The 134,677-nt window shown below is 38.0% G+C and overlaps 1 protein-coding gene and 1 non-coding gene across 2 annotated transcripts; both read right to left on the bottom strand.

The window, feature by feature from the left end:
- Positions 1 to 23,799: 23,799 nt before the first annotated feature.
- Positions 23,800 to 132,217, bottom strand: HIBADH (3-hydroxyisobutyrate dehydrogenase). Its single transcript, XM_072783662.1, has 8 exons — positions 131,937 to 132,217; positions 119,591 to 119,751; positions 110,946 to 111,055; positions 108,300 to 108,421; positions 39,047 to 39,180; positions 36,920 to 36,996; positions 29,329 to 29,485; positions 23,800 to 24,747 (listed from the first exon to the last, which is right to left on the bottom strand). The coding sequence occupies exons 1-8, from the start codon at positions 132,025 to 132,027 to the stop codon at positions 24,589 to 24,591; spliced, it is 1,011 nt and encodes a 336-aa protein (XP_072639763.1). The 5' UTR covers positions 132,028 to 132,217; the 3' UTR covers positions 23,800 to 24,588.
- LOC140609644 (U6 spliceosomal RNA) lies at positions 77,683 to 77,786 on the bottom strand. Its single transcript, XR_012011397.1, has one exon. It is a non-coding gene; the product is annotated as a U6 spliceosomal RNA (small nuclear RNA).
- Positions 132,218 to 134,677: the final 2,460 nt, after the last annotated feature.

Below are 134,677 nucleotides of genomic sequence, written 5' to 3'. Positions count from 1 at the left end.
TAGGATTTTAAGTTGGCAGTAACTTTTTTTTGTCAATTCCTTGAAAATAATTTTGAATAATTTTACTCTAATGCGCTTAGTTCTGAGTTTTGTTTTCTCCTGTTTTTATTAGTCTTGCTTGGAGTAGTGATTCTTGAATCTGTGGCTTCATATCTTTCATCACTTTTTTCAAGTTCCCAGCTACTATCCCTTAATACTGCTTCTGCCCAGTTTCTCTCCCCGACTTTTGGGATTCCAATTATGCATTTTGTTAAACCTTCTCACAGAATGTCCATGTCTCTTATTCTTTCTTCCAGTTTGTTTGTTTTTTATTTCATCATTCAAAATATCATTCCAAATATTTTTTGTGACCTATCAGTTCACTAATTTAAAAAAATTATTTAAATTCGAGTTAGTTAACATTATTATTAGTTTTAGTGTATTATTTGTTTCAGGGGTAGAATTTAATGATTCATCAGTTGCATGTAACACCCAGTGCTCATTACATCAAGTGTCCTCCTTAATGCTCATCACTCAGTTACCCCATCCCCCCACCCACGTCCTCTATAGGAACCTTCAGTTTGTTCCCTGTAGTTAAGAGTCTTTGGGGCACCTGGGTGGCTTACTCCATTACACACCTGCCTTCAGCTCAGGTCAGGACCCCAGGGTCCTGAGATCAAGCCCTGTATCAGGCTCCCTGCTCAGTGGAGAGTCTGCTTCTCCCCCTTGTTCATACTCTCTCTCACACTCATGCTCTCTCTCTCTAATAATAAATAAAATCTTTTTTAAGAAAGAGTATCTTATGGTTTGCCTCCCTCTGTTTTTATCTTATTATATTTCCCCTCCCTTCCCATATGTTCATTTGTTTTGTTTCTTAAATTCCACATATGAGTGAAATCATATGGTATTGGTCTTTCTCTGATTGACTTATTTTGCTTAGAATAATATCCTCTAGTTCCACCCATGTCATTGCAAATGGCAAGGTTTCATTCTTTTTGATGGCTGAAGAATATTGTGTGTATATACATATAGTATATTCTAATATATATATAAATGGGCATATGGGCTCTTTCCATATTTTGGCTATTGTGGACACTGCTGCTATAAACATTGGGGTGCATGTGCCACTTCAAATCACTACTTTTGTATCCTTTGGATAAGTACCTAGTAGTGCAATTGAGTTCACTATTTTTTTTTAAAGATTGTATCTATTTATTTGAGAGAGAGGGAGAGAATGAACAGGGATGAGAAGTAGAGGGAGTGGAAGAAGCAGACTCCCCACTGATTGGGGACCCCCCGACTTGGGGTTTGATCCCAGGACCCTGAGATCATGACCTTAGCTGAAGGCACACACTTAACTGAGCCACCCAGACACCCTGAGTTCATTAATTTCTATCCAGCAGTGTCTAATCTTCTATTAAGCCCACCCAATGAGTTCTTCATTTCTGTTACTGAAATTTTCATTTCTAGTTTTCTTTTGATTTTTATCTGCCTCAGATCTCACTTTTATGTCTTTGAACATGTCAAATATTATTATTTTAAAGTCTTTGTTAATATCTCCATGATCTGGATTCCATGTAGGTGTGCTGTTTCTTTTTATTTGTATTTGTGTATTTTCTTCCCTCAAGTGCCTGGTTATTTTTGATTGAATACCTGAAACTGGATAAGAAAAATTGTAGAAAAACTTACAGTGTAAGATGATATTATTCCTTCAGAAATGATTTATCTTTGCTTCTGAATGATACCTGGGGAAATTAGCCACCTGGGATCCTCTTAATTCAAATCCAGGGATGAGTGGATTTGAAGCTGGGTTTCAGACCCTTTGAGACTTAGTTTACTTCTGGTCATCTTTACTTCCAGGATACAGATATTTAGGGGTACGACCCAAATTATGGAAGGCTTCCTGGGCTCCCTCACCTGGGGAAGCCTTTGATTCCATTTTTTGCCACCCCATGTCCTGCAGGGCTATCAGAGCCCTGCTTTGCTTCTCAACCTCTCTACCACCTCTTCTGAAGTTAGCAAAAGTGACCCTAATGCCACTGGTTTCAATTGTTCTGAGGACTATCTTCTCCCAAATCTTAACCTGATAATTCTTTCTTGCCTTTTAGCTCTCTAATGCCTTCAGGCCGATGTTTAAAAATGATATTGTCCTCAACAATATCATTTTTCTGATTTTCTGAAAATCCTCAACAAGTGTGTTGATCCTCATTTCTTAATCTGATTGTCCTCAACAAGTGTGTTGATCCTCATTTCTTAATCTGCCACATTTCTGAAAACGGAATTCCATTGCCTATTATGAAACTCAGCTTTTAAAGGGATCCTCTATTTTTTTACCCCTGTTATTGGTCACTGTTTCTTATCGATATTATTGAATTGGTTGTTCTTTGTTTCTTTGACTCTCAAAACAACTACTGACAAAAACTGCAGAAAATTACTTCTGCCTGGGATGGATTTAGTGGTAGATAAGTGTTCAAGGATTCTTCCTTTTGTGATACATCTGCTTTCCCCCTCTTTACCCATCAGAAAGGCATCTGTGAAATTGGCTGGCAAACCAAGGCCCCAGATGAGACTGAGTCAGTCCTGGTGTCTCCTTGAGCACAGACCACACTGTCTCTTCCTCCCTGAGGTCTAATTCGGCTGAAGGGGTGAAAGCCTGCAGTGAGCCAGCTCCACTGTTCCAAGTCTAATGCACTGGGACTGTGGAGAAGAAGGAAAACACAGTAAATCTCTGGGAAATAAAGCTGAAGCATCCACGAGATAGTACTTGAATTTGCTGCTGCCTGCCTCTCATTTGTATTGGTGGGAGTTGTAGCTACCAGCCCCTTTTCCATCAGTGACTTACATGGTCCTGTTGCTGGTGCTGAATTTCCCAGCTACCAGAAAGAGGACCTAACGTTTCTTTTTCAAAGGTCAAGTCTATCACAGTTATTATTTTCCAGTTTGAGCTGATTTGAAGAACAACCTTTGGAAGCAGTGAGGACGGGATGGCGTTCTAGAGCAGTGCTGCTTCCCTCTCCGGGGCTCCTGATGAACAGAAGTGGATGCTGGGAGGAGGTGACTGCAGCAGCGTCAAGGACCACAGGGTCTTGCTCCTCAGGGCACAGAGCTTCTTGGGCTCTGGCTTCTTGGAGAAATATCAGATGCGATAAAGCCCGCATGAGCTAGTGACATTTGGACACCTGGTTGGCTACAGAACTTTTAGAGAAGTAGGGGTTTGTAAGTCTGGCAGAGAGAGCTCCATTCTATCCCATCACCCTCCTCTCTGATCTGTCTATGAGAGGAACACCTGCCAGACTCCAAGTGTTCATGATTGCACCATCGCCCCATTCTGGCTCAGGCAGGATTTAAACAACACTACTACCCTTGCCCCTTCAGACAGGTTCTTAGCTCTTTTGCCACCCTAATGCACCTTCCAAATCCAGGGGATCTAAAGTAAAGGATCTGGGAGAATGAATTTTTGAAATTGAATTCAATTTAAAACACTTTTAATGAATTTTTGGGGCTGAGGTTATAGGATATATCTAGGGCATTTTGTGAAATACCAGCAGTCTTTTTTTTTTAATATTTTATTTATTCATTTGACAGAAAGAGAGCACTGCAGGGGGAGCAGCAGAAGGAGAGGGAGAACCAGGCCCCCTGCTGAGCAAAGAGCCTAATGTGGAGCTTGATCCCAGGACCCTGGGATCATGACCTGAGCTGAAGGCAGATGCTTAATTAACTGAGCCACCCAGGTGCCCCAACAAGATAGAGAGTTTTTATAAATCACTCCTACCTAAGAAGTTTATAACCTAGTAGATTCCACTGTCATGGCTCTAAAATGTTTGTACTGTCATGGATATAGTAATGCACCTTCCAGATGCCCCTTCAACAAAAGGTCTATTGTCCCTGCTGTCAGGAGTGTCAGGAAGACAGCTTTCAGTTGGCAGCCCCTTCAGGGATGGCCTCAACTCCTTAGAGCCACCTCATCCAAGGTCTGGCTCCTTCCCACGTGGCCAACATCCAATAACCAATTGATGCAGGTCTGGAAAGATCTGGAAATCTTAACCCAACTTGGGAACATTCTGAGGGCATATTCTAGGTCCAGAGCTCCCACTAGAATTGACTGAGTCTTGCTGGGCCTGGATCACAGATTGGTTTTTCCCTCTGTCCACTAGAATCCTCTCTCCATCTTCCACAGGTATCAATACCAAAGGCATCCCTTAATGAATATTCTACATGTTAAACTCATCTCAGAGTCTGCTTCCTTGGGAATCCAACCTGCAACACACTAGCTGAAGAAAGCCTAATGCTTACAAAAATGTTAGAATAAAGTAGGTTCATCTACTTCTCGGCATTAGTCTAGCCAGGGTTGTAGAAGCAGTAGTGATAGGAGAGGGGTTGGCCTAGGTAAAGGCACAGTGAAGGGTCAGATAGTAGGGCTTTGCAGGCCACGTGAAATTTCTGTTGCTTCTTCTGTGTGTGTGTACTCACAGCCCTTTAAAATGTAAACATCAGGGGATCCCTGATGGCTCAGCGGTTTAGCGCCTGCCTTTGGCCCAGGGCGTGATCCTGGAGTCTCGAGTTCGAGTCCCACATTGGGCTTCCTGCGTGGAGCCTGCTTCTCCCTCTGCCTGTGTCTCTAACTCTGTGTGTGTGTGTGTGTGTCTCATGAATAAATAAATAAAATCTTAATAAGTAAGTAAGTAAATAAATAAATAAATAAATAAATAAATAAAATGTAAACAGCATTCTTAGCTCACTAGCAGTAAGCCAGTGGGCTGTAGTTTACTGACCCTGGTGTAGAATATTGTAAGCACAAACCTGTTAGGAGACAATTCTCCATGGGTCCTTTGTGTTTCTGCACATCTAACAAAGGGAGGAGCTGAATGACACTGTTCCGTACTATCTCTTAAAGGATTTTGTATAGCAGATAGCCTCAGAAGATAGAGTATCTTCTTCCATAAAAGAGTTCGGGCATGCTCTCTGCCCAGTAGAAGATTCAGATCCCCTAATCTTAGGGTTCCTTTCCTGTAACTCAACCCACTACATGTAAAAGCATCAACTGGCCCTTTTCATGTTGCCCTGCTCGGGAACTAAGGTTCAGGAGACTGGTACAAGAAAATGTTGATGCTCTGGCTACTGCTCTTCTATAAAGCAACAAACCATCCTTTGTCTCTGACCCAGGAGTATTGTGTCTGTGGCCAGCATCCATGAAATTGTAGTAGGCTCATTTGTTAGACTGCAAGTAGACAAAACCCCAGCTCCTTCACAGTTCTTGATATCTTGGTTCAGATTCTGGCTTCAGCCCTTACAGATTGTATAACACTGGGCAAGTTATATGACTTCTCTGAGCCTCAGTTTTCTCATCTGTAGAACAGATGTGGTGATGTCACTAACAGCATCTGTCTCATAGGGCTCCTGTGAGGATCACATTAGGTAAAGGAGCCCATCCATGATGCATTATAAGAGCTTGATAGAAATGAGCTCTCTTATTATTATTATCAAGGATTAGGTGACCTAATTCCCGGGAAGCTCAGGTATAGGGGACTACCCACAAACTCCAACAGCTGACTGCATGTTGGGACTGCCTCTTGCCCTGGGGCACAGACTCTGCAACTGCTCATAGGCGTGCCTGCCTGGTTCCTGCATTTCCTCTCTAATTCACGGGACCATAGTGGGCCCCAGAGTGTGGTCACCAGACCTGAAGCTTGAGTATCACCAGAGAATGAGCTAGAAAAGCAAATTCTTGGCCTCAACCCAGATCTTTTCCATTGGAAATTTAGGGGTGGAACCTAGCGATGTGTTTTAACAAACCTCCTAGGTGAGAGCGATGCAGCTAACACTTGAGCACCACTGCCTTAGAGCATCTGACTTGATCAGAAATCAGTTCTGCCTTACAGCCAGAGCCCACTTTCACCAACCAGAACCCCAAAGTTCCTGGGGTTTCCAATGAGCTACTATGCCTTTCAGTTGAATTTCACACCTTCTGGGTAACTCTGACACCCATCCAGTGACATATTCTAAGCACAAAACTAAAGAACTGTACATACCTTGAGGTCAAGGGCTCCTGTGAGGAGACAACAAATTCAAACCTGAACATGTGTGAAACCTCCAGGTTTTCCCATTTGAAGGCTCACTGCCAAGTTTTTCTATGTATTATTCTGAGAGATACCCGGAGCCCCTTTGATAAATACAAAAATCTCAAATTTTGTCTTAAAATGTTTGTATTATAAATATCTTGATGTCAAATCAAAAAAAATTTTTAAAAAGTTATTTGTAAAATGTGGGGCCACAAACACACAGAAAAGGGATACCTTACTGAGTGCCAAGTGCTACATACACGTTACCTCAATTAACACACAACTTTGGGAGGCCGACGGCAGCATCACCTTTCCTTCCAAGAAATGGAGGATCTGGAAAGTTGGCCCACTGCCTGAGAGACCAGCAGCTACTCAGTGCGTGGAGGGGGAGGGTTCCCACCCCGTCTCCTGGGCCCTGAGGCCTGGGTATGGCTTTCCACGTGCAGTGCCCTAGCCGTTCATTTGTTAGTGGGTCTCATGTCAGGCCGCACTGGCCTTGGCCAGGGAAGCTGTCACCGGCTACGGCCGCCCAGGCCCCAGCCCACACCAGCTGGAGAAGAACCCTTGGTCGTGGCACCCGGGCATATGCATTTCTTTACAAACTCCCTGTGTGGTTCTCACGTGCAGCAGAGTGGAGAACTGCTGAACACTCGCCCCTGGGATGAGGGCTGTTGGCAGACGCCGTGCACACTGGGCCGCCAGCCTGGTCCCTCTAGGCCCCTGTCTCGGCCCGCGGCCCTCGGCCAATGGAGGTGAGGAGGGGGTGCTCGCAGGAGACGGCGCCTGCTTCCGCTCTTCCCCACGCTCACAGCCAGCTCACTGGCTTCCTAGGTGTCTGGGAGACTGCCAGTCCTGGGTGTGCTCGCCCTGGCCACCTGCCCTGGAAGGCGAGGCTCGAGTTCTCCGCTGCTGATGGCACTGTCAGGCTGGCACTTGCCAGGAACATTGTGTGGCTCCACACCTCTGCCAAGAAGGTGATCGGTAAAAAAAATAGAACCTGCCCGAGAAGAAGAAGAGCAGCTATTAAAACACAGGGAGGCCCATGGTCAGGGCTGGGGGTTGGAAGCTTATGGCCAGAGGGAGGCCTCTTTGGGCTTCTTCCCAGAGCCCCTCCGGAACCAGCGCGGTGGCTCGCTGGGCCCTGCACAGGTATCCTTCTCCTGGCGCCAAGTGGGGCTGAGCTCTGGGCTCCGGGCTGAGTACTGGGCCTCACTTAGTTAAGAGCTGATTCTCCAGCACAGCTCCCGGGCTGCTTCCTCCTCCATCTCCCTTACAGCCCACCTTTTGGTCATTTTGCTGCTCATTAGCACCTCCTCCAGAAGGTGACCTGGTGAGGGGCAGGAGCTGAAACTCCAACCCAGCAATTCACCGGCCTGTTAGCAGCTCTTAGAGAAGCAGGTCCATGTGGTTGGCTAACACTGGAGCCTCGGCTGCCCTGAGGCTTGGCATTTACTGAGCACCTACTACAACCACCAGAGCAGCAGCTGAAGGCTTGAGAAGCCTGTCTTGCCACTTGTCTTATTTCACAAATGTAGAAGTGTGGCTGGGACAGACGGGTGACTGGTGCAAGACCACAAAAACCACGGGCAGTAAGTCCCCAGGAATGCGAATTCTGATAAAAGTCTGGGTGCAAAGTCTAAGTGGCCTCAATTTTCTACCCTGCCAGCTCCCAGGGTGCGGTTTTCAAGTCCCCACTGTCAAGGGACTTCTGACCCAATGTGAAAGGAATGGCATCCTTGGGTTGAACAGAAAAGAAAACCACAAGAACAACAGAGGAAGTTGTCATGTGAGTGTCGCAGTTGCTGAGAGGATGAGCCCCTAGCAGATGAGAGAATGAGGGAGTTCCTCCAGGGGCAGAGCAGGGGTGACCATCAGAGGAGATCTGGAGCAGGGGCGGTAGAGGCAGGGCCTAGGGCAGGCAGCCCCTGAGACTGACTGGGGTTCGGTCAGTTAGGGACCTGGCTGGTCAGTGCCCTGGAAGTGGGGTGCATTGTAAATGCCCGCCTCCCTTGAAAGTGTGAACAGGTGGGCCCTGGCTTGGAGCTGTGCTCCCGGAAGGCCAAAGGGGCAGCCTGTGTGGGGTAGGCCTCAGGGGAGAGTGTGGAGGAAGTGGGGATCGGCCCCCCTGCTGAGCCAGGATGGAGAAGGTGGCAGGAAAAGAGGGGCCTGACCAGCAGAGAGAAGTCACACAATCCGAATCATCTCCGGCTCTGGAGCTGTAACAGACTCTGGGCAGTGCTGTAAAATGAGGCCATGGGGCTTCCATAATGTCAGGTTACCTTGTTGCAGCATCAAAGGGTTAGTTTTTTGGTCCCCAGAGGGCTATCTGTTCTGGGATTTATAATTTTTCTAGAAATAATCAGATTCTTAGAATTCTTAGAGATTTTAAATCCTTCCATAGTAATGTTTAAACACTAAGCTTTTCTCTAACAATTTCTTTCAGGCTTCATAAACTCAGCTATGCTCTTAGGCTCTTTGAAGAGAAGTAAGGGGGTGCCCTGTCTTCTGAATGACCACCCAGCAAACGTCAGCCAGTGAGACCTTTTCTCCCCAGGCTCCCAAGTACATAGTTCTGTGTCTTAACATGGTTAAGTCTCTAAAATAATGGGCCCATAGAATGTCTTAAAATGAATATTCAGTTCTCCACATTCGTCTTTCCCTCTTTCCTACCCTGGAATAGGTCTGGTAATAAATGAATTTAGAAACATTTTCTATTTCCTTGGCTCAAACTGACACTGGCTTGGGGAAGTGTCTTTCCCCAAGTGCACTCGGAATTTCATGTTGTGGTTCTTATAAACTGTGATGAGATTTATGGGTGGCCAGGAGCCCATCTCAGGGCTCTCTCCCTGGCTGCCAGTTGAGGGGCAGCCTTTATGCAAACTACTTGCCTGTCCCTGCCCCCAGCTGATCCAGAGTCCAGATCATAGGCTGGCCAGTGACTTATGGGTGCCTGGGAGAAAAACACCATGCTGGGCTAAGATCTAAGAGCTAAGATTCTAGCTCTTAGATATGATGATGGGGCAAAGGACTGGGGGAGCTAGGGGATTGAGGCAAGAAAAAGCCAAGGTTCTGAGGCAGCAGAAGCAGGGGGTAGCTTGCCCCTAGCACTGCCTCAGATCTTACTTTCAGATTCCAGCTCAGGCCCATGTAGACCCTTCAGTAAGCCCTCTGCTTCTTGAAGTGCTCTGAGTCTCCCTCTTTTGTTCCCAAAGAACACCCCTTCAAACTAAAAACCTGCCAATGAGATCTTAACACAACATGAGCCATACTGAGGTATCAGCTCTTGTCGGATTTGAACGTGAAAAGGAATCCTCCGGGGAACCTGTAATACTGTGAGATCTGCTTCCGCAGGTCTGGGCTGGGGCTGAGATTCTGCATCTCTGTCCTGCTCCCAGGTGATGCCACTGCTGTTGGTCCCCAGCCCACAAGAGCAAGAGGTTAGGTGACTCCTATTACTTATGTGGAAAGAAAGGAAAACTTAAACCAAAAAAAGCCAGCAAAAACTAGGTTTCCAACCTGTCCAAAAGACAGACAGTAAAGGGGCAAAATTGTTGATACTTTCTAGGTCTTTTCCTTTCTATGGCATTTAGAGAGTAGATGTAGGTGGTTAAAACTGAAAAACTATAAATAAATAAATAAATAAATAAATAAATAAATAAAAATACAAATAAAAACAAAACAAAAATATAAGGCAAAAAAAAAAAAAAAAAAAAAGAAAACCCCAAACAACCCCAATAGAAAAACAAATCCTGACATGACCAAGGGTCTCTAAAGTTTCAGGATACTCTAATGTCTTGAGGCAATCTTCTTTCATTTTATTTATTTATTTTTTTAGAGCAGAACTCTTGAGTTTTTAAATAAATGTGTTCTCTGGCATCGATAAATCCATTCATCTTGTTAAGTGGATTGGTTTTGAATAACTTCTATGACCCTAACACAAAACTTAGATTTCACTGGAAGGCAATATGCTGGACTTTGGTTACTGTTCTAAACTCAGCAGGTTATGTTTCCTTCTGCACTATTTCCGACATTGCTGCTTTGTGTTGCTGCTGACCTGTGTTGAAAGTAGAAGCCTAACTCTTGATTGAATTTGAGTGCTAACATCATTTTCCTTTCTGTTCTAACTGCAAGATCAGTCAAACCACACACCCTCTTCAAACACCAGAAAAGCCCCACTGGAATAGAGGGGGTAGTGAGATGGGAAGTAAAGGGAAGGCAAGAGGCACCTTTCTGCCAATGTTGGATCTGGTTTAATGAGATGAGAAAGCATAAAGTAGAAAGATGAGCTCTAAAACTATCCAGTGGGCTCACACTCACTCATCTTTAAAAAAAAAAAAAAAAAGACTTTGCCTCAGTGGTGTTATCATCTGGGTTAAAATCTTGGGCAATGGCTCGTTTAGCCCATTACAACTTGTGAGCATTTACTGCCTGTGATAAACTGGAAGCATGACCATGAGCTTTTAGTGCTTCAGGTAGGGTGATCACAGCTTTCCAAACTGTAAATTACTTTAGCAACTCCTCTGAACAGAAGGAAGTGAATGAAAGAACAGACCCAAGGCTAAGAGGACCGTGTACTTTATTCTTTGTCTCCCCTGGTGCTTATCTGCATGGGACACTTAGGTAAAAGCGGGCTTTATACCATCCCCCATCCCTTCCCTGACCAGCCTCTTTAGGTGTATTTTGAGCAAACTTCAAAGCTCTCTGTCAGTCATGCAATAGATGTGAACACAACTCACTGCGATGATAAACACAAGTGCTATTGGAGGGCTAACCACCTCATTTCATGTAATCACATTTTTAAAATGTTTCTCCCGGCCCTACTGATCTACTTTTTCATTATTCAACCAACTTGCTGGATCAATCAACAACAGCATCTTTAATCGACAAGGTCAATACAAGGGCAAATGCTTTAAAACCCCACTAAGGTCATGAAAATGATGCCAACTATATAAATCAGACCATTCAAATCTGGGACATAAAATAATTTTAAAGATTCACATTGATCATTTCCTCTGAATCCAAAATCAACACACATTGTATAGCATGCAGATTTCTTAAGGAGACAACAGGACAAAACACTTGAAACTGGAACTCACTAATTTTTTTTTAAGATTTTATTTTTAAGTAATCTCTAAACCCAATGTGGGGCTCAAACTTCCAACCCCAAGATCAAAGTCACATGTCGTACTGACAGAGCCAGCCAGGCACCCCAGAACTCCCTTTTTTTCATGTGCCGTGGGTTCGACGCTTCAAATACACTCTTTCATCTAATTCTTGCAATGCCTTTCCATTTTAAAGATAAGAAAACTAAACTTCCTAAATAATTTGCTAACTCTTGGCAAGACTGGTATGCAAATACAAGTCTCTTGTATTCCAAGGCCCATCCCCTTTCCCTTGTCTCCCCAGATACTAGCCAGGCAATGGCAGTCCTCCATCACCTCTCCTCCCACACTCCCGACCCCTGTCTTCTCCTGGCGTGCACGGCTGCTCTATTTACCTCCTATGGCTCTGTTATGCTAGCATCAGGTTTGGCTGCCTGTAAACAACCATTTGTATTCCCTCCCTAACAACCAGGAGGGCTACTGGTGGCTAGAAGCAAGGATGGACAGATAATTTTCACTGGCCCCGCGATGCTTCCATTGACAACAGATACAGGGGACAGTCAGGGGTCCCAAGAGTTTGGGTAGCTCTTCCTACCTTTCTTCCACCTGGAAAGTCAAACCTTCTCACCAGCTGATTCTGGGCCTGGCCAAGAGCTGGCAAGAGCCTGATAAGGAGACCAAGGCCCAGAAAAGGAAACAAACTACTTGCTAATACTCTAAAACAAAGATGAATGTGTGCACTTGTAAATATAGCTCTATGTGTTTAATTATAAATAGATACTTCATGATTACAATACATTCCTAGGAAGGAAATGCTGAGTCAGAGAGTCTACTATGTGGCCAACACTATCATGCACAGCACACAGACTGTCTTTTGAAGCCTCTCAAATCCCCTGTGAGGGGGATCCCTGGGTGGCACAGTGGTTTGGCGCCTGCTTTTGGCCCAGGGCGCAATCCTGGAGACCCGGGATCGAATCCCATATCGGGCTCCCAGTGCATGGAGCCTGCTTCTCCCTCTGCCTGTGTCTTTGTCTCTCTCTCTCTCTCTCTGTGACTATCATAAATAAATAAATTTTAAAAAAAATAAAAAAAAAATCCCCTGTGAGGTAAGTACTCTTATCATCCCCATCTTAAGATGAGAAAACAGGCTGAGAGAGGCTGTCAGTTGCCCAAGGCCACATGCTAGGCAATGGCAAGTCTGGGATTCCCACTCAGGTCTGATGGATTCCTTCATAGCCTAACTCTACTGCTTCAATGTTGCCGTGTTAAAAGATGCAGCAGGTGAGTAGGGGTAGGGCGGGGAGAAGGATGGCTTTCATCATTATTTCCAAAAGTTTGATTGCAAGTCTTTAAAATAAAGGAGGGTTTACAACCTATCTCACTCATATATGAAAACTCAGGAAACCAAGATCAAGCAAAGTTTCTGGCTTACTATTGCAAGGGGTTTCTATGTTCTCTAAGCTTGGTTAGTATTTTTTTATTTTATCTTATTTATTTATTCATGAGAGACACACACACACAGAGGGAGGCACAGACATAGGCAGAGGGAGAAGCAGGCTCCATGCAGGGAGCCCGACGTGGGACTCGATCCCAGGTCTCCAGGATCACGCCCTGGGCCGAAGACAGGGGCTAAACCGCTGGGCCACCCAGGGATCCCTAAGCTTGGTTAATATAAGCAGCATTTCAGCGCAGCAGTTTGTGACTGCAGTCAGATCTTACCTGCCAGTTTTAGGCCGCAGCCACACCGAGACAGGGACATTTACTGAGTATCTACTATGGGTCAGGCTAGTCACTTCCTAGGTGTAGATGGCCATTTAGAGGGACTCTTCCCAATGCCCTGGAATTAGTCTTAGGGTCCATAACTGGAAATAAGTGTTCTTTGTTTCTAACTAAAGAAAGCTTCCAAATACTGGGGCTGGACCCCACCCATAAAGCACCACCTCAGGCTGCTTAAGAACTGCAAGCCTGCCTCGCCATAACCAGACCCATTCCCTGCAATCTCTTCTGCCTGGAGCCCTTAGAAGCAGAGCCCCTGGGAACTTTGGCTTTAACTCTGCTCCTAGTGAGCCAAAGGAGGGGGAGTGTCAAGCATTACTAGTAAAAATTGGAGATGCTTAGAAGAGAAAACTGGTATCTCATTCATTCGTTCATTTATTCATTCATTTTCCCAACGAATGAAGGTATTTAGTGAGTCCATACTATGTGCCAGGCACTGTACCGGGTGCTTGGAATATATCAATGGTAAAACTACGGTCCTAGCCTGCACAGAGCTCACATTTGGACATCTGTGCAGGCCCTAGTCTCTCTGATCTGCTGCATTCACTGGAAGAAGTGAACTGAAGAGAGATGTCCGTAGAACAGCCTGGATTCCCACTGTTGTGCATCAAAGAGGCTGGTGCTGCCATGTGGCAAGAGGACCCTGAAAGGCAGATTGGAGGCATATGAAAGGCATATTCCCATTTGGAAGCTACAAGACATGTAGGAAAGGACAAGCCCGAGGGAGATCACCCCATTAGGAAAGAGTGGAACGGCATGCTAAGAGAGGACCAGCAAGACCCTCCAAGGCTTCACCCACATTCCCTTGGGAGATAACAGGATTCACACGACTCAGCTTTCCTAAGGAGTCTGGGTGCCTTACTTGGTCACAAATATATTTTACTGAATCCTCTCCCAAGAGGTCTTCACAAGCAGACAACCCAACATGGCCTCCTCTTCTTCCTCAGCCTAATGAAATCCATCTGGAGAAACAAAGGGCATGGCCTCCCTTTATGCCCCTCTATCCATCTGAATTACCTGGACGGGACCTGGAGGTCTGCCCAAGACTGCATGCAATCGTCCCCGGCCTCTCTTCTAACACTCACCAGACAGAGCTGGACTTTTTTTTTTTTTTCCTGAGTGGAATGTATCCAAGGTGACATTTATAGGGGTGTGCTGATTGGTTCTCACTTCTGGGAAGCAGTGCAAGGCTGAGGTCCTTGGCCTTGACGAGGCAGGACCCAAAAGCTGAAGGTTGTTATTTAAACCCAAGTTCCCAACTGAGCAACTTGGTGTCACCAATGTTTACAATGCTCAAAAACAGCTCTTACAAGCAGAACAACATGGCCGCAAGCCAAAGAAATGGACCATTGCCCACTGTCAACTCACTGCACTTCTGGGGGAATCTGAGTTGGAAAATTCCTGTATCATCTCATTTTATTTGGAAAGTGCTTTTTTTTTTTTTTTAAGATTTTATTTATTTATTCATGAGAGACACAGAAAGAGAGGCGGAGGCATAGGCAGAGGGAGAAGCAGGCTCCCTCAGGGGAGCCCAATGAGGGACTCGATCCTAGGACTCCAGGATCACACCCTGAGCTGAAGGTAGACGCTCAACTGCTGAGCTACCCAGGCATCCCAGTAAGTCCCAGTAAGTGCTTCTTTTCAAAGTTATCCTTCATCTCTACTGAGCGGCTTGTAATCTATCAAGTCAGCAGAGTAAGCAAAGGCCTTGATCTTTCCTTCGCTCCAAAATTTAAAGAGGAGATATTTCTGATCACTGACATCAAAGCCATTACTGATTCTTCTGAAAACCACAAATAAAACTGGGATTCTATCGATCAGAGGAGATTTTTCCTCGCTCTGGGAATACTGATCTTGCCATCTCTCAAGCAAATGGCTGCTAATTAGTAAAAATTTCAGACCATGTGCTCATACCGCACCCATTTCCTTTCCTCTCCTGCTTCCATTTCTCCACGGTGGCTCTGGAAGGTGGGCTGTGTGAGGGCAGGGCCTTCCTCTGCCTTGAGCACTGAGGGAGGCACAGCCCAAAGAGCACAGTCTGGCTCCAAGGAGTTCTGCATAAACATCTGTAGATAAATAAATATTTGTGGTCGAGCCTGCAGTCACATGTTGCCTCTTCTGTTATAATTTGGATTAATCCTCCTTTATCTCTCAAATAACAGAGGAAGGGAAGAAAACCTTTTGGTAACCTAATTTTAAACTCATAACCTATTTCCTTCATTATATTCTTCACCATTTAGAGCAAGCAAAACAAGTCTTAGGTCATCATTTTCCCATTAGCTGAGGACAGCAAGGATTCACTTTATATGAATATTCTTTCCCTTTCCCACAAAGTAATTACCTAAGATTTCTAGCTAGAAAAAAAAAAAAATGGTGTCATTTCCAACCTGGAAATGACATTGCTCATTAAGGTTGAAAAAGTGACTGGGGCTTGCTGAATCCTATGCAAATCAGTCCTGATGAGCCCTTAACTAATCTGTTTACAAACCAGACCTGCTAGACAGGCCTCAGTGATTTTCTATCAAAGCAAAGCACTGCTCTTTATGGGCATCTGGCTGTCCCTGAATGGGTAGTTTAAACATAGACTCTTTCCTTCAAAGTAAGATCAAAGGCTTTATTACTCCTAAATGAGTGCATTATTTCCACTTACTACCTTCTTGTTTGCAATTTGTGTTTATTAACAGCACTGTCTCAGGTTTACTTTGTGAATTACTAGTTTCTGAAAACAGCGTGGCAGTTTTATGGAGCACAGTATCCATTTGTGGAGATTATGTAGCATATAATACATAGAATGGCCCATCAGATAGGACATCAGGCAAAGAAAATTCTCTACAAAGATGACAATACCTGACCAAGCAGAATTCATTTATGATTTTTTTTTTTTAAGAAGAGGAAACCATCTGGCATAACAGGCTAACACAAGAAAAGATTCCCCAACTCGTAAGAGCCAGAGATTAGATAACTCTTTGACTGCCTTGAGGAGAGTTTTCTTTGAAGTTTGTTTCTTCTGAAGAGAGTAAGTACGTAAAGCTGTACCATGGACAAAGGATGCCATTGGTACTAACCCAGAAGCACAATGAGATATTTTCACAAAAGAACAAGCAGATTGTTTAAAAACAAAACAAAACAAACAAACAAAACACACACACACACACACACACACACAGGTTCCAGCATGTGCTAGGACCACTGAATGAAGCAACCCTCCTCTCAGAGCTGTCAGGCAGTGGTCTCCCTGAAGGCCTGTGTGAGGGAGGACAGGGGTGTCCACCCTTCCTGGTCCTAACACGGAGATTAGAGCCCTGGCCTTCACTCCCACCCTCTGATTCATCTGAGAAGGATGAAACTGCCGAGAAAATTGCATCTTTTAAGATTTGTGGTGACACAGCTCGAGGTGATATAAGCTCGAGGGTGTCACCGACCTATGGAAGGAGCCGGGCTGAGCTGCTCTGAGTACAGTGCAATGCACAGAACACCCAGCCTCGGAAGGGGCAGCTCTTAATGTCCCTAGTTGGGCCAGCCAGAAATTAAATGGGATGGCCAGGAAGGGCCATAATCAGGGATCGAGCCACTGCTCAAAGTCGTATCACTTTTTAATAGTTTTTTTTTTCCTTTTTGACACTGAAGCAAGCATAAATTCACAATGATAAACACACATTTATCAGAACCCCATGGTCAGATCCCTACCAATCCAAAATGAGTTGGGCTGAAAGTGGTAAGCTTGACAACAGGGAAACTAAGCCCATCATAAATCTCTTTTAAAAAGTCTCTCCCTGTTTATCACCTTGTAGGCGTCCTCGGTGGCCCAGGTCTGCAACATTGGGGGAAAAACTCAGAGAATATGTATTAAACACTAAGTCAAAAACTCATTCCTGCACACGCCAACATATCAGAAATTGTGTTATAGAGGCTGGAGAAGTAGGACATTCAGACTGCAAAGACACAAGCACAGGAATATGTGACTTGCAGTCTTGATGAGTCCTAGAACTCCGAAGGGGAGGGGTTCTGAGTGGTAGCTCAGTAGGCAGTAAGTGCATAATAAAATATGCTCCCAGGGAACGTGTACACTGTATCCGTAACATGGCAGTCGAGGCACAGAATGTAAAGTCTCTTATTCTCCAACAGTTTGCTCTTTCTTCCCAGTGTAGTGTCTGCCTCCCGACTCGCTTGTTCATTGTTCGAATCTCCTTTGTCTAAAACATGGACCTTGCATCTCTGAGACAAAGGGTCAATTCTAGGCAAAAGTCAAAGCCAAATAAATGAGTTAGGAGTTAACTAGTAGAGCATACTTACATTAGCACAAATAAGCTATCAGCTCTCTCTGGTCATCTTGGCTCATTAAAGGGACAAAACTAAATCAAGCAAGGAGAATGAATCATGTTTGGCACTTATAGAGAGCAGACCTGGGGTCAGGGTTAAGGTCATTAAGAGGAGGAGAGAGACAGGGGTGAGAGGGTGAGAGCTACATTTGCTCTTAGAGTCTCTGCGATTGGAACTCTAAGGTGAAATTTCTGGGAAAGGCCTCAAATAGTCTAAAATTACCATAAGATACTTCAAATTCTATTCATAAATGGAATGAAAATTAAGTTCAACAGGCCCAAAACAAATGCAAAAGAATAGTGAACTTGATATCATCTGAACTCTGCTCAGAGGGGCTGAAAAGCTCCATCTGGAGGTGGATTAACTCTTTCCGGGGCACAAGGCTATCTCTTAATTCATTTCCAAAAGTAATTCAACTCCAGACCATTCATTTTTATAAGGAATACTGGCAACATTTATGCCCATTTTCATATGATAGAAAGGGAAAATAATGAAGGGTTTTTTGTTTTGTTTTGTTTTGTTTTTAATTTTCTGGTTTGACAACATCAATGAGAAGTTTTCAACTCTAAGATCCTGTTCAGTACTGAAGCAATATTTGTTCTAACCTACAATAATCCCAACTCTAAAGCATTTTAGGCATTTATCATTTTTAATGACTACAGCAAATGCCAAATTTTGTCCTTTTGAAGATAAAATGCTGCACTCAAAAAGTCATGAGATTTGCATATACAGCCAGGGCTGGGAAACACACCCCAAACCTGCCCTTTGGTTTTATGAGTCTGGCTGTGAGGAAGGTTTCCATCGTCTGTCCCTCTGCCAATGTCATTATTCTACAGAGAGGCCTGCCAAAATGCAGCTCGTAGCTACGCTTGTGTGTCAGGTTTATTCAAGTGGCTCATTCTAGATGAGCTCTCTTGCCATCTCTTTACCAGGCATGACGGACCATCATTAATAAAAATGTATTGATCTCTGAATCTATTCCTGGCTATAAAAAAAAACCTAATAAATGAGATGGCTCTATGAGCAATAAATAATACCTAACCAGAGAGAGTCCAAAAACTGTCAGAAGCACATGCCTCACATTCTCTGAAAACCTTAACTAAGAGGAATCAGAATCTTAGAGCTAAAACAAACTTTGGAAATCAGTGCACTGCTCTTGTTTTAAAAAGAAGGAAACTATCCACACTATTGCACAGGATAGTGTTGACCTGGGGCACAGGTCTCCTGTCTCCTAACCAAGGACAGTTCTGGTAACCAAGATGCCCGAAAGCACTCCCTGCTGGCTGGTTGCAAAGTGCTTCTGCTTTACTGTACTTTCCTATTAACGTCCCGAAAGAGTCAATTCTAGTCTGAATGAAGAAGTCTTCATCCCTTTTAGGTATTCTTGAATTATTAAATGATGAATACAATTAAATAGTAAAAGGTCATCTTCAATCTCTCTGCCATCAACGAGAGGCGATTCTATGTGTGCACTGGTGCGATGGACATGCTAGTTTATGGGTCTGACACCTTGCATGGAACATTACAAATCCCTATGATGTCTTTAAGCTTCCTCTTCAATTGAACTGAAAGACGGCTAAAAACCCCACCCGGGCAGATGACTCCCCATTGGCTGGCCATTTGTGAATGCTCGAGGGTGCAGTTACTGCAGCTGAGGCTGGTAGTAACTTGTGCTGTTTTCCTGAGCAGCAGCAGGCTGCTGACAGTAGCCTGGGTGGAATTTATGCACACGGATAACGCTGTCCCATTCTCCGCTCCGATCTGCTTGTCTCCCTTGCTTTCTTTCCACTTCCCACAGGAAGTGGACAGATCACACATATTTCTGATTGCCGGGAAGATAAGTCAAGATCAAAATTCATGCCATGAGAAAAATAGCCAAGGAGTAGGCCCAGTCCATCTGGAGTTCACTTAACATTGCACTTAGCTGTGGCCGAGCATATTCTTACTTATCGTGATGTCAGATCAACAGGATAGCAAAAGATTCTCCCAAACATCTAACTATTCACAGAATCCTTTGAATAAGTCAAACTCGTGTTGTTATGAAATTCACCTTATGCCTCAAGGTCCATGTAGTATATTACAGAAGGTTACATTTGGAACTGCTGTGCTCCATAAAGGGGAATGTGTGCATGCTTTATGTGCATGCAAGTTGATGTTTAAAGTATATAAACAGGGGCGCCTGGGTGGCTCAGTCAGTTGAGCATCTGACTCTTGATTTCAGCTCAGGTCACGATCTCAGGGTCATGGGATGGGCTTCATGTTGAGCTCCATGCGCAGTGTGGAGTCTGCTTGGGATTCTCTCTCTCTACCTCTCCTTCTGCCCTATTCCCCACCCCGAGCTCACTAATTCTCTCTCTCAACTAAATAAATCTTAAAAAAAAATAAATAAATAAAGTGCATAAACAAAATCTTTCTACCAAAAATGCATATTTTCCCCAGAAGCTTCTTCAAATAGTGTAAGCTACTCTTTCTATGAAGAAAAATTTATCAAAGTTTCACATTCTGTAAGGCTTCTTGGGCAATCGTAACAAACTGCAACATTTATAACACAAAGTAAAAATAAACCTGATCTGCTAGGGAAGAATCTTTAAGAACAAAGTTCATGTGGTTAGTTCACCTGACACAAATGCAATGTCAGCTTCCACTGACCCAGTCATTCACACATTCACACGTTTGCTGAGCTCTTACTCAAGGGCAAGGTGCTAACTCAATACAAGCCTCAAAGCTAAACATGACACTTTCATGTGCCCTCAAAGAGCTCACAGCCTGGTGTGGAAGACACACAGGCAAGCCAGCAGTAATGTACTAGGATATGTCCTATGATACAGGAGGTATCATCAGAGTTACCTGTCTATGGAAATGGAGGGGAAGTGACTCTACCTGTGCTGGCTGAGGAATGCCTGCTGCTTCATCTCCCTCTGCAGCTCTCTCTGCTTGTGCATGTGCTCTCTTTCTCTCTCTAATAGATTTTCTAAAAATTTTAAAAATAATAAAATTGGATTGTAGTAATGATTGTACAACTGAAAATTTACTAAAAGTCACTGAATTATATACATTTAAAACGAGCAAGTTTTATTGTATATATATTGTATCTCAGTAAAGCTGTTAGAAAAAAAAAAAAAAAGAGCAATTGCAAAGATGTTCAAGCATCCCAGACAAGAAGCGGTAAGGGCCTGAAGCAGGCACTAGAGGTTTAGACATCACAATGGAGTGGGTGGAGGGAGACAGGAGTCAGGGATGGTTCCTGGGAACCTGGATGAGACAAGGGACCAGTAAGAGAAGCAGGTCTGCTGCATGGGAGGATGGGGAGCTCAGATTTGTCGTTGTTTTTAAAGTAAGTTTGTTACTCCCCTCTGGGGAGCCTGATGTGGGACTTGATCCCAGGACACCAGGATCATGGCCTGAGCCGAAGGCAGGCTCAACCACTGAAGGCACCCTGGTCCTGGGAGCTCAAGTTTTGATATGCCAAGTTTGAGGTACCTGTGGAACCTAGACGTGACCAGGGTTTCTCAATCTCTGCATTATGGACATTTGGGGCAGGATCATTATTACGGGGGCTGTCCTGTGCACTGTAGGATTTTAGCAGCATCCCTGACATATACCCACTGAATGCCAGGAGCACCCCCATCCCCTCCTGTATGACAACCACAAATACGCCCAGACATTGCCATATGTCCCCTTAGCGCAGAACTGCCCCAGTTGACAACCACTCATGAAGAGGGAAAGATTGTAACTCATGATTTTTTTCCCCTTAGTTTTTCTTTTTCGTGGGGATATAATTCACACACCATAAAACTCACCATTTAAAAGTATATGATTCAGTGGTTTTTAATACATTCACAAAGTCATGCAACCATCACTATCTAATTCCAGAACATTTTCATCACCCTAAACAGTAACTCCATACTGAAGAGCAGTCACTCCCTATTTCTCCTCACCATTAGTCCCTGGAAACCATTCCCTACTTGGTGCCTGTGAATTTGCCTATTCCTGACATTCCATACAGAATCGTTTAATATGTGGCCTTGTGCGTCTGCCTTCTTTCACTTGTCATAATGTTTTCAAGGTCCATCCATGTTGTACCAGGTGCTAGTACTTCACTCCATTATTCCATTGTATGGATTTGCCAGTTTGTTGATGCAGTCATCAGCTGGGGGGACGTTTGGATTACTTCCACTTTTTGCTATGAATGTTCATGTAGAAGTTTCTGTACCGATGTGTATTTTCATTTTTCTTGAGTACATATCTAGGAGTGGTATGTACTCAAGGATCCAGCAATAGATACCAATTGCTGGATCTTGTGGTAACTCTATGTTTAATCCTTCAAGGTACTGCCACTCTTTTCCAACGTGGCTGCACCTTTTTTTATATTCCCGGCAGTCAAGAGGGTTTTACTTCCCCACATGCTTGCCAACACTTGTGATTGTCCTGTATTCATACATATTTTTTTTTGCTTCAAGTTTCCATGCAAGCATTTAATTTTTTAAAAAAGATTTTATTTATTTATTCATGAGAGACACAGAGAAAAGAGAGGCAGAGACACAGGCAGAGGGAGAAGCAGGCTCCATGCAGGGAGCCCAATGTGGGATTCGATCCCAGGACTCCAGGACCATGTCCTGGGCCGAAGGCAGGCGCTCAACCACTGAGCCACCCAGGCGTCCCTAAGCAAGCATTTAATATTCGGTACATTGCTTATGACAGCTCTATAGATGAGAAAACTAAGTCAGTGGAAGAGGAACTTCAACATCCTGAGAGGCTGGTAAAGTCCTTCCTAGCACTAATATTCTTTTATGTTGAAAGCTGCATAATTAATTTCCACATGACTCTGTCTTTCATGAAAGAGGCTTACAAGTCTGACACATGATCTGTTTGTGCTGGCTTTTTGTTCTCAGAGATCCATCCCTGCCTGTCCCCTTACCCCCTTCACTAAAATATATCGCTTGGTGGGGCACATGGGTGGCTCAGTGGTTGAGCGTCTCCCTCTGGCTCAGGGTGTGATCCCGGGGTCCTGGAATCCAGTCCCACATCGGGCTTCTCGCAGGGAGGTTGCTTCTCCTTTTGCCTAAGTCTCTGCATCTCTCTGTCTCTCTCATGAATAAAATCTTAAAAAAATAAAATAAAAGATATCACTTAACATGTGTCCTCTCTTTTGTGCACTACTTCTTCCCCTTCCCTGGATCATTTCACTTCCATCAGCATAGCCCATAATATCTCCAGTCTTAAAAATATCAATAAAATTTCCCTTGACCCCATATCCCTGCCAGAATCTGTCCCATTTGTGTTTCCTCTTAAGAGCAAAACTGTGAGAATTGTCTCTACTCTCTGTTTCCAGTTTCTCTTCCCATTCCCTCATGCTCAATGTCATTTCCAACACACCCTAGAACACTTGTCAGAGCCACCAATGACTATGCCAAATCCACACCATTAGTTCTCAGTTCTTGACATTCATTACTCAACTTATCAGTAGCTTTTGATACAAATAATCACTGCTCCTTAAAACACCATCCTCATCCTCATTTGGTTGCCAGGTCACAACTCCCATTGTTTTCCCACCTTATTGTCACTCTTTCTCAGTCTGATTTGCTGGCTCTGGCTCATTTTCCCAACCACCGGAAATGAGAGTAACACAAGGTATGGTCTTGGACCTTTCTTTGCTTTTCCTCACTTAGGTGACTACTAGGCACCTAAGTTACAGAGGTTTTTCTCCTAAACTTCCCACATCCTCCCCAGAGTAAATGGTAACTCCTTTTTTCCATTTTCCCCACCAACCTTGGATTCTATCTTGACTCCTCCTTTCTCTCTCACCCTATCAGTTAGTGGATCTATCTCTTATGTTCAAATCTGAAATTTCTTGCTTTGTCCATCATTAACATTCTGGTCCCAGCCCCCACTGGGGGCTCATTTTGTTCTGTTCATCACCATAGCGCCAGCACTTATAATAGTGCCTGGGATTTTTTTTTAATCTTTTTTTTTTTTTTCAAGACTTTATCTATTTATTCATGAGAGACACAGAGGGAGAGAGAGAGGCAGAGACACAGGCAGAGGGAGAAGCAGGCTCCGTGCAGGGAGTCCATGTGGGACTCAATCCCAGGTCTCCAGTATCAGGCCCCAGGCTGAAGGCGGTGTTAAACTGCTGAGCCACCAGGGCTGCCCTGGGATTTTTTTTTTTTTTTTTTTTTTTTTATCACCAGGAATATGATGGAAATAGTAGTACTTCTGCCAAATTTGGTGTCTAGGTCTATCATCAGGAATATTCCTAAATGCTGTGGTAGGGAAAGTGGCAAATGCACTCAACACTGGGGGATAATCCATTTAATGCAGGCTGAATTCCCATGCACCCACAATTTAGAAAATATTCAAATGAATACCCATTAAGGATTCAAACAGAGCCCAGCAGGATGCTGGCTTGCCACTGCCCAAAGGAGACTCCAGACTCTGTTCTTTTGACCTCCCCTCCCTTCCTTCCTTTTCTTCCACCTTTCCCCATCAGTCTGTAACACTAGCTTGTCAGACCACTTAGTTGTTCACCAAATGACTGGGAAGACACAAAAACTCCAAGAAAGTATTATCAGCATAGAAATTTATTTGAATTCAAAATAATACGGTTATATTTAGAATAACATAATAATTATCTAAAGCAAATATCATCATTGGCTCTGAAACAGTTCTAAAGATGTCATTCTTTTGAAGTCAAAAAATATGTAGTAAGAATGTATAAGGAAGCAAAAATATAAAAAACAAGTTTGCTGAGTATTGGGAGTTGTAACAAGGACACACTAAGATAATGTAACAGAGTCCAAATTATAATACATGCAGCAAAGAGTTCTCTGGCTTTATCAACTTCCTGGAAAATCAGTAACCTCAGTACTGCAAGAATACCACCACTTGGTTAACCAGACTAACTTCCTGAGGGACACAGGTAGTAATTCATTATACTTCCCCTTTTTCTACCTCTTTCCCTGACACCAATTTCTTTTCTTTCAGATAGGTTTCATCCTGCTGAAAAAATACTTGGCTTTATCTGTAAAGTGGAGTAAATAATATCCTGATTGAAGTATGCTACGATTTAGTTGAAGGTGCTCAGGGATCAAACTTCTGAAAAAGGTTAATCAGCTAGTTAGCAGAGACCATCAGTGGCTTACAGGAAAAAAAAAAATTCAGATAACACGTTTGCTAAATAGATGAAAAGAATAAGCAGTTAAAAATGGGTGAAAAATCCTAGGGTTTACTGGGACCTAGACAATCAAAAGCAGACAGGTGACCTTTGATTAAACCCATTTACTTGTGGAGTGAGCTATACAGAGGCTCCAGAAAGTTTAGTTTCCAACAGTGTCCACGGCCAAAGGGCAAACTCAGAAGGTCTCTTCCTCTCGTAGAAACTGGAAGACTGACGAGAAGTCTTTCTTTGAGTAACCCTTTGCACACATCATCCTGTAGATCTGATGGGCTTGACTACCCAGAAGGATTGGGCTCTTCGTGCTGGTGGCAGAGTCTTGTGCTAACCCCAGATCCTAAATTGGTCAAGGGCAGGAGGGAACATAATGAGATCAATAGTTAAGGCTCACTTTGGAACTGTGGCTCCTAATACTTTGGTTTCAAAGAAGGAGAAATGGAGTCTGAAAAAACAAGATACTTAGGAACACTGTGGTAAGTTATATATATTTTTATATATAAAATATATATTTTTTATATATAAGTTATATATATTTTCATATAGCTGCAAAACTGCTCCAGACAGAAACCTTAATTTCCGAGTGCCCTCTCCACTCTTCAACCCAGACCTGTTTTGTTTTGTTTTGACTTTGGACAGGGGTTACTATACAGATGAGATCATACAGGGAAATGCTTTTTCCAATCTGCAAAAGTCTGTAAGCCTAAGACAAACCCCATCATGGAATTACTGATTATCCATTCAATCTTTTATTCAACAAATATTTAACAACTGCTGTATGCTGGGCACTGTTCCAAGTGCTGGTGATACCGGCATGATGAGACTAAGTCACTGTTCTCACGAAGCTTGGGGAAGATGGACAACAGAACAAATACTCAAACTTCAGACAATGACTAGCACTATGAAGAAAGATAAAGCAGGGGTTGGTAAGTGGTGGACAAGGGTCGGGTAGAAGGAAGCGAGTTCTGCTAGACGAAATGTTTAGGGAAGACCACTCTGAGGTGAAGACACTTGACCTAACAATCTGAATGTTAGGGAGTAGTGAGTTCTTTGGAGAGTAGAGGAAGGAGAGTTTCAGGTAGATGGGACAGCAAGATAAAGGCCGTGTGGGGGGACATGGCTTGAATATTCAAGAAATAGCAAGCAGGCCAATGCAGCTGAATGAGAGTGAACCAAGGGGGCTGGAGAGGGAAATGAGTCTAAGATGGATATAGGTAAAACACAGCAGATACATTAGGTAAGGAGTTTGGGATTTTAAATGCAACGAGACATCTACCTTCATGACAACCCTTTAATATCTTACCAAGCTAATGCTTCATTCTGAGAGTTTCAGAAAACTTATGGCTATTTAAAAATAGATAAAAGTTAACATTATAAATCTTTTATAGTTAAGCTGTAGCTAATGAATATCCACTACCATAAAAATGGAATCTTGTCCAAACCTGAAATATCTGGGGTTGATGGAAGACAATGAAAGCTTGGATAATTGAAATATTCCCCACATTTCCTTTTATTTGTGATTTTATAAGAGCTGCAAACTAGTGGCAAAACCAACTAGATCTTCCTCTTACCCTTAAATCATCACTCCCCCAACCAATGGAAAAGTCAGCCAACAACAAAAAGGGAAAGCAACATGCCAGACGAGAAATATTTCTACTCTCTGAGGAATATTGTTGATAATGGAGCAGTTATTGATACCATCCACTAAAGGAAAAAATTACTCAAAGAAAAAATAAGTCTCTTGAATATGTATGATGGTATAGGTGCAAACATTATTTTGTGCTTATTTGTATAATTTTCACATGTAGACAACAGAGTTGAAAAAACTGCTTAACCTTAAATTCTTTTACAGATTCCTAGAAATAAAAAAAGGGAGTTTAGTTGTTACCCACACGGTTAACAAATATGCAGCTGCACTACTGCTTATACCCAGACAGACCTTTCTTGTTGACATCATTCTGCAGCGTATCTGCAAGATGCGCTTATTTTCAAATGATAGGGAAGAAACACGTACATAGACTGCATTCAACTTTTAACTTAGTTAACTAGAACAGAAGAACTCACAGTTAAACATAACATACTGAAGAGAACACAATCCTATCGGGAAGAAAAGTCTAGAGGTTTTTCAAATGCTCAAGTATATATCCCAGATAAAATCTAACAAAACCAAATACAGGAACAGTAAAATAGCTTTGGTGCCTGCTACCTTAAAGGATGGCCATTCGAAAAAGAGAAAAGTGATTAGTCAGTCTCTAAAAGTCTGGGAGAACATATAATGTTTGTCCTTCTCCGACTGATTTACTTCACTCAGCATAATACCCTCCAGTTCCATCCACGTTGAAGCAAATGGTGGGTATTTGAGGCATGTCTATCTTGAAATGTTAGAAAAAGAAGGCATCCTTTGAAGCTTATAATATATAATTTAAAATAAACAGATTTTCCACTTCACTAATCAAATATTTATGAATTCATGAGCTAAGTGGGTAGTTCAGGAAAAAATATAACAATTGCAGTAAGTTTTCAACAAGTTAATGGAAGACCAAGTTGTTATGTTTTACAAGGAAATGGGTATATTGGGGGAATACCAAGAGTCATTGTGATTTTTCCATATGTTGTCCTGTAGTGGTCTGTCACAGACAGACATCTAGCTTGGAGAGTTCAGCAGAATGATCTAGTTTTCATACTGACTGTTCTGATTATACATACATAACATGCTAGAATTTTACGATGTTAAGACCTAGAAATAAATGTACAAGCCTCTACTTCAATGACACACTAACATCATATCCCCTAGCACAATAAAACTCAATGGCAGTTGAGCAAAATGTCTCTTAAAAAGCAAAGCCTTGATCTTCCCGACCAGATATGGCTGCTTTAATCAATGTAGCATCGATGGGGATTTCTTTAACCTCCGTCAATTTCTCTATGCCAATCTAATTAGCTATGGTTTCTGTTAACAGCAATCTAAAGTAACAAAAGATTTTTTTTTAAGTTCCTAAGTACTCTCATTCCAAACGAAATTAATAAGTCTTCCTCTTTATAAGGGAAATCACAACTGCATTTCATAGAGGAAATGGGGGTAAAGGAGAATAGAAATATCCATATGTTTTACTCCTGCCTTGCCTCGTGCTGTTAGTAGAAAACGCTACCATTTATTATCAAGAAAGTTATTTTAAAGGAAGCACTTTAACGGTGGTGGATTCTTGGTGGGCAGGGACACTTAAGCAAATGGCAAAAGTGCAGGTGTGCCACAGAGTGGAGGACAGCTAGGGCAGAGTCCCCAGACAAAGACAGTACTGCAGAAGACCAGGAGGCCAGACAAATTCATCTGACCCTTTTGATTAGAAGCCTCCTATTTTTATTTCACTCTACTTGTTGGCTGTTTGCTCTGTTGGAACCATTAGCAGTATTACAGAAACGGAATAACCCAATGGCTCACAACCCACTTCATATGGATACAGAATAGAAACTGAGCATACACTTCATATGGATACAGAATAGAAACTGAGCATAAATGTGATTTTTTCCATTCTTCCATGTGCCCTAATAAATCACCTGCAGTTTCGATGAAAACAATACACTTAAGGAACTACTTCCTGTTTCTAACAACAGGCTACACAACACAATTACAAAAGTCTGTATGGAGGATATGCAAACAGAAATACAGGATACAGATTGGCATAAAAGTATTTTCTTAAATGAAACATGAGGAGAAATCAAACTGCAAAATAACAAACATAGTTTCAAACACTGCCCTAGCCAATAAATAAAGTGTGCTGATGACACGCCAGGAAATGCAACAGAAGCTGGGACAGAGGAGGCAAGGAAACACGGTGCAAGCAGAGGAACAGTCAGCCTGGAGGTTTGCAAGTGAGAGACAACAGGCAAAAATGAGTTCAGTATGGCTGAAGCCAAGACAGGAGCTGGGAGGGCAGAAACAAGATCGTAGGACAAGCAAAGGCTAAATGGAGGGCTTTGTAGGACAACTTGCAGAGATGGACTTTAATCAACAAGGGATTGGAAACCATGAAAGAGACTTAGAAGGAGAAAAGGCCCACTCGGGTTTTTACATCTCAGGGAGCCTGCTCTTTCCCAAGATGTAGAAAATGAACCGGAGAGGAATATGAAAGGCAAGGAGACCAGTAAGGGGCTGATGTGGCATACCTAAAGGAGGCTTAGCCAAGGTACTCGCAGTGGCAGAGGAGGCGACTGCATGAATTCAAGGCACATTTAGAAATAGAATGGACAGAATGTGATGGAGAATGAAGAAAAGTAAACTAAATATGGTGTCCAGGCATGTGCTTTATTACTTTTGTAAAGGGGCGGGGGTGGGGGGTGGTGTCAATTATGGGAGCAGGGTGGGGTGGGAAATAGCTTTATGCAGAAATCTGAAAGTCTATTCCTTTAAAATGTATTTTCTAAAGTGGAGATCACAAATAGGAGGAGGCCAACAATTTGCTTTTCAGATGACTTTACACATTCCTAATACACACATTTCTAAAGCAGGAAGATGTATTTAGAAATCTAGTATCCTGAAAAAGATCCTCTCTTCTATTGTGATGGGTGTATCTAACGTCAATGTATTGTCAGAAAATTCTTACTGTGTCCATTCTAAGGATTTGGTGAATCAATGAAAATTTCTGATGAATCACAAAATTTTGCCATCTCCTATTACAAACAAACCCGAGCACAAAATAAAACTCCCAGCTATTCTTCTCATCTAAAAGGGCAGGAATCTAAATGAACAAGATAAGGATTTTTATCCAAGCTAAGTTTTAACTCATTTCGAGTGAGTAAGTGAATCATTATTTTAGTAATCTTGCCTTCTAGGATAGACCTATGCTTTGTTAGAACGGGGGGGGGTGGTTGGACCATTAAACATTTTTTTCCCTCTCTCGGGTAGTGTCAGCATTTACTATACCTTAGCCATGAGCGTTGCTCCAAATCCACCCTGATAGTTATTAGCTGATGGAACTCCATCCATCACCCCAGGTACGGGATTGTAAGTGTCACTGGACCAACACCGTCCTGAGCTCATATTTAGGATTTTCGCCAACAGTTTTGGGTCAAGCCCTAACCTGTCAAAGGTCAAAGAAGGAAGTGTCAAATGTCAAAATGTACAAGTCATGCGTGACTTACTTACATATGAGGATGCTCCATCTTCTTTCTCCATTTATTATGTGTCTTCAAAAATCAAAGCAGATTGATGAGAGCAAAGAACCCAATCTTAAATTACATCGCATTAAAAGCTAATGATTAAACATTTTGGAACCAGCAAGTTCCATGCTGAGAGAAAACCTTCTGTACTATCCTACTTTTAACAAATACCACACAATTGCCAAAGTGTTGATTTATCTCACACATGGGTTTTCTAGTCTTTCGGATATTATTGCATTTATGTGTCACATAAGAACCTTAAACCAATATGATAATCTAAATTCTACATTCTTTGTTCACAAATGATATATTTCAGAAAGAAACACTGACACATGAACTATGCATCATGGGCGTCCATGTGCCTGCATTTATATGTATGTTTATTCGTTTAGCTTTTATGAGAATGAATGCAAGAGATGAGCCATGAGCAGTAAAATGAGCTTAAGAGAAGTTATCATTATAAAAGAAGACATTTCTTGCTGCAAACTTTTCCTTATTTATTAAATCTTCATTAGATGATCTTGCTTATGAAGCAAGTCTGCACAGAGCTGTGACATATGCTATCTATTCAGAGACATGCATTATAGTTCTGGGTCAACTGCTGATAAGGTTACTGATCCTGATAAAACAAAGCTTGCCCAAGCGGAAACATCATTTGTTCTATCACTGAGCTGATGGCATCAACGGCTGTTCAATATGGACTCCGAAAAAAAGGAGAATCAAAATGCTGTGATACTTTGATTCTGAGTATCTTAATGCAGTTTGGGAAGCACCGTTTTGCTAAGTATCACTGTATCAAGTTTCAAATAAAACTTTCTACCCAGCAATTTATTGGTTTCTTTCATACAAAGAGCCATTATCAAACAATTGTCATAAAAGCTTTCTGCTTTCTCTTAGAACCAATCTCTTTCAGAATTAAAAAAAAAAAAAAGATGGAAAAGAGACACATGTAAATGTGTAACAAATTGTGCATTTTGGCATGCCTAAGTTCTTGTTTACCTCCTGTGTTTGAAACCTAGGTCTGTTTATTTCCCAATGTGAGTATCATGACCAGTACAACATTTTTCCAATGCTAGAACAAGGGGCAGGTAGGGCCGACAGCCAGGATATGTTTGGACTTAGCACATAATACAACTGTTTTATAATCAGGCTTCGAGAAGTAGCTGTGGTTCAAAGGATATATATGGCGTGCCATATATGTGAATTCGTATGGTAGAGACCATGTTATAACGGGGTTTTCTTAAGGATTATAACAGAAGATTCACTCTAAATCAGCTGTCACACATTCCATTCAATGGTGGACTGCCAGAAAGAACCCAACAGTTCATTCATTCCTTTATAAAAATCCAAGTTTATTACAGGTATAGTTTGCTATTGATGCTTTCCCTTTTTAAATAAAATGAAGCTATCAGTATGCTGTTATAGTAGATGACTTGGGAAAAGATAAAGCCAATGTGCATAGGGAATAATATGAAAAGTAAAATCACAAATAAATTAACAAGTAGTCTGCTGTAACTGCATATATATTCTCTAAGCACAACTGTTCAAGAATGTCTATGTCTAATGTGTTCCATGAGTAGGGAATATTTTTAAGACCCCAAAACATGGCTCTTCCCTTTTTTTTTTTTTAAAGATTATGTTTATTTATTCATGATAGACGTAGAGAGAGAGAGGCAGAGACACCGGCAGAGGGAGAAGCAGGCTCCATGCCGGGAGCCTGACGTGGGACTCGATCCTGGGACTCCAGGATAGCACCCTAGGCCAAAGGCAGGTGCTAAACTGCAAGCTACCAGGGATCCCAAGCCACCCAGGGATCCCGGCTCTTCCCTTTCATTTGAAATATAATTAAGGTGTTTCTGAATTTAGGTTTTCTTTTAAAATGGCCCATCACATTTAAAACAGCAGAGATACTCCTCTCTTCATAATCTACCTGGTTATACTCAACAGTACTCACAATAGTCTTTACTGCTAAAGCAATTCATACTCTGTCTCTAGTACTCACCAAAATGGTGAGCAAAGCTCATTATCCTTTGTAAAACCCTACATTTCATTTCTCTTGAGTGTTCGAGGAAAAATACTGGCACTGATTTATGGAACCCTGTTTGGTGAACATATTACTATTTAGAAGCATCCCGAGGGGCACGCAAAAAAGCCAGGTGGCAGTTGTTACATGCTCACTTTCAAATCTGATGCTTCCCCACTGTGCTGACTCCCCTTTAGGAGATGGCTACTCCCTCTCCGCTTTTTCTCCCCTGACTCCCCACCCTACAGCAAAGTGTATCATTAAAAAGAGCAAGTTAGAAGTGTTTTGCATTTCATCTTTCTGAGGATTCTTTCACTGGCACATATATAACTGACAGTTAAAATTAGACATAATATTAAAATCAGTTACTGAAGTCTTCTGTCTTCCACTGTGCCTAAGGCTTGTAATGGTCTGAAACCAGCTAGAATACACAGTAATTGTCATTCAGAGAGTCTATCCTAGAACGTCATGCTTCACTGGAGAAGACTGAGTTTCCATTTGAAATCAACAAATTAATCCAAGACAGGTATCTGAAAGGGCAAGTTTAATAGGAAGCAGCTACTGGGCTCTCAACCATGATAAAATGTTATTGCTGTTTCCCTGTAAATTGGCTGGGAACATATGATACTTTCTGCATAAGAGCCCCATTGCTGTTCAGGAGATATACAGCTCAAGCCATCAAAAGGATGACAGTCTGTCAGTCCCCATAATAACTTGCCACTGGATGTGGTTCGAGAGTGTGCGCGTGCATGCATGTGGCTTTACAATTGCTGGAATGTTCTCTGATATAAACAGAGAATGAATTCATTGCTCTGACCGCATATATAATGCAACTCAAATAAACATCACTGTGTCAAATCTACTCACCTTTAAATCACAATAATTTTAAATGAACTTTTGAGAGAAGTAAAAATGATGCATATACTGTAAAAAAAAATTAAAAGAGAATCCAAATGTTTGCCTTCACTGTAACCAAGGCTTTTAAGGACCAAAAAGGTCTGTTCACCTTATATTCTCTAGAAGATTCTATATTGTCTAGTTTTATGTAAGAACAAAGCAAATTATGTCACTAAACTGAAATGTTTATATCACAGAAACAGATCTGGAAATGAAACACTTAAGACTATGTCAGTTTTAATCAATCATTCACTTATTCATCAATGTTTACACAGATCTGCCATGTGCAGGTGCTGTGCTTGGAGCCAAGGAGACATATGTAAGGAAGCTAAGAAGAGGCTGTGTCTGGCCTCCAGGAATGGGCCAGTTAAGACACATACACACAGGTAAGTTTTACCTGAGTCAGGAGAAGTGCCTCCCTCCCCCTTTCCCCTTACAAATCTTCACTGAGTACCTACTCCATGCTAGGTATGTTCTTAAGATACATCAATGAGGAGATAAAGCCAACCGCTTTCATGGAGCTTGCATTCTAGGCGGGGGAGACAGGCAATAAACAAACACATAAATAGACATGCCAGCTGGTGAGAAGTGTTATGAAGAAACTATTTAAAAGTACAGCTCAGGAGCACCTTGGTGGCTCAGTCAGTTAAGCGTCTGCCTTTGGCTCAGGTAATGATCCCAGGATCCTGGGATAGGGTCCTAGGATGGAGCCCCACATCAGGCTCCCTGCTCAGTGGGGAGCCTGCTTCTCCCTCTCCCTCGGCCTGATGCTCCGCCTGTTTGTGCTCTGTTAAATAAATAAATACAATCTTAAAAAAAAAAAAAAAAAAAAAGGAGAACTCAATTCAAATACTAACCACAGGCACCGTCAATCACATCAATAACTACCATGTTGAGCACCTACAATGTGCCAGAACTGGTTTAAAAGATTCACATGTTTTAGCTCATTTAATTTTAGCAACAGTCCTGTAAATAGATATTATTCTTTTTGTCATTTTATAGATGAGAAAAGCTTAAGTCTGTGGCAGAGCTAGGATATAGGCATTGACAGACACCCAAAATCCCACCTCCTGAATCTCATTGGGTCATGTGGGTAGTGAACTTAACAGTCAATAATCCAATATGATGGTGTCTTATCAGTTTACTAAAAAAATTTGATCAAACTTTTATTATAAACCGTTTGCCACTTGTTAATTATTGTATATGTATTAAGGTATACAGCTAAGAGGCTTCAGGTCATCACAAAATGAAAATATAACACTGTCCTAAGGGCAGTAGCCAAGAAACTAAAATTATGCTTATGGGAAAGTTCTCATCTTGAACAGCCTTCCAGAACTTCAACAGTTTTAAGTTTCTTTTAAGGTGGAAGACATGGTTGTTGCTACAAGGGCGTGGGACCAGGCTGGTAATGCAAGTGACAGGTTATACCACCAATATTGAAAGAAAAAAAAAAAAAAGGGAAAAAAGTCAATTCCTGGCAGAGCAAAAATAAAAACAACACAACAAAACTTCCATGATCAACATTGTTCCTTTGTGATGTACAGGAATAAAACTTCTCTAACCTAAGCAGGGTACCTTCGGTGCCATAAAACTATGTTCTAAGTCCTAATTAGAACCCAATTAGAAGGTAAAAGATATAATAAAAAAGAATCTCAAAATATGTTGTATACCCATATTTTTTATGCTTTACTTTTCTTACAGCATTTTAAAATTTCACTAACACCCATAAAAATTTACTGTAAAAGATCGTAGGGTCACTAAGGGTTTTAAACTGTAAGGTTTTATTCTATTTTTTTTTAATATGGGAAACAGTTTTCTAGAAAAAATACTGACTTATGAGGATGAAATTAATCAGAAATGATCACTTCATAGGACTAGGTGACTCAATTTGTAAATGTTGACACTAATGCTCTAAAAAAATTTCACTTCAGAGTGAACAGAATATAAATGTGGCTGAGCCACTTTGATGCCGTACTACTTTGTGGGAATTTACTACTTGGGAATTTATGCTTGCTGATGCCAATTTTCTCTTTCACCTTGCAAAGCTCAATAAATCGTGGCCACTCTCTATACTCTATTAGAGAACAATCCTGTCATTTTAAACCATGTCTGTAAACCATGGAGAAAAGACAATAGCAAAAGCAATCATTTTTAGGACTTTCAAACCACTGAGAATCTTTGTAAGATAAACTGATAAAATCCTAATGTTATGAAAATAAGCAATTCATTAGTATAATCCAAGGCACCAGAAACTTATAAGTTAATATAACAGTTAAGTAAAACTAGGGAGTTCCTAATTTGTGTCCATTCTTTATATATAATACATGTGAATATTAGATAGATATAGTAATATACATATATATGTATTGGTAACCAATGTATGTACAGTTTCAGAAAAATTAAACATTTAAAGTTTCATCTTTCTAAGCCCTGTTTTTATCATATTGGATCAAAACCAATAATAAAGGAAACCTATCTGTTGCTTTTGCTTTTAACATCTCTATTTGAAATTTTATCTTAGTCTCGGGGTCCAAGTCCCTGCTCCGCAGTGTCGGGTATACTTGGACCCAAGCTCGAGCTTGTAAATAAACCCTCGTGTGTTTGCAAAAAAAAAAAAAAGAAATTTGATCACTTTTCATCTTCTCTTTGATAATAAACTCACTGTAGTTGCCAATGTATATATTTCATTTTATATACAATTTATTTGATTCAAATGACTTTCATGCTATTCTTGATTAGCTGGTGTTTGGAGTTAGACTTCTATAAGCACTAACCATACAAAAAGTTCATTTTAGGATAGCAAGTGATTATCTAATAAGAGTTTTGATAAGGAAATTATCTGAGCAAGGCCAGAGAATGCATCACTATTCCTAAGGAAAACCCTGACCCAGTGATGCTCGAGTAAGAAGCAAGAATAAAAAACAAACTGACAAAGATAAAGAAGGAAATTTCAGTAGAGCATAGCCCAGGTTATCTACACTTTGGCTTTTTTATTAGATAATTCATTTATATCCAGAAGAATGAAACTAAAATTCTAAGGATGCATATGCATAGTAATACTCCAATCCTATTGTCAACACCAATTAATTTTGGTTCCAGAAATTTACATCTTCCTCTTCCATGAAATTAGTCTGGAGGATGGACATGAAAACGAGTTACTAGTAACAAGTTTTTCATTTGAGTAAGTGACCCATAGCCTAAAACTGGCTACAATACAGACATACCACTCTGAACAACTTCCTGTATCCTACCAGTTTTATTAAGGCTTTGTACAGATATGCCTTACCATCTTACAGACATTCAATTTTAAAATGTAAATGGTACAGGATATTGATAAACCAATTAGCACTGATGCAAAGCAAATTCCTCTTTTATCTCAATTACAACATGACAACTTAATAGGTCAAGATAGTTTAACATCTGAGACAAGGGCAATTCAATAAACAACAGCATCTTGATATGGTAATTAAGAGGAAATGTGAATCCATTACTGTGTTTTAAAAAATATCTCAAGCACTTTGGCTCTTTTTTATTGCTTTTATCAAAAGCTGTGATATGAAACACTACTCTGACTTGTGAAATATCTGGTAAGCAGTTTGGGGAAGTGTGAAGAAAACACCTGAGTAAAGCATCTTGCTAATTAAGCATTTTCTAAAGTAAGAAATGTATATTTATTATTATGATATACAAAACATTCAAAAAATTAATTAGGTGATTAATCATATGTAACATTCCTAACCCAAAAGATTAAAGGCTAAAATTAAGACATTAACCTTAAGCATTCTAAAGGATGATGATCATCATAGGAGAAACAAAATTCCTGCATCATTTTAAGCAAAGTATGAATGCCATTTTATTTTAATGGAAAGATATATCCTTAATGTAAAGTAACAAAAACGTAAGCAAGTTAAAATAAAAGAATTACGCGCGTGAGTTGCAGCTTTATGAATGCCATTCAGTTTATCCCAAGACTAAACAACCAAGAGCCCTTTTAGTGTAGATTTTGGAGACTATATTTAAAGTAGATACATAAAACCGGTCATGTGGTAGCATAATACCTGAATTCACCATACATTAAAACAGTGTTTTATACAAATTTGTCCTACACTGCTGAAGTACGTTTAAATTTTTATAGTAAAAGTGTTTCTTGCATTTCAATACAAGAAAAGCAATGGTGCTCCCATAAAAAAGGGATAATGTAACTTCGAATATATAGCACAAATACATTTTATGGCTATGGCAAAGACTACCATGCTCTCTGGAGTCCTATTGGTCATCAAATAAGCAAAATCTATTACAGTTCAATAATGAAGTACTTTCAAAATGTTCCTGGATAACTCATTTATCTCTCATGAACATTTTTTTCGACATCAGAAAATCAAATAGGAAAGCTCATAAAAATTGTTAGTACATGAAAAATATATATTCAACAAACCTGATTCCAAGATTCATAGCTTCAGCAGTTCCAATCATACTAATGGCTAACAGCATGTTGTTGCAGATCTTTGCAGCCTGAAAATAAATGGAGTACATATTAAATATCTTTATTTTCAAGTTGTAGCTCACAGGAAGTTGTTTTTTACTCAACCCCACAAGTTTTTTTTTTTCCTAAAAGCAAGAGCATTTAGCTGTTGATTCTCTCAAATGGGGAAAGGAACATGGTGCCACATGCCTCCTTCCGAGCCTACCAGGCTATCTGGGAGCAGACTCCTCCACTGGGTAAGAATCTCATAGTGGTGACTAAGCTCTTCCTGTGGGCTCAGTCTAGAAGAAATACTGGTCTATGTGGTATGACTGCCTTTTTTTTTTTTTTCCAGTTTCATTCAAATAGAGTTGACATACAGCACTGTATACATTTAGGTTGTACAGCATAATGATTTGACTTACACATAGCATGCAGTGGTTACCATAAGTTTAGTTAACATCCACCATCTCATACAGATATAAAAACTACATGTACATATATATTTTTTTCCTTGTGATGAAACCTCTTAGGATTTACTCTCTTGATACGTTCCATATATATCATGTGGCAGTGTTAGCTCTAGTCATCATGTTGTACTAAATCCCCTAGCACAACTGCTCTTTATGGAATGAGGCTTACATCCTAATTTGGGCAATGGAGTAATACACTGAAGATAAAGGCAACAAACAAACAAAATTTGGAAAATTGTATGGCTATAAGATCACTGAGGGCAGGAGCAGAGAGGAAATAGAATCTGAAACCCATTTCTTAGAAGGCCTGGCAGGAATTTAAATAAGCAAGAGAGAGAAAGGAAGAGAAGAAAGAAAAAGGTAAATATATAAGAGGGATTAAATATATCAGAACATGGGATGTTCCCGAGAACAGTAAGAAAACTGACTCATGTACATATGTTTTAAGGAATGGTGAGAAATTTGATAGTTAAGACTGAGAGCTATGAAAGCTAGCTAGAGTGGAGAGTTAAAATTTGACATGAAAATAGGCATCTACTCAGTTTCAGAATGGGGATGTCTATGATGATATAAACATCTTAATGGAGTTGGCTTTGGTTACAGTTTTTGGTAGAGTGGTAAAGTTGGCATCCAGGGCTTCTGAGCAGTGCACAAAATATGAGATAATGAGAGATTGGACCAGGTTATGTGAGGAATGGAGAAAACTGTCAACAATGAGAGACACTGAAGCAAAAATCAATAGAACCTGGAGACTGGACAAGAGAATGGAGACAATAGGTGTATCTGAGATAATTCCAAAGTCTTGAATAAGATAAAGAGGGTGGCAGCAACCAGGACTGAAGATTGAGAGGGGATTGAGAGGGGAGATCTAGTGAGAGTACGTGTATTGGTGGGAACGGGACAACTAGTTTGATTTCACAGTTCACTGCTGTCATTCACCTCTATCTGATTAGAGAATTGATATATTTCTAAATGAAAATTATTTGCTTTTCAAGAAAAAGATTACGGTATATAGGTCACTTCTTCCTGACTATATTACAAACAGTTATAGCTAGTAATTAGATAGAGGATAACAGCCACCCAGACACCATGAGCACTTCACATGGAAGCAATTTTAAGAATGGTTTCAATGGGGACTAGGATGATATATTAGAATCTGAATGATGGAACTTTTAATATCTTTTAAAGTAAGTTAATTGGCTGATGTCTGCTTAATTACAATAGGAATAATAGAAGACTAATTTATTCCAAATTAATTTAAGAAAATCTGAGCAAACAAAGGAGCACCTGGGTGGCTCAGTCGGTTAAGCATCTGACTCTTGATTTTAGTTCAAGTCATGGTCTCAAGGTTGTGGGACTGGGCCCTGTGATGGGCCCTGTGTTGGGCTCTACACTGGGCATGGAGCCTGCTTGGGCTTCTTTTTCTCCATCTCCCTCTGCCTCTGTCTGCTGCCCCTGGGTTCTCTCTCTCTCAAGAAAACAAAACAAAACAAACTCCAAGCAAACAAAGAATCCATAGATAGAACAGAGTAGGGAGAAATAAGAAATAAGAATGTGGTCAGGAAAGAGAAATGAACATTAGCCAATTTTATATCATCAAGTCAGGTCATTAATGTGAAAATGTTACCTGCCCGGTCCCAACAGCTCCACAATACACCACATTGGAGCCCATGCACCCCAGCAACTCCTGGGCAGCAGCAAATTCATCTTCGACTCCTCCCACCATAAATGTGAGGTTCCCAGACCGAGCAGCTCCCACACCTGAATGGTTTTGGGGTAAAGGGATAGAACAAAAGGATACATTTCTTCAAGTGTTTAAGTAGATAGTAAAATTAGAGAAAATCCCCCAAACAAATGAAAAACATCTTGCCTCCAAACTATATTTATGTTAGGAATGTATAAGATACTCTACATCTCTTCTGGAATGTGTGTGTGTGTGTGTGTGTGTGTGTGTGTGTGTGCTTGTGTGTATTTCTTTAAGTAAGTTTTATGCTCAACATGGGGATTGATCTCATGACCCCAAGATCAAGAGTCACATGCTTACAGACTGAGCCACCCAGGTGCCCCTCTCCTAGAATATTTTAAAAATCAAGTATTGTGGAACTTAATCATAAACCAAAAAACATACAGATTCAAATTCTTATTCTCAATTCTTTTCAAATATCTGACACAATCATGGCATGAGAGGTAAAGGAATCTGAAATGTGTATTTTATGATTCATGTGCATCCATTATTCTAAGAAACCTATTCAGTAATAGAAAGTATATGCAAAGATAACTTGTGGCCCTGACCAGTATGAGAACAGCCAAGGAGAGGGATCTGCTGCCTGAGTTTGGATTTGTGGGTCTGTGGCCCTTTTGCTTGCTCTCCACATACTATCTGCAGATGAGATCTACAAAGAGGAAGACCTGGCTCTCTTTCCCACAGACAAGTATATGCAAATGGTATTTCAGATGGTAAGAGTCTTTTCTAAGGTAAAGAAAATAGTTGCTTAAGTAGACTGATTATTCTGATGTACACTTTCCAATATTATTTTATTTTTATTTTCCCTCCTGCTATATACTTTTTGGGCAATTCATTCTTAGTGATGTATGAGCAGGAAGAAGAAATGAGCTTTGGTTTGGCTACTCGTTCATAGCTCTTAACAAAGGTCTGATGCATATTCATTGACTGAAATGGTTATCACACAAAATATGTCCTAGACTTGTCCTAAAAAAGGAAGGGAAGCTTCATTCATCTAAAACCAAGAGCATTATTGCTGCTCTTAATATTAGAGAAATTTTAATTCATAATTTTCAAGTTAGGTTTTGTTGATCAAAACTAGGAAAGTATGTGGAAGAGCTATATTAGGACAATTTTGCCCTTATACTTTATAGTACAGCTAGGAATAAAGAAATCGTAATTGTCTATACTATGTATCAAACCTGGCCATTAGAACAGACAACTGCAAGTAATGGCCTACTTTTTAATTTAATTTATTCAATGAAATACACGTAGTTTATACATATAAAAAGCACAGGTAAAGAGATCTCTATTTCACTGAAATAGTGAATATTTTGCTATTGCCAAATCAAGTAGCCTTTTCCATTTTACAGTTCATGCTATTTTAAACTAATTATTAAAAGCAAAAGAGATCAGCATTATGTTAGCCAAATAATTGTGGAAGAGGGAGTGCCCATGTGTTATGAAAGCCTCAGATGCTCACACATAAGGTTAAATTACATTATTTCACAATGTTTTCAGATACACTTTGGAAATGATCATATACAAAAACCCAATTATAATAAATGCTTTTAATTAGCTGGTCTGAAAACAAAAAACAAAAAGAAAATTAACTGGTCTGTGTCCTTTGAACGGTCTGATAATGTTGAACTTTAAGTGACTGTCACTTTGTTAGTTTCTAATTTACTTCACCAAGATGGTAGACCATTATTGTTTTACAATTATTTTGCTCAATTTCTATAACCATTTTTATTCAAACCACATAACCATCCTTATTCCTAATCCTGTTGATCTGACCTAGGAAAATTAAGTAGACGATTTAAGTCAAAGCTTACAAACAAATCCAGCACTATCCATCATAGGTCAATAGCTTTGTATCTAGATTACAGATTGCTAAATAGCTTTAGAGAGTCATTTATTAAAGGAAAATTAATGCTGACAATGGTTCTCAGCTGGTTAATCTTTTGACAGGTGTACTTTCTCACTTGTTCAAACACATTATTTCAAAAAGAAGAAATAAGTTACTTAAGCAAGAGAAGATCACAAAAGAAAGAATAAGTCATCTTTTAATTCAGAGGTCTGTGGTATTTCCACTCTCCTCTCAATGTGGTGGCTTTTTTTCATAACCCACACTCCAGTGTAAAGGTCTGGCTACATTGGGTAATTCTAAAGATTTGGCATTCCTTGGGACCAAATCCTGTCTTTCCATATATATTCCTCTAAGTATGTGACACTATGAAGCTTAGTCTCATTCCAAAAGCAAAATTAAGACCTGAGTAATCCTAAAATAAATGTAACCATTTTGAGCTTAGGAAATAATATCCAAGAAGGAGGAACTCTAAAGTTGTATAAGACATTCCATGGATTTTAGCAGACACTATAGAGACTTTGATGTCTATCAATAATAAACAATAAATTTATTATATTGCCACGTCTTTTTTTAAAGGTTTTTTTAAGATTTATTTATTTATTTATTTATTTATTTATTCAGAGAGAGAGAGAGAGAGAGAGAGAGAGAGAGAGGCAGAGACACAGGCAGAGGGAGAAGCAGGCTCCATGCAGGGAGCCTGACGTGGGACTCAATCCTGGGACCCCAGGATCACACCCCGGGCTGCAGGCGGTGCTAAACCGCTGCGCCACCGGGGATGCCCTGCCATGTCTTTTTAATTCAAGTCCACTTCCCAAAACAGGAAAACAGACTGCACACTCGTGCAGTTGCTAGAATATTGGGAGAAGTATTTATTTTAACCTTACATCTTAGTAATTGTACATATATAAAATCAAAATATATCCTGTACTTCATTCTATTACAGCATTTACAACACCTTATTAAAATATTTGATTTTCTTATCCTGGTTGCTCCATTATACTATAAGCTCCTACAACATTAGCACTGAGGTCTTGTTTATATCAGCATTCCCATTATCTAATGCAGTGTATGATATATTCAATAGATGGTCATTTGATAAATAAATTCATAAACATGGTAGAAAGTAAAAAATCTGGAGATGGAATATCTGGTTTGGGGGATGTGCCATTTGCTGGCTGTGTGGTTCTCTGTATAAAACAGGAAAAGCATTAAAAACTTCTTAATAGAATGGCTGTGAATATATGAACTTATATATGCTGTAAAATATGACATGCTCTTTAAATGTCAGGTCTACTACTTTACACCTTGAGTTTGTAAAGTAGGAGTCTTATTTTTACCTACATAATGCCTCATGTCCTTTCTTTTTCTAAAGATTTTATTTATTTATTCATGATAGACACAGAGAGAGAGGCAGAGACACAAGCAGAGGGAGAAGCAGGCTCCATGCAGGGAGAGCCCGATGTGGCACTCAATCCCGGGTCTCCAGGATCATGCCCTGGGCTGAAGGCAGGAGCTAAACCGCCAAGCCACCCAGGGATCCCCCTCATGTCCTTTCTTATCTGGTTATCTAAGCCATTGTCTTCTCTAGGCTTTTTACCCTCTCTGGCTGAACATTAGGTGGTTTGAGCGGAACCTATAAACAGTAGAAAGAAGCAGGCTCAAGTGAGGAAGTACTAAAGTGGTACATGGACAGTGGTGTTAAATTACAGTGAAAATCTCTTGTAAAACCTTTCAGTGGCAGCAAAGTATATGGGAAAGTGACAAGAATGCTGCATTTATTTTAGTCATTCAACAAAATTAACTGGGAACCTACTGAATCAGGCCCTGTGATAAGTCCTGGAGTTTAGGATGAATAACATATGACCCCACTCCTACGCTGTTACACACTTGTGATCCAGCCACTTCTCTCCTTACCCACCGATTCCACCACCCTAGACTGAGCCATCACTGACTCTCATCTGCACTACAGCAACACCCTCCTATTTGCTCTCCCTCTGGCTCTTCCTTCCATAGACTGTCCCTCATATGGCAGCCAGAGGGACCCTTTTAAAACAGAAATCTAGGGCACCTAGGTGGCTCAGTCAGTTAAGCATCTGCCTTTGGCTCAGGTCATGATCTCAGGATCCTAGGATCCAGTCTCGCATTAGGCTCCCTGCTCAGTGGTGAGTCTGCTTCTCCTTCTCTCTCCCTCTGCCTCTCCTGCTCCTGCTCTTTCTCTAGTAAAAAATAAAATATTTAAATAAATAAATAAAACAGATCTAGTTCATGTTTTCTCCTTACTCTGAAGCCTCCAAAAGCTTCCCATTACTCTCAGTATAAAATCCAAAGTCCTACAAAGCCCCACAAAGACCTCAACGATGGCAGTCCTTGGTTACCTCTCCCATCACATCGCATCCCATTCTCTTCTTTGTTCAGTGCTTTCCCACCATCCTGGACTCCTACTGTTCCTGAAACAGGTCAAATATGTTCCCATCTCGGGCAGCCCAGGTGGCTCAGCGGTTTGGCACCTGCCTTTGGCCCAGGGTGTGATCCTGGAGACCTGGGATCGAGTCCCACATCAGGCTCCCTGCATGGAGCCTGCTTCTCCCTCTGCTGTGTCTCTGCCTCTCTCTCTCTCTCTCTCTGTGTTTCTCATGAATGAATAAATAAATAAAATCTTAAAACAAACAAACAAACAAAAAAACAAATATGTTCCCATCTCAAGGCCTTGCACTTGCTGTCCTTTTGCCTAAAATGTTCTTCCCCTAGATATTCATGACTTATTTCCTCTACTTTATTCAGGTTTCTTCTCAAATTTACCTCTTCCCTGACCATTTAGTCTGACCATCAGAAAACACCCCACCACTCTCTAGCCCCTTTTCTGCTTTAAGTTTCTTCACAGTATTTATTACCATCTGTTTATTTTGACACCTCTATCTGGTTTTGGTCCTTTTCCCCACATGAACATTGGCTCCATGAGGGCAGTAGCTCTACTAGCTCACTCACACCATGTGCATAGTGTCTGGTACATAAGAAGCTCAGTAAAACAGAATTTTCTTCTAAAAAGAGTGATACAGAAGGAGGCAATCATGGAGGGAAGAGCAAGGACATAGGTGACTGCAGTCCTGGGTGGTAACTGTTTTCATAGAGACACACAGAGATGCTAAGGGTTACAGATAAAGCATTTGCCATTCTAGGCAGGTAAATGCTGTAAATGCTCCTTGCCCTAAGTCTTTTCATCTACAAAGTGAGATGAGATAAAATTATCACCAAACTGCTTTTAAAATTCCATAATTTGAACTTTTCAAGTTCACATACATCTACTTCCCACCACATTTATCATATTAATGCATAAAATCAAGGCATGTTTTATTTTATGTTTCATTTCATAAGACATATGAATAGCTCCAAATTAGAGAAAAGAGTTAGAAAATGAATTTTCTCAAGTAACTACATTAATTAAATCTAACAAGCCTAAATACTTGTGGTTGCCTTTAATGCTTTATCTAACACTTTCCTGTGATGATGCCTCTAGTGCTTCTCTCCCATGACCGCAGAACCAGACAAACTAAACTCATTTGTACAAATGAAAAGGCAAATGCCCACACCATTCAAAATAGGCAGTTGGACTATCCTGTTTTAAAGGGATGGCCACCTACCACTTCTCTTGGAGTCTGCTTCAATTTCAATCAAACTTAGAGGGGAGAAACACTTTAAATCTAATCCAAGTCTCAAAATCAGCCTTTTTTCTCTCTCAATGGTATCACAGGAAGCCTCCATTACTTCTTTTTTTTTTTTTCCTTCCATTCCTACTTATGGTAGACGTAAAAAATTTGACCACTGGAGATCCATTTGTCAGGGTTTCTTAACCCTGGGAAGGAAGAAGAAATAGTCCTTGTCCTCAAGGAGTTTGAAACCTAGTGTTTGTAGTGGTGGAGTATGTACATGTATATGGAGATGGGAGAAGACAGAAGGCAAACAGACAATTACAAATAGTAAAAGATGCATACTATAGGAGAGGGCTGCATATAGTCATGTGGAAGTTCCAAGAAGAAAAATATCATCAGCAATTATCTATTCAGAACTTCCACAATTTGCTCCATCCTTGTGCTTAGGAGAATATTTGAAATACAACTATTCCAGAAAGTCCAAAATGTAAGGTCACAGTAGGTATAAAACACAGTCTTTGCCCTCAAAGGTATAAAATATAATTAGGGAAAAGAGACATATACTCAGAAGTAAATGCCAAAAGGTAGGATAATATACCAAGTGTCATGGAGGAGGCCAATCACCACCAAATCCTGATTCCCTCTTTTCTTCCATTTTTTGACCTCCGTCATTGAAAGAATAATGAGTTCTCAGAAAGAGAAAGGGTGAAAAAGGAAACAAATTGTTCTCAAAGAGAAATAGTCTTGCCATCAGCTGTGAGTAGGCTTTGAAAACTTTGTTAAGAATATAGGTATTCTGAATCTATTTGCATATCATGTTCAGAACAGTTTAAAAACATCATGAACTGAGCAAATAATTTTGTATGTTTTAAATATGGACACTGAGTTCTGCCTGTTATGTAAATACACATAAAACCCCATTTCTCTTCACAACAGATTTGAATTTGCTTATTAAGAAAAACAACTAGAAAACTGAGAATCAGAATGAAGAACAAATAAAAAATGAAACCACAAGATTTCGCAATGAATTTCAAATACAAGTCTGAGTATCTTAGATGTCCTGGCAAACACTATTTAGAAGAATAAAGCAGCCTCATGGAAAATGGAGTTCTTTCTTGCATTGAGTTACATGGTGTAAAAAATTCTCATTTGGAACTTTGTGCAGAAGATGGTAAATAATAAACAATGTTCATCATATTTTTATATCAAAAGCAATAATTTTTCAAAGTAATTCAATTCTTGTTCTATATCTCTAATCTTGGCCCACCACGATAGAGTCAATATTGACAATAATCATCTCAGTCTAATACTTTATGTTTGTTTATCTGTGTACCAATCTTTGACAGTTTTGTTAAAAGAATCAGAACAGGCTTAAGTCTCAAATTAGGCGTCAACATGAACGTAACCAGCAGTTGAAGACATTATTCACTATAACTCAGCATTTCTATATAGTATTTCATTATTGTTTGCTTTTTCATATTTACTTTTTTTTTTTTTTTTTTTTTTGAGAAGGAGAGAGTGTGCATGCACATGAGGAGGAAGGGAGAGAATCCCAAACAGGCTCCACGTCCACAGGGAGCTCGACGCAGAGCTCAATCCCATGACCCTGAGATCATGACCTGAGCCAAGATCAAGAGTCAGATGCTTAACCTACTGAGCCACTTAGGTACCCCACACTATTTTCTATTAAGTAAAAAAGTTATTCTTTCTGAAGTACTTGCATGTTTATGTTCACCAAAAAGAACTACGTAACTCACTGTATCTTCCCATTTGTCTTGAGTCATAGGAAACAATGAACTTTCTCTTTTTTCTCCTAAAATGGTTTCTGATTTTTAAGCTTTACTTTTCTTGTCAATGGGCTCTACCCACTTCTCTGGTTTTCTCACCTACTCCCTGCAACAGAAACCACCATGCTAGGCATACCGAACTATTTACAGTAGCTGGAATGTGCAATGATTTTTTTTATGTATCTATGCCTTTCCCAGGCGATTCTCTTATATGAAATCCCCTTGCCTTTCTTTGCCTGCTAACTCCTGCTTATCTATCAGCTCAACTCACGTCAACTCTAAGAATCAAATCATGGGCATAATCCCCTTTCTCTGTTTTTATAACATTTGCAGTATCTGCAATAAAGCACTTATACTACTCTAATCAATGATTTTTCTGGTGTATCTTGTAAAGGATCCTTATGGGCAAGAGCTATTTGAATCTTAGCACCTAGCATATAACATGTGTGTGATAAATGTTCATAGTCTTTTTATGAGGTGGGCAGAAAAGAAATCAATGGTTACTAAAATAACCAAAAATTAATTAAGACTAAGTAAGGCAATGTTTTTTAGCTTATCAAAAAAGCTCAACTTTGGAGGAGTCTTCTCCATATGTGGTAATGGCATACTCACTGCTGCACAAACATGCATAAGTGTAAGTTCACATGTATGGAGATGTTATTATGAAGAAGCAAAATCTGAAGAACACATAATCTGAGTTAAGAGACCTGGAGCGAGGTCACAATTACAGTTCAACACACTGGACAAGTTATAACACCTCTTAATTTTGGTTCCTCTGAAGATGGTGATAAAAAAAAAAATCACTTGCCATACTTACTCTGAAGCTCAAATGAAAGAATTCTTTGTAAAGGTATTTTCCATGGTTATCAAACACGTGTTATAAAAAAAAATAAATGTAACATGTAAACCTACTCAGCTTAAATATGTCAAGGTCTATGGACTAAGAGCAGCAAAGAACTGAACTTTGGAATTTAGTCCTACTGAGAAGCTGAAACAAGGGTTATGACAGAAAATCCATTATACAAGTACTGATAACTTAGAACAACCATTTACAAGTCACAAATAAGGAGATGATTTTCAATTCTAGGATTATCAGAAAGAGGCCTTCAAATCCAGAGAGGGAAGAGACTGAAATCTAAAGAGTACAATAAAATTATCTTTGTTTTTGATACTGTAAAAAATCTTGCCACCAAAGCACTCTCATTGATATATAGCAAAAACGTAGTAAATCACTTAATTTACTCAAAAGAACTTAAATGTTTTAACCAGTCTGCCATCAGAAGAGATCAAGAAGAGGACCAATGGGACTTGGGCTGCAATGTGAGCCGTCTTTAAAATGCAATTGTTCTAATCATTTTCTACAGATGCAGCCTCACAAGGGGCTGCTGTCACAGGGACCATTTACGACTTGTTATGGTGTCTCTATTGTTTACCAGCGACATTCGCTGAAAAAGGCGACAGCTGGGACAGAAAGCTGCTACTCAACGAACAATATAATCCCGTGAAAGTAATCAACAAATTTAAGGGTGTTAATTAACTTTACACTTTATCATGTTCAATTAGTTGTCCTTTCTAGAAAAGATTGCCGTGCACAATCAGTTTAGAGCGTGCCATGTTTGATTTGTAAGTGATCACTGTTTCTGTTTCAGAGTCCATGTCAGATGTTCTCTTGGGTTTTGGTGACACAGATGAATGGCTCTGCACATGTTAGAGGGTGATCTGGTTTAACATAAGCCAGCATAACATAACCCCTTGTTAACACTATTTCTGGCATTATCCATGCTGGAAACAGAAAAGCAAAAACACTCTCAACACTATTCTAGAGTCAGATAAACAAAGTTTAGTTAGTTTTTCCTGAAATAAACACAGACACAAATACATGGGAGAAATTAGCAATTTTTCATCATTATTTTTCAAAGTAAGACTTGTCTTTCAGGGGCATGTTTGGGATCATTTCCTCCCAGCAAGATCTCGAAGCTCTGCTGCATTATGCACAAAGCACCACTGTACCCTCATGCTTTACATAATGCAGATAGCCTTTTCCGTGGCAGGTGAACAAATGCTAGGGATGTGTTGTTAAGTACTGGCTGGTGTTAAATTCTAGAATGTGACTTTTAAATCCAGAAGTTATATTTTCTAAGTGTGGAAAATCTGCAGGAAAGTATATTAATCTATGAATACAATATGCCTTTTCTCTTACCTTTAATGCACCTGTCCCTACTTGCTAATAGGACGAGGAAAAGCTCATGATGGAGTGACAGTGTATTCAGTATTGCATTTTAATGAAAGTCACTGAAGTTTCTCTGCATTGATAGAGATTTTGCATCAAAATATTTCAAGTTACTGATGAGGTGAACAAAACCTGAAACTAATGTTTGGCAGCAGGTGTCTATCTTTAAGAAAACAAAAGCAAGGGACATGCATCTATCTCTTAAAAAACAAAAACAAAACATCTACACAAGATTTTGAAACATCTTCATAAAGCTATACCTTGTTATTCTAAGACTAGCTGCTTTCTGCATAATATAAATGAAACACATAAACTACAGCTGGTTAGCTAGTTATAGCATACATAAGGACAAAGCTGAACTTCTTCAAAATAGAAAAGTTGTTAACTCTGAAAGCTAATAATGTCCTAAGTTAAATATTAAAGAAGGAAATTATAGGCTATATCTGAAACAGCTGAAACCACAATACACAGCAGCAGAAAACATTAGTTTTCTGTAGAAGATCTGCAGGGAGAAGGGAAGCGGTCGATAGATCCTTAAATTGGAAGCAATAGCCGTTCTTCTATCCCAAGTTGGCAGCTGCTACATTTGCAGACCTGGTTCATTATTTACCCATAATGACCATCAAGCTGCAGTCAAAGTCAGATCACAACAACTGTCAGCAGCTCTTTTAATTAGCCTTGTTTGAATTCAGATAAATATCACAATAGACCTGCTTATGCTGAAAGAGCAACAGAACGTTTCACATGGAGCTGGGCTGGCTCGAGAAGGACCAGTGAGTGCAGTACAGAAGCCATCATACAGAAACAGAGTAGGGTTTTTTGTTTTTTTTTAAAGGATGGGGTAAACCAGAAAACAAAATGGCTTGCTTTCATTTTGAAAATCACTTTGAAAACCAATTCCCTCACATTCATGCCAGATGAAGATGGTGCATAGTGTTGGACTGCAATGAAAGTCTAGGCCTCTGAAAGCTTAATCTCTGGAGTCTAAGGAAAAAGTTAACTTAATGTCTTTGGAGATTGTGATTTTAAAAACTCCATCTTGCAGACAACGTATCTTTTAGCTTTAAAAATAATTCCCAAAAGCCAAGTAAAAAAAAATCTTTCATTAAATAGTATGCAACTTTGATGTCCTTCTATTTTACTTTCTTTAGGAGCTTTATAATTTGCAACATTTTTCTGTGATAGGTATCTGATATCTTCTATACATTCCTTGCATTCAGCATTAACAATCACAAAGTAGGGACGCCTGGGTGGCTCAGTGGTTGAGCGTCTGCCTTCCGCTCAGGGCGTGATCCTGGGATCCGGGATCGAGTCCTATGTCAGGCTCCTTGCAGGAAGCCTACTTCTCCCTCTGCCTGTGTCTCTGCACCTCTCTCTCTCTCTCATGAATAAATAAATAAAATCTTAAAAAATATATATTAAACAATCACAAAGTAAAACAAGGCCAAAAACCAAACTTTGAGTAATCCAATCACTGCCAAATTCCACACTGCTCTAGGGTTTTCCCCGCCTCCAGTCTGCTTGAGAAGAAAATCCAGTGTGATGATCACCTGCCATCTATTTTACAGAGAATTGATTGCTCATGTATAGTCTGTTACAACTTTGGGTGTAAGTAAAAAAGAAGTGATGGCTGACAGAGAAATGATAGAGTAAGAAGAAGAAAAGTCAAGATGATAACCTCATAGCTAACTGGGGTAAACTAAGGACAGTAAGAAACTAAAAAGAAGGCTGTGTTTTAACTTTTTAAAGCTATACTCAGCTAAGGAGGAATTATCATCCCTGGAAACCACTCAGAAATCCCTTTGAGAATCTGGACTCTTGAAATTTTGAGTGGGCACAATTGAAGAAGTGGTGCTTTTTTTTTTTTTTTTTTTTTTTTTTTTTAAGATTTACTCATTCATGAGAGACACACAGAGAGGCAAAGACACAGGCAGAGGAAGAAGCAAACTCTATGCAGGGAGCCCGATGCAGGACTTTATCCCTGGACTCCAGGATCACGCCCTGGGCCAAAGGCAGGCGCTAAGCTGTTGAGCCACCCAGAGATCCCCAGAAGTGGTGCTTCTAAATGTAAGCTGGACTCAGTCCACTCTTGTTCTTTCTAGGCCCTCAGGTATTACATATTGTTCTGCAGCCATTTTTGATGTTGCACAACATAACATTAAGAAAGAATAAATAACCAGATTTGCATGAGGATCAAGGATAGGCTGTTTACACAGGGTTTGGATCTATTTCCTTATTGAGTAGAAAACACTCCTATAGGAAGTAATAAAAAATCATTATATTTGTGGTCGACTTCAAGTACTAAAACCCGTGTAATAAAACTTTTACAAAGTGTTGTGAGACCAAATATGTGATAAAGGCAACACCTGAATGTTGACAATAGAAGTGGAGAGAATTCTTTATCTGGTTTCATGAGAATGAATCATAGCAAAAAGGAGTATTTCTTGCCCCTTTTTTGAAAATAAAGAATAAAACACATACATCACCATCTCATAGATAGCCTTCCCTTCTTACCCTTTAATACACTGTACTTCCTGACTACATGCATAGCTAATAGTTGTAACTTGTACAGTATGTCAAGTACAAAGACAACAGTCAACTTGTTCCAAGTCTAGATCCCAGCTCAATATATCTGAGTCAGAATTTATTCTGTAAATACCAAACAAAACCTCATACCTATTAGGATGGCTACTATAAGGCAAAACAGATACAACTAGTGGCAAGAATGTGAGAATTAGAATGTTTATGCACTGTTGGTAGGAATATAAAATGATGCAGCTACTATGGAAAACAGTATGGTAGTTCCTCAAAAATAAAAGTAGAATCACCATATGATCTAGCAATTCCATTTCTGGATATATGTCCTAAAGAACTGAAAGCAGGGTCTTGAAGAGATATTTGTACACCAATTTTCATAGTGGCATTATTCATAATAGCCAAAAGGTGGAAACAACTCAAATGTTCATCAATGGATGAATGATTAAACAATATGTGATACATACACACAATAGAACATTATTCAGTCTTGAAAGAAATTCTGACACATGCTAAACATGGATGAACCTGGAGGACATCATGCTAAGTCATACAGGCCAGTCATAAAATGACAAATACATGATCGTGATTACACTTACATGAGGTACCCAGATAGTCAAATTCACATGAAGACAGAAAGCAAAATGGTGACTCACCCCAGGGGCTGGGGGAAGAGGGGAATAAAGGGTTACTGTTTAAGGAGCATATCATTTCGGTTTTGCAAGATAAAAGAGTCCTGGAGACAAATGGTGATGATGGTTGAACAAAACTGTGAATGTAGATAGTACTACTGAACTGAACCATATACTGGTTAAGATGATAACTTTTACACTATGTGTATTTTACCATAATTAAAAATTAATTTTAAAAGAAAACCAAAACATTTTTTCTTTTTTTTTTCTTTTTTTTTTCTTTTTTTTTTTTTTACATTTTTTCTTTTTAATGGTGGTATTCTGATTCTCACACACTAAAAAACCAGAGTATTTCAGTGAGATGCTGTTATATTGATGTTTAATACAATGACTTTTATGAACCCTTAATGTAGTTATCTAGAGAAAATAGAGGAAAGCCATACTAGTCTTATAAACTTCATTTAAAAAATAACAATTAATAGAAAATAAGCAAATGTACACAGTTGAGGCAAACAGGTAAAACTAAGATCCTCTAATTCCCAGTAGTATCCTAACTTTACTAGGTCAGGTGGCTTCCCCAAAGACCATATGCACAAGTTCAGCTGAGAGGTCATCTAGGAGTTAATCAGTTGAAAAAAGCAAAAGACTGACCAAAGCACAAGATTCACAATCAAGAATTGGTTAAATCAAAAGCTTGGGCTAACAAAGGAAGCAAATGATTATAAATCCATAGGAACTGGTATTTAAAGTTAAGCCAAACATGGTAGTAGGGGGGAAATATTCCAACGTGTTGTACGTGCCACAGATATAGACATGCCAACATTCATAAAAATGAGATGCCACCTAGAGTCTTGGCATGGTTGGGCTAAAGGGTGGTGATAACAAATAGGAGAGGATGTAAAGCGAAGTGAGATGGCTCCAAGATTTAAGAGAAGGCAATAATTCCAAGATAATAATTGGGAGCAAAGTGAGGGCTGCTGCTCGGCCTAATTACAAAGCCAGATTCAGGCCAAGAAGCTACGGTTATTTAATTTCCCTTCTCCCCACAGGCATGAGAAATCATTGTGCCTTTGTATGAATTGTAGAATGTTACAATTCAAGGTGGACCAATCCTAAGAAGGCAGTCCCTGTGCAGAAGCAAATCAGAAAACGTCTTTACCCTAAGCAATTAGAAGGTAAGAAAACCAAGTCTGCATGTGGAGAGTAAGCTGAATTTCATCCTTAATTCAGGTTTCTTCAGTGAGGCACAGCCTGCACAGAACACAGCAGCGTAGTGGAGGCACGGCAGACCTGGCTCAAACCCCAGCTCTGACACTAACAGTATTATTTTGTGCAAATGAACCACTTGGAGCCTCAGCGCCCTCACCTACAAAACATATCTCCTCTCCAATTCTCCTAATTTGTGAGATTGATCAATTTATTGCAGCTAATTCATATACCTATTCAACTTTACTGAACTCCTACTACAGTACAGAGCACTGTGCCAGGTAGCTTCAAGGCAGGACGGTATTTTAATAGTCTCTAGACTCAAAAATCTTCTAATCTAAAACAAAACAAAATATTTCCACTCTAATTAGCTCCACATGTTCAAGCAACTTTTGTCTTTCCATTCTCTCCTCGTGCAGACCCCAAACAGGTTCCTCCTCCTGCATGTCCTTTCTCAGTCAAGACATTACTGTGATTCGCAAACACTAGAACTCCCATGGCAGCATTTCTCAAGGTCAGTTTCCTAGAACATACTGCCACAAGATATTAATGGTATTTACAGTGATGTGGTAGCCATGTTTTGTTTGTTTCCAGCCAATAAGCTTTCCCATCCTCCTGTTAACAAATCCTGCCCCTCTGGCCATAGGGCTATACTCATGGACCATAAAGGCATCCCATCCTTTGGACAACCAGTAGCTAGCCCAGGGGGCCAAGCAAATCCAACAAAGCTGAGAGTTCTGCCCTGGGTTGCTAAGCTATGGCTGCTGAGGGCTCACGTGAAAAGTGTATGCAGTAAGATAATGAGGTTGACATGCAAAGCATAACAGAAAGAAGCAAATAATAAAGACAGAAAATAGGGGGGATAGTGTTTTTAGCACCACCAAGCGCTCGATTCTTGGTTCCTGAAGTTCTTCTGTTCATTTGAGAGCTTTCCTAGTCATTTCCAAACTCCACTGAAGTCCCTCAAATTGATTACAGATTTTGTGGTAAAACACACACCTGGCTAAACAAAGTTAAACAAATGTCTACGAATGTAAGGGCTTATTTAAATAAGCAAATATGCACCATGAATATGTCCAAGAGGGGGACAGGAAAATGCACCATTTCTCAAATTTACTTGATCACAAAATTCCTTTTTTTTTTTCAAGGAACATCCTCAGAATTAGTTTTCTCTGGGACTGTGTTTCAGGAAATGCTACCTTAGAATTCTTTGCTTCTTTCTATCTTTCTACATCCAGCTACTAATTTCTGTTGATTCTGTTCTGAAATTTCTCTTTCAGTTAATACTTTCTCACTGCATTTTCTTTCCCTTTTGGTATAGTTTTTCCTTTTTAAAGATGTTTGAGCATGTCTCATGGAGAGTACATAGGTGGATTTTTAAGCTTAATTTCATGAAAAGTGAATTTAATTTGCTTACATTTATTTGATTAGACATATTTCTAACACATATTTTATATTTACCTTCATTTTTCCTTTGTTTCCCTCCTAAATTTATTGTATTGATAAAAGTCTTATAAGTTCCTTTTTACTTTCCTGTGGGCCTTGCAAGCTATCAATCACTTTTCTATTCTTCTAAATGATAATCCCTAAAAACTTTAAACATATAACTATAATTTTTCTATTAACATCCTGAAGTTTTTCAGGATTTCTATTTTCTCTCGCACAATGTGAACCTTAGTACACATTAAAACAGGGGACATCACTCTACCCCCCCACACACAGTAAGTCTTATTGTCCAGAGTTTTTTATCTTTTTTTAAACACACAAAAATAGGTTTTTAAAATAGCCAATACTTAGTTAATAATTTGACTTCAAGTATCATTTTATGCTCATGATTGTTCCTTATATTCTCTGCCTCTCTACTTAGATTGAATTTTTCTTCTTGCTAAAGTGTATCATTTAATAATTCCTGAGATATGATTATTTTGTTGGCTAACTTCTTTTTTAAGTATGTAGGATTTCAGTTTGCAGGCTTGTGGAATGAAATGGAAAACGTTTTGCTTACTCTCTACCCTACCCTTGCCCTGGCCATCTGTACTCACTTCTCCCTGTATATGATTTTACAGTTGTCTATTTTGGCTTCCCGGGCCCCAATTTAGGATGGGTTCTTAAACTGGCTGGGGGTCGGGGTTCCTGCTCTTTAGGGATATTAGGGAAATCACAGATCAGATCCACAGAGCCAACAGATGGCTTGGTTCAGTGCCTGGTCTTACCACTGTAATGTCTTTCCATGTCCTAGGTTCAAAGCCTGTTAAGAACTATAGCCCGAGGCAATGGTCAGCAGGGGATTTGAGCTTCACAGTCGGCCAGCTGTGTGCCTGGGACCAGTCTTCATTCTTCACATGGAGCACTTTCTACCCAGGAACAGAACTCCCAGCAACTACTGCCCAGTTTTAGACTCAGAGCTTAGCTAGCCAATGGCTTTAGCATTGGCTTAATACACTGTATTTCCACTGTTTCTGGTTCATGGAGACATGTATCTTACCTGGAAGCACAACCACATCCTACTTCTTTTCTTGTATATTCTACTACTATATTCTATGATTTTCATGCACTTTGAACAGAACACATACATTGAAACACGAATTTACTGTACCATCTTAACAAACCATATTTTATTTTTCTCCTATTTTTTTCTTTCCATTTCCTGTTACTGGCTCTAGTTGTGGCTCGTTCATCTTTCACCTAAAATATTGCAACACCTTAGTTGGTCTTCCACTGCCTGCATACTCTCCCCTGAACCCACTGTCACCAATGCCATGAGAACTATGCATCTTATTCATCTCCTTGCAATCTTTCAACATCTCTAACTTACCTCAAGATTACAAGTTTTTCAGGATGGCATGCAAGGTTTTTCCAAATTTGATTTCACCTCACCTTTCTAGATTAATTTCTCAGCCCCTAACACCCAACAAATGGTATTCCAGTCAAACAAGATGATTCCTTCTTTTCTCCATGTACAAAAGATGAACTTCAGGACCGCCTGGGTGGCTCAGTGGTTAAGCGTCTGCCTTCAGCCCAGGGTGTGATCCTGGAGTCCCAGGACCGAGTCCCACATCGGGCCTCCTGCAAGGAGCCTGCTTCTCTCTCTGCCTGTGTCTCTGCCTCTCTCTCTGTCTCTCATGAATAAAGATAATTTATTTATTCATGAATAAAGATTTTATTTATTCATGAGAGACAGAGAGAGAGAGAGAGAGGCAGAGACACAGGCAGAGGGAGAAGCAGGCTCCATGCAGGGAGCCTGATGTGGGACTCGATCCCGGGTCTCCAGGATCACACCCCAGGCTGCAGGCGGCGCCAAACCGCTGTGCCACCAGGGCTGCCTGAACTTCATCTTTCTTGTCTCCCTACACTCATGCTGTCTTTTCCTGGTATACTGTACCCACACTCACTCTCAACTCTAGCACTCATCTCAGGCTCTGCTTAGCTAGCAAAAAGCCACTTATTCTTCAAAAGTTGAGCTCGAGTGTTTTCTTTTTAAAGATTTATTTATTTATTCATGAGGGACACAGAGAGAGCAACAGAGACATAGGCAGAGGGAGATGCAGGTTCCCTACAGGGAGCCCGATGTGGGACTCAATCCCAGGACCCCAGGATCACACCCTGAGCCCAAGGCAGACGCTCAACCACTGAGCCACCCAGGCGTCCCTTAAGTGTTATTTCTAACTCCCATCCTAGAAGTACTCAGTAAGCCTGTCCGTGCATCCTCCACACACATTTTATTTGATCACATCACTATTATAGTTGTTCACCTATTTGTTTCCCCTAGGTCCTAAGCTCTTTGCATAATAACCATATAATAAATTGATAGTAGGAAATTTTCAGCAACAAGAGAAGTGGAGGAAGTCTTATAATGTAGAAAATAACAAATAGCATTTTACTTAAATTTTCTAAAATTTTACTAGAAGTTTTTTTCTTTATTTGTTAATGGAAACAGAAGGTGAGGAATATCATAGAAACCTGTACAAGTTAGAAAATACTATATCCGGAACATGTAAAGAACTTATACAACTCAACACCAAAAAACTGAATACTCCAATTTAAAAACATAGGACCTGAATAACATTTTTCCAAAGATAACATACAGACAGCCAACAGAAATATAAAAAGATGCTCAACATCACTAACCACCAGGGAAAAGCAAATCAGAACTACAATGAGAGATCACCTTACACTTGTTAAAATGGCTAAAATAAAAAAGGTAAGAAGTGTTGGTGAGGATGTAGAGAAAAAAGAACTCTCACAAACTGTTGATGGGAATATAAATTGGTACAGCCACTGTGGAAAACATATGAAGATTCCTCAAAAAATTTAAGAAAGAAATATCATATGATCCAATAATTCTACTACTGGGTATTTACCTGAAGAAAATGAACACACTCATTCGAAAAGATATAGACACCCCTACATTTACTGCAGCATTATTTACAATAGCCAAGACAGAGAGGCAATCTAAGTGTCCACTGACAGATAAACAGATAAGAAAGATGTGGTTAGTATGTAGTATGTGTATGTGTGTATATGTGTGTGTGTATATATATATATATATGGAATATTATGGCACTATAAAAAGGTTCAGATCTTGCCTTTTGCAACAACATGGTTGAACCTAAAGAGTATTATGCTAAGGGTGCCTGGGTGGCTCAGTCCATTAAGCATTGGCCTTCACCTCAGGTCCTGATCCCAGGGTCCTGCTCAGTGGGGAGCCTGCTTCTTCCCCTTCCTTTGCCCTTCCCAGCCCCCCACTGGTGCAATCTCCCTTGCATGCTCTCTCTCAAATGGATAAAATCTTTTTTAAAAAGGGGGGTATTATGCTAAGTGAAATGTATCAGAGAAAGACAAATACCTTATGGTTTCACTCATATGTGGAAACAAAAAACAGAAATAAACAAAAAACAGAATGATACCTATAAATACAGAGATTAGACTGATGACTGACAGAGGAAAGGGAGTGGGGAGAAGAAATCATTCAGTATTTGTCCTTTTATGTCTATCTTATTTCACTTAGCCTAACAGCTTCAAGGTTCATCCGTATTATAGCATGTATTAGAATTTCATTCTATTTTAAGGCTGAATAACATTTTATTGCATGCACATACCACATTTGTTTATCCATTCATCCATCAATGGACACTTGAATTGTTTCTACTTTCTGGCCACTGTAAAAATTGCCACTGTTAACACTGGTTAAACACTTTCCAAGTTCCTGTTTTCAATTATTTCAGGTATATACCCAGAAGTAAAATTACTAGATCATATAGTCATACTCTGTTTAATTTTTTGATGAACCACCATACCATTTTCCATAGAAGGTGTACCATTTTACTTCCCACAAACAATGCACCAGGGTTCCAATTTCTCCACATCTCCACTAATACTTGCTGTTTCATAAAAGCCTGGATTTTAATGAGTGTGAAGTGGTATCTCACTGTGGTTTTGATTTGCACTTCTATAATGACTAATAATGTTGAGCATGTGGGCAGCCTGGGTGGCTCAGTGGTTTAGCGCCGCCTTCAGCCCAGGGCATGATCCTGGAGACCCAGGATTGAGTCCCGCGTCAGGCTTCCTGCATGGAGATTGTTTCTCCCTATGCCTGGGTCTCTGCCTCTGTGGGTGTGTGTGTGTCTCTCATGAATAAATAAAATCTTTAAAATATAATAATGTTGAGCATGTTTTGTTTTGTTTTAAGATTTTATTTATTTGAGAGAGAAAGAGAGTGCACACACACACAGCAGGGGTGGTGCAGATGGAGAGGGAGAAACAGATTCCACTGAGCCTGGAGCCCAACATGGGGCTTAATCCCAGAACCCTGAGATTATGACTTGAGCTGAAATCAGACGCTTAAACCAACTAAGCCACCCAGGTGCTCCATTTCTTCAATATTTTATTGGCTATTTGTATACCTTTCTTGGAGAAGTGTCTACTCAAGTCCTTCGCCCATTTTTAAATTGGGTTGTTTGGTTTTTGATGCTGTTGAGTTCATTTTATCCTTCAATATATACTTTATTTTTATTTAGGATTTTTTTTTTAATTTCTAGAAGCTTTTTCTTATACTCAGCTTGCTTCCTTATACTTTCAAATTCCATTCAAAAGTTGGATTTACTTTTTCCTAAAAGTCCTTGTTAGCTGCATCCCCACTTTATAGTTTTAAATATTATATAACTTCTTTGACTAAAGAATATGAATTCTTTAGAAAAGTGATTTAAATTTCAAATGTATAGAAATGTTTTATTTATTTATTTTGCTATTGATATCTAATTAAATTGCACTGTGGCTAGAGAATGCAATCTATAAGATATAGATGCTTCAGTATTGAAGACTTGCTTTGTGGTCTACTGTGTGGTTAATTTTTAATAATTTTTCCAAGGAAAAAAAAAATTTTTCCAAGGGTTTTTTTTTTTTTTTGTAATCTCTAGGGGCTCAAACTCCCAAGATCAAAAGTCAGATGCTCTTCCAAATGAGCCAGCCAGGTGCCCCTAACTTTTCCAAGTCTTGAGGAATACATTTCTTATTCAATTTCTAAGTAACAGGTTCTATATACGTTCTCCTGACCAACTTCATTGTGTGTGCTATTCAAATCTATCTCCTGATCAATTTTTATTGTTGTTTGATGATCAATTGCTTAAGAGAGGGATACTGACCTGCTCCACCATGATGGTGTCCCTTATTTGTCAATTTCTCCTTGTGAGTCTATACTTTTTTTGCATTTTACATTTTAAGGCTATTCTATTAGGTGCAGTACTTAATGTTTTTAGAATACGTCTTTAGGAGATCAATTCTTAGTTTTTCCTTTAGCTGAGAGTTTCCCTATTTGACCTTCATTCTTGAAGGACATTTTGCCAAATACAGAATTCTGATTTCAGCACTGCAAAGTGTTATTCCACTGCCTTTGGGACTCATGGTTTCTCTGAAGTCTTCCCAATCATTGTTGCCCTATAATGCACCAGTTTTCTCTGACTGCTTTCCAGATTTTTTTTCTTTTGCTCTGGTTTTCAGAAGTTTGATTTCACTCGAGCTGGGCATGAGTTTCTTTGAGTCTATACTTTTTCAGGCTGAGTTGGTTGGATTTATAAGTTTGTCTTTTGTCAAATATGGTGGGCTTTCAGTCATTTTTTTTCAAGTATTTTTTCTGTACCACACTCTCTCATCTCTTTTAGAATTCCAATGTCATGAATGTTAGACCTTTTGATATTACCTCAAGGATCATGAAGCTCTGTTTATTTTCCTAAGCCTTTTTTCTCTGTTGCTCAGAATGAATAATTTCTATTTAAGTCATTTCTGTCTCCAAATTCACGGACTCCTTCCTTTGTCATATCCACTCTGCTTTTAAATACATCCAGTGTTTTTTTTCCTTTCATATTTTTAGTTACTGTATTTTTCAGTTATAAAATGTTAATTTGGTTTTAATTGCTTCTATTTCTTTATATCTTAGAACACAGTTATAATAGCTATTTTAAAGTCACTGCCTTGTAATTTCAGGATTGACATCTTAACTATCTTTTTTTTTTTAATTTTTATTTATTTATGATAGTCACAGAGAGAGAGAGAGAGGCAGAGACACAGGCAGAGGGAGAAGCAGGCTCCATGCACCGGGAACCCGATGTGGGATTCGATCCCGGGTCTCCAGGATCGCGCCCTGGGCCAAAGGCAGGCGCCAAACCGCTGTGCCACCCAGGGATCCCTTGACTATCTTTTCACTTGAGAATATATCAGACTTCCTGGCTCTTCCTATGTCAAGTAATTTTTCATATCATAGACATCTGGAATATTATATGAGACTCTAGGTCTTATTCAAATTTTATGAAGAATATTATGTTTGGGGTTTTGCCTCTTTGTTTACCAGGCAACCAACCAGGTTAGGGTCAAACCAAACTGCAATGTGCCTTTTGTGGGCTTTGGTCCCAATGTGAGTTCAGTTTTCAAAGTCTTTGCAGTACTATTTTAATCTGTTCTACATGTGCATTAGCCAGGAGCCAGTCTGACACTTGGCCATAAAGTTCTTACATGCTTTGGTATGCTATTTAGGATGAGATCCATGCTGTATGACTCTGGAGGATCACAACAATTTATACAACATATGGGATACTTTTCTTGAATTCCCTCCTATGAACTACTTCCCAACTGACGTTCCAGTACTCTCACTTCCAATCCTCCCTTTTTGGTCCTCTGCCTATAATGTCCTACAATTCATGAAAAAGAGTATGTATCTGGGACCAAGGAGAAGAAGAATAAAGAAAGTAAAAAGCAACAGGGATTCCTCCCTACTCTTTGGACCATAGTTCCTCTGGTAAGAGAGAAGGATTTCCCTGCTCAAATTTTTAAGTGTCTGCATGGCAGCCACTGCTACCACAGAATTCCAGTTTCCGGAGTAAGGACTGTCAGTGTGGCAGTGCTAGGAGGAAAAAAAAGTTATTTTTTCCCATTTCTTTTTGTCTCATAGGGCCCCTGTTCCTGCTTCTTAAGACTAGAAAGTTCCTTTGTTGTTTATACCCATGCACAGTTCCAGAATTCACACTCTCTTTGAATCCAGGCTGAGAGACACAAAGGTAGGGGAAGGGCTTCAGAGAGTTTGCTGGCAGAGCTTTTGTACTTCAGATTCTGTTTCCCTTCTCCAATCTACCTGCTACCTACTATTTACTTTCCTGAGTTCTCAAATAGCTGCTCCATGCAGTCTGTCCAAGGTTTTCAGTTCTATTTAGTAGGAGAAAAAAGGCAGTGTTTTTTCACTCCATCTTACCCAGAACTGGAATATCTCCATCATTCTTTAGGAATAGTTTTGCTGGATGTAAATTCTAAGTTGACAAGTTATCTGTCAACTTTGACTGATCCCCCCTGCCTTCTGGCTTCCATTGTTGTTCTTAAGAAGTCTGCTACTCACACAAAAGATTACATATTGTATGAATCCCACAGGCATAGTTGCATGATATTGTTACATATTCTAGGATAGACAAAACTATAGTAACAAAAAGCCATCAGTGATTATCTAGAACTGGGCGGGAGGGAGTGACTACAAAGGGGCATGAGGGAGGGGTACCTAGCTGGCTCAGTTGGTAGAGCATGTGACTCTTGATCTTGGGTTGTAAATTTGAGCTCCATGTTAGGTGTAGAGATTACTTAAAATAAAATCTTTCAGGTACACCTGGGTGGCTCAGTGGTTGAGCAGAATCTGCCTTTGGCTCAAGTCATGATCCTGGGGTCCTGGGCTTGAGTTCCACATCAAGCTCCCTTCAGGGAGCCTGCTTCTCCTTCTGCCTGTCTCTGCCTCTGTGTGTCCCTCATGTATAAATAAATAAAATATTTAAGAATATATATATACAAAATCTTTCAAAAGCAGGGTGCATGAGGGAATTTTCTAGGGTGATGGAAATATTCTATATTTAATTGTGACGATTACATAATTATATTTAATTGTCCAAACTCATCAATCTCTAAAACTTAAAATGGATGAATTTCATTATACCAGATTATACCTCAATAATGCTGGTAGAAAGTTGGGTATCAAACTCTTGTTCTTTTGTAGGTGATTTATCTTTCTATTTTAAATCTTTTTTGTCTTTTATTGTTGGTATTTTGCAGTTTTACAACCATGTACTTAGTAAAATTTCTTTTTTTTAATTCCTATTTTGTGTATCTTGTGCTTCCTGTTTCTGAGGATTTATATCAATTCTGGAATATTTTCAGACATTATCATGTTGACCATTTGCCCCCATTCCATCTGGAACTCTATTCAAATGCATGTTTGACTTTTTCTTCCTAGCAATCCATGTCTCTTAACATTTCTTTCATGTTTTCCATCTCCAAATCTTTCGGTATTACATTTGGATTATTTCTTTAGATCTCTCTTCCTAGGGGCACCTGGGTGGCTCAGTGGTTGAGCATCTGCCTTCAGCTCAGGCTGTGATCCCAGGGTCTTGAGATCAAGTTCTACATCAGGCTCCCCACAGGAAGCCTGCTTCTCCCTCTGCCTGTCTCAGCCTCTTTCTCTGTCTCTCTTATGAATAAATAAATAAAATATTTTTTAAAAATCTTCCTATTCACTAATTTTCTCTTCAGCTCCTATGTGTCATTTATCTATTGATTTTTAAATTTCAATTTTTTTCCAAACTTGATTACTCTTTTCTGATATTCTCTTCTTCCCTGCCCATCTATTTTTAATTCCATATTTTATTTCTTTAAACATTTTATATATAGTCACTTTATATTCTATTTGGGGAACTTCAGTATCTGTAGTTAATAGATATTAAATTGTTTGTTCCTGTTGACTCTTGCTCTGGTGACTTATCCTCCTATGAGTCTGGGTTTTCTTTTTCTTTCTTTGGTCAGCTCATATCTACTGTGCTTAATATTTGAGAATCCTGGATTAAGATTATTTTCTCCAGAAAGAATTTTTATTCTTTTTATAGATGACAGGCCCTGCCAGCCTTACCAACTCAAAATCTGGGGTGCCTAGGTGGGTCAGTAGGTTGAGTATCTGACTCTTGATCTCAGCTCAGGTCTTGACCTCAGAGTTGTGGGTTCGAGGCTACTTTAAAAAAAAAAAAGCCCTTAAATATATTGGTTGAGTGTTTTCCCAATTGGGTGCACTGTTTAAATCTAAACTCTACACCCATAAGAATCAAAATTACAAAATTACAAAAAATCAGGGGAGACTGATAGATTTTATTTTCTATGACCTATAATCAGCATAGACAGATTTACCAGTTAATCCCCTTTATCAGCAGACCACCCCTTTCCCTGAGGGAATAGCCTCTGGGTATTTTGGCTTGTGGAGGTGAGGAGAGGGATGCAGGGATCAGCTTTCTTATTTTGTGTGAGCACAAGGCCTAGTTTCCCATTAAACTCATATGATTCTTGGCCCATGAATATTAACAACTTCAACCCCTGGTTCTTGGAATCAACATTGTCCCTGGAGCTTCTCAGTTCCTCACTCTGATTTCAAGTTACTATTCAGTTATTTAGTCATTGAGGATTTCCCTTATTTTTCGAGGAATCTGAAATGCATTTAAAGTATGCTTGTTGTAATTTATCCAGCACCTGGGTGCTTTATGACAGGAGGACATTTTAACATACCTAATCTACTATACTGCCTGAAGCGGTAGATGGTTATGTAAAGAAACAAAATGGGTCCTTAAATGTCAAAGGAAAGATTGATTTCCATCTTATTTTTTATGCCAGGATATCTTTAACTCTTTTCTGATAATAAAACAGGTTTCATCTTTACCATTAGTACCTGTATTACACTAAAAATTTACAATAGAATGTTGCTTTTATGGCATCTACTTTTACAAGTAAAATCAAGAAATTCCGTCTAACTAGATATAGTAGTTAATCAAGTTTATGACTACTTTCTGTGAAAGTAATCTAAAAGGAAACATTAAGTACTGGGAATCTCTAGATCTCTTTAATTTTATGCTTTACTTAGTTTTGCTTATTTGAAACATCTCATAAAAAATATTTACTATACACAAATCAAGTATTTACTGAATATCTTCTATATATATCTTCAACCCATTCTTGGCTCTTTGGATATAAAAAATAATTAAGACAGGATTCCTGTTCAAATTGTTTTGTGATCCAAACAAGAGTTATTTCACTAGAAAAATTAACTTTAATACTAAGAAAATTAACTGCCATAAAAAGTATTCAAAATTCAAAGGAGGAAAACCTTACAAGCATTTGTGGACTGAAACTAGGAAAAATGAGTAGGCAAAACTTTACTAAAAAGATCAGATCAATATGGGCCATTAAAGATGATTAAGATCATGATATACTGGGGTAGGGAATGACTTGGGGCAGAGAAAGAAATTCCAGGTGAAGTGAACTGTGAAAGCAAATACATAAAAGCATAAAAGTATGGGATTTATTTAGAAAACAGTAAACAGGGGTGCCTAGGTGGCCCATTGGCTTAGGTGTCAGACTCTTGATTTTTGCTCAGGTCATGATCCAGGGTTGTGGGATCAAGCCCCGAAACAAGCTCTGCACTGGGTGTGGAGCCTGCTTGAGATCCTCTCTTTTCCTCTGTACCTACCCTCCATTCAGAAAGAAAGGAAAAGAAAGAAAAGAAAGAAAAGAAAGAAAAGAAAAGAAAAGAAAAGAAAAGAAAAGAAAAGAAAAGAAAAGAAAAGAAAAGAAAAAATAGCTGAATTTGGAACAATTAAAACTCCAGATATACTGACTCTAAATTGATCTTCAAATATGCCATGCTCTTTTCCAATTCCAATCCTCAAAAATGATCTCTTTTTCTTGGAACGTCCTTACTTAACTCCATAATGCATGGTAAATACCTACCAGGCTCTTCAGGAAAGCAACTGGCCTAGAAGTCAATCCAATAAATATAAATAACTCAAACTATAACATCAATTTATCATGGCACTCATTTATACCTCTCTTACAGCAATTATCAATATGCACTGTAATACAGTGTCTTTTTCCATGTCCACCTCACTTACTAGAGTGTCAATTCCTAAAAGGACTATGACCTACTGTAACCCAGCAATTTATATTATATGTATGTATATATATACAATCCTCACAATAGGAATAGAAGGATGGAAGAAAGGAAAGGAGGACAAACCTGTAAATTTCCATGCAAGCACTGAAGAACTTTGACAATGAAGATCCACAACATGCACTGGCTGATGAGAAATATACATAACAACAATCTAAAGGCTGTGTAGTATCCAGGATAGTTGCTATTAGCCACATGTGACTGTTGAGAATTTGAAATACACTTAGTTCAAAATGACATGTGCTTTAGGTATAAAATACACACCAGATTTCAAAGACTTATTATGAAAAATTGGGTGTAAAATATCTCAATAATTTTTATATTGATTACACAAGGAAATTATACAATTGTATTTATATTACATCACACAAAATATATTATTTGTATAATATAATTGTATTTATATTACATCACACAAAATATATTATTATAATGATGTTGTGGTGCCTGGCTGGCACAGTTGGTGAAGCATGCAAATCTTGATCTCGTGATTGAGTTTGAGCCCCAAACTAGGTGGAGCGAATACTTAAAAATAAAGTCTTTAATTACATAATTACAGAAAAAAGAATAACAAAATGGCGTTCAACTGTGTTTCTTATTACATTTCAATGCTGCTACTAGTAATTTAAAATTACCCATGTGGCTTGTGTTATATTTCTCTTCAACAAAAGAGAACAGTGCTATTCTCAGAGTCTGAACCTAAAAGATCAGAAAATCTGAAACTGTGGTATGTTATAATAAGAGAATCAAGAGAAGAACTAGTTTTATAGAAAAGATGAGTTTGACTTAGAGAATGAGTTTGACTTAAGGGATTCAAGAAATAAAAATGCATCTCTACAAAGTAGAAAAGTCTATGATAGAAATACAGAATTAGGAAAACTCTACTGGGATGACACAGTTGAAATTTTGGAAGATATGAGTTCCCACAGGAAATTTTACATCCTTCAGCTTAGAAGGAAGAAGAGGGGGAAGTAGTGAGGTTTTCTGAAGGGGCAAGAAGGACTAGGATCCCAAGATGGATCTCTAAATCATTACCTGCAGCAACGTGATATTAATAGCATCATAATTCCAGAATACTCTGGACTGAATATATTTGGGGTTGAAAATAGGGACCTAAATATATTAGATGTTGTTGCAAAGGAAAAGCACATTCAAATTCGAACTGATGACTCTCCACATTTGATTTATAAACAAACAAAACCCCTGTAAATCAGTTTCTATTATAATAAAGTACATACATAGGTTTAGGCATGTGAAACTTTTTACTTATTAAGCCTCCAGGATATGCTCTAAAAATATGGAATTTATATACTACATTCACTGGAAATAATCATTGAAAAAAACAGCTCAAGTTTAGAATCCACATATCTTCCACATTTCTTATTTTTATAGAAACGCAAGGAATTTGTACCATTTATAAGCAAAAAGTTATTTTTAACTAAACTCTCAATTTCTTCAAGATAGAACTATGCAAATGTAAGGAACATCCCTTCAAAGTATAAAATACATTTTTCTCCCAGGAGATTTAATAAAGAACTCTTGTAGTCTCAGTGGTATTACAATGTAGGTAATCAGGAAAAGCAAGTTGACTCTTAGTTTGTAGGTGTTCAGACAGAACTCATTTTAATGGACAAAGGTCTATATTTTGTGAAAAAAATTTCCAATAAAGGATAACCCACAACTCACAAACCTTAGCATTATAAAATTATTTTCAATTTTCCCAGCATAGGGATCCCTGGGTGCTTCAGCGGTTTAGTGCCTGCCTCTGGCCCAGGGCATGATCCTGGAGTCCTGGGATTGAGTTCCACATCAGGCTCCCTGCATGGAGCCTGCTTCTCCCTCTGCCTGTGTCTCTGCCCCTCTCTCTCTGTCTCATGAATAAATAAATAAAATCTTTTAAAAATAAATAAATAAATAAGTTTTCCCAGCGTAAAATTATAAATCTTGACGCCCTACAAAAGGGTCTTTTGGTTGGGAATTTTAGGATTTTTAATTTATTTGCCAAGAAACCCTGGACTTAATAGATATACAGTATGATGAGGAGAGATCACACATATATATGTCATTATAACACAAGGCAGGATGGTTAAGTGCTTTACATTTAATAGCAGTTCACAGGAAGGATCACTTCTCCCCAAAGAGGAAATTATAGGAGGTAGCATCCATTTGGGCCGAGTTTGCAAGATAAAAAAATTAGATTAAAATCCTAGTAGAGGAAAAAAAAGAAAAAAAATCCTAGTAGAGGGATGCCTGGGTAGCTCCGCAGTTGAGCATTTGCCTTCAGCCCAGGGCGTGATCTTGGAGACCCGGGATCGAGTCCCACATCAGGCTCCCTGCATGGAGCCTGCTTCTCCCTCTACCTATGTCTCTGCTTCTCTCTGTCTTTCATGAATAAATAAATAATATCTTTAAAAAAACCCTAGTAGAGGGGCAGCTGGGTAGCTCAGTTGGTTAAGCATCTGACTCTTGATTTCGGCTCAGGTCATGATCTCAGGGGGTAGGATGGAGCCCTGTACCAGGCCCTGCACTCAGCACGGAGCCTGCTTGGGACTCTTTCTCCCTCTACCTGAGTGGCCCAGCCCTACTCTCACTCTCTCTCAAATAAATAAGTAAAATCTTAAAAAAAAAAAAAAAAAAAAAAAAAATTTAAATGAATAAGTAAAATCCTAGAAGAAAAGGCCTGTGGAGAAAAGTAGTAAAAAAAAAAAAGAATAGAAAATTCAGTCAGATCCAGACTGTGGAGGGTGTGAAAGGGCAGGCTGAAAAGACTGAGCAGGCTTGGGGGAACAATGTATCAGCTACATGCCTGATGCAGAGAGAAGCAAATCCCAGAATGGTGGATGTAAGCACACTGGCCACAGGGTTCGTGAAGGCAATAAGAAGCAGAGGAAGCCTGAACAGCAACATGCTGATGTACCTGCTCTCTGAGCAGAATGTGGTATTGCCTGCAAGGAGAGGAAACACATGTGCACGTGTCCAAATTTTCCAATTTTTTATGTTTCGGAGGCCTCCTCTTGGGCAACCAGCCTAGCCTTTAAGGAAGAAAACAAATTGTTATCACATGAGTAGGGAAATGTGCCTTTTCCTGAATGGATTCCACACTGGACAGGCTGAGGAGAGCCATCTGCTCACAGCGGCGGTGGCGGCAGCCCGAATAAGGGTAGCACACTTGCTTGCATGCATCCGATCTTCCCTTTTACTGCCTGGCTCGGTCCAAGTCGTCTGCTCTGGGACTCCTTTAAGATACCCAGTAAGAGGCACATTCTACTGCTAGCTGAATCAAGGCTGGGAAGCTTGCAAAGAAACATTAGGTTACTGAGGAAACAAAGTAGCTGACTCACACTGAAGTGGAAAAGGGACCCAAAGGAGGAAGGAAAGAAACCAGGTGAAACAGAGTGAAGAGCAGGGATGGGAGCAAGAGAAACCAAGAACAAATATGAAGACTTCAGACCAGGGAGCAAGGGAGGAATGGACCAGAACCATTACATCTACGATCATGTAAATGTAATTTTCCTTTACAGTGAAACTTTATTTTTAAAACAACTTTTGGCCCATGAAAGAGGTGGAGGTGGTAACAAAGTTAATTATGTCTCATAATTAGTCATTAGGACTAGATAACAAAGCCTTCAGCAGTGTACCACTCTAATGATGGAGGACCAGCATCTGAGAAATATAATAGTTTATTAGCATAACCACATATGCAAAATACATAGAACCACTGTCACAGTTAACTTGTCATTGAATGATTAAATATGAATTCATAATTAGAAAAATCCACACTGTAATTTATTGGCTTTCCTGACTGTTCTGGTTCATTAAAAGTTGATTACTAAACAGTGACCTCTAGTGGCCCATAATTTTCTACTGCTACATTGTTTCTTTTAAAGAGTCAGCCAGGATACATTCCAAAAACCTATTTACCTAAATAAGGCTGTTACTCTGAAATGTTAATATTTTTTCCCTATAAAGGAAAATACTGCTTTCACTCATTCTCTTTTTAAAATGCATTCCGTGTGACAAATACAAAGTGGTAAAAAAAAAAAACACCTTTCTTGTTTCCACACATTCATTAACAAATGGTGACTGAACCCCTATGTGTAGGACTCTGACCTGGGTGTTTGGAGTATTTTATTAATACTTAGAAACTGTATTAGATAATAATAGAATGAACTTCATTCATTCTAATTAGAACCTAGGTCAAACTTAACATGACACTCATACTATTATCTATTCACTGCCTATATACACATGGGACATGCTGAAAACATGTTTTAATTTAAAATTCAAACATACTGGTAATTTCAGATCACTGAATACCAGACTATTGAGGTTTATGTTAAAAGGCAATTGACTAGTACTGTAAAAAAGTAAAAATTAAAAAAAATCTAGCTTATTTCTTAAATTTTTCTCAGAGGCCTTTTTTTAAAAAAAAAAACAAAAACTAATAATGACACTTCTCAAGAGATCTACTTCTATAGCACAAAGCAAACTTTCCAAACATCATCTCTCCCTTAGGATGATTATATTTTTAAAGTATTTAAATGCCTATAGTAATGTTTTAAGTTAAACCCAACTTACAATTCTGTAAACATATCTGACTTTATTACTTGCTACCCAGGTATATTCATTATTAAAACAAAGTTTCAGAAAGGCTCACATTATGAAAAGATGACTTTGGGTATAGTATTGAAAGAATTACATGTATATATCTTCATCCCCCCAATTCAGTCATGGTATTGATCCTGGTTCTCTGAAGTAGTGGCAATGCTGCAGCTTCCTTAGATGATGTAATTAAGCCTCCAATAAATTTAAGATGTAAACAAAAGAAGCAAACTTCATGTACTATTTCTACAGAACACGGGGGTGTGGGGTGCCAGTTGTTTCCTGTGATGATTTAAGATAGTAGCTGGATAATGAGTTATACCTTCTGTAAGAACCGAATCACCATTTAATGCTATTATCAACAGTTCATGACCCACCAGCAAGAAATGTCAACCTGATTAATATAAACACTGCTGACCTCAAAAAAAAAAAAAGAAAAGAAAAAAAACTTACTCCTTACTGTTACTAACATCTACTGTTCTTTAGTATGAAAATATAAAAGCCAAATCTTTAAGTTAAAATATTTTCCCTATGCAAATTTTGCTAAATGAGAGTTGGTAAGACTCTGAAAAGGTAGAACTGAAGACAATACTTAAATATATAGATTGGTTACAACTAAGGAAACATCTTTTTGGAAATACACGATTTTGTAAGTTCATTGTGTCATTTAAAATAGTTGCTTTATCTTTTTAAACAGACAGCATTAACTGGGGTTAGAATAAGATATAATTTTGGTTACAAAGCTCACTGTTAAATTTACTTCTGATATACAAGTTTCAAAAACAACCAGAAATAAGATCAGAAGGATCTAAAAACAGAGATTTTGAAATGTCATATTTCCTTCCATGAGCACAGGTATAAGAATGTTGGTATGAAAGATTCCTTTTTCTCAGTGTAATTGTAGTTCAGTCTGTTTCTGCTTTACACAATGAGCCATTTTTAACTGTAGGTAAACCTGAAAATGTGAAATTTCAGAAGAGGTTATTTAATGCTGTTATTTTCAGATTCCAAAAGGTAAGAGAAAAGCATATCCTATGATTGGGTTTCAGGAAAACACATTAGTAATTTTACACAATGGACAGCTGATCTTCACTAAAAATGGAACCAAATATTCCTCATTACAATAAGCTAGGTTTTCAGCATCTACAAAAAGTAAACCAACTTCTGCTTCTTTGTGCCTGGTTTAAAGGCTGGGCCTCTAAGAAAAGCATCTGACAACCGAACAAGTCAATATTCTCTATAAATGACTGCCAAGCTTGTAAAAATTTCATTTATATCAGGCTTTCTATGGTAACCAAGAGTTTACCCTGAGACCAATATTAAGGAAACAACCCAATAAATCCAGAATGAGGAAAATTTTAAGATAATTGATCTGGACTCCAAAACTGTCAACATCATGGAAGACTTTTTTTTTTTAATGGAGAGTATGGGAACTGCTCTAGATTAAAGAAGGCTGTAGACATATGACAATGAAACATAATGCTATTAGACACTGGATCAAAGAAAAGAAAAAAAGCCCACTTATTTGGAGGATAATTGAGAAAATATGAATATTGGCTCTTTATTAGATGATACTGAATCAATGTCAAATTTCTTGGATGTGATAATAGTCTTGGAGTTACATAGGAAGATGTCCCTGTTCTCAGGAGATTTATTAAAAGTACTTGGGTGTAGATGAATGCATTAGCCAAAAGAAAAAGTTTAGGAGGCTGGGGGGAGAGCCTATAAATTGAAATTAGAAACAGAACAATTAATTAGATAGCAAAGCACTGCTCCATCTATAAAACTCTTTAAACCAAAATTCTGGTGAGCTTTTACCCTATATGCTGATTATTTAGAAATGTTTCATGAATTCTGTTTTTACTGTCTTTAGGCAGGGGGTGAAGAAGGAAAAATTCTGACCTAGAGACCAATGTAGATAAATCCTTGTACTCTGATGAATAAAAGACACTTTATTAAAAACTTCTGAGTTAAATTTTTATAAACTGAATAATTCTTCATTAGTTTACATTATTATATTGCTGAGTTACCCTGTATCTCCATTTTAACAATCAGGTATAATATATATATGCTTTCTGTCCCTAGTAGCTCTAAGTTTTCCCTGGCAATAGCTTCCCAAGTAAATGAGTAACCACACTAATGGTATTTGTTCTAGGGTATCTACCAGGGCATTATGTATGGAAATTACCTAGCTGAGTTCCATCTGAGGGTTGTTTTACAAATAAAAACTCAACCACCAAAAAAAAGAGGCTAGGTATTTTTATCCTACTACTATCTGACTCACATTAGTAAAGAAACCTGGAAGTAAGGTTCACAGACTGTTTCTATGACACTTTCCAAGCTACTGAGTTACAGCTTATGTAAATCTATAATGTTTACTTCCATTCTAAAACGACACCACGAGTATATTGCACATGTAAACTTTCAAAATACACAGAAGTCTATTTGAATGATCATATATCTAGGGTTTGGTAAGAAGTGATAAAACCAAATTAGAATATATGTGGTTGTTTTTCCAATGACTTTACATGAAACAGAGGTGTCAAGAAAATAAATTCTTCCCCTGATTTTAATGAACGGAATGCAATCGATTATAGTAAGACCACAACAGATATAACTCACTCTAAGAATCATCATCCCTTGCCTCCTTAATAGATAAGAAAAAGTGAGAGAGCAGGTATTTACACCCAGGTCTTCTGAGCAGCACTGTTGGGTAAAAAGAACCTTGCGATTTGTACAGATCCACTCATTTATGAAACTGCCACCAATGAAAGCCATCTGAAAAGAAAAGCTTGAGCACTTAGAAAGAATCTCAGCTCCTAGGAACTAAAAACTATCTAGATAACTAGAATGATCTGCCTAAAAATTCTAGGAAAAATTTTCAGATAAGCATATTTGTAGGGATTCCATAGAAAACCCTTTAAACCAAATTTCTGGTGAGCTTTTAGCCACTAAATTGGTAAAATGTATTTACCAAAATGTTTGGTAAAAATGATTGATTAGGTGTGTTTTGTGCTCTTCAGAGTTTATACTGTAATTTAGATCTTTTCTTTTTAGAAAGATTCATGCATCCACTCACTCATCTCTCAATTCAACCCAAGTTTGGGTGTCTACTATGTTAGGTTCTGATGTAGGCACTGATATGGCAGTGAACAAAACAGAACAAATCTCTACTCTTGTGGCGCTTATATTCTAGTAGAGTCATTATCAACTCAAATTGCATATTAGAAACAATTCTTTGAGACTCTCATGTAGGTGGGGAGAAAGCAAGAGAGGTAGAAATCAGAATGGAAGTAAAGAGGTTAGCTTCAGATAAACCCCTGTTGGTTCATCCAGGAACAGAAAGGCAGAGTATATGTAGGTTAGTAGATGTGGTCATAGGATCCTATGGAAGTTCTTTCATAACTGTCTATCTTCTCTCCGAAAGTAATAAGGAAGAGGGATCCCTGGGTGGCGCAGCGGTTTGGCGCCTGCCTTTGGCCCAGGGCGCGATCCTGGAGACCCAGGATCGAATCCCACGTCGGGCTCCCGGTGCATGGAGCCTGCTTCTCCCTCTGCCTGTGTCTCTGCCTCATTCTCTCTCTCTCTCTGTGACTATCACAAATAAATAAAAATTTAAAAAAAAAAAAAAAAAAAAAAAAAAAAAAAAAAAAAAGAAAGTAATAAGGAAGATCATCAGCTGACATTGGGGAAGGTTACTAGCGGCTGAAAGAGAGAAGAGAAGGTATGAAATATTGTTTAGGTAATGGAAAGAGTGAATGGACTGTCAAGCAGTCTTAATGATCCACTTGAGATCAGTGATCATTAATTTACAAGAGCAACCAGGCCAACATGGTCATCCGTTTACTCCACCATGTTCAGCTACTCAAGGGCAGGTACAGGGCAAATGAATAGCTGGATTTGCTCAGGGATGGGTCTAATTCAATAGGAGGAAAGAGGAACAAAAGAGAGTTGTTTATGTATAATCATAGACCACGGAACATAAACTGATAGGAAAGGAAGTGGAGACATGAGGACAGGGATAAAAGAAGACACTGTTTTATTATTCTGCTTCAGTTCTCACTCCTTGGGCACGGTCATTAACTATACTGCTTATCCTTTTAACACCTGAAATTCCCTTCTTTTAAAATACTCAATTCTTTTTCTTACAAAAGGTAGCTTGATTACTTTTGTTCAGGAATGACCAAACATAGCCTAAAATCATAGTTTCTTTTATATTTCAGGGCAATTTAGTATTTGTGGGTCTTTCAGCATTTAAAGACAAAGACCTGAATATCATTTTTCTACTTTCATAAAAAAGAAAGGAGATTCTATTATAAATAGAAATCTGGAGACAGATCAATTCAAACAGATTTGGCCTTTCATGGTTTCCTTGATAAAGGCAAATCCTCTAGAAGAAATATAGTACTTGACTTTGTCTCCAACTTTATTTTTAGTGAAGTACATTTGAGAGATGAAAGGTACTTGTTTCCTCTCTTTGGATACAATTAGTATTTGAGATTAGGGGTCAAAAATACTTACTGCTAGGATTTAGGATTTAGAGGCAATCTCTTTCTCTCTTTTTTTAGAAAGAATGTTTAGGATTTTTTAAAAAGTTGACAGAGAGAGGGAATGCACATAAGCAGGGGGAGCAGCAGGCAGAGAGGGAGAAGCAGGCTTCCACACCAGGGAGCCCGATTGAGGGCTCATCTCCCAGGACCCTGGGATCCTGACCTGAGCTGAAGGCAGACACCTAACTGACTGAGCCACCCAGGTGCCCTCAGAGTCTCTTTTGAACAGAACTATCATTTGACTATCTGTTCCTCAAATGGTAGGTAATCCATGCTTCTTTATTCTCTTTGAAACATCACTGTATGCCTTATGAGTCCATAATCTGTTTCTTACAATTGATATATAAAAACCTCTAAAAGTAAAAGACATATTCTTCACTCATTTTACAGCAAAATCTCACCTGAACTGAGGTGAGGTTATTTACAGTCTCCCTTTATTCTGCTTAGTTTGAATATTCAATTATTTCACTGCAGAAATAATTAATGTGTCTGATTACAAGGGGCTGTCCTGGATTCTACTAGGGATGTTACATAATATATATGGTAAATATAAGGTTAGTATCTTTCTAAAAATCAAAAACAAAACTCACATGGCTCCAGGAGTTTCTGGCTTGGTCACAGAGTTAATAGTAATTCACTTCCACTTCCTGAATGATTATGATGTACCAGGCACTGTTTTATAAACGTTATTTTTTTTAAAGATTTTATTTACTTATTTGGGACACCTGGGTGTCTCAGTGGTTGAGCGTCTGCCTTCAGCTCAGGGCATGATCCTGGGGGCCTGGGATGGAGTTCCACTTGGGCTCCCTGCAGGGGGCCTGCTTCTCCCTCTGCCTATGTCTCTGCCTCTCTCTGTGTATGTTTCATAAATAAATAAAATCTTTTTCTTAAAAAAAGATTTTATTTACTTATTTGACAGAGAGAGAGAAAGAGCACAAGCAGGAATAGAGGCAGAGGGAGAGGGAAAAAAAAGCAGGATCCCTACTGAGCAGGGAGCCCAATGCAGGGCTCGATCCCAGGACCCCAAGATCATAACCTGAGCTGAAGGCAGCTGCTTAACCGATTGAACCACACAGGTACCCCTATATACGTTATTTTAATTTAACTGAACACTGAGGAATGAGTCTTTAAATCCCAGGGATGTTAGAATTTATGAACTTTAATCCAGTCTTTTCCCTACCTCAGAATCCATCCAGCTGCTCTGCCACAGTGAGGAGCTAAGCTAGCCACTCCCTGTGCTCATCTGGTAGTTTTCATTTCTCTTTAATCGGACACAGTATATTACATGTGTAAAACGCACAAACTTTAAGAGTCAGCCAGGCTTCGGTTTGAATTTGCTCTACCTCCACAAATAGCTAAGACATGTTCCTTAACGTCTTTGTTCAATCTCTTCTACATAAACAAAATAAGGGGGGTTAGGGGAAATACTACTTACACCACAGGATTATAAGTGAGAATCAAATGAGATAATGTCTGTAAAGCATTCAGCTACTTTGTAACAGTACCTGGCTGGGGACTTATTATGTAATTGTAGTTCATGAAAAAATAACTCTCCTTTACCTATCTCTACCAAAGGCAGGTGTATGATGCTGTTCACTTTCTAAATTACAGACGTTATTCCATAAAACTCTTTTTCACCGGGATCCCTGGGTGGCGCAGCGGTTTGGCGCCTGCCTTTGGCCCAGGGCGCGATCCTGGAGACCCAGGATCGAATCCCACGTCGGGCTCCCGGTGCATGGAGCCTGCTTCTCCCTCTGCCTGTGTCTCTGCCTCTCTCTCTCACTGTGTGCCTATCATAAATAAATAATAAAAAAAAAATTTAAAAAAAAAAACAAAACTCTTTTTCACCGAAATAAAATGATATTCACATGATAAATGCTCTTGTTTTCAAAGGACCTTTATTTTGATTTCAAGAGCAGCTTTATTAGCCACTGAATGTCACAGATACATGGCTGGCATACAGAATCTTAGAGCTAAGACAGATGTTAGAAGAAGCATAAATACTGATCAACTATTATATCCCAGGAATATGACAACTCAATTCTTTCAACAAGCCTAACAGGTGGCTATTATTGTCCCAATTTTTAAAATAAAGGAGAAAATTTTCAATTTAAATAACTTAGACAACATCACAAAACTAGTGAAGAACAAGATGTCTTTGGGGCACTTGGCTGGCTCCGTCAGTAGAACATGCAACTCGATCTCAGGGCTGTAAGTTCAAGCCCCATGATAGGTATAGAGATCACTCAAAAATAAAATCTTAGAAAAAAAAGATGCCTTTATCAAGAGCCAGGAGGAAACAGTATCCATGATGCAGCCCTAACACTCTTAGAATAACATTTTTAAAACTTTTTCTATCTTCTCTCCCCAGAGAAAACTACTTAATACCTTAGTGTCAGAGAATACATTTGTAATAAACACAGTTTATATTTTTTTTACAAAAATTGAATCATATTGTGTTATTGTCTCACAACCTCCTTTTCCTAACAAAACACCATAAAACTTTTTCATGTCAAATATTTATCATTTTGATTCATATTATGTAATTTAAATCCTGATTATTAATTCCCTCCTCCTGGGCATCAGGTTTTTCCAAGTCATTATTTTACATCAATGGTTCTTAAACTTTTTGGTCTTACATATTATTGAGGACCCCAAAGATTTTGCTTATGTGGATTACATCTGTCAGTATTTATTATATTAGAAATTAAAACTAAGAAAATTTTAAAATATTCCTTAATTTACTCAAAAATAATAAACTCACTATATGTTACATGCTTTCATGAAAAATAAGCTTTCCCCCCCAAAAAAAGAATATTTACTGAGAAGAGTATCCTTGTCTGACAATTTTGCAAATCTCTTTAATTCTGGCTTAATAGAAAACCGCTAGATTTTTATACCAGCTTGAATACAAAGGCAGATTTATGTTGTTTTGGTTGAAATATATAAAGGAAAAGCTGATTTCATATGGGTATATAGTTGGCAAATGGAAGATTATTTTATATCATCCTTGCACAGGGGCCATGCTAATCTTCTCTGTATCGTTCCAATTTTAGTATATGTGCCAAAGCAAGCAATGGAAGATTGTTTTAATAACGTTTTCAGACAATTGTGATTACCTTTGATATTAAACCCAAACTTGACACGTGGTGGTTTAATAAAGACCAATTGCACATGTGTAATCTAAAATTGTTTTCAATGAACTTTTTTCAGTCTGTCACATTAAGATCTGTCTATTTTGCACTTTGAATGCATCTTTTACTCAGGTGTAATTCTGCAACATCATACAATGGTCTTTTGGAAAACAGTGGTTCGGTGAGTTATGCAGATCTTCCAAATTCCTAATATCACATACTAGGAATTCTTTATATAGCACATTCCTTAATAGTACAACAAATGTCATCGTAAGTCTTTGCCATTAGGAAGCTGTCAGGCTCATAGCATCAGATACAAATTTTCAAAAATTCTAATTTTTGCTAAAAGATTCAATTTTATCATGGCAACAAATACTTTTATCAGTTTTTCCTTGAAGTAACAGGATCTTTGTTCTTTTTCTATAAAATGTCTTGTCATAAATAAAAATGGTGTTCCACAAAAAAGTAGATACTTCAGCAGGGAAGTCAATCACAAAAGCACTTTTCCTCAAGACAACCAGAGTACCTACTGTGGCAGAAGTGTTATATGCATACTTTCCATTTCATCACACAAAATATTAAAAAAACACATGTATGCAAAAGTCAAGATTTAATAAAATTAGTACATTTTATTGCTTCATCAAAGACCTTCTTAAGCGAAACTACATGTGTGTCACAATGAAGAACACACAATGTCTTGATTCATGCTAAGGGCTTATAGTTTTACTCACCATTCCATTTGCACTGTAATATTAGCATTATTATGAAAATAATGTTGACCTCATGGCCTCCCTGGAGGTCCATGGGAACACATGAGAGCCAGAGAACACATGAGGTTCGTGAGAGCATACTGACAACCAGTGTTCTCAACAATGCTAAAAGAACATTCAGATAGCTAAATCTTTATACACATTCTTAATTTGTGGGGATAAAGTCTAGAAAGTGGAATTACTAGAGGAGTTAATTATTTATATACATGTTTCAAAGCTTTTGATGCATATAGCCAGACTGTTCTCTGAACTGGCTGAAATAATTTACATCCCCAATAGCAGTCTATGCAGCTACATATTTCCCCTACCTTTATTAAAAACAGACTTTTGTATCTTCGCCAATTTGAAGGTTAAAAATGGTAACTCTTCTAGACTGTTCTTAATGTCATAAAGTGCAAGTTGCTCTAGTATGAACTACTTTGTTTCACCAGAATTTGGTTGCACTAAACATAAGCTTTGGGCTTGTAACAGCAAGTTTCTCAATTTACTAGAAAATGCTTCTAAGTAGTTTTCCTATCCTTAAAAAGCTGTATTGTCTAGTTACATGATTTTTTAGAGTAGGAATGTTATAAGACAGCAAAATTCTCAATTTAAGAACACAGATGTAAACTTTTTAATAGCAAGCATAAAGCTGGCCTTCTTCCCGTTTATTCTCATCTGAGATGAGTGGTTATATAATTCCTCCACATAAATGCAGTCCACCTCGACACACTGACTTCATACCAGTTCACTTACTTTCTTTGTAGTTAATTCTTTAAACAGGTCATTTTTGCTTATGAGCAATAAATCCAAGATAAATTATTAAATTATCACTGATTTCCTAGAAAACAAGTATGCCCTTATGACAAATATGAAAGAGGGAAAACATGCAAAGTAATATTGTTTTTCATCTTAACTAATGGTCAACATGAACCCTCAGGAAGGTGGCCAACCCAGTTTCAAGGTTTTAAGAATGCAACATAATCCAGACTGCAGTCTAGAGCAAATGTGTTTAAAAAAAAAAAAAAAAAAAAAAAAGCCTACAGTCTTTGAAAAGGAAGGGCATCACTCTGGGAAGTGTTAGCTTTGTGGATGTAACAGTGACCACCTCTACTTTCCTGGGACAGATTTCTTTAGCTTAACAACCCTCGCTGGTGACTTGTGACATTCTCCTGCCAGTCCCTGCAGGTCCAGTACCCTGACAGGCCATTATGAAAAGGCTCTCTAACAGGGCCACTGGCTGTCAGAAGCCACCAGCTGGCCTGCCACAGCCCTGCAGTCGCCAGGGTCCAGCTGCCAGTCTGGGCGGTGCTGTCCATGCTGAGCAACGTGCCACCCAGCTGCTGCATGGTCACGTCCATCTGGAGCTCTCTAGCTAGACAAATCTCTATGCCTGTCAGATCTCTTCAGCAGGCCTTGTTATGCAAATTCAATTACTCAAGTGTGCCCTATTACTGCTGGCTAACTGCTCCTAGAACCAATCTCACACTGACAGTCAGTTCACATTTTTTGCTCACCAAAAAGTACCTCATTTATTCTTGCTTTGCTATTCCCTTGTATCATTAAGCTGAACAGCCAAAGTCCACGGTATTCTAACCTCTCTGCAGTGGGCTACTGTTCTCCACAAAGAGCGCAGGGGAAAATTAATTACAAAAGAAAACCTTCTTATCAGACATGAAGTGGTATTAAAGCTGCAGCCTCCCTGCACTTGACAGAGATGATTTTACTACCAGAAATAGGAAATTTAAATCTTAATGACGGAAAGGAATACCTGGTATAACAAGTTATACTGGACCAAAAAAAATGAATTATTAGGAGAAAAATGCCATAGTAGTACTTTTACTAATACTCACTTTTAAATAAAAAGGGAAGTGACAAGAAATTTCAGGTAAAGTTCATGCTGATGGCTCCCTGCCTTGTCTACAATTCCCACTCCCATGTGCCCCTCCCGAGCCATGCACTCCCTGCCTGTTCCTCCCTCCTCCCCACGTGTCCTCTTCACCGCCTCCTTCAATTAAATTTCTTTCTCTTTTAATAACTCATCTGAGCCAACAAATAATTTGGAGATTATATGGGATATAAGTACTCAAGGCAATTAACCATTTCTAAATTCAGCTTAGGAGGAAAAGAATCCAGCTAAATGTTTGCTTATGAATCATGCAATGATACAAACACCAACACAAATTTAGCAAAAACAGGTACTACAGGGTAAAGAATGATATTTGGACTCCATTCCCCAAGGAATGTTTCTAGCACAGGAATGTTTAGAATCTTTATTCTGAAAATAGTAATTCACTGCAGATTGCAAAAGTGAAAGAATGAAGACAGCTGGCCAGGCAAAAGCTAAATTTGAAATCTATTTCAGGTTTAAAGTCCATAATACAAGGAAGGGAAGATTACTGGTTTTAGCTGGTTTTTTTTTTTTTTTTTTTTTGATTTGCTTAATTTCCTAAATGAATCTGGAAATAAATAAGGGAAGGAGGTCCTCCAAGGCAAGAAATGTTGTTTAAAAATAATAACAATAAAAATTATATATATATATAGTACTGTATATATATATATATGCGCAGTATTTTTGCATTAGCATACATACATAGTATTTTTTAAAGTTATTTATTTTGAGAGAGAGTGCACAAGTAGGAGGCAGGGCAAAGGGAACGGGAGAAAAGGAATCCTTAAGCAGACTCCCTGCTGAGGGCGGAGCCCAACATGGGTTTCAAGAACAAGGACCCCTAGACCCCAGCCAAAATTAAGAACCGGCCACTTAACCAACTGAGCCACCCATGCGCCCCCATGGTATTTTAAATACATATAAATATATAGTATAGTCAAATATACCACAAAATCATCTTATTATCTGATAATTTACTAATTTATATTTCCTTAATTTTGCTTATAGAAATCACTAACAGTTCTTCAATTATATCCAAGGAATCAACACTCTAAAAGTATATTTTGTTATATTCTCTACTTATTTTTTCTTTTTTATCCTGTTCTTGATCAAACAGGAAAAAGTGTGGTATCTTTATGCTTGCCCTTCCTTACACTCCTAAAATCAATAGTTTTTAAAAATTGCTTATCAGGGCACCTGGGCGTCTCAGCTAGTTAAATGTCTGTCTGCAGCTCAGGTCATGATCCCAGGGTCCTGGGATCAAGTCCTGCATTGGGCTCCCCACTTTTCAAGAAGCCTGCTTCTCCCTCTCCCTCAGTCTGCCACTCCCCCCTGCTTGTGCTCTCTGTCAAATAAATAAGTAAAATCTTAAAAAAAAAACAAAAACAAATTAGGAACCATTCATATTTGTAAGAAATAATACCTATCTCACAGTAAGACTTTTTTTAATGTAGGAATGGCAATATTAGGAAATAAGGCAATACTGAAAATGTGTTTTTATCTAATGAAATGTTTTTATCTGCATTTATATTTCTACTTATAAATGCAAATTAACAAAAAAAGTGTAAGTCAAGCATATGTCTATTACATTTAGACATCACTAAAAAGCTTATACTTTAATTAGGAGAAACCTAAAATTTATTTTAATTGTTTAATTTTTATGGTGGTGACAGGGTTCAAAACACACTGTCCTAAAATATGGCGCCTTGCCATATGATGAAATTTGAGAAACTGCAGATGCAGAAACAACTCTCTGACCTTCCCTTTCTCCCTTGAAGTAGATCATAAGACCCTCAAGTGAGAGGTACCCTCCCTATACCTAGAGGAAAGGAACATCCTTATCTCCAAAGACAGAGGGACTCGGGGGATCCCAATGAACAGGCCCTGCAAAGCTTCCCCCAGTTTACTATCCTCACCTGATACCCTTTGTCCTATCTATTTTCCCACTTTCTACTACTCTTCATCAACCTTGGTCCAAAAACAGCTTTAACCACTGGCAGAGGTGGATGTCTTCCTCCTTATGAAGACTCCCTATTACATAAAACTTATATTAAGTAAACTTGTATGCTTTTCTCTTGTTAATCTGTCCTTTGTCAGTCTAATTTACTGACAAAAGAATCAGGGGAATAGAAGGAAAAAGATATTTTTTCCTCCCCTTCGGTGAATAAACATTTTTTTCCAAATCTTTATATAAAAAGTAGAAAATCAGTAACCAGGACTCATCCTTGAACTACTCTGTTAGAGTCTCAAATTTTTATCAACTGAGAACTTCATTTTTTTACCTTAATAATTCCAACAGTGATCTTAATAATAGGACTAATTAACACCACTGAGTACATACAATGGATCAAATACCTTTCTCTAAAGGTAAACCTATGAAGTAGGTATTACTAATAATGTCCATTTTACAAATGAAGAAACTGAGGAACAGAGATGTTAAATAACTTCTCAAGATCATATGGCCAGTTTGCATCAGGGAAACTAGCTCTGAACTCCACTGCCTCCAATTTATTACAGAAACTAAGAGAAAACTGGAACTCAACCATGTAATGTGTAAGACAATTACCGTATTGTAAATATAGTCTTGGGAAATATGCTCCTGAATATAAATTAAACTGAAGACAGTTATGACAGCAGTTTTCTCTATGGTTCATTTCTGGAAATGAATGAACTTGCCCAAGTCTATACAACTAGTAAGCAACTCAAACTTGAGTTTTGAATCCAAATCCCATGATCCTTCATCACATCACACAGACTCTTCTCAAAGCTCTAAAAGTCCTGTTTTGCGAATCAGAGTTCTGATATGGTTTCAAGATTCCCAAATAGTAATGTATATTTTTCCCCTCTGATTATGTTAGAACATTCTGGCAAAGTCAACCCTGAAGGTTTTTTGGTGAGAAAAAAAAAAAGGAAAGATAGAAATTCTACTATGTGATTTTCACAAAAAGCAAAAGCCTTAAAAAATGGCATTACAGTAAGGACTATGCTCACACAGGAGATTCAATGGCCATCTTTTTACAGATCAGTGGCAGTTTTTGTCTTACATATTATTTAAGCCTCAAAATAATCGACACATAGTATCAGTACTAAGATTCTAACCACTTGTAGTTATGCCTAAAAAAGTCAGAGAAATCAAATAATTTACCCAAAGCCACATAACAGATAGTGGGAACAATGAACTCAAATCTGTCTTCAGACTCCTAATATAAGTGCTCTTTTTACGATACCCAATTTGCTTTCATACTGTAATTATATACTTTGCTGCCCCAATAGTTAATCAGAATTTCCTTCCTATGTAATTCTGTCCACCCTTCAAAGCAAAAAATACTGGTCTCCAAATTTCTAAATCATCTGAATAGTTTCTTCTTGATTCTTTCAGAAGCATAAAGTGCAAATATAAAGGATTCCCACAGAACGAAGTCAGCCAAAAACACACACAGTACTTCACAGACATCTGACTGATAGATTTTAAAAGGAACATCTGCTATTACTTAGCCACTACCCATCTGATCCCTTTAGAGCCCTACCTCTATCTACACCTCAGCTGTATAGTGTTCTGAAGGTATCTGTTAATTCCTTCAGAGTCCTAGATAAGGATCTCACTTAATTCTATAAACTAGAAATATCACTTTCTTCAAAGTCTGGTCATAATATTAGCACCTGGAATTAGAAAAGCACTTTCTTATCACATTGAGAGCATACTACCAGGAATGGCTAAGTAAAATTATATTTCCAGCTTTCAGTGAGGTAGCCTGGTGGTTTCAATCCCTAAATACCTCCCTCAAGGAACAGAGAAATGGTTAGTGGGGCAGAAGACATCTCAGGAAAGATTTTAATACTGCAAGAGAACCACATTAGTTTTTTTTTTTTTTAAGGGGCTTAAATGATAACACCATCATATTTTGGTATCAGATGGTCTCATCTAAGACTTCAATATTTTTTTTAAGACTTCAATATTTAATGTTAAGCTTAGCTTTCAGCTTTTTTAAACAGACACGCAATATAAATTCTATTAACTGAGTACAAGTAGCAATTTTCATTTAAAAACTTTTCAACAAATCTCAAGTCTCTCCCTGGAAGTAAATTTTAAGTTAGTGAGGACGTGAGCCCTCATAGCTGAGTCCACTGCAAGTTCTGTCTCCAGTGAACAACACAGGTGATTTCATCATTTAGTTTTTATTATCTGCAAGCATTTGCCCAGAACACAATGTAAGGCATTTACAAAGATAGTATTTTTCTAAAAAGTACAACTAAATTTGCCTTCTGAAATTTAGGCTAACAACTGTCTTGTTAGCCTAGAAAAAGGGACGTTTTCTTTCTTTTTTTTTTTTTAAGGTTTTATTTATTCATGAGAGACACAGAGAGAGACAGAGGCATAGGCAGAGGGAGAAGCAGGAGCCCCACAATGAGCCCGATGCAGGACTCGAACCCAGGACCTTGGGATCACGCCCCAAGCTGAAGGCAGATGCTCAACCACTGAGCCACCCAGGAGTCCTGAAAAAGGGACATTTTCTAAATGGAGTCATGGGCTTCCCAAAACGAAATATACTGCTACCATAATTTCTCATGCTATCCTTTCCTACCCGCCCCTGCTCCAATCTACATAAATGCTTTTCTGAATACAGTGATTCTGAAAGAGACTTCCTGTGTCTTGCCAATCTGGCTCATCTCATTTCTTGCTACTTCTCCCTTCCTTTACAACCAGAAACTTCAAAATCCAGAAATATCCAACTGCCAGAGTTCAGTAAAAACATTGTGCTGCTTCAGGTTTCTGCATCCCTGCATATGCTGTATTCCTGTGGCCTGAAAATAGGCCTCCTCTTCTCCCCTTGGCAAATTTCTATTTATCTTTTAAAATGTAATTTAGACCTCACCTATTCAAAAAAGTCAATCATGAGATGCCCTAAATAGATCAATAACTTCATTTTGAACATTGTGTATGTTACATTTAGTACCATGTGTTGCTTTATGAATATGCATCTGCCTCATCTAATACATGATGATGACCTTGAGGGCCCATTCATCTCTTTCCCAGCACTCAGCAGAGTACAGGAAACACAGGAGTTGCTCAATGAATGTTTGCTGGATGAAAGGATGTTGAAGAATAAAGAACAGAATATGATGAAAAGGGACTGGATGTTTAGTCAGGAAACAAAAAGAGAAAAGAGAAGAAGAAATGGAGGACAAGGATAAAAACAATTTAAAAACCTACTGGGACCAACTTGGATATTTCTTATCCCAAAAGCTGTACCTCTACTTGGTTCCATCCAAGGCAGGAGTTATTCTTAGTGAATATCACGGTTGACTTTTAGTTCCTAAATCTAAAGTACTTTGAGGAAAACAACTGAACACACTATCATGTTACCACATTTCCTAAAGCCATGACTCTAGCTCAAGGTACCATCCTCACATGGTTGGCCTATTCCAACAGACTCCCAGTTAGTCTCCCAGCTTTTACCCTTTTACCCTCTTTTTTTTTTTTTAAATTTTTATTTATTTATGATAGTCACAGAGAGAGAGAGGCGCAGAGACACAGGCAGAGGGAGAAGCAGGCTCCATGCACCGGGAGCCCAACGTGGGATTCGATCCCGGGTCTCCAGGATCGCGCCCTGGGCCAAAGGCAGGCACCAAACCGCTGCACCACCCAGGGATCCCGACCCTTTTACCCTCTTATAGAAAATCCAGATGTGATTATCCTGCCTCCCTGCTTAAAATATTCAATCAAGGCTTCCCACTGTTCTTAGTATAAAGAACAAAATGAGTAGCATGACTAAAAGGAGCTTGATAGGCCAGCCCAACTCTTTAGCCTCATCCAAACCACACTTCCCTTCAAATGTACCACCCTCTGTTTGGAACATTCTTCTCCTGTGCCTAGTTAGTTCATTCCCTCTTGAAGGTCACAAATCAATGGTTACTTTGTCCAATAAGACCTTCCTGACCTCTAGGAAAAATCTCCCCATCTACAGAATCCTTTAGCCCATCTTATCCCACTGCATCATAGTAACAAAAATACTGTATAGCTTTTTGTGGTAAAATTAGTATCTGTCTCCCCTCAATTAGATTATGAATTTCATTAGGGCAGGGATGGTTTCTATTCTGATTACTCACTTTCTAGTGCCAATGGAGTATCAGATCCATACCAAAAACATCTTAAATATTTGTTGAGGAACCGAATGAAAACACACATTAAAATTAAGAATCATGGGATATTTCCTTAACCTCCTTTAAACCAAAAGCTACCATTGTGTTTATGATCAAATTCATTAAAGCATTCTCATTAGTAACAGGAACATGACAGGCACACTTATTATTACTACTATTATTCAAAATTATTCTGGTAGTATCACCCAATGTAAGTAGTAAAGCAAGAAATAAGAGATCTAAATTTAGAAAACCTAAGGCAAAATGATCATTTTTAGAACTGGAAAACCCAAGACAGCCAACTGAAAAACTACTAAAAACATAAGAAAATTCAAAAAGGAAGTTGAGTTCAAATTAATATGTAGAAATCAATACTTTTCATATTTATGAACAAGAATAGTTGGAATGCTAAAAAAGAAAAAGAAAGGCCTCCATGTATACCAACAACAGTAAAGATAAAAGGACTTTGGAATAAACTGTACAAGGAATGCTTAGGATATACAAGAAGAAAACTTGAAAATCCTAGTAAGAGATATAAAAGATACAAAAATTGAGTAAATCTTACTCTTAGACTTGGTCTTGTAAATATACCAATTTTCTATAAATTAATCCATGAACCCAGTATAATCTCAATCAAGATATTAATAGAATGTTTTGCGAGAAACATGATAAAATGACTCTCGTGTCTATTTAGAACAATAAAAAAGCAAAAGTAAACTGGAAAATTCTGAGAGGGGAAAAAAGACCAATGAAAGACTACCTACCTTTCCCAGGTAGGATAGACAGGAAAATAAAGCAACAGAAAGTAAAAATGTCCTACTTAAGGAAAAATCAACAAGGAGATATCAATAGAAGAGTATGGAGAGCTCAGAGTAGACCCAAATACACATGGCAATTGAGTGTATGAAATTAAAAGAGTCCCGGGTCCCCAGGATCATCCCCTGCACCAAAGGAGGCTCTAAACTGCTGAGCCACCAGGGCTGCCCACTAGATTGATTTAAAGAAAAAGTAATCTAGATCTTTACCCTCCTTCCCTCCACCATAATAAATCCTAAATGAATCAAAAATTTAATTTTAAAAAATGAAATCATTAAGCAAAATAAAAATGTGTAAATCTTTTTTTAAATTTTATAATCTTGGAGAGACAACAGGACATAAAAGTCAGAAGTCATAAAAAGTAAGACTGACAAATTCAGTGATCGAAGAATTCAAAATTTCTATTTTTCAAAAAGTACTATAAACAAAATGAATAAAGAAGAAATGACAAACTGGCCACAAATATTTGCAAGATATATATTTCCCCATACATACTCACACTCTGTAAAATATAAGAGCAGGAGTATAAATGTGGGTATGGGTATATGAGGGAGTATGTTTTCTCTCTGATTTATTCCCAGGCCTAGACTAGTACTTAGTACATAGTAGATAGTCAATAAATATTTGTTGAATAAATGAATAAGCATTTGACACTAATACATATCAATTAGAAAAGATCAATGCCAAAAAAAAAAAAAAAAAGAAAAGATCAATGCCTAGCACAGTGCGCAGCAAATCCTAAGTACTCAACAAATATCCACCGAAGGAATGAATCCAATAAAAACATGTCCAAAGGATAGGAAGAAACAATTACTGGAACAAAAAAACAAAAACAAAAATAAATGGCCAGGAAACATTATTAAAATGCTCAAACTAAGGAGAATCTGGATGGCTCAATGGTTGAGGATTCACCTTTGGCTCAAATGGTAACCCCAGGATTCTGGGATCAAGTTCCGCATCACACTCTTCTCATGCAGCCTGCTTCTCCCTCTGCCTATGTCTCTGCCTCTCTCTCTCTCTCTCATGAATAAATAAATAAAATCTTTAATAATAATAATAATAAAATGCTCAAACTCATAACTTGGAATTTTTAAAAAATGAAAGAAAGAAAATTAAAACCCTTATGCCATTTTTTAACTATCAGACTAGGAAAAAAAATAAAGATAGTGTTGACAAGAGTATTAATAAATAGGTTCCTATACTGTTAATGGAAGATTTAACTTTGGTGAAAAACCTGGCAACATCAATCAAAATTTAAAATACACAAACTCTTTGACCCAGTAATTCCATTTCTTAGAATTTCTCTTAACACAAACTCTTTGACCCAGTAATTCCATTTCTTAGAATTTCTCTTACTGGGATGCCTGGGTGACTCAGCAGTGAGCATCTGCCTTTGGGGGGGGGGGGGGCGGCGGGGATTCCTGGAGTTCCAGGATCTAGTCCCACATCAGGCTCTCTCCAGGGAGCCTGCTTCTCCCTCTGCCTGTGTCTCTGCCTTTCTCTCTGTGTCTCTCATGAATAAAAATAAATCTTAAAAAAAAAAAAAAAAAGAATTCTCTTACTGATAAATTCATGTATACTGTACATACATGAAAAGATCTATGTCCCAGAATATTCAGGGTAGCCTTTCTATAATAGCAGAAGTCTGTCCAGTTAATGGAATGCTTTATAATAATTAAAAAGTATAAAATAAATCTTTTCTATATCAAGACACATAAAATTACATTAAGTGAAAAAATAAGTTGCAAAAACCAATCCCATTTTTGTTTTTAAAAGTGGCATATGCAAATACACATTTAAAACATTTAGACATGGTCTTACTAGGAAATACAAAAGTTAAGAAGAAAAGGTGGACAAGTGTATTCATTTCATTAAAAATTTTTGAAGGGAAAAAAAGCAAAGACAATGAAAATAAAGGAACGAGGAATAAAAGTTACATAGAAGATTTTTTTAAACAGAGAAGTGGTAAGAAAACCTGATGGCCCTAGGAATCCAGAGTTATGATTTGTATCTTTATTTCCAAAAAGGATTCTGTGATAGTTTATGATACAAACACACGAACTTGTAAGTGCTAAGAAGAAACAGAGTGGGTCCTTCATGTTCACCATGTATTCCCAGTGCCTACTAGACAGTAATGACTAAGTAAGTATGTGACAAACTAAAACTACAAGTGAGAATGGAAACCATACAGAAACAGGGAAGGCTTGAAAAGGATGATGATTATTACTAGGTGCCAAAATCTAGCTCTGATTTCCTAGCAGCCTCAGTAAAAAGAAAAACTTGGTATCACAAGCCAATAATCTTCCAACAAGTACACAGGCTACCCCCCACTGTGGGAGGTGGTGCCAGAAGCGCGCCCCCCCCCCCCCCCCCCCGCCCCAACCAGAGGTATTTACATACTCTCCACAGGTGCTATAACCCTGGTCAAAGACCTGGGTGCACTTCAGACACCACTGAGACCACCTAGTACTCCGATGATGGTTCACCACTTTTCTCCAACATTGGTGCAAGACTGTGAGCCTCCTAGTATCCTTCGCTAAGTTGCTTCTAACTATTAAAGCTAGGAATATATAAAAGCTAGAACATCAAAGATAAATGAGCTGGAAAAGGGAATTTCAGATTCAAAAACTAGTCAACTTTTAATTCCCTACATTAAGGAAGTATTAATGCAAATAACTGAAATTGAGGAGAATAATTATTTACAAATCACCCTACAAATTCAGTTTAGGCTACTACTTTATTCCCAGATTGCATCCAGTTGAGCTAGAATGGGAATCCCTGAAGAAAGAAAAAAAAAAAAAAACAGTGTCTTCAGATGATGACATGTAGTTAGGTTAGACTCTCCTACCCATTTTTAGTGATGTTTATCAAAAGGATTTGATCAAACATTTGTTTCAATGCAATATCTAAGTGCTTGCTAGTACCTTTCAACCCCAGCGTAGGTAAACCACAGATTTGCATAAAAGCTACTAGAAGTAAAAGTTATACTAGTCAAATTAGAATTAAACTTAAAAAAAAGTATGGACAAAGAGGGACACGCCTCTTAGAATATTAGAAATATGTACAAAGAAATCTTTTTAGCAATACAACCAAGAATAACTATGCTATGTGAGAGAGACTTTAACACTGTGTCCCTTGAGTAATCTCTCTGTGAACACAAGAGAACTACATAACTTCTTTGCTTCCATTATTATTTTGCAAAATAGGAGCAATTCTTCATTATGCAGACATCTCTCCCTGTATGCTCAGAGAGAAAAGGTTTTGATTACTTCTACTATTTATATTATTTCAGACAAAAGTGATCATCATTTCTGGGTTTTGTTCCTAAACCTTTGTAGAAGAGACAAAAAAAAAAAATCACAAGCGTCAGTGAAAAGTACACATTATTATTACTGATCTCCTGATGGGCTTGTTTCCCCAACAGTTTGAATACTATGATTCCATTTTCTTCAGGAAACTGAAACAAACAGTAATCTTTCCAGATCAAACTTCCACCAAGCAGTTTTAGTACAACATTTATCATACCTAGCAAAACCACCAGAGGACAACTCCATCTGCTACAACAAAACAGAGAAAGATAAAGGTCTCCAAACACTTAATAGCACTTTCCAAAAAAAGGGCCATAAACCTAACACCACTGAAAGAGAAATGCAATCTGCACTTTGCAGACCTAGACAGGAATTGCTTCAATACTATCTTTTTCCCTCTTCCTCACCATAAAAACTACCCACCCCTAGTTGTGATGTACAGATCTACATCCCAAGAGTCTTAGGAGATTAGGAACCCACAAGTGCCAACAAAGACAGGAAACAAGGACTTCTTTCCCACACAAGCTTTATCGCCATTTCATTTCAATTAATTATGTATTGAGTGAACACTGAAAAGAAAAGCAAAAAGTATGCCCACTCAGAAGCACAACCAAGACAAAGTACAACTCAAACTAGACATATGATAACACAATCACCCCTATCAAACCAAGGTTAGATGTGGAACACCTTAAGAGAATATGAGAATGATCCCACCCATTTGTTTTAAATCATTACTAGGAAAGAATAATTAAAGGGCCCATCAAAAAGCAAACACCATATCAAAGACATGGGTTCACATAGGAACATATGGACTTAAAGAGTCTACCAAAGCTGTGGCTTGGGGTCCGAGGAAAAAAATTTACTAAATGCCTTCCTTGGGTCCAATTTAAAAAAGAATGGAAAGGAAGGAACTTACTTTAAGGAATTTCAGTGGGAAATGCAGGGGAAAAAACAAACAGAAGCAGTTGGATAAATTTTTCATCCTAAACTCTATTTCGAATCCTTTTACATTGATTTTTTTAGTTTTTAAGATTACAATTAAAAGTCAGCAGGAAAAAGTAAAATAATGCAAAGAAAATTAAATGTTGATGACTCAAAAGATGAGGGGGTTAGGAAAGGTATTTTTTTCTCCCTTCAAAAAGGTTTGCATGAAAAATTATAAATAGATGTTTGTTGGTCCTCTTTGTAATTACATTGCGATATCATATAAAAAAATTCAAGCACGTTTAAAATTCAGGGGCATTTGGGTGGCTCAGTGGTTGAACATCTGCCTTTGCCTCAGGATGTGGTCCCAGGGTCCTGGGATGGAGTCCCACCGTTAGGCTCCTCGCTGGGAGCCTGCTTCTCCCTCTGCCTAAGTCTCTGCATCTCTTTCTCAGTGCCTCTCATGAATAAATAAATAAAAACCTTCATTTTTGTTGCCAATGGGAAAAAAAATTCAGTTTAAGTTACCATGAGGGGGTAGCCCAGTTGGCTCAGCAGTTTAGCACCTGCCTTCAGCCCAGGGTGTGATCCTGGGGACCCAGGATCAAGTCCCGTGTCAGGCTCCCTGCATGGAGCCTGCTTCTCCCTCTGCCTGTGTCTCTGCCTCTCTCTCTCTCTCTCTGTCTCTCATGAATAAATAAATAAAATCTTAAAAAAAAAAAAAAAGTTACCATGGGATGTGGAGAAAATAACATTTCTTAGATGGTAAAATTTTGTCTTGGCAGAGCAGGGGAGAAGTGCCAGGTGAAGAGTCACATCCGCACAGATGCACATCTATGATTCTCGATAGAAAATAAGTGCGAAATAGTAAATGGTTAGAGCGTGAAACCACAAACAGCCCATTTCCACAGTACCTTTTCCCAAAACTCATGCCGCAGTTATGATCCTATCTACATGACACATACTACAAATTAAAATAAAAATCAGCAACTCCTTATTTTAGAATTTATTTACCGTTTATTTTGGTATTTAACTATATTGTAAACATATTTAATAAAAGGTGTTCAGCATGGACATCAAAATTATTATTTGGAAGTGCTACTTTCCCTATTATTTTTAACTCTACGTCCACATATAGTTGATAATACTTATAAATTCCCCAGTTATAAATTCTCCCTTAAACAACAAAAACAAAATTGGTATTTTTCTTTTGAAGTCCTTATTTTCCTTCACCCTCATTACTACAGTTTTCCCATATCACCTTCCCTTCATGAAAACACTGCTGTATGTTCACATTAGCACACTTCCTGAAATATCACAGCTCATCCTTTTAAAATCACAACCTCAATCTTCAAAAAACACATCACGATTTAAATCTGATATAGAGATAAAGATCACAGATTGCTCTTTTTTTTTTTTTTTTTGATGAACAATTTCATTATTATAGGCCACTTTGGTTAGAAAGATACCATCACTGAAGTCAAGTACAACTAAACTTGACCTTCATCCTGTCATAATCAGATGACCCAACAAAGGTCTCTTCCAATACAACCAAAAACAGGAAAAGAACAAAAACACAAAAAAATAAATTTGGCTGAACTCCAGTTTTCATCACTATCTAGTTAGACGGTTTTTTGACCAGTAATAATCTTTATTCCCTTGGAATTTACCCTAGTAAGGGCCAGTGTTAGAATATCTTTCTTTTTTTTTTTCTTTATTGCCAGAAATTTCTTGCCAATATTCTCTGCTCTATCATTTCCTTTCACAGCAATCTATATAGTAAGCATTTCTAGAAACAACATGGATATAACAGGCTGGGAATATTAAGAATGAAGACAACAAATTGAAATAAAAGAAGATTCACATATGACTACCAAAAAACCCTGGGAACTGGTATGAGGCCCTTTTTTAGTGTTCTAAGCTATAGCAACAAGAATGTTGATTTTTCCCTGTTGAACACAACAACATAAGGAAAAAGGTTTCCTCTTCATTCTTCTTTCCAAACTACTGCCAATCATGTTTGAAAAAAAAAAATCATGTTTGGAACTAGAAATCTAGAAGGATGAAACCAGATTATCAGACTACTTAAACAGATGAAAGTCTCAGGGTTGTTTTCCAAACATGCATTAGCATTTCAAACTTCAGCATACTTGAATTTTATAAAATTCAGAGAAAAACTGGCAAAGAAAAATGTCTTAACCATGAGATTTTCTTATAGCCTTCAATGAAATCTATGTTTTATATAGTTAGATGATGGTGAGTGTGGGTTTGTTCATTTCTTTTAAAAAACATAACCTGAATTAGGTACAGAAAGTATCTTTCAATGAATTATCTTTAGGATAAAACTATTAAAACACACACACCATCCCATACACATATATACACATACACACACACCCATACTACTTTAAAGGCCTTTTGTTAAAAGCTGTTGAGACAGATTTCTTTAGTAATATGACTGAAGAATTGTATATGTTGAGAGGGGTTAAAAATATTGACAAGATAAAAATCATCAATTCCCAACACATTATGACTCAATAAAACACCAAACAATAGTTGTAATGTCAAATAGGACTAAAGAATACGCTTCATTATTATTATTGAGCAATAAGCTTTACACACTGTTAGTCTTCAGTCTTAATGTTGAATACTATACACATACCAAAAAGTATACATGCACACTGAAACTCTCATTGATCTTTTGTAAAGGCCAATTTTTGGTATTTAAAAAGTTGTGACTAAATAACTTATTTTGGAAAATAAAAAATTTAAATCACAAGTTAAAAGAGAAAACATATGTGAAAATGTCCTGTACACACATACTCTAAGTAAGATACACTTTGCCTCTTTTTATACCCAACTTCTATAAGACCTTCCATGGAAGTTATTTTAGGTTTAAAACTTATGGTTTTCACTTCCAGTTCCACATTTTTTTGTCTCCTTTATTCCTGTAGTTGGTTAGATTCAAACATATAAGACCAAAAACAAAATTGCTTTAAATGACCTATGGTGGACTTTTTTAGTCGACTAATAATTCTTTCTATATTTTGATTTGGGGTGGAGTGTGTACTAAATGGTGATATCAACGGAGCATGAAAAAGGATTTCCACTGGTTTTGTTTTTAAATAAACAAATCAAAGCTTTTTCATTATTGTAATAATCTAAACAAATGCCAGACTTGAAGGTATTAGTCCTATATAATATTTTTAAGTCTTCTATCTAAAATGCTTTCTTTTTTGCTACATTACGCTAATTCTTATAATAATTACATGTTGTCATGTGGTCCCTTCCTAAATAAGCCTCAACTTCCTCACAAAAAATGATAATATGCATTTCATGAGGTTGCTGTAAGGATTAAATGGTTTAAAATGCATAAATACCCAGCATGATAGCCTGATACACCAAAGGTACTTAATAATAAATATTAGTTGCCTTCTAGAAAATTCTACATTATGAAACTTTTTAAAGTTGATTAAAGCAAAGCTATTTTGAATCCATTTATTGATAAGCCCATGTGAATTTTATGCTTTTCACTCTATTAAGATTGTCAGACTTTTTTTCCCCAAGGAAGCCTGGGGATGGGGTGGGGTGGGGCGGGGAGAGGGGGCACAGCAGGCAAAAACTGAAAGAGAAAAACAACACAGATGGTGTTGCCCTTACTTTCGTTTTCTTAAAGTATTTTTTTAATAAGCTTGACTTTTTACCACCTTATTATCTATTTTTCCAAGAAATACATTTTTGCTTAATTTTGTTTTGTTTTGTTTTGTTTTAGGAAGTCTAAAACTAAACAGACATCCCATGCTGAAGTACACCTCAAAGCGGGTTATTTTGGTTGCTGAACGTTTTACAGCATAAGGCCAAGGTCTCTTTAAAAAAAAAAAAAAAAAACCCTCTTTAGATTACTGACAACGAAGCATTCTCTCACAGTTATGAATTATTTCACATCTCTTGAAGGTTTAACTTGGTCAATTTTATATGCAAAGACACTTTCTCATTCTTTACTTTCAATCCTGCTGTTTTCTATGCCGCAGAATGCTAAACTCACCGCAACCCAGCTCACTTCTCAACACCCCCTTTTCCACGCCAACACCCACCCCTCGCAAAGAGATGCCCCGCATTGTTTGTGCTGAGTTGGAAACAATACACTTCCACTGCGGTTAATTTACATCAGATGCTGCCTGGCCTGGGGAGCAGTACTGTCTTTTTCACTCTTTCTTCTCGCGCTCCCGCCTCCCGTTTTTTTAATTTAAATTACTCTTTTTATTTTAAAAACTTCCGGATGTTTTATTACCTTGGCAGCTTTACTCTTTCTCTGGACGGACTAAAAAGGTAAGTTTAAACAGTTTTTGCCAGGTTAATGTCTTTCCTTTTTTTACACGTGTATCTGACAACCAGAATCCATAGTGTTAACAGTACAATGGTGATGTTGCTTTTCTACCAGCTAACTCACGTTGGGCACAATTTCACTGTCCTTTGTAATCTAAATATACCAAAAACAAAAATGTTATTTTACATGCAGTTAGCTGGCTGTTCTCTAACCATCTTTATTAATAGCAACGCATGTGCTCCTGAAGGATACAAGAGGATTTGATGCTTGTTTTTGTTTTTATTTTTTTTCAGAAAACCATACATTATACATGCAAATACAGTAAGTCATTATTTCCTGGAGTAACATTTATTAAATATTAAAATTATTTAACTTTTGAAACCTAATATTAAAAATACTGTAAAGCCAGCTTTGCTTTGAAAGCCAAATGGCTCCAAAAAATAGTTTTCAAATTTTTTCCTGATATCTGAAAAAGAATTAAGTATAACTATCTTTAATAAAATTTATAATTAAAGCCATCCCAGAGACCAAAATGCTAACCTTCCAATCACATTTCACTGAATTAACTATTTTATCTAAAATCAAATAAGTTAAACATGTTTCATCAACAGTTTAAAAATAAGGTATGCAAAGACTTCCAGCATATGCAAATGACACAAATAATTAAGAATCACATTTCAAATTTAAAACACTTCCACCTATGAGATTCCAAAAGTATGAGTATATAGTTTTAACATTTACTCTCTGCACTACTTTCTCTTCTCCTCTCAAACTAGCTGCCTCTACACCCTCAACACACACATAAAATAGATCATTTAGGCCAGTGGTATTTTAGTACATCGCCCCTCCTCCTCCACTTAGACAGTCTTGCCTTTTACATCTAATGTGGAGGTTCCCATGGCAACACTCACTTACACCAATACTATTTCCAACTGAAATGAAAGAAGCCAAAATCTAAATGCTCCATTACCAAATTACACATACTCTGAAACGAGTAAGGATTTTTTTCTATTATTTTTTAATGAAAAAGTAAGTTTCTGGAATTTCTGCAAAAAACAGTTATTTAATATTACATAAGTAACTAAAAAAGCAGTCATTGTAGACAATTTTATATATGCATGTTATTACATGAGATTTGCATGAGCTTTTATTACATAAAACTGATATGCTGAACCAAGACGTTTACTTAATTATCATTATGAATAGTAAGTATAATTTTTACTAATCCAGTCTACTGTATCAAATGCTTGCTTTTTTTTTTTTTTTTTTTTTTAATGTTAGCTACATGGCTCACAAAAACCCTGGTGAGAAATTCTAACAAAACAAGCCAAGAAGCAATTCATGGACAGCAGGAGGCAATTCCAGAACACAGGCACAATCTATAAAGAGAAACCACTACAGCTTTTTGATGTTAAATAAGTAGAAATATCAGCATACAACAAAGCTAAGAAACAGACTGTTGTATCAAGTTTAAAAGTAAAATATTGAGGGTCAAATATCTTGAGTACCTTTGTCTAGACTATTTTCAAAACTACTATTTTCAGATTTTTATAATTTTTAAAATAAAATTCTTTCTCTGAAATACTTTAGTTTGTATATAGTTTTAGTACAACACACATTCCAATCAAGTTATTCATAAATATAGAGGAAAGGGGTGGGGGGGTTATGAGTGTGTGTGTGTGTGTGTGTGTGTGTGTGTTTGTGTTTAAAAGCAAAAGCATCAAGGTGGGAGGTCAAACATTTACTTTGAAAACATATACATTTCTTAAACAGGTTGTGCACATTTCTAAGAAGCCTCACAAGAAGAGGCAAGAATATAAAGTGAGTAAAATTTCATAAAGCTTTTTGATAAATGATCAAAGGCTAAGCATTAAACATCTCTGCATGGTGAATACATTTTTAAAAGGATAAAAATCAATAGAGCGTATACTGAACCTTATTTATTCTGACAACATATCATAGCACCTGGATATGTTGTATTAAATAATTTGTTTCTGTACAGTTTATTAACATATGTGGGTTCATAAAAATAGAATAATTATTTTAGTTTAAAAATCATACTTCTATAAAATTTATAATGAGGATTTTTTTTTCTTGCTTTTACATTATCATCACTTTCTTAAAATGAGCTGAATCAAAAGACTATAAAGACTCCCTCAAAACCAGTACAGGAAACTCCAAGAATTTACTTTCCCAAAAGCAGCTTTTAAGACATGAGCATGAACTGCCTAATGAATCTCATAGTTAGGCTTGTGAAAAGGACCGACTTGCACCTTTCAGAGGTCTTTCTCTCTTCTTAAAAATTCTCATACAGTGAAACCTGCTGACATTCTTTTTTATAAGGGCTGGGGCGGGTGTGAGTGTGTGTGTGTTGGGGGAAGGGGTCATTTGCCATATTGGGGAGTTTCTGCAACATTTGTGAGGGTTTTTATAGACAGGATCCTCTCTCGAGTGTTTAGAAAGCAAAACAAAAATAACCAACTATTAAATGTTCATTTTACTTAAAAAAAAATAGCAATCTTCTGCAAATGTTTCAACATTTTACTTTCATTTCAATATTAACCACCCATTAAGCAAACATTTGCAGTGTTCAGAAATTTTTCCAGGTCTTTGAAGACATTTAATCAATGTTGGTATTAGATATATTTTTAAGCCAGCTTCAAAAGCAAAATCTAGAAAAAAGTACTATGACCTCTCTTGAACAAAAAAGAATTTAATTTAAAAACCGTCCTTTATCACAGGCAGGTTTGGATGCAATGCCACCTGGTGGCACAAAAAAACTCTTAACTAGGCTTCAGTTCTTAGAAACTGAGCTGTTGAAACTACAACCATCATCCCTTTGACTACCCTCTCCCGAACAAGTTATTCATCTCATAGTTTAACAATAAATGATAATTTTTATTTAAAAACTTTAAAATTTTTAAGTAACTAACTGCATGTGACAATTTCTTCAATGTTTAAATATCATAAGAGAAACAAAATATTTTTTCAAAAACGTAAATTAAAACCACAGCATTAATTTTTAAAAGATGAAATGCTTAAGAATGGGGGGGGAGCGATGGAGTAACCGAGCTGCTTTGTAAAATTACACTGTATAATTAATTCCATGGTAAGAATGTTTTTATGGTGTGTTTTGGTGACCTTTTATTACCATCAAGTTCACAATGCTGGTGGGCTGCCTTTTAATCCCTCCGCAGACAAAGGCCCTAAATAAACACAGATCCCTTCCTGGGAAAAAGTCCACTCTGGTTAAATGGTAAGGAAATGAGTAAATCATTAGTAATCTTTAAAGCCAAAGCTATAAACTCAAGTTACCTTAAGTTGAAATGAAAGTGTCCTGCAAGAGTTTCAAAGTTCTGTCACAGATAGAAATCTCCAGCTCTTGACTCCAGACTAGGCGCCAGCTGATAAACAAACAATTTAAGTCAAGAGCTGGAGAATTCCCAGCTTTTTCATTTAATGGCTTTGGCCAAGAGTATTTATTGCCTCCAGTTTTATTCTCACTTAGCTCTAAGAGGAAATTTAAACTCATCATTATCTTAAAGTCCCATATGGGTAGCAGTCAGCTCACCTGATAGAGCTCCTCTTACTCTGTACCAGTTTGAGGCTCTACCAGAAGTGATGTAATAATGTAAACTAATTAACTACAGTTTTAGGTTGACTTTTTAACAGGCTAAATAAATTTTGTTCAATATACTTTATATTCCCACTCGGGGTAATAACAATTCCAAAAAGTTTAACTTTACAGTTTTACTCCAAACTACCAGCTAAAATGGAAAAGGACAATGTAATCTCTCTCTTATTCTCCCACACGCTCCAGACCTGCCTCCCTCTCCCTTCTCTCTCTTGCCCTTGTCAACTAGCCCTTGAATATTATATAAAGTAACTTTTCTAAATCAAATATAGACTATTCCTATTAATTTTAAAATACCAATGTTGTTCCATTTATTTCCTAAGAGAAGTGTGCAAGATTTAAGACGTAAATGCTTTATCATGAAAAGCTACTGATTTTATACAAGTACTAATAAGAATTTAAAAATAGACCTCAATTAAAGATCATGAGAAACCATCAAATATTTCTTAAGGCTATTTTTAAAAGTTTGCTCTTAAAGATAACAGATCTCAAAGTTATCATTTATGCTGCTGCTCTTATTCCTTTCTCAAAATTATCATTTACCTTTAGAAAAAAAAATCTCATCTCTACTTAGGATTTTATGTTGAAATAATTCTTTTAACTACTGGAATGTTTGCAGATACTTGATAATTACAATAAATCAACTATTCTTCCTCTAGCTGCTTGTTTAATGAAAAAATACTGCAAGAAAATGTTTACAGCCTAAAAATAGGCTTTATGGGTAAAGGGTTAATAAAATATGGCATTAATGAAAAAGAAAAATTCTTTCCCTCCCACTTCTTAATTTTCAGAAAGTTTTATAAACCTACCTTGGCTGAAAAAGCCAATTAACCATTTCAGTGTCTGCCAAGACTATTTTTCTACTCTTTCAATATATGTACATAGTACATTAAAAATGTTGGCCACTTGAGAACAAGTATTACCCCTAACACATAAGAATTAGGGGAAATGAAATGTAATTAATGATAAAACTATTTGTATGCCCTGCCTCATATTATGTTTCATTTTAAAAAAACCTCCCTAAGAACAATGCTCTCTCAGAGACTGCAATGGATAAACATTTGGATGACCATAACTAACAGTCAATAACTCAAAAAAGATGTCAGGGACAAATCTTAAAATCCTTAATACCCTTCTAAAAAAGTCCACATCTCTCATATTGATAGAGGTAATCTGGCTAAATACAAAACACCACCAACAAAAACCCTCTACTTTCACATCAAGTTAAAATCACTTCAAGGAAGAAGAGGGTAGCTAAGTCTGCTGCCATACCTTAACTGGCCCTGATGGAAGGGTCCTAACTATGAAATGTGCCTGTGAATTTAAAATTTTCACAACTAAAACACCCAAAGCAACGCAAAACAAAATAGAATCATACAGCAAATATATAGAGAGAATTTATACTCAATATACTTTCATCTGCTAACATTACCAAACTTTAAGAAAATCAGACATCTAGAAAACCACAAATAAATTTGATAATGGTTTGATGATGATGACAAGGCACTTGTGAAATTCTTAATTCCATTTCCTCCTCCCACTTTACCCCCAGTGCTATCCAGGGATCACAAGTAAAACAAAATAAAGACATAATATGCTGGTATACTGGAACTAATTTCACACTGCTTAGGAATCAACAGATGTTAATAAAAAATAAATTACATATAAGTAATAGCTTCAGGGGATTTATTTGCTAAATATACTTTACTTTTATATAAACACCACTAGGCAGTTCTGAACTGTGACCAGACCCAATTGTGTCTGGTCTGACTTACATCCTGAATGGCAATTAAAGGACATTAAAAATACCCTAGGATTACTTCAGACAGGACCCCTGCCTTATCCGTGCACTTTCCAACATAACCAGGTAAAGAGAACACAGTATCCCTCCACCACAGGACAGAGCCTGGCAAGAACAACCCTGGTAATGGTTACTTGACTGGAAATTGCAATGCAATTAAAACCTGGCCTGCAGATTTGGAGGTGGGGGGGATTGCAAACTCCAAGAAAGTGAATTCTTAGAAATAAACTATGTTGTCATTAGCGATAATAATTATTACTAACAATAAACAGTAACAACAAACACTGAGTGAGGTGATCTAAGGGGATCTCTAACCCATTCTTCTACTATTTTCTTAGGAGACAAATTATTAAAGTTGCCTCAATTATGTTACATTGGGTGGTGAGTCAGCAGTCTTCTCTAAACATGCTAAGAACTCATTAACGCCTTATATAGGGACTCCTATAAGTTGTCTATGACAAGTCGTAGGGGAGACTTAGGCATGCCAAAGAATGTAAAGAGGGTTTTGGGGCACCTCTTAGGGACAAATTTCAAAGAAATTCTTGGAATTTATTTACCAAACATTTCTGAACTATTTGACAAACTGGAGAAAATCCTAGATAAAAAGGATACTTACTAGATACAAGGTGATAAGTAAAATTATGGGTATATCTAAATTGCTAACATAATTACCCCATTTCTGGTGTCTTAGTATTGATGAATCTTATGTCATTTTTAAGGAAAAGGATTTGTCCATCAAACAAAATTAAAGAAAATTTTCATTATTTGAGGTACTAAAGCTTTAAATAACACCAGAACAGACCAAAGAAAGGCTTACTTTAGCTAATATTTTTCAAGACAGAATAATTCAAGTCTCTCATACAAAAGTCAATGCCACAAAATGTCTTTCTTTTATTTTACTCTTTTTTTAAAAAAAAAAAAGTAATCTCTAGCCCCAACGTGGGGCTCGAACTCACTACCCCAAGATCAAAGGTCCCATGCTCTGTGGACTAAGCTAGCCAGCCACCCCTGCCACAAAATGCTTTTAAATTTTATAAAAGTTAATAATGTAAAAAGAACTAAAAACTATCTTCATAGTATAATTCTTTAAAGGGAAGAACCCATGAAAATGAATTATCTTAACCCTGTTAAACCAACTTATTTCAAAACATTAAAAAAAATAAAATCTTACTACAGCAAGACTAAAATATAAGAACAAATGCCACACATAATACTCCTTTGTAATCAAACAGCTTGTGAGAACATGAAAAAAGATGTATTGTGTGTGATAGCCCTTCCCTCTCCACACATTATCAACCAAAGCAAATTCAGTTGTATGAAATTTGGTAAAAGAATTTACTTTTGGACAGAAATAGCAATGTTTCAGCCCAAAGCCAAGTAAAATTGCCAAGTTATAAACTTCTCTAAGAAAACATTTTAGTGGAAATGCCAACAGACCCTTAACTATAATGGTGTTAGGTGCCAAAATAGAAATAATTTTTGTTTTTGTGGTCCCTTTACCATAAATTAGATACAGATCTAGTGAAAAAACAGTAGATACCCAGTTCAGTGAATAGTTAAGGCCAAGGCTACACACTTGATTTTAAAAACAATAATGGAGTCTATGTGAGACTTTCACTGAGGAATTTAGCAAGCAAGTCTAACGCTCTAAAAGAAACTCCTTACTAGATTTTGTGCTTACTACTCCGTATTCTAAGAATACCTCAAACAAATTACTAAAACTTAATTCCGCCAAATAGAGTATAAAATTCGGTTTCCTGGTAGGGAACTATTATACAAACACATATACACCAGTTCAATTATTTAATTTTGACATTAATCTCTAACTGGAGCAATACAGTTTAGCAAATCAATGAGGCTTGCCAGCCCGGGGAGCCTTGGGCTAACTCCAAGTGCCACTTCAGAGTCACTTCAACTTAAGGTCTACTGTGCAACTCTACAGACATATTAGGCAATTGGTGAGTTTATTCTTTAATTATCCAAGCACAGTTAAGTACTTTAATTATGCCCTTGGAGCAGACTCAACAGTATTTGGTCATTAGTCACAAACAATAGTTTTTAATTTACTTTATGTCCAGCATTCATTATATAAGAGAACTGATCAAATTGGAACTAACCCTGTGATAGCAGACCCTCTCCACACTAAAAAAAAAAAAAAAAAAAAAAAAAAGACACATATCCAAAATGGTGTGACTAAGCAACATGTGACTTTAAAGAAGGATTACAACTTTCATAAAGATGTGATTTACACAAAACAGGTAAACAGATTAGGACATCATATTTGAGGCCAGGGCCAGGGGCTAATTTATAGAAAGCCCAGTTAGCTTTACTTTGATAACCACAAACTGATCAACAATGGCATGGTGTCAGACATATGGGGAGTCAATTTAATAATTGAGCACAATTACCTGCTAAGTCCTGGTGATACAAAGATAAATGTTCCATACACATACCAAGCTTATTCATACCTCAGAGCCCACACAGGGCAGTCTGTTTCACTGAAAACTCTTCGTCTGGAGTTGTGCACTCAGATCTCTGCTTAACAGTCACCTCCCCAGAGAAGGCATCCTGTCCACTCTAGGTAAAACGACCTTCCCCTGAAGAGGGTTTCATTAACTGCTTACTCTCCCGTTTTGTCTTCATAGCACTTATCATTTCAATTATTTTTGTTATTCTCTTTATTCCTACTAAATCATAATCCATGAGGTAAAAGACTTTGAATATCTTCAAAGTGCTATCTTTGGTGCCTAGACCATACCTACCCCATAAAAGGACTCAATAAATGTTTGTTGCATGAAATGAAGAATGTAGCATAATAGAAAAATTAGAAAAGAGTGTATGACAAAACAATATATAGGGGGATCCCTGGGTGGCTCAGCGGTTTAGCGCCTGCCTTCAGCCCAGGGCGTGATCCTGGAGTCCCGGGATTGAGTTCTGCATCAGGCTCCCTGCGTGAAGCCTGCTTCTCCCTCTGCCTGTGTCTCTGCCTCTCTCTCTCTGTGTATCTCGTGAATAAATAAATAAAATCTTTTTTAAAAAGTATATAATCTTGTAAGAATTACATAAATATAGTCATTTTAAGTACATTTCATTGAAGAAAAAATGAAGACCTTCATTTGTAGAGTACTTTCTTTCCCTAAAAGTTCTAGGCTCTCCCTAATATCAAGTGAACTTCTTTGAAGTTTTTAACAGAAGTACAACAAAAAATGAAACTAAAGGTGTTAAGAGAATCATATGAGCTAACCAATTTCCTTTCTTCCTTGCTTAAAGAATATTTACTAAAGAACTGTCAAATCTAATTCCAAATTGCACTGGTTCTCCTTGGATGTAACTGGGAATCATCTATGAGGTTTCTAGTTAATCTTTAACATAAATTTTTCCATTTCCAGAACTAAAAATTCTTCTGTTGTCCCAGAATCAAGTGTGTAAGTCAAATCTGGTGTTACTCTCTCTAAATATCCATACAGGTAAGTACAAGGTAAGTCAAAGTAAGTATTAATAGCCACCCCAGAGAGGACAAAGGCAGTATTTCTCTACAAAGTGCAGCATGTTGCTATGAACAAACTGTTAATGAAGAGTTCCCTTTCTGGTTGCTAAGTACTGGGAAGACTGCTGTGCTACATATTTTATACTTTGTAACTATTTACAAATCATTTTATTAATACATATCACTAAATTCTAAACTTCTAATGTAAGAATTTCTTCTTTAAGTTGTTTTGAATGTTTTTCTTCTTCTTTTATCCTAACCCCACCCCTGTGATCATAATCACATTTCCCAATGGTATCTAATATTATAATATAACATTTCAAGTCCTTATACCTCAGAACAGATCCTATCCTAATCAAATTGAAACATGTGAGGGCTATGTCAAAATATTACTCTATCTTTTTTCTGACGTTTATTTGATTAAACAGCACCAGCCAGTGGATCCAAAACAGAAAAGACCCAAAAAGCCTCTGGTTCTATCCCAACTCACCAGCAGAACAAAAGAGTCCTGATAGCCAGTTCATAAACACTTCAGGATGGGGTCAACATAATAAGACTGATCTGATCTCTCCAGAATTCTATTTGAGAATAATGTCCTCTCACCCATTTCTTCTCAAGTGACTCTGGAACAGAAATGTTAGGCCCCTTCCAGATTAGAAGCCAACCTCTCAAGAGTTAGAAAAGGATGCAATTCTCCGCTCACTCCCCCACCAAAGGTTTCACTACATGGTAGTGCCATTTAGCTACCAAGAAAGAAGACAGAGGACTGGCAACTAGATAAAATTGTTAAGAAATGAAGTTAACAGTAGGCCACTGTTTTCAAAAACAGAAAAGCTACCTCAGGGTGAGACTAAAAGGAAGAAGGTCTGGTGGAGTGTGGGAAGAGCCTTAGACTAAGGTGGGAGAAAAGATTCTAGTTCTAGATTGGCTCTCAAGCTGGAGAACCCCAGGCAAGTCATTTAACTTCTTTGGACCTCAATTTCTCATCTATAAAATAACAAAGTCAAATTAAATTATTGCTAAAGTCCCTTCTAATAAAAAAACTTAATTCTAAGAACACAAAAGACACTCAAAAGCTAGATGTACTATTTAACCCCCAGCAGTCCATAAGAACACCAAAATGAGATTTACCAGAATTTTTACCAACTTATTTTTCCATATCCTACTAAATATGGGTATCTTGTGTCAGTTCACCAGGGTACTACTTAGGTAACAATTTAGGCAAACATTCTCCCTTGATACATTCTCTGGATCAGGAATACAGACATACAGGTCTGGGACCTGATTATAGCAAATGAAATGAAACTCTTTTCTGGACTGGCTTAATAAACTTCATTTTAGCAACTTAGCTTTGGCATTAAAGTTAGCTTTTATGCGAACCACAATACCATCATTCTCCTTCATTTTTTTTTTTTTTCTCCTTCAGAAAAAGTTTATAACACTTAGATTAAATAGGCACAGGTAGCACACTAATTGATACATCAAGTAACAAACACTGCTACATAATTATGGAAATATCAACTGTATTTGGCTCCATCAGTTATCTACTGCTATATTACTCCCTCAAACTTAGTGGGTTTATTTACTGACAATTCTCAGGGTGAGTAATTTAGACTATCCTAGCTGGGCAGTTCATTTGCTGGTTAGGCCTGAGGTCACTAATGCAGCTACACTTATCTGGAAACCTGACTCTAGCTAGATGGTCAATGGCCTCACTCACATGCTTGGTAGTTAGTCCGTGTCCCCAGGTGGCCAATCCAGGTTTCTATATGCGAGAGCAGCAGAGTCCCCATAAGCAAGATAGGACAAGACTCCATGTACAAAGTGCTTTTCAAGTTTATCCTTGTGTAACATTTACTAATATACCACTAGCCAAAGCAAGTCAGATGGCTCAACTCAGAGTCAAGGTAGCACATGAACACACAGAGCAGATTCAGAGATGTGAGTCATTAAAGGTCATTACTGTAACAATGTATCACACTAGCAATGGGCTATTTTTAGCACTGTACTGAAATGATGATTTTATAAATTAAAGGACAACCTCCCTTTAGCAGTCTTTATTTTCCTCTTAGAATAAATCAGAACTTTACAGAAAATAGTATTTCCTAATACAGTAGAATATGAAACAAATCTAGTTTTGGTCTTGAGCAAATGATTAGTTTTCTTCAGTCCAGCCTTTATAGAAAGTCTCCAACTAGAAACTAGTCTTCAACTACAAATTACATATGTATGTGTATACGTGTGTATGCGCACATGTGTGTGTACTATATTTGATTACACAATAATTTTGGAAACTTGCAAAATTATGGAAAATCATAACACCTATAATACTACCATTCCAAAATACCCAGACCACCTACTATTAATATCTGATATAATAATACGCTTTAAGAATTTTATTAGTGAGGGATGCCTGGGTGGCTCAGCAGTTAAGCGCATCTGCCTTCAGCTCAGGGCCAGATCCTGGAGTACCAGGATCAAGTCCCACATCAGGTTCCCTGCATGGAGCGTGCTTCTCCCTCTGCCTGTGTCTCTGCCTCTCTCTCTGAGTCTCTCATGAATAAATAAACAAAATCTTAAAAAAAAAAAAAAGTTATTAGTGAGAATCCTTGTCCTCTAACTGAGATGATCGTATGATTTTTAAGTATGTTAATGTGGGAAATAGATTTATAGATTTTCTAATATTAAGCCATTTTAGTACATATGAGATAAACCTGATTGTAGTGTTTGATCTCTTTTATACATGGTTGGATTTAGTTTGCTAATGTACTTTTTAAAACTTTTTACTTCTGTTTTCATGACTGAGACTTAAATTTTTCCTCTCTCACTCTCCCTTTCTGGTTAAAGTATCAGTTACATAGGTCTTATAGAATGAGTTGGGAAGTGTTTCCTCTTTTTCTATTGTCTGGAAAAGTTCATACAAAATTGAAATGATCTGCTCCTTGAAATTCTGGTAATATCCCACCTGTAAAAAATTATCTGAGCTTTAAGTTCCCCTTGTGAAATTATTTTTTTCTTTTTAAATACTTCCTCAACTTTTTAACAGTTAAAAGATGATTCAACCTAATTAATTACTTCTTGGATCTGTTCTGAAAAGTTAAATTTTCAACAAATTGCTCTTGCCTTACCCACAGCAATTTGGACCAAAAATTCATAATTCTTCAAAGTTGTGACATCCTTTTGTCTGAACTTAGAACAAGGAATGTATTTCGAGAGTACTAAATAATAAAAGTGAGGTTTTTTTTTGTTTCCAATGAAAAAATTGAGACTCCTATAAGGAGTCTAAAAATAACTGGATATATATTGGGTACCACGAAACTGTAATTACTATTTCTGACAAACAGAAATAGGTGTGCATAGATTTTAGCTGCCACTTACCACCAGAAACAGGGGCATCCATGAAAACTGCTCCCATTTTCTCGACTTCTTTGGCCAATTCTTTTGAAACTGCAGGATCAATAGTACTGGAGTCTATTAATAGTGAGCCTTTCTTCACTTTTCTAAGTAAATAAATAAAAATAATGTTTTTTTAAACTATAGGCTTACAGTTTTAAAAATATAGTTTACAAATCTGAATAAACATTTCATGCAACTACCTATAGAATTAGAATTTGCTAAAAGCTGCCAGATATCAAAGAGGTCTTCGCTTTAGTATTAAAAACATTATTAGAACTGATTCAAAATCTCAAATCCATTTTCAGATCAATTAAAGTTCAAAGTAAACCCACACTCTTTCAAACAAACCTAAATAATCTAATAAACTACATGATATAAATTCTGGTTTCAGGTGAAATACACAATACCATAATAATATAGGTAGGCAATTTAAAACACCCATTAACTTTAAAAGGCCTATTTGGTAGGATTTAAATTTTTGTTTGTAAAGTAGCTGGGGCTCTTTAAAAACTATTTTATTTGCCTTTAACAAGCCATATTGCAAATTTCACATATCCATGTCATTTCCACAAGGTAGAATAAACATAAACCATCGAAATTTAGCCATATGCTTCAGGGTGGCATATTCTTAATAACTACACTTTTTAAAGATAAAATAAAACATCAAAGAGACAGAAAGGAAAATAAAGGAAAGAACCTGGAAATCTCACAGGCAAAATTTTTTTGTCCTTTATAGTAAATGTACATACATACATTGGCAAAGTGGGAAAACAGCTTTTTCTTCTACCATATTTTATATCAATAGTAAATGGCATTCTTTTTTTTTTCTTTTTTAAGATTTTATTTACTTATTCATGAGAGACAGAGAGGCTTGAGAGAGGGAGGCAGTAGCAGGCTCCCCACAGAGGAGGGAGCCAGATGTGGGACTTGATACCTGGACCGTGGGATCTCAACCTGAGCCAAAGGCAGATGCTTAACCAACTGAGCCACCCAGGCGCTGGCATTCTTATAATAAGACACTTTTGTTTATACTGTAAGTGCAGATTATATCTATCTACAGGGCTCCTAATCTATGCCTATCTTCGCTGGCTAGGAAATGAACCTAAGTTATAATTTATTTAAGGACTATGGCTTACCTTTAATTCAAACTTCCCAAAGTCCTTACTATAGATTAATTAACCCACGTGACATTTAATCATAATTGTGATTGGAAAATTAGAAATGAATAAAGATAAATATTGAAGAAGGAAATGGAAAATCATTGCTAAAAACTATTTAAAAAAAAAGAAAAATCTTTCTATAGAAAAATAGCATACAAAATGCTTGAAACAACAATTTTAAACATATTAATTGATCTGGTCCAAAGGCAATGATGGAGTATATTCCACAGAAAGGAAATATCATGCTCTATTATAGATCACCTCAATATGTGGAAGTTTCACTTTATGTAACCTGAAAAACAAGAATTACATTTACCAGTGTTCATCCACATTCTCTGAAAGCACTCCCTAGGCAAAACTGTTCTGCTAGTTGGCCACTATATTCCTTAGTAAAGAATATTAATAAACACAGGATTTTGTCGCCAACAAATTTTTAGTTACTTTTCCTTGAGAGGCAACCCAGGGCCATAATTGCAACAGACTAGATAATGACACAGAAGTTACCTCAAGACCACACACACCGTGGGCTTGAGGGCTCCATCCAAAATTAGTGTCTTTCAACCTTCCCTGAAATCTAAACATTTATCTTATCAGTTTTCTGCCTAATATCCAAATGTCTTTTGCTTCCAAGTTTGTTAGTTTTCTAAAGCAATTCAATTCCCTAAAACCTCATATTTCATGTATTACAGCTTCATGAAATTAAACCCTTTCTTTTAGCCCTATATATATACGTCTATAGGGTCTCCAGTTGTTCTAGCTCTTTGCTGAAATTCAACAAGAAAACAAGTTAGAAACAGTAACTGGTAAGACCAGAAAATCAAATTGGAAATTCAACCACTGTCATTCTAACACAACCACAAAGATTTGGCAAGAGGTAGAAACTAACCAAAAAGTTCTCAAAACCAGGAAAGTTAAGCACTGGCTAGAAAACTCTGACCTAAATTATATTTTATTTAAAGAGCTACTGCTAACCTTTAATTCCAACTTCTCAAAGTTCTTAGTACAGATGTACTAACCCAGAGGACATACAATAACTTTTTATAATATAATAAAATGTTAAATAATGGTGTTCTTTCCAATGTTTGGTTTTATTTTTCATAGAAACCTTTTCCTGAATTTCTATAAACCATAAGAAAATTATGCTTGTAACATTTGTACAGTTTAAAATGCAAGCTTTAAAAGTCTCTTAAACATGTTAGCCATGAAAGCGTAAGTTTAATGCAAGAGCTAAGGAAAGAAACAGAAGCAAAAAAAAAAAAAAATTATTCCCAAAAGTCATATACTTGCTTTCAGCGAAAAAATAAACCCTTTACATTGAGGGAGAAACCACAGTATTCATTTTTTTAAAAAATAAGAAAATTGTATAGAAAGGTTTAACAAACATAATTGTACTTCCTAAAGTGTTAATAAATGTGAAATTCATGAATTATCATAACAAGGAAAATTTCCACAGCTGAGAAATACATACTTTAGAATTCCATTTGCTCCAGAATAAGCTTCTATTGCATTGATACTGGTGGGCAACATTGTAATAATTCTGTCAGCTTTTTCAGCTACATCTGCTGGGGAAGACACTACCTTTAAAAAAAAAATTACAAAGGTATATTATTTAAATTAAAATGAAAGCAGTTTCTAGAGCACAAGCAGGATCCACTTTTTATGCATGGTGACAATGAATACAACTAATTCTTGTTTCCAAATGACAAAAAAAAAAAAAAAAATTACTGCCTAAAATAGAGAGTCCATTCCTCATGCACATAAAGATGAAGTTTCTATGGAATCAAATCTACTGTTTATTTTAAAAAGTGTAAAGTGAGTTGAGGGGGGAAAGGGCAAAACCCAACAGTCCTGGGAACAGACGTACTTCTCATGGATTCCTCCAACTTGGATTCTTAAACAGCATACTTCTTGGTAGATGCTTTGACTAAGAAAAACACTAGTGCAACAGGGATGGTAGCTGAACTACAGGACTCTCCAGTGATTGTATAGGCAGCAAAATCTCCTAGTAAATTCTCAAGCCCCAATTACTACCATCCTCCAGTCTCCATTTTCAAGGGGGAAAAAAAATTAAGCCTGTATGGAAAGGAAAAGGTCAGGACAAGGATATGAGCATTTCCTGCATTAGCTAGCTATATAGCACTACCATTAAGGCTGAACGTGTGAACTCCCAGGATTCAAGTGGAAACTATAGATACAAGAAAGATATACAAATAGGCATCAAGGTATGCTCTCATGTCCACCCTGACTTCTGCCTTATGATGACCACAACATACGGTAAAGGAAAGTTACTGTCCATCCTCTATATGTATGCATGCATACATAAATGTACACACCCTCACTCGCATTCCCAAAACCCCTTCTCTCTCTCACACATGCACCTTGATACACCTATTCAGAAAGCTGGAAACCAAAGAGGCCAGAAGAGACTGGGAGCTCACTTTTGGTTCAAACTGTTCTTTCTTTAACAAAAAGAATCTATCACCCATTGTCACAAAAGCTCCTCGAAAGCGTTATCTCCCCTTAAAAAAAAGACAAAGGACTTTCAGGAGGATAAATGAAGATTTCTCTGTAGAATGATGTACATATTTATCAGAAATGGACATATTTTCTGCTAGGAAATGTGAACTGACATGTAAGCAACCTAGAAATGGGAAAGACTCTGCTTTCTGTGTGGTGGAATTACACCTAACATTTTCTTTTTGTCTTTGATACGCAGTTGATGAAAGTGGAAGAATGGAAAGACAAACAGCGTATATTCTAAATATTATGAGCTAGAGGTAATGATACTCAATTTTCCTTAGCAGACTATTAGCTTCTAAATCAAATTTGAGACAAAAACAGTTTTAACATAAAGTAATTTCCTAAGTCATACTTTAAAATTTTAGGCAATCAAGTATCCTAACACTTTGTGTATTAACATTAAATGCTAAAGTGAAATATCTCAGGCCCTAAAACAGAGATTCTCTTTCAATGTTTCATTCTAAAGGCAATATGGCATTTTAGAGTCTAAAGAAAACACATTCAACAGTACATTTTGATACATCATCAAGATTTACCCCAAAAATTCTGAAAAAAAAAATTTTTCTGTGAAATTACAAAGAAATACTTCAGTTTAGTAAAAACTCTCCTATGCCCAAATAAATGCTGGCAACTATTTGCTGGCAAACAGTTTACAATTACTCAAGAAAACAGAGCTGAATATGATGAGTACAAGTAAAGGAAAAGTTATAGAAGTTGTATTTCTCTACTTCTGGACTTTATCAAAAATGTGGGTTACACAGAGAGCCTCATCTATTCATCCCTCTTTGGGGATGAATACATACAATGCAAAACGATGGCATACCTTTCAATGGCTTCTCCTTTCATATCAGCTCCATCTCTCTTGCTCTTTCAGGGACTGCGGTAAGCCCTGAGGTCTAAGAGTCAATTTCAGACTTTCTCTTAGGAATTCAATGAGTCTCTTCCTTGAAGGAAATTCAATTACACCTAGATAACTCCTTGAAGAGGTGCCCTCAGAGGCACCAACAATTAGTTCACAGATCTAAGAGTAGACTTCACACCTAAGCTCCTCATACCCATGAACTGGCAGTGCCAATTCATGCAACTGCCAAGTGCATGGAGTGCCCAATCAACCCCCTGCATCCCTAGCATCTGCTTCTTGGGATGCCTGGGTTGCCAGAGTACTGCTAACCCCTCAATTATATAGGAAAGTAGTGTCAAAGCTCACAGGTCCGGAAAAAACACACAATGATAGTGATAGCTGGAATGTCACCACTGTACTGGCCACAACTGCTCCATATCTAATGACTATATACATTTGGTACATTATAATAACATTCTCTAATTTGCACTACAGAAGGCATGTTTATTAGACAGATACACAGACATGTGTGTCCAACTATTCAAATCATCTTGACTTCCATGGGATGACTTCAAGACTCTGAAATAATTGACTGACAAAATTTGGCCACGACTCAAAAGCTGGGGGAAAAAAACAAACCTTGTTGCCGGTCTGACATTAACCACAAAAGCCTTTAGGAGCCAAACTAATTAGAGTCCCTTCAATTACATTTACTAATTGAATGGATAAGCAAAGACAGCATGGATCAGTGAAAGGAACACTAATTTGGGAAGCCAGAGACCCAGGTTTAGTTGCAGCCCAGCCACTAAGGTCATGTGTGATTTTGTGAAAATCACTTAACCTCTCTGGCTTCAGTTTCTGAATCTACAAAATAAGAATAGTCACTTGGGTTATCTTTAAGGGTTTCTATCTCCAAAATGGAAAGGATACCTAGGTAAAGAAATTTTTCACATTTAGTAAACTTAAGTTCTAGGAAAGTTTAGCCTTTGTGAAAAAGGATTCATGGGATATGATCAATACAAAGGTACAGCATTAACAAGACTCTTCTGCACCTCCCTATCTGTGGACAGTCACTGACCTGGCTGACTCTGGGCCACGGCTCTGCTCTGTCATGATCATCCAGAAAGATCTTGCTAATTCCATCTGCTTCATTCTTAAATTATTATGAATTAAGATGACTCTACTTTTCCATTATCTCAATTTTAACTACAGGAGATTGGTTTCCTTGTGTATCACAATATCTTCAGTCTTTAAGAATTTTTGTAGCCAATTTCTCTGGATTTAGACTCATCTGTATGCTAATACCTATCTATGGCAGGTATGCAATACAAGGCGTAAAAGACTGGACTAATTAAAGACAAAATCTGCTTTGCTGGGTTGGGGGGCAAGGATGGGGGCATCAAGGCCAGAGTAATCTGAAGGAATTCCACTGCCTTTTTACATATCCATCGGAAGGAGACAACTATTAACTAGTAACTTTACACAAAGAAAAACCTCACTGACTTCCAAACAAAACAGTCACAAAAGTTAAGATCAGCATTGCTTCCAAGAAAGCCAAATGGGTAAGAGAAACTTGCTAAGAAGCAAAATGAACATGACCTTGGTTAAACCTGCCACTCTGTTTTTTAATCTTTCCAAGTAGAAAAGCACACTGTTACTTCAAAATTAGACTACACTTGAAAAACGGACAAAAACAGTTTGTGCCTACATCTTGAAACATTTGGTCAACAATGACAGAGCCCACTGAGCAAGAGGCTTTTAAAGTTCTCATTTAATGAGACCTGTGTGGATGCCAGCTTAGATCCCGAGGGAATTACTTAACCAAACATGCTCAGCCTTACAACCCAAGAACCAGATAATTTCCAAGTTTTCAAAGAAAAAAAAACAAAAGAAAAGACAATCTAATTAGGCCTCGTTCAACCAGAAAACACACAGAAATGGTGTAAAAGTCCCAAGACTTTTGGCACAGATCAGCAGCATCTCCAAGGAAATTCCTAGACAATGAAAATAAAAATGAAGCAAAAGTCATATGCCCTTGACGCTAATGCTTAAAAAGAGAAATTGGTATTTTCCACAAAACAAAAGTGGGATGGAAGGGACAGTGCAGAATATATTCTTAAATGGGGATGCTATCAAATCACTTTATCTTCTAGTTGGGTTTTAATTTTTATCATCAGTCTTTCATTTAAAAATATGTCGACAGTTGTCTTCAAAGCACTCTGGACTCCATTACTCAGCCAAGATAGTGGTATGGTATGTTCCCATGGGTGGTGTTGGGGAATGAAGATTTGGGAGAGATGACAGAGACACAATAACAACCCTGTAACAAGAGTAGTAAGAATAGTAATAGCAGTAATAGCATTCTCTATATGCCAGGTTCTCCAGGACTAAAAAGGTACTATTAAAAATCCCAATTTTATAAAATGAGGAAATTCAAGTAGGGAAAGGTTAAATAATCTGTCCAAAGTCACACAGCCAGCAAATGGTAGAGCTGAGATTTAAACCCAGGCAGTCTGGTTCCAGGGTTTATGTTTTTTTTCTTTCTTTTTTTTTTTCAGGGTTTATGTTTTTATACTGCATTCACAATTTATCAATTCATGATTTCTAATATACAAAATCTTGATGATTACCTTTGTAATGTAGGTTACATTCTTAGAAAAGATTCTAAAAGTTGAAATGATACATCATTGTAGGTTAAACCTGAGTTTCCAACAGAAATAAGGCTATAAGAAAGGGAACTGAAAGAAGAATGCCCACATTTTTTGTGGAAATGACCAAAATTAACATATTTAACCAAGTATAAATACCTTATTAGCATAGTTTAACTTTTTTTTTTTTTAATTGGCTCCATGCCCTCTCATGGAGCCCAATGTAGGGCTTAAACTCATAACCCTGAGATCAAGACCTGAGCTCAGATCAAGAGTTGGATGTTCAACCACCTGGTGCCCCAAGATAACATTTTTTTTAAAGTAAACTCTATGTCCAACATGGAGCTTGAACTCATGACCCTGAGATCAAGAGTCAAATGCTCTACCAACTGAGCCAGCCAGGTACACCTACAATCTAAGGTTAACATCAGAAGACATAAATAAATTGATTAAATACCATCAAGCTTGTCAAAGTTTTTATTTCCTTCATAACACATGTAATATGTTCTACTACTAGATTAGGCTTGAAGAAAACGTGCAGGGTTAGAACATTCTAAAGCATTTCTTCACCTGAAACTGCAGGTGGCTATCATGCACCTTGATGGCAGAGAAGCCTCTGAGCAAAGCATAGACAAGAGGCAGACAGAAAGGAATCTGATAACATCTGTGCCCAAAATTCAGCTGTGCCTTGGGTCAGACCATTCCCTAACAATAAATCCCCACTTCTGCTTTAAAAAAAAAAAAAAAGGCACTTCAAGAAAATGCCCAAAGTTCTTTAGAACCGGGTATCTCTATTTTGGTACTTTCTCTCCCTGTAAATTTCTCACTGAAAGCACAATCAACATTAGAAACCAAGTAGCCAGGGGATCCTGGGTGTCTCAGTTGGTTAAGCATCTGCCATCGGCTCAGGTTGTGATTCCAGAGTCCTGGGATCGAGCCCAGCATCGAACTCCTGGCTCAGTGGAGAGCCTTCCTCTCCCTCTCCCCCTGATCATGCTTTCTCTCTCTCAATGTCTCTCTCTCTCTCACTATCTCTCTATCAAATAAATAAACAAAATTAAAAAAAAAAAAACTAGCCAGTCTATGCAATTGTTGGGGGAAAAAATCCATTTTCTTCAGCTGCCATTTTATCAGCTTCACCTGACATAGTAATATTGGGAGATGGGGAGTGGGGTGGGGGGGACACACGGACAACTCCTATCCTTAAAATGGAAGTGTCAACACAAATAGACTCTTAACTGTCGAACCCCTAAACTTTTCACTGCACTATTGTGCACAACGGCAAGAGGTTTTAAGGTTTTCACCTATATTTTTCCATCCCATTCCAAGTCTGGTCTTTGTCTTTTAGTAGTAGAATGAAACTCATTTTTTCTCTTATCCAACATTTTTGAAAACTAAATATAGCTATGAAATAATAATGGTGACACTTTAATATATCAGTACTTATTCATCCAAATTGTTACCTTTTAAAGTAGCCCTCAGGAAATTACACTTGTTCAAATGACATTGCCACTATTCAAAACATTTTTTAGGCTGCCATCATAAATCATTTAACAAATGTTTTCATTTTATATGGTATGATACTTACCCTTAGGCCCAAAGCTTTCTTACCTTTATCCTTCTTCTTTCATTCATCCAAGTTTCACTTTCTCCTACCCTCTACTGCTGTTATAATCAATACTCAGAAGACCTCATACAGTCAAGGTCATAAGGGAACCAGGGATGTGAGAGAGAAAAGATGTGGGAAAAGAGGATTCTCTCTTCTAGGCTGTTGCCTCAGTGTGAACCATCCACAAAACTTTTCCCACTATGTGTTGGGGACACGGGTGGGAACTATAGACAAGAAGCTCAGACACATCTTCACTCTTCACCAATCTGGGAGGAGTAGCTACCCAGAATCCATCTTCTTCCCTTCCTCATATCTACTTATATATCTCAAGAAAAAGGGAAAAAAGGGGAAATCCAGTAACTGACTGTGTGTCCTAGAATCTTCTCATTTCTATTTAGGAATCTGAGAGATACTGTCTCTATGACTTTCATTTCAGACTATACCATTTCTGTCTGGAGATGAGCAAAGATTTTACACAATATTTTTATAGTTCCTCTGAGAAATGACTCTTTAACATTTATTTTTTTCCTCCTTAAAAACCACTTCAGTACTTTATTATAGTCAAAGTGCAAAATTTTTTAAAGATTTTATTTATTCATTCATTAGAGACAGAGAGGCAGAAGGAGAAGCAGGCTCCCCTTGGGGAGCCTGATGCAGGACTCAATTCTAGGACCCCAGGATCACGTCCTGAGCCGAAGGCAGATGCTCAACCAACTGAGCCATCCAGGAGTCCCAAATGCAATTTTAATAGAAACTTTCTCGTAATATTATTTAGTCTTGTCACCCAAGATACACCTAACGCGCTGTCATATCCAATTCAACTTGTTTTATTCTCCACAGTACTATGTGGACTGCTAGACATACAGCAGGTATTCAGAAATTCTACCCTAGAGATGCCTGGGTGGCTCAGTGGTTGAGCGTCTGCCTTCAGCTCAGAGCGTGATCCCAGTCCAGGGATTGAGTCCAGCATCGGGCTCCCTGCATGGAGCCTGCTTCTCCCTCTGTCTGTGTCTCTGCCTCTCTGTGTCTCTCATGAATAAATAAATAAGATAAAAAAAAAAAAAAGAAAGAAGAAAGAAAGAAAGAAAGAAAGAAAGAAAGAAAGAAAGAAAGAAAGAAAGAAAAGAAAAGAAAAGAAAAGAAAAGAAAAGAAAAGAAAAGAAAAGAAAATTCTACCCAAAGTAGAATTCTACCCTAGAGTAGAAATCTCTAGAAACTTAAACCTGATCTTTACATAGGCATTACATTTCTTAGTATTTACTTCAGGTCTATCATCCAGAAGTGGGCTGTTTAATTTTTTCTTTCACTTTTTTCTATATTCCTCAGGAAATTTTTAGTATTCTCCTAATTCTAGGATTACATTCAGCTCTTACTTACCAATCTACAATTTGCACAAGAATTTCCTTCATACCTCAAAAAAACAAAACTCTAAAATCGGTTACATGATTTTACATGATCTCCTGTCATATGAGTTATTGATAAAGTTTAACAAATCCAAAGAGGAACTGACCAGTAGTTACTATCATCTAACAGGATATAATACTCTAGTCCAAAAATTCCTGATATAAGAATGATAGACTAAAAACCAAACACTAGAGATCTGTCATAACTTAGCTCTGTACTTCATTATGACACACAGTGTTTCTAAGTTGTCTTCTGGTTTATGGCCAATAACATATTTATTCACGAAGTGCTGCCATACAATATTTATGAAGTACATTCACATACATTCTCTTGTTTAAGCCTCATAATCTAAAGACGTAGGCTGTCATGATTCCCATTTCACAGTTGCAAAAATCAGCGGAGGTGAAATAATTTGCCCCCCAGTAAGAAAGCAGGTAAGTATTTAAGCTGGGATTCAAACTAAGCTATCCCTAAGCCTATTCTGGTCCTAGGACAATTGTGCCTCTCAATAACATGGAAAGCTACTTCCACCAAACTACCTGCTTTTACAGGACAATCAGTAAAGTTATGGTCTCAGAAAACTGATATATAGCCAAAGCAATCGCCTTTGACTCAACCTAGGAAATGTTCCCAATCATCTGCCAAAGAATAAATTGCCTCAATTCTCTGTTGCACAGATGTTTGATGAAAGTTAACAGGGCAGCCAGGTGGCTCACCGGTTTAGCACCACCATCAGCCCAGGGCCTGATCCTGGAGACCAGGGTCACGTCCCGCATCGGGCTCCTTGCATGGAGCGCATGGAGCCTGCTTCTCCCTCTGTCTGTGTGTTTGCCTCTCTCTCTCTCTCTGTCTCTCATGAATAAATAAATAAAATCTTTTAAAAAAATAAATAAAAGTTAACAATAACAACTATATATATTATATACACACACACATACACTTGTATTTATATATACAAAAAAACAACAAATACATAACATGCATAAAATTAACAATGAAATAGGTTTATAATTCCAATGGGTATACTCCTAAATTGTCATATTGATTTTTAAACATCAAAATCTAGAACACATCTAAAGAAAAGGCCTTACCTGTTCACCTGCATCTCGAAACTCTTTACATGCATCAGGGAACACATCATAAATAATGAGTGGATAGCCATGTTTCATGAGGTTTTTTGCCATTGGATTCCCCATGTTGCCCAGTCCAATGAATCCAACTGGAGTCTTAGAAGCCATTGACCTAGAACATACTGATTTCAATAAATTACTTTTAGTAGGAGCGGTGACATTTCTTATTGTAAACATTCATTCGGTATTAGGTCAGTTGTTACTGAGATGTTCTCTATTTTTAAAAAAGCTTTAAGGGATGTCTGGGTGGTTCAGCGGTTTGGTGCCTGCCTTTGGCCCAGGGCGTGATCCTGGAGACCAGGGATAGAGTCCCGCGTTGGGCTCCCTGCATGGAACCTGCTTCTCCCTCTGCCTATGTCTCTGCCTCTCTCTCTCTGTGTCTCTCATGAATAAATAAATAAAATCTTTAAAAAAAAAAAACTTTATAATGCTAGATTTAAATCATCTAATCATATTTAAAGACATCAACCATGTACAAGTAGATTAACATCTAATTATTTCATTCTATAGGAAACAGCTATACAATTTTAAGCAATCTGGTTTCTACCTCTATATAATATCCCTTTACCATTTTTAACAATAAATTTTAAAACGTTATCACTTCTAAAATATGTACTTTATAATGTGAAGTACTCTAGATTCCTCATATCTATTTTATATCCTTTAATAATATGTATGACAAACTAAAAATATTCAATAAAACATGTATCTTGGACAAGGTCCAAGAATGGAAAAGTTTTTTACCTTCTCACCCCCACGTTTTAGAAATCATCCCCTCCAATGGTATAAACAACATCTTAAGAAAATGTTAAACCAACTAAGTCACCAGTTTATAAGGTGGGCTCTAGGGAAGAAGACAGGGATGGGCTTTAAAAGGCAAGGGTAATCGTTAAGGTGCCTTGGGCTAACAACTCCATGCACTTTCAAAGAAGCAGCATTTCCATTTGCAGGAAAAGAATTGTTCTTAAAAAGCTGTATGCTGGTTCTATTTGATTTTCTTCTTTTTCACAAGAGGCCTTTTGAAATCATACTGGGGCATAGAATAAAAAGTAATGCTTTTTGCAAGAGAGAGCAAAAGGACTTTGCATTGCCATGAAAATAACCTTAAATACCATTTTTCCATTTCTAGATTTAGAACTCCACTCAACACGTATTTACTACACGAAGTACTATGACAGAGCCCGAGATAGACATAAGCAAGATATACAGTCCTTACCCTTGAAGAGCTCCCACTCTTCTGAAAGAATAACTCCACTTGCCCTTTTCCTTGCCAATTCAAAGCTTTTTTTTTTTTCTTTGTCTTTCAAGGACTCCAGTTATAAAACTGTGTAGTATACCAACTAATCACAGATACCCTTTTAAGTTTCAGGTCCATCAACTGATGGGTCCCTGCTCTTCCTTGAATTTAATTTAAATGTAATGAGCTTTCCTAAAAGCAAATTATTTGAAGCCCTAAAGCTTAAGAAATAGAGGTCTTCTGGAGCACCTGGCTGGTGGAGCATGCAGTTCTTGATCTGGAGGTTATGAGTTTGAGCCCCACGTTGGGTGCAGAAATTACTTAAAATCTAAGAAGAAAGAAAGAGAAAGAAAGAAAGAAAAGAAAGAAAAGAAAGAAGGAAGGAAGGAAGGAAGGAAGGAAGGAAGGAAGGAAGGAAGGAAGGAAAGAAAGAAAGAAAGAAAGAAAGAAAGAAAGAAAGAAAGAAAGAAAGAAAGAAAGAGGAGAAGAGAAGAAAAGAAAAGAAAAGAAAAGAAGAAAAGAAAAAAGAAGAGAGAAAAGAAAAGAAAAAAGAAAAAAGAAAAGAAAAGAAAGAAAAGAAAAGAAAAGAAAGAAAAGAAAAGAAAAGAAAAGAAAAGAAAAGAAAAGAAAAGAAAAGAAAAGAAAAGAAAAGAAAAGAAAAAAAGAGGTCATCCTGGGTTAGGAGCATATTTATTTCCTTTCAACTTGATGATTGACTCTAACATTTCCATTAACTATGGGTGTCATTCTTGTGCAACATCATCTTACCAGTTTAAGTTTAACACAGTGGGTATAATAGGAGTCCTGTGTCTGACTTCCTGGCCCACAAGGGGTTCAATGACAGAGAAATGACACCTAATAGAAATGTTATGATATTAAACAGAATGAGAAGCATACTTTGTAAAAGAACTCAAGCATTAATAACTAATAGTGCTAATAGCTACTACTACCAGAGTATATTAAGCTTGGGAAAGTATAATTTAACTAAAGACATTAAAAATTAGAAAGACTGTGATTTAAAAATAGTTAATTTAACAGGCAATTACTGAAGTCTAAACAGTAAGTATGGCAAGGTAGAACCACAATTCATTCACATATTCAACAAATATGAAGCAACTATTATATACCGCACCACAGAAGACACAATGACATATATAGTCCTTGCTGTCAAAAGCCTAAAATCTAAAAGGAAATACACCATGCACACAAATACAAGAAAGCTGAAGATGAAATATAAAAAACAATGCTGACATAAAGAATTCATCTGGTTTAAGCACTTAAAGAAGGTAGCATGTGACCTGAGTATTCTATGATTTCAAATGGAAAGGAGAATAAGAAGGAAGGAAACTCTATATAAAAAAGGAACATGATGGGACACCTGGGTAGCTCAGTGGTTAAGCATCTGCCTTTGGCTCAAGTTGTGGTCTTGGGGTCCTAGGATCAATCCCGCATCAGGCTCCCAGGAGGAAGCCTGCTTCTCCCTCTGCCAACGTCTCTGCCTCTCTCTCTCTGTGTCTCTCACAAATAAACAAATAAAATCTTTTTTTCTTTTTTTTTTTTAAGATTTTGCTTATTTATTCGTGAGAGAGACACAGAGAGACAAGACACAGGCAGAGGGAGAAGCAAGGAGCCCAATGTGGGACTCAGTCCTGGGACTCCAGGATCACACCCTGAGCCAAAGGCAGACGATCAACTGCTGAGCCACTCAGGCATCCCAACAAATAAAAATCTTAAAAAAAAAAAAAAAAAAAAAGGAATATGAATATATGCAAGGAAATAGGAAAGCCAAGACAGAAAAATAAGAGTAAAAGTTAATATTCTTGACAATTTTACTACATGCCAGATACTTACTAAGCATTTTATAAATAGCACTGTCATCATATTCTATCATTAAGCTTCCTTTCAACTGAGCTCTGACACTTAAAAAATTTAAATAAAATGCCCAACTATACTAAACTGCAAGGCCAAGATTCAAATCCAGCCAATCTGACTCTAGATGCTTCACTTTTAACCACTGTATGATATTGCCCTTTATTTTTCCTAGAGGATGCACAAAGAAATAAATAAGAAATAAGATTGAAAGAAACAGTGCAGGGCGCCTAGGTGGCTCAGTTGATTAAGCATCCAACTCTTTATTTCAACTCAGGTCATGTCAGGGCCATGGGTTTGGGATTGAGCCTGCCACTGGCTCTTCACTCAGCAGAAAGTCTACTTGAAATTCTCTCTCTCCATCTCCCTCTGCCCCTCTCTGCTACATGCACTCTCTTTAACATGGATGGATGGATGGATGGATGGATGGATGGATGGATGGAAAGAAAGAAAGAAAGAAAGAAAGAAAGAAAGAAAGAAAGAAAGAAAGAAAGAAAGAGAGAGAAAGGAAAGAAGAAGCAATGTAACCATAATGTGGAAGATTGGGAAGCATGTTAAACAATTTGACTATATATTTTTTTTTGACTATATTTTATAAGGAAGAGGTATTGGGACAGGCAGCAATCTCTGTGACATCATCAGCCTGAGCAATATTTTCTAGATATGTCTTCTCAGGCAAGACTAACAATAAAAATAAATCATTGAGACTAATAATAAAGACTAATGTAACAGTAACACTACTGTAGGTCTCTATTCATCCATTTAAGCTGCTATAACAAATATACCATAGTCTCAGTGGCTTGAACAACAAACATTTATTTCTCACAATTCTGGAAGCTGGGAAATCCAAGATTAAGGTGGCAACAGATCCAGTATCTGGTAAGAGCCCACTTCCTGACTTTGTATATGGCCATCTTCTTATATCCTTTACACGGCAGAGAGCAGAGAACAAGAGAACAAGCTCTCCTGTCTCTTTTTATAAGGATACTAATCCCATTAATAAGGGCTCCACTCTCATAACCTAATTACTTCCCAGAGGCCCCACCTTCTAATACCATCACAGTGGGGATTAGGATTTTGACATATAAAAGGGGGGGGGGGAGTGGGCAAACACTCAGTTTATAAATAAGGTCAGAGTTAATAAAAGGTGGTGGCCTTAGAAAAGACAAATATGAAAAAAATTTCAAAGGCAGAAGTAAAAGGACATAGCAAAAGACTGGATTATGGGCTAAAATAAGGGAAAGATCAAAGATGACAGCAAGAAAATAGTGCTTTCAATAACCTAAGTGGAGAAATCAAGAGGGATATCTCCCTTTTAAATAAAGTAACTGTGAACTGTCATGTCAATGAGCTGAAAGATATCCCACAGGCTTAGAAATATTATAACCAATTACCATCATGTCAGAGATAGGATGAAAAAAAAGGTATGTATAAGGTAACAATCTGCTTTAAGGTGCAAACAGAAATTGTGGCAGTTGATACAATTGCCAAATGAGAGTAAAAAAGATTGAAAAGCAAAGCCCAAGGGAATGTCAACATTTAGAAGTCAAAAAGAATAAGAAACCAATTCTGAACCCACAAAATGTTAAAATTACGGGACAAGGATATTCAAAGTTATAATAACTGTAGTCTGTATTTTCCAAAAATAGAGATATGGAAGATACAAGAGAGACCCAAAATTGAATTTCATAAGATGAAAACGACCATGTATAAGATGAAAATCACACTGGATTAAAAGCAGAATAGATACTGCAGAATAAAGGATTAGTGTTCTTAAAGACACAGCAATAGAAACTATCCAAAACAGCATGCAGAGAGAGAAGAAACAACCTAAAAAAGAGAACATTCGTGAACTGTGAGACAACTTCAACCACCCAAATACACAAGTAACTAGTTATCAAATGAGAGAAAAGTAGAGACAGAAAAAATATATAAAGAAATAACACCCAAAAATGTCCAAATCTGATGAAAACTATAAACCCCCACCATACACATCCAAGAAGCTCAGTGAACCCCAACACAAGAAACATAAACACAACTATACCACAATACATCATAATCAAAATGCTCAAAAGCAGCCAGAGGAAAAGACACTGTATACAGAGTAGCAAAGATAAGGCAAATTTCTTGTCAGACACAAAGCAAGTGAGAATGTAGCCGACCATCATCTTAAAAGTACTGAAACAACAACTGTCAAGGTAGGAATCTATATTCAGTAAAAATATATTATTACAAATATTTGTGTATGCAAAGGGACAGGAAGAAATTTGGAGGCATGTCGGGTATGGTCACAATCTTGATTATGGTGATAGTTGCACAGGTATATACATATGTCAAAACTCATCAGATTATATGCCTTAAATATGTACATTTATTATAAGTCAACTATAATACAATAAAGCTATTTTTTAAAAACGTTTACAAAACAAACAAGAGAAGACAGTTCTCAAATAAAAGATACTAAAATGATATATTAATCAAATGCAATGTATGAAGTTTGAATGGAAACTGACTTGGAAAAAATTTAAAAACTATAAAAGATTTTTTTTTAGATTTATTTATTTATTTGAAAGAGAGAGAGACTGAGAGAGAGAACAAGTAGAAGGGAAGGGCAGAGGGAGAAGCAGAATCCCTGTGGGGTAGGGAGTCTAATGCAGGACTTGATCCCAGAATCCTGGGATCATGACCTGAGCCAAAGGCAGACGCTTAACCAACTGAACCACCCAAGTGCCCTATAAAAGGATATTTTAAGAAAATTTTGGAACTGAAAATATAAACTGGTTATTAAGTGATGTTATAGAATTGCTAATTGTCTTAGGTAATGATAGTTTGGTTATATAGGAGACCATTCTTATTCTTAGGAGATTCACTCTGCATTACTTAAGGTTGAAGGGTCATGATAGCTGCATTTACTTTCAAATTATACAGGTAGGATATGAATATATTTGGAAAGAAATAAAGCAAATATGTCAAAATGTTAACAGCTGTTGACTCTAAACAAAGATTTCACAGATATTCAATGCATTATTCTTTCAATATTTTTGCTTGAAATTTTTAACAATAAAATAAAAAGAAAAAAAAGCATATCTAACATGGAAAAAAAAATCACAAACATGACAAAATACAAATAACCAGGAAAAACACTTGCAACACACAAGAGAAACAGCACTACTTTGTTTAAAATCTAGAAGAAAAAAAAAAAAAAAAGAAAAAAAAAAAAAAAAAAAATCTAGAAGAAACATGAATAACTCATTTTTTAAGCAAGTAAAAATCACAAAATAATAGTAAACCGAAAATATGTAAATGACAAAACCTTTAAAAATATACTCAATTCTGTCATAATTGGAGTAATACAAAACAAAGCAATGTAGTAGCATTTTTCACTTATCAGATGAACAAATTCGTTTCTCTGATAAAAGTACTGGCAAGGAAGGACTGATGAAAACATGTACCCTCATACTGCAGAATCACATTTTAGGTCAGCCTTTTGGATGACTTTTTTTTTTTTTTTTCTTTTAATGAGAGTCACACAGAGAGAGAGAGAGAGGCAGAGACATAGGCAGAGGGAGAAGCGGGCTCCATGCACCGGGAGCCCGACGTGGGATTCGATCCCGGGTCTCCAGGATCACGTCCTGGGCCAAAGGCAGGCGCCAAACCGCTGCGCCACCCAGGGATCCCCTTGGATGGCTATTTGAAAAAAAATTATCTACATTTGAATTTTATTATGAAATTCAAATTTAAAATGTACATACTCTTTGACACAGTAATTCCATATCTAGGAATTTATGCTATACTGGGGTGTCAGCACAGTTTTTCTTAAAGGGTCAGGTAGGAAACATTTTCAGCTTTCCAGGCCACGAGGCCTCTGTCACAGCTATTCAACTCTAATTTTAAAGCAGCCATAAACAATCTATAGACAAATGACCATGCTCGTGTTTCAATACAATTTTATTTACAAAAAAACAGGGGCCCAGCTATAGGCCACAGTTTGTTAACTCCTACTAGGAGGTTATTAAGTGAAAAAAAAGCAAGATAAAGAGCATTATATATAATAAAGTACCATGGGTAAGGACACATGCATTAACTTTTACTGAATTTCTGTAAGAATATGTAAGAAACAGTAGTTACATCTAGAGAGTTGTTGGACTGATGGGTCAGAGTTAGAGAAAAGACTATTTTTTATAATCTTTTGAGTTTTTACCATGTGCATACAACTTTTTAAACTACTTTCATAATAAAATAAAATTAATGAATTGGCACACAGTGAGAGTTTACTAATGTTATATGAGTGAATGACAACTAGACAGAGCTTTCATCAAGTGGACATACGGGGATAAAGTCAGTTCTGAAGCAATCACAGAATAAAGACGGTGATAAAACGGATTCAGCAAAGTGGATCCGCAACCATTAAACACTGCAGGTTGACTCTCCATTATCCCTTCCTCCCAGATCCAGAGGCAAGTTCTAAATAATTAAACCAATTACGGTAATGCCATCTCTCTACAACTGGTTAGGTTCCAGAGATTGGCAGCCCTAGGTAAACCATTTGGAAATGCTGTGGGTAATCTGAATATGTAACAAGGAATGAACCAGAGATTAACAAAAGGATTGTATCTAATCAGCAAATTTCTGTGACTATCAGTAGTAACATTACTTAAGTGACATCCAGGAGGAACACAGATCACAGACAAGAGAAGTTACCCAGAAAAAGAGCAGGAGGTAGAGAAAAAATAATACTAAAATGCTATCAAAGGCATCACTGAAATTCCTAATTACAAGTAAATCTGAAGTCTAAGCTGGATACAGACAAACTTAGAAAGGGACTTAATGAAATGAGGGAGCAGAAAAGGACATCTATGTATGAGGGAACAGAAAAGTACATCTATGAAATGAGGGAGCAGAAAAGTACATCTATGTATATAGATGTGGGATGGAAATTGGGGGTCAAAGGACTAAGTGTAATAACAATGACATATATAGCACACTGATTAACAGAAAGGGGTTGGGAGGTGGTGTAATACTAACCAGAAGGCCAGTTCAGTTTTTGAATATTGGAAGTATAGCAATACCTAGCAATGAAAATTTGGAAGAGCTGAAGTAGAGTGCTGATGTTAGTTGTTAAAGCCGAGACCCAGCTTTGGATGGGCCAATATGAAAATCGATGAAGATAAAGTCTTTAATGATGGGCTCAGTAGTTCATCTCATTTTTGCTTATGGCAAAGATAGAGAAAGGGTAGTATAATTAGATGACAACGTCAAAAGAGAAGAGAGTTCTTACTGATGGTGATTATATTTAAGAACTCTGAATTCAGAAGACCTACATTCCTATCCAAGCAAGGTCACTTTTTAGATGTATGCCCTTGAATAAGTTCCTTGGTTTCCCTAGACATTAAGTTTTATCAACAAGAGTCACTACTTCAGGTTAAAAATACTTAAGGACGCCTTGAGATAATACATGTAAAGTGTCAAACAGCACCTGGTACCATAGGTCATTAAATATTTGCTACTTCCAGTAGTCAAGAGACAGCACTGGGGTACAAGTCCTATGCCGAATGCCCATTTTGCCTAGTAGGTAAGAAGAGCCAGAGTGTTAGAAAAAGGGATAGAGAATATTTTAGAGGATGCTCCCTATCCAAGAAATAGAGCTCTTATTTAAGGTAAAGCATCAGGAGTGCTTGGACAATACAGAACACCCTCCCAAAGATGCAGAAATTCAAATAAGTAAAAGAGAATTCTCACCCTAAAAGCTTTCAAACTTAAATAATACATTTTCCCTTAAGTAAGTTACACACATTAATACATAGAAATACAGCTGGATAGCTAAAATCAAGCTGGCAGAAAATCAGTCAACACAATACAAAGGTGACACTGGTTGACTGGTAAAGAAACTAGCTAGAAATTTTGGCAAAACTAGTTTCTAAATCCACAAATGTAAATTTATAGGTTATGTCCTTTTTCTCCAATGAGACAGGGGCAAAGGTATCCATATCTTGGTAACATGCAGTGGTACCAAAAAACCAGACTATTCTAAATATGAAAATACAAAAATTGTAGAAAACTGGAAAATATGAAAAAGTATCATAAGGGAAAAAGATAATCTCATTACACAAAAATAATCACTATTAGCATTTTACAGGGCCCATCCAGTTTTTTAAGTGCATTTTTTCATTATATTGAGATTATATAGTACACACAACTTTCATACTACTTTATCACATAATATTATGTCAAAAGTATTCTATCTACTTTATTTTTTTTTAAAGATTTTATATATTTATTAATTCATGAGAGACACACAGAGAGAGAGAGAGAGAGAGGCAGAGACACAGGCAGAGGAGAAGCAGGCTCCATGCAGGGAGTCCGATGTGGGACTCGATCCCGGGTCTCCAGGATCAGGCCCTGGCCAAAGGCAGACCTAAACTGCTGAGCCACCCAGGCTGCCCTCTATATACTTTAATACTAAGAGTTACCAAACTAAGGGTAGTGACTTGCTCTATCTACAAAGGCCTTTATTTGAGTCATTACTTTAGAAATAATTATTTTCCTTATGTAATCTCACAAGTCTAAGGTCAACTTTTGGTTGGAGGATCTTAATCAGCTTTTCAAAGTTTCATGTGCAACCTTAGAGGCTAATGCTAAGGAAAAATATGCTATACATTTTATTTATACTATGCATTGCTTTGGAAGTAGATTTCATATACACAAAAAGGGCCATAGTAAAAAAGTTCCCATTTCTGTACATGATGCTGGTTAATTTTCCAATTCCACCTTTGATCAGTGGTCATTTTAAGGTAATCTGATACAAATTATTTTTCCATGTACATGTTGATGAGTCACAAAAAGCACAGAGCTCTTATAATTGTAGATTTTTTTCTTGTCCAATTAAAGAAGTCTAAACTAAATCTAGTTACTTTTTAAAATACAGAACTTTTTAATAAATGATGAAATAGTAATATATGAGTACTTTACTATTTATTTTTCCTTTTTGAGGCTTTTAATATTTTAAAATTAAGATATGCTTTTAGCCAGCAACCTTTAGGTCTCTCTTTTTAAGTAAATACGTCGTATGGATCTTTATAATAGTATCATCCATATGATAAGAACACCCCAAACATACAACAGCAACAAATATCCCACAGAATTCAGAACATTAAATAATGTTACTATTTGAACATTGTTCTTTCTGTCCCTAAACTCTAGATTTGCATGTATTTTTTAAGTTTTTAAGACTCCAATGCCAAAAAAGTTAACGAAAAAGTATATTTAGTAAACTAAAATTAACAAAAACATTTTTTTAATTCTAAAGTTTATTTATTTATTTGAGAGAGAGAGAGAGAGAGAGAGCGTGCGCGCCGCGAGTACAAGCACAGAAGGAAGGAGGGCAGGGAAAGGGGAAAGCAGGCTCCCCACGGAGAGCAGAGAGGGACTCCAGGACTCTGAGATCATGACCTGAGCTGAAGGCAGATGCTTAACCAACTGAGCCACCGAGGCACCCAAAATTAACAGAAACATTTAAAACAATTCCACCAAGTAAAAACAATTGTAGTTTTAAGCAATCACACAAAACTAAATATTTAAAATTTATCATAAATCTATATCCATACATCTTTGGGTCAAATAGCCCAAAGAACAAGTTGTATTGCCAAAGTAGTCTAACTAGCATTGGGAGGTAAGTTCATCCAATTGAGAGGCAACGAGGATAGTCTTAGGCCTCAGGTCCTTCCAGCATGAATTTAAAGAACTTTCATAACTCTGAAATGTGCATCATTAAAATATCATTAGAACAGCTTGTAAAGCCACCAAATAACACATTCGTCTTCCCCTGGCTAATCAAAACTGAAACAACAGCACATTCATGTGAAAACTAGTACAACATTTAGTAATGGAAAAGTGACTAATAGATTCAAGTATCTTCAAAGTGGGAGGTGTTTATATATATATATATAGCTCAATACATACATGTAGCTCAAATAGTGGTTACACTCAAGTTTAGCAGATTCCATGAGTTTGTATCTTGTTACTGTGATTCTGTATCAGACATCTGTTCTCTTGCATCACATGAAGCCTGCCTGTCTCAAGCCAGAGAGGAAATTCACTGTTCTGCTTTAGTATTACTGAAGGGGAGGAAGGGAAGCTATTAAGCACTAAATTCCCAGCCTGGTATTTTGTTACGTGATCAGAAAATATTAATGCCAAAGCTATTTTAAAAATCCTAAGTATGAAACTGCTCAACAGTGCATTGTTACAGCTCTCAAAGTTTTACAGAAAGACCATGGCAATGTCCCCACAAATCAACCAACTTTTCCAATTAAAGTAGAAACTGCAGGAATGAGGAAGCATCAAGAACTACTTTCTAGATCCTGCTGGGATGCCCCAATTCACTTATGCAAGGGGCTTCAAGTTCTTCGTTGGAAAAATGATTAGATTAGATCCCTGTGGATCTAAAAACTGCCTCTTCCTAAGTCGATGGTTGGCTTCCATGACTTATAATGATATGCAGGGAGGAAGAGGATAGGTTCAGACCACAATTTTGAGGACACTCAAAGTGTCTTGGTTCATAATTTGCCAGAAGTGCCAGCATCTTCGGGTAGCACAGTTACAAAGAAAGGGGGGGTTTCGGAGGAGGCACCCCTTGGTGGTCAAGGGTGACTTAAAACTTGGCTGGAATGACTTGTCACCTGGTTTGTACAGATAACGGTTTGTGTGAGATCATCCTTCGCGATTAAGGTGGTTAACAAAATTCAAGCCCCGCTGCCCGATGGCACTCCCACCGGGGCGCATCCCTGGGGGCGCTGGAAGGTCGGCCAGCGCCGCAAGCCCAGAGTCCGCAGGGGGGTGGGTGCCGGGTCGCCCCCGGGGTTGGGCCCTCCGGCCGTCCTCGGAGCCCGAACTCCAAAGAAGCACGCCCCGGAGCCAAATACTCCTCCCTTGCCCCCAAGCTCTTCCCACCCCTTCCTAAGAGCCGAAGAAGCCGCGGAAAGCCATTCATCTGGATCCCGGGCGGGAGGGGGCGGGGAAAGAACCAGCTAGCTGTGCGACAGGCAGCGGCAGGAGCGGCCAGGCCTTGGGACCAGCCAAAATTGAGGAATTTTAAGCCCCGACCCAACCGCAGCGCCTCCCGTGAAAGCCCTTCTCCGGCCGTCAGGGCGCGAGGAGCGGCAGCCGGAGGAGGGACGGGGGGACAAGGCGCGAGGTCCTTACCCGCTGCAAGGCTGGCCGCGGCCGGGCGCTGGCCGCGGCTCCAATACCGGAGGCCGGAGGCGGCTGCACGGAGCCGTAAGGAGGCTGCCATGCTGCCCCCGCCCCGCCTCCCCGCGGTGACCTCCGCAGCTCCGGGCTCACCCACTGACTGCGAGTGTGCGCCGCGGAGCGGGCGGGATGCGCCGCGGCGTGGGGCCGCGCGCGCACGCGCTCTGCAGCTCAGGGCGAGCTCCCACCGACAAGGCGCGGCCCGGCGAGACCCGGGTCGTCAGTGCCCTGACGGATGGGCGACGCGACCAATCAGGATGCTCGTGTCCGCTAACCGCCAATGGGAAGCCTTTCCGAGCCCCACCCCCATGCAGCGCTCTGGCCCCGCCCCCGAGCTCCGCCCCCGTCCACCGACTGCTGGCGGGAGTCCGCTTGTTTATCAAAACGCAGTGGGTGTGCGGGAGGCGGTGGCCGCGGCTCGCGTCCGACTCCAGAGAGCCCCCGACCGTCCCCCCGCCCCTAAGGACCGTCCCCTGCGTGGCTGCAACTGCCTGTGTTGCCTCTACGCGGACAAGGACAAAACTTGCATTTGCCTGCGGCTGCTGCGATTTTCAGGCAAAAGCAGAAATTCTTCGTCTAAGTATGGGAACCCATTTTTAACTTCAATACGTAATTCTAAAAAATAAAAAATACGGGATCCCTGAGTGGCTCAGCGGTTTAGCACCTGCCTTTGGCCCAGAGCGCGGTCCTGGAGTCCCGGGATCAAGCCCCACGTCGGGCTCCCTGCATGGAGCCTGCTTCTCCCTCTCCCTCTGCCTGTGCCTGTGCCTCTGCCTCTGTCTCTCTATGTCTATCGTAAATAAATAAATAAATAAATAATCTCCTAATGTTAGCATTTGTATTTTTAGCGTCCTTTCATTGAGAAACAACAGAAACCTGCCATAAATGTAATGACTTCATTTTATCTAACCCAACAGTTTCTCCGGAAATTCGAAAGATAGTAGGAAAATAACGTTGCTGACCTTGTTCTCTTTGAAGGGTAGAATTATTAGCAACTCTGTTCCCACGTACATTTTTCTGATCTTTGAAAACTCTGCATTTTGTAAGCAAAAGCTAAGGATAAATGAAAATCCAGAAACTATGTGCGTGTCAGAGAGAGATTGGTTCATTCTTGTCTGTGCTTAGGGTACATATTTGAATCTCTGAACCTTTTGGCCGTAATGGCAGGGCCTCTCGTCTCCACTGACCCCATCAAAGGGTTGTGAGCCCTGCCCACTCCAAAGCAAGACTTGCAACCTTTGGAGAAAGGTAGCATAGGAGGAAAAACAATGAGGAGTGGCTAGGGCAATAGAAAGCTCAAGATGTCCACCACCCCCACTAAATTAATTCTACTTATTCATTTGCCTAGATTGTGCTCACCCAACCTTTTAATCTGAGTAGCAGAATCAACAGATTTGACTTTGACCTTATTTTCTACTTCTGCCCAGTCAGTCACTCATGAGTTGGAAGTGCCTAAAGGAAAAGGAGAGGAATTGGATAGCTTGCAAGCGGGTGCTTTCATGTTTCTGATTACGCTGGCAGTGTTCCCAGGAACTAGTACAGAGTGCAAGGTTCACATTGTGACTGGTACAAAAGCAATTCCCTTCTTTGGCTGTACACTGCAACCCCTTATTCCACACCAACCAAAAAGAAGGAAGAAAGGGCGGGAGGAAGGGAGGGAGGAAAAGAGGAGAGAGGGAAGGGAAGAAAGAAGGGGGGGAAATTATTTCAGCTATTGAGACAGTCTCCTAGATTTGGGTTCCCACCCAAATATATTTATTGGTTTCTTGAGAATGTCCCACCCAATCTTCTCTCCCCAGTTTATTTAGGTTTCAGCTGGAATAGACCTCCTGCAACCAATAAATGTAGCCCTACGGATTTCTATAATTAACTGCTGAAATGTGCTCTGCCTTTCAACTATGTCAACCTACATAGCAGAGCTATTTACAACACAGGACAACATATCAATTGATCTCCCAGCTCCTAAACTTTATATCCCAGTCCTCTTGAGGTTTTATATCCAATCAGATTGTTTTTGTCATTTTTATTGTGAGCTACTGTTTTTTGTTTCTCCAGGTTGTTTATAGAGATCTTTTCTTGAAAATGAGTATTTCTTTACAAACAATTGCCTCTATGAGCGGTGTTTTCCTAGGACTGGAGAGGGGAGAAGGGGCTCAGAAAGAAGGGCAAGCAGAACTAAAGCTGGCCTTGAGATCTTTTTTAATATGTACCTCTTTTCTTAAAAAAAAAAAAAAAAAAAAAAACACTAAACTAATGTAATGGCTTTGAAAAGGGATCGAGTATATTGAAAATTTGACTCTTTTTTCCCCAACCAGGACCGAGGGATAAATCACAATTTCTCCATATCCCTACCTCATATAGTTTAATACCTCCTCCCAGAAGTCCTTTGCTGCTTCATAAATTACGACTCTGAGATTTTTATAGAAGTTTATAATAAGCATTATAATTTTTAAATAATTACTATTTGGAGGTGCTTGTAGATATTACTGTGTTTACAAAGGCTGTTACTGCCTATGGCTGGCTTTGCTTGATTGCCTTCCCCATATCTTTGAAGGACATTGTAACTTTCCCCCAGATCTCTCCCATGTAGTTCTGTTTGAAATTGTGTTTCAACACATTAAAGCCTCTTCACTTCTGCTTCTGGGAATATGGAGTGAGTATATTTTTCTCTGTCTCTTCCAATAACTACAACT

The sequence above is a fragment of the Canis lupus genome, chromosome 18 (genome assembly GCF_048164855.1).
Source record: "Canis lupus baileyi chromosome 18, mCanLup2.hap1, whole genome shotgun sequence".
In the NCBI taxonomy this organism is placed as follows: Eukaryota; Metazoa; Chordata; class Mammalia; order Carnivora; family Canidae; genus Canis; species Canis lupus.
This window is presented reverse-complemented; position numbering and strand designations above follow the sequence as displayed.

Coding starts and splice junctions, on each gene's coding strand:
- HIBADH (XM_072783662.1), bottom strand. CDS start 132,027: ATGGCAGCCTCCTTACGGCTCCGTGCAGCCGCCTCCGGCCTCCGGTAT. Junction 119,752..131,936: donor CGCGGCCAGCCTTGCAGCGG/GTAAGGACCTCG, acceptor TATTGAAATCAG/TATGTTCTAGGTCAATGGCT. Junction 39,181..108,299: donor GGATGCCCCTGTTTCTGGTG/GTAAGTGGCAGC, acceptor AAAACCATTCAG/GTGTGGGAGCTGCTCGGTCT.